The sequence below is a fragment of the Canis aureus genome, chromosome 22 (genome assembly GCF_053574225.1).
Source record: "Canis aureus isolate CA01 chromosome 22, VMU_Caureus_v.1.0, whole genome shotgun sequence".
Classification (NCBI taxonomy): domain Eukaryota; kingdom Metazoa; phylum Chordata; class Mammalia; order Carnivora; family Canidae; genus Canis; species Canis aureus.
Window position 1 is genome coordinate 48,729,597 of NC_135632.1, and position 143,107 is coordinate 48,872,703.

Below are 143,107 nucleotides of genomic sequence, written 5' to 3' on the forward strand. Positions count from 1 at the left end.
CGGCCCGCGGGGACCCGCGGCCCCGCGCTGCAGCGCGGCTGAGCCGGAGGGGCCGGAGCGCGCGCAGGAGGCGCCGAGGCCGGGCGCGGCGGGGCACGAGGGCCGGGCCGCGTGGGGCGCGCGTGCGTGTTGGGTGTCGGCGGCCGCGTCCGCCGGGCGGGCGCGCGGGAGCCTCGAGGCGCGGGGGGCGCGTGCGTACACCCGCGTGCGGCCGCGGCCGGGCCCCCGCTCGCTTCAGCCGCGCCGGGGCCCACCGCCCTGCTGGGGAGGCCGCGCCCGGCCGCGCGCCGGCCCCGAGCGCCGCGCGCCGGGCCGCCCGGGAGCCCCTGGCCGCCGCGTCATGCGGAGGGGCAGCCGGCGTCGCGCGGGGGGACACGGGCTTGGCGTCGCGCCGCTCCCGCCTTTGCTAGTCTGGGGCGCTCTCCTCTCCCAAGAAGAGCCGAACTAAGCCTGCTGGAGGAAAAGCAACGCAGCGGACACTCGGGGGCCAAATTCCGCTTCGGCCGCCGGGACTGCGACTGCACCGCGGACTCCACTTTGGGGGACTAACCTCTGCAGGGAGGGCCGCGCTCCAGCCGCTCCGGCGAGCCCGCTGACCCCCCTGCCCCCGCTCGCGCCTCGCGTGTCGGGACTTGTTCCGGCGCTTCGGCTTCCTAAGGCGCGCAGCCTCCGCGTCCCGGGAGGAGTCCGCGTCGCCCCTGCAGAGTGGCATTTGATGCCCGCCGCGCCCGGGAGCGGCCGAGCGGCTCTGGAGCCGGCTCCCGGATCGCCGGCCCGGCCGATGCGTGCGTGTGAGTGAGTCGGCGGCTCCCCCACCCGCCCGGCCGCCGGCCTCCGTCCTCCTCCTCTTCCTCTCTGGTCTCCTCCCTCCTCGCAGTCGGCGTGCAAATGGCTTCGTTCCCCGAGGCCGACTTCCAGGTCTGCCTGCTGTGCAAGGAGATGTGCGGCTCGCCGGCGCCGCTCTCCTCCAGCTCGTCCGCGTCGTCGTCGTCCTCGCAGACGTCCACGTCGTCGGGCGGCGGCGGCGGGGGCCCGGGGGCCGCGGCGCGCCGCCTGCACGTCCTGCCCTGCCTGCACGCCTTCTGCCGCCCGTGCCTCGAGGCGCACCGGCTGCCGGCGGCCGGCGGCGGCGCGCCCGGAGAGCCCCTCAAGCTGCGCTGCCCGGTGTGCGACCAGAAGGTCGTGCTGGCCGAGGCGGCGGGCATGGACGCGCTGCCCTCGTCCGCCTTCCTGCTCAGCAACCTGCTGGACGCCGTGGTGGCCACGGCCGACGAGCCGCCGCCCAAGAACGGGCGCGCCGGAGCCGCGGCGGGCGCGGGCGGCCACAGCAACCACCGGCACCACGCGCACCACGCGCACCCGCGCGCGCCCGCCTCGGCCCCGCCGCCGCTCCCGCCCGCGCCGCCGCCGCCCGCGCCCTCCCGCTCGGCGCCCGGCGGCCCCGCGGCCTCCCCGTCCGCGCTGCTGCTGCGCCGGCCTCACGGCTGCAGCTCCTGCGACGAGGGCAACGCCGCCTCGTCGCGCTGCCTGGACTGCCAGGAGCACCTGTGCGACAACTGCGTCCGCGCGCACCAGCGCGTGCGCCTCACCAAGGACCACTACATCGAGCGCGGCCCGCCGGGGCCCGCGGCCGCCGCCGCGCCGCAGCTCGGGCTGGGGCCGCCCTTCCCGGGCGCGCCCTTCTCCATCCTGTCGGTGTTCCCCGAGCGCCTCGGCTTCTGCCAGCAACACGACGACGAGGTGAGCGCGCGGGCGGCCTCCCCGGGGGCGGAGCGGGGTGTGCGGCCGCCGCGGGCGCGCGTCCTGCCGGCCGGGGGCCGCGGCACCGGTGCCAAAGCAAGCGGGGTGTGCGTGGGGGTCGCTCCCCGGGTTGCCTGTTCTACCTTTGGGGGGCGGCGGGCGGCGCCCGGCGGGTCGTTCCCTGGGAAGTGTGTGCGCAGGAGGCTGGCTTTGGGGTGCTTGCTGCGAGAGACCGCGTGCGACCTCCAAGACGGGGAGTCCCTTCTCCTCCGTAGGGCACCCTGTGGCAGCCCTGGTCTCCCGTAAGAGGAGCCGGGACGAGCCAGGGCGAGCCAGGGCGCACACACAGGGTGTGTGTAGAGCTGGTCTCCGGGCGCGAGGGCTTCCCCCTCCCCTACCTCGATGGTTCTCGGGTTGAGAACACCTCCTCTGTGGATTTTGATTTTGACTTTTTTTTTTTTAACATTTCTGTTTGACGAAACGTGCAATCCGTTGAGACGCGGGATGGAAGAGTGTGTCTGGACGTGGTCGCCGTGTACGGGCGCGCCACAGGCCTCCCGGAGTAGCGTAGTGAGGGCTCTCCCGTAGCATGTGTTCTCAGTTTTGTTTGGCAAGTTTGCAGATTGTGGTCGTTTAGGGAGGGCGTGAGCTCGGGTAGAGATGGCTGTGCGGGGGGGGGGGGGGGGGGGGCTGCGTGTGTCTGGAGACCTGGTTTCCACGTGCGCGCTTGTGGGAGACCTTGCCCATTGACCTCGCCGAGCTGGGAGTCCCTGGGGCCGCTCCCGCCTGCCCCGACTCCTAGCCCCGCGGAAACTGGTTTCCCTGGTTGGGGAGGTATCTCCACCCCGCTTTGCCCGGGGCTCGGCTGCCGGTGGAGAAGAACCAGACCCATCTGCAGCGGCTCGAACCCGGGGGTTTGCGTTCGCCCTTTTGGCTGTCGAATAAACACTTCCTTGCCTATTCTTTACATCATGTGAGGACTTCCACTTAACCTGAGCGCATTCCTGGAAGGGACCAGAAATGTTGAGGCGCTAGGTCTGCCGGGAGGGTCGGTAGTTTAAGCCATCTACCTGTAGACCCGTGAGATGTGTGTAATCGCCGCGGTCTTGCCTTGGAGGGAGAGCAGATGGCAAAGGTTTCAAAAATCCTAGTGGAAGTTGCTGCCCGCGCGTTGGAGCCGGCGTGCTGGTGCCCAACACGGCAGAGGCTTGCACAGCGCAGCCTTTTTCACTCCTAACCTGCTATTTGGGCAGGAGGGCGGAGCTATTGCCTGATGGCCTTAAGCCGGCGTCTCCTATTGGAAAAAAGTTGAAATTCTAATCTGCTTGTTGTGGGTGCCGCATTTTAAGTTTCCTTTATAGGTATTAGGCTAGGGGGCATTCTTTTCCTTCGTTTTTAAGCTTTGAGTAGATTCATCTTAGAAGTTTCCACATTCGTGGGTGAATGTTTGTCGTAAGTTCTTTCATCACTTTTAGAAAAATGAATGAGCTAAAATGCCTATCCTGAAGCCCAGGAATGAAAAGATGGAGTCAAATCACTTGAAGATTTAGGGTCAAATAAATGTGTGTGGGTGGGTGGGGGAGGGGGGGTCGGGTAATGAAGGGAGAGGGAAAGAGCGTCTTGAATCCGCCAGTTTCCCTCCTGGGAGGGGCCGTTGATTGAATTCCCCCTCCCAGCAGTTGAGTTTAAATGTCAGGTTTTATTTAAATTACTCCCCGTTAGAGATCCACATTCATTTTATTTGGGTGAAAATAAAAGATGCTCAGCGTTGCCAGACTTGTAAAAGATTTATACACTTTTAAAATTATAAAACTATTCAAACGGTGTAGGCGAGTGTAAAGTGAGAAGTGAGGCTTGCCTCTCCCTGGAGGTTCCTGGATGCCCTGAAGATTCACTTTGTAAGTTGTGCAATACTAGATTGAATTTTGGCAAAGATGTTAAGATGTTACATTGTTGTTAAACTAAATAATTCTTTAGAAAATGAAATTTTTTGTTTGAGCAGAATTTTGCTTCCCCTCTTTTATTTAAAGAAGAAAACGTGGAAATTGATTTTTGGCCCTTTCATCATCTCTGCATTTAGAATGCTAGAAATTTTTAGTTTAAAGTTGAGAAACCAATGCTGTGAATAAAGGACCAAAATATCAGGAGAGAAAGCACCAGGTTCATATAAGGGGTCCCACCCACAAATTCTCCCTTCCTTTTTAAGAAAGTGATCAGCAACTGCTTTGGAATACTCTTCTTATAAAAAAAACCATGCCTCTGACTGGAAGGTGACTGTCTTCTGTTTGATTGTGATGGATGGAATCTCTAAACCCAGTTTTCTGTGTGCAGAGTCTACCTCGTTTTTCAAAAGGTGTTTCTTTACTGAGTTGCCTTCTGTGTCGACAGGCGCCATTAAATAATTCAGGGTCCTCCCTGCCTTACAGTGATGCCTCCTGACCTTGGAAGGAGGCTGGAACCCTGGCTTTCTCTCCCCATTTAATTTTGGGGAGGGTGCCTCCAATAGTTGGGACACCCAGGGATGCTGAGGCAGGCAGCAGGATCTCTTTCCCCACCGCTTTTCTTAAGCACCCCCCTGGATTGGCAAGGAGGTGTTTTGAGAACTTGATTTAAAATGTACCTGCAAAACCTCAAGGGAATTGTGTTTTCCTACAAAATGATAAAAGATTCGTGGCTCATTTAAAAAGACGTAGGTTGGGTTTTCCGTTCGTTTTGTGCCCACAAGGGTCAGTTGGAAGGCCTGCAAGGCCGCAGGCCCCAGGCGCAGCCAGGCCGGGAAGGACGGTTCCGCGGGCGGTGGGGGGAGGTGGGGGGACGACGGCGCGGCGGTCGGGACCGGCGGGGGCCCGGGGGGTGGTTCCCCCCCCCCCCTCCCCGGCCGTCTCGGTGGTGGGCACGCGCGGGACGGTGGCCGCTCCTCTCCGCGCGGGCACCTGAGAAAGGGCACTCGAGGAAAGGCTGTGCACGCAGTTTGGGCAGAGTTGAGTTCAGTGCGACTTGAGCAGGCTGCTCCAGCTGCCTGAGGGTTGCTCTTCATTGTATTCTCGACGTGTTGGATGCCAGCCCTTTGCAGCTCTGGAGGGACGCTGGAAGCTCAGACCTCGGGGTGGGGGCGGCCAGGGTGTGTGTTGTGTGCCAGAGGGCTGGGCATCGGCATGCCGTAAGTGGTGGGAGGCAGAGTGAGGTGTGAGGTGTTCTGTCCCCAGGAAAGGTCCTGTCAAAGCAATGTGGGGCGGTGGGGGTGACACAGTTGCCCTCTTGAGCCAAGGGCAACATTGTAGCTCAGCCCACTGACTATGGCAATACTGTACCCAGTTAGGCAGGGCCAGCAGGAGCCTACTTTCCTGGGTCTCCAGGAAGGAAAATGAAGTGCAGGTGCTGAGATAATTTATATTTAGTCCTTGCGTTGGGCTTTAAAAAAAAAAAAAAGACTTCCTACAAATATAATGTCCTAGAATTCTAACCCAGTATGATCCCTGGAGATTGACCATCCTTGGCTTGGACTACTGTCTTTCCTCAGGAAACCACTCAGACCACTTTGAGAAAGACCATTTGCGGCCTTAAAATTGGTTGTGGAAGGAATTCTTGTCTTGTGTCTTATTTTGAGTAAGTAATGGTGAATGTGGGGATATTACCAGTACTAGTACCAATGTATTTTACAGTCCTAGAGTCTTAATTTTTTTCAGGCAAGCACCTCCAGTGTGTGTGTGTGTGTGTGTGTGTGTGTGTGTGTGTGTGTTTAAACCATGTATGTGCTATGTAGATTAATTATAAACTGTATATCAAAAGACATAAGAACAAGAGGGGGAAAATGAATAGAAATTGTGTTCTAGTATTTCTTTGATCTGCTCTACAAGATTTGCCGTGTATGTCTTAACACCTACATCTCCTCTATTTGCCAGATAATCAAACTTTCCACACATACCTTGGAAATATTTGGAGCTTGATGCTTTGAATCCAGTTTAGCAAGTTGAAGTCTCTTGAATTAATTTAAAAAAAATGCTTGATGAAGATTTATGGAAGAGAAGTGTTCTTTTTTTTTTATATATACCTTAATTCCTTAGCCTTGAACGTAATCTGTGCACTCTTAAAATTTGCACTAGAGTGTGCCTAGCTTGCCATTAAAGTGCATAGGGATGGACTTTACCAATGTGGATCCCAGGGAAGTGAGCCATGGCTAGTTTGGCGAGGCTGTTGTGGTATCAGGAGTCTGAGGAAGCTTTGATTTCTTCTTCCTAGAACCTAAACTGCACTGGTTTTAGGGTTGCATAGACTTGTGTTTGGTCTGCAGAATTTTTATTTCCAATGATCAGAAACACATATTTTGGAAACAGTGAAGATGTTTTATGAAGAAAACAAGTTCTTCCATTGGTACTACTATACATTCTTTATGATTCAAATATTTTCAAGTTAAATACTAAGACATGGAATAAAGAAATCTGAAGGGATCCCTTGTCTCTGCCTCTCTCGCTCGCTCTCTGTGTCTCTCATGAATAAATAAATAAAATCTTAAAATCTGGAAAGATTTGAAGATAGGAGTAAATTTTCCTTTTTTACACTCCCAATTTTTCCTCCCACGTTAGCTACTTATAGATACTATTTTAGAGTCCTTTCAGATTGCGGGACACTAAAACCAACATTAAAATGTATGGTTTCCTAAAGTGCTACTTAAAATAGAAACAATTTCTTGTATGTAAAATTTTGAGCATAGCTGTTTAGCTTTTTATGTTGTCGTTTTACAAACATTGTACATATATAGAAAGGAAGTTTAGCTTTTGGGGGAAGCTATAAATGAGGAGGTGAAATCGTTAAAATGCTTTTGTTGGTGGTTAGTTGGCCAGGAGACAAGGGTTTGTAATTTTTCCTGATTAAAGAGAAGTTTTAACTTATCAATTCTATGCCTTTAAAATGTAACCCTCCCTTCCCCAATTTTATTTTCTCTGGTGCTAACTTAAAAGTCACATGGTTTGCTTAGTCTTGCCATTTCTCCACCTCAGTTCCTCACACAGGGCAGGGTTTATTTTAGATGCATTCATTCTTAGTGAATAAAGGACCATTTTGGTGTCATTCTTCGTGACACTTAAGCAAAAGGTTGAGAAGTATCCTACCATGCAGGCGATTTCAAAGTAGTGTTCCCTTCCCCCCCCCCCCCCCCAACACTAACAAAGAGTTAGAGGCTTGGCCCAGTAAGGCTGTTTTTTTTTTTTTGTTTTTTTTTTTGTTTTTTTTTTTTTTGCCATCTCTTATTTTGGAAGAGAGCAAGAGAAAGACATTGGTAAAGAATTACAGTTGCCTAAAGGGAGCAAGATGGCCACCCATTGCAGCCCACTCTTTTCCCCCTTCTCTTGACCTTTCAAGCATTGTGACTTGGAAGAGGAAGCCTGATCCATCTTTCCTCTTCAGTTGATGTGACCTCGTGCTTGTTCAGTACTAAATTATTCCTCTCCCTTTGAGGTTTTGTCTATACCCACAAACCACATTGACTGAAACCAGATTGAGTATATTGACTGACAAGAACTGCAGAAAAATTGGAGAGGGATGGGGGCTTGAATGCTGGCTACTTATATCAGACACTATTGGACTTAAGCCTTGTTCCAGTGTAATTCTTTCCTTCTGATGCCATCTGCCATCTCCAGCATCCCTCCTGCTTTAGGTAGTTGGCTTACCATTGGCTTTGAAGGTAGGGTGCAGTGAAATGCCGGAAGACCGCAGTTTCTGAGTTTCACTTCCTACTGTAACCCACCTGACATTTGGGGAGATCCATATTTAATCTGAAGACTTTGGGCCAATATTTTGTTTTGTCCTCCTTAATGTGGAGTTTCTCCCAATCTTAGTTCCTTACCTGAACATCAGATCCCACCAAGTGAGTTCTTTTTAAAATGAATCTGTGTGATAATCCCAGTTTAATGGCCATAAGGCACAAAAATTCGTAGCCAGTTGTAATTTGTTCAAAAATAAGCTTTTTCCACACAGATGCCCTAAGGAACTGGTAACCTTTAGCGATAAAGTTACTGCTCTCAGTAACGCATTAGCAGATGAAGTGTTATAAATATTGGGCTTGGTCATGAAAAGGGGGATAATTCTTGATTGTGATTTATCCAGACAAACTTCTGCAGAATAGCACATTCTGCCAACATTAATGGAATTTGAATGAAACAGAGCAGTGTACACAAAAGAGAATGAAGTGGGTCAAGGTCAGTTGTGAAGACTGAGGGCATTCTTTTGTGGCCCTGACACCTTGGGGAATTTTGAGGGCCCTTGAATGAGCCCTGGACCCTGAGCTGGTGAGGAGCGGGTGGGAATAACAGGAGCTCCTGTGCCTTCCTAAACCTGTGTCAGCAACTGTATCGATTAGTTGTTACTTCTGGAAAGCTTGGCCAGCCATTTCCTTCTAGCCTTAACCACTTGCAGTTTCAAAAGTTTTTTCTTGAAATGTCAGTGGGTTTGGGGAACTACTTTCATACTCTTTTTGACTAATTGGGATAATTATGAAAATGCTATTAAGAAATCTATATACAAACTCATGACCCCGAGATCAAGAAGTGGCATGCTTCTCTGAGCCAACCAGGCACCCCTAAAATAAAACCTTTTAAAAAAATAGACACAGATTTTGCTGCTGAATATGGTTCTGAGCACTACTTCAGCACAGATGTTTTTGAAATGAGAATTGTGACTAAGCTGGCAGTCCTTATTAGGGTGTGTTTAGACCACATCCACAAATTTGGGTCAGGGCCCTCTGCCTCTCTGGGATCAAGGTCAGAGGGAGATCTTTCTTAGGATCATCTATAGACTTGTACTGAAAATGTAGCCACAGGAATATATGGACAAGTGTGGAGCAGAAATATGGATGTGGTAAAGAAAGTTTTAGCAATAGTTTCCTATGGAAGGATTTCTCTGGTTTGGGATGGTGAGGTTGGTTCCTCCAGTGTTAGAAAACTGCAGACTGAATGAGGTGCTGCCACTGGAGTGCTCCAATGTTGCTGGGTACAGAAGCCTGAATGCTGTTACCCAGAAGCTTACAAGATTGAGCACATCTTTATTCCCTCTGTTTTCCTATTGTCAGAGTCTAACCAGGGACTCATCAGGCCAAGCAGAGATGTGGTTTCCTCAGTCCCTATCACTCCCCCCCACCCAAAGTCATGAAGGGACCCAAGGAGTTTGGGTTTGAGGCTGAGACAACAATGGCTCTGCAAGCATATAGTTGGAAAGATGGCGTCCCATTTGGGCCATTGCTTCTAGCAGGCACCACCTGACCTGATTCCATATGAAACTTCTCATGGAATGTGGGGAGGACCTCAGACTAATAACCAGAATGTGTTCTGGCCAAAGTTAGCTGTGCCGTCCCTATCAGTGCAGTGAATGTCCCCTGCACCTAGCTCACAGCTGACTCCTGCCAGCGGGTTGCACTACCGACAAGCCTCCCCACCCTGCATCCAGCTCTCACCAGTTCTGTGCTAACCAGGAGAGACTGCTCTGTCTGTTCCCGAATCTTTTCAAGTCCCTTATACTTTTTTTTTTTTTAAGATTTTATTTATTCATGGGGGGGAGGGGGGCAGAGACCTAGGCAGAGGGAGAAGCAGGCTCCACGCAGAGAGCCGGATGTGGGACTTGATCCTGGGACTCTAGGATCTTGCCCTGAGCTGAAGGCAGACACTTAACTGCTGAGCCACCCAGGTGTCCCCATGTCCCTTGTACTTGATGTAATCACACAGTTTAAGGAAAAATGAGATGAATGCAGAAAAATTCTATGAGACGTGACTTGGTTAAAAAAAAATGTGTGTGTGTGTGTGTAGGTCCTGGAGAAACAGCAGAATAGCCTCCAGTCCTTTCCCTCATGGAGTTTACAGAGCCGTTTAGGGGTTGGGATTCCCTGCCTTCCCCAATGGCCTTGATTTGGTTCTGACTCCTAAGTGGAGCTGCTGCTGGTACACAGAGGGGACTTCTGTGGATGGCTGCCTCCTGGCTCTCTGGTGTGAACTAGACTGTCTGGTCCATTATGGCCCTAATCTTGAGTGAGGAGGAGGGAGGCTCAGTAGAAGCTGCAGGAAGGAACCCTCCCCCCCCTTCCCTGCTTTTCCTCCATCTCCTTAGCCTTGAAGATGTCCAGAACCACCACCCCAACCCCATGCTTTGTCTGCAGTTCATGCTGCAGAACCTTTGATTGAAAGAAGGCCTGACTCTGGTGCTTTCTTACTTTGGTGGTTTTTTTTTTTTTTTTTTGGTATTTGTTTATTGAGTATAATTTACATACTGTAAGATTCACATTCTTCAGGTGTATGGTTTTGCCCATCTTGGTGAGATTATACAGGGTGTGAAAACTACCGTAGTCAAAATGCTTCCATCACTTCCAAAATGTCCCATGCCTCCACCTCAGGCAACATGGATCTGTTCCCCAGGCCTGTGGGTTTGTCTATTCTAGAATGTCAGAGAACAGAATGACACAGAGATGAAGACTTTCAAGTCAGGTTTTTTCACTTGGCATACTGCAGCCAAGCCATCCACACTGCTGCCTGTGTCCACAGTTCCTCCCTTTTTATTGCTGTAGAGTTTTCCACTTGCTGCATAGTTTTCCACCGTATGAGGTACCACACTGTATATAGTTGCCAGCTGAAGGGCTCTTGTATTTCCTGTGATCGTGAATCTTTCCTGCCTGGATTATGTGCAGTGCTGCCTTGAATGTGGTGGTCCATTTGGTCCAGTCTTGTCTTGGAGCGTCTAGCACCCCTTCTCATCCAGCAGGTGTGTTGTGGGTGACCTTGTGTGCCTTTGAGCCTCAGTGTCCCCATAACTATAGGGATGGTGACTTTTTTTGGGGGGAGGGGGGATGGTGACATTTATGCTAGACTGCCTGGGCTGACTTTTGAGAATCAAATGAAGTATTTTCTGATAATAAATTGGAGTGTGCCTGTACATAAATATAAGTGAAGAAATTTGGAAGTGTAAAGTGAAGGAATTTATTTGGGGCCAGTGAAATCACTGCCTAACTACCTGCCAGTGCTGCTCTTTTTAAATAATCCTTCAGAATTCCCCCATCGCTTGAATTGAAGTACAGTTGACACGCAGTATTGCATTAGTTTCAGGTGTACTGCAGAGTGATCGGACAACTATATGTTGTGCTACCTGAAAATGTAGATCCCACTTGTTATACAGCACGATTACAGTACCATTGACTATATTCCCTGTGTTGTGCCTTTCACATGACTTCTTCATTCTGTAACTGGAAGCCCGGACCTTCCACTCCCCTTCACCATTTCCCCTTGGTTTTTCTTTCTTTCCTTTCTTTTTTTTTTTTTTTTTGTTAGCTTTATCAGAGTTTTTAGGGATTTAGAGACATATTCTAAAAGGAAGATTTGTTTTACCAATGTAATTGGACTTAAAAGCCACATAGGAATAATAATAATAAAAGTAATAATCCTAGCTCAAGTCAGCTATGGGCTAACTCTAGTCTGTGGAGGTTTGAGGGAATCTTGGATAGAATCCCCACATAGTATGGATGAAGTAAGGTTTAAGAATCTACCCTTTTAGATTCAAACTTCAGTTGTAGGTTGAATGTTAATAGGGGAGAACGTTTTTGTGTTAGGATTTATTATTTTTTTATTCATGAGAGAATGAGAGGCAGAGGGAAGGGGATCACGACCTGAGCTGTGAAGGCAGATGCTGCTCAACCACTGAGCCACCCAGGAGTCCCTGTTAGGATTTATTCTTCTTAATAACTTGGAAAGCAATTCTGAAGGGGCAGCAAAATCTCTGCTACAAAATGTCTACTAGCAAGAGATAGTGGTTAATTCTAGACATTTGGGGCTTTCCACAATTGCTATTAATTTTGTAATTGTATTCACTTTAAATGTAGGATGCAATACATAGATGTGCCTTTTATAAGACACTAAGATATCTTCATCTGCAGCATCTTTGCTTTACTCTTTATTTGCTTACTAAATTGTGTGTTTTAATACTGTTAATTATTTATACAAATATTACTAACAAATATATGCAAAGAAAGGCACTACAAATATTTGTGCATGTCAGACTGAAAGTTACACTTCAGATTTGAAGTTTGAAAATAAAATTCCCTCTCAAGGAAGATTGGTGTTTATATTTGTTTTTTTCTTTTTTTAGCATTCATATTTTTATTTTTTGTCCCTTTGATCGTATAAGGTCTACTGCAGAACCAAGCACAATAATTTAGCAACAGCCTGCCCAGTTCATCAGTGCCTATTTTGTTCTAGCCCCATATAATTTACTTTCAGGTATTTGTGTGTATATGTTTGTCAGGATACAAAACCAGTTCTCCTCCACTCAAAAAGGCATGAAAAGCAACAAATAAGTGGGAATAAAATTAAGAAACTGTGTGCAAGATCAAATTACGAAGATGAGGAGAGGGGAGACTAGACACCCAAGGTTTAGGGAAAGAAATGGGGTGTTTGGTTCTCAGGTCCCCATTGTTGGCTCCTAACAGTTATCTTGTGTATCTTGATGGAGAGGGGTATTGCATGGGGTAACCCCAGAATGTTCAAGGTAAAACATTTTAGTTCAGCAGATAAGAGAACAAAAGTCCAAAGCTAACTTGGAGGTCCCTGTCAAGTCTGCCAATCCCTTCTCATTTTAGTTTCCTTGACTTGCGGGCAGCTCTTGTAAGGGCTGTCCCTGTATGAGGGCCCTCATCAGCTCTTGGTGCTGGAGACAGACAGGTTTGTGCGCAGTGAACAAAAAAGAGGAACCCAAATGAATGAATATGTAATAAAAATTATGGAACATTGGCAAACACTTGATATGGGTGGGGGGGGTGGATGGGGAGGTAATCCTCTTTCTAAAAATTTGTATTTTTGGAGGGCTCCTAGGTTAAGCAACCCACTCAGTTTTTGACTTGGGTCATGATCCCCAGGGTCATGTGATCCACCCAAGTCACTCTGTGCTCAGTGGGGAATCTTGCTTGAGGATTCCTTCCTAGCTCATGCCTGTGCAATGAGCACCTTCTCTCCTGTTCTCTCAGATAAGTAAATAAATCTTAAATTGTATTTTTTAAAAAAGATTTTATTTATTTATTCAAGAGACATAGAGGCAGAGACACAGAAGGAGAAGCAGGCTCCTCGCAGGAAACCCAATGCAGGACTCCATCCAGGGACCCGAGATGGACCCGAGATCACGCCCTGCTCAACCCCTGAGCCACCCAGGCTTCCCTTAAATTGTATTTTTTTTTTTTTTTAAGATTTTATCTATTCATGAGAGACACAGAGAGAGAGGCAGAGGCACAGGCGGAGGGAGAAGCAGGCTCCATGCAGGGAGCCCGGTGCACTGAAGGCAGGCACTAAGCTGCTGAGCCACCCAGTGATCCCCCCTTAAATTGTATTCTTTTAACAACATTGAAATTATTAAAAAATTTCACAGCACTTGTCATTTGGGGTTGTAATTTTTCTGAATATGTATATGCCTGTGACTGTATTTGACCTTTCATTCTTTCCAACTTACCATACTCAGCTTGTAGTTGCTGGATGCATGGAGAATTGAGCTTTTCCTCAGGGCTACCTTGTATTCTATTGTCAGGAGGTGATTTGTATCAGTTATTCTAATCAAGTAATACAGGAATATATCTAAGTTGTGATTATCTGCAAATAAATTTTTTAGAGATTTTATTAGAGAGAAAGAAGTGAGCACAAGAGCTGAGTGTCGGGAGGGGGCAGAAGAAGAGGGGAGAGCAGGCTTCCACTGATCAAGGAACCCAATGAGGGGCTCCATGCCAGGATCCTGAAATCATGACCTGAGCCGAAGGCAGACGTTTAACCCACTGAGCCACCTAGGTGCCCTATCTGTAAAATTTTTAAAAAGCGTATGCCCAGTGCTACTTCTTTTTTAAGTGTCATCTCAGTTTCTGTGCGTTTTCTTCTAAATCCTTTTAACATCCATTGACACACACATTAGCCTATAGAAATGTGGTCGTAAACATGTAGACGTTTTCTTGTACTGACTTGCTGGTCATTAGTGCTCTGAACTTGGTGTTAATAATGTGGGATTTATTTAGCTGTCCTCTAATTTGGATTTTCTCTACATTTGTCCATTGCCTTCACCATGCTTGTCCTGTGTCCCTGGTACTTTTGGAAAGAAGATCCTGTCCACCCCCAGCCCTGGAATTGCTAGGACCTGAGGGGTGCATTTGAAATGTTAATTTGCTCCTGAGAGCCTGCCTCCTACCAGTCACATTTCCTTCCCGCCCCACCAGTCCTCATTGCCATCAATCTAATGGGAGAGAAATGGCTCATGGCTCGTCCTGTTGTTTTACTTTGCATTTCCGGGATACTGTGAGGCGAGTCTTTTCATATGTTTATTGGCCATTTGTGTTTCCTCCCCCAATTGCCTCGGTTCCTGGGCCTCTCTCTCCTGGGTTTTAAAAAAATCAATTTGTTGGCATTTTGGATAAATAACAGTACTAGCTATCTGCAGAGGATTTCTTCCAGTCCATGTTTCCTTGATTTAGTTTAGCCTGGTAGATATTCTACATTTTTATGTGGTTGGCAATAGTAAGTCTACATTTCATGTCTCTAATCCTGTTTTAGAATATATTCTTGGTGTATCATATGAGATGGGATTTACATATATGAGCCTAAAAGCCAGTTAGCAAATAATCTTATTTCCCATTTTTTTTTTTTCTGAACCTCACATTTGTGGGAAACCTTTCTGAATGTAGCTGTTGGCTGGGGGTGAAGAGTAGGCATATTAAGGCTATTACCCTGTGAATGCCAACTGGCTTGCAGTATATATTGGCTGAGTGTTCATGATTTTGGGGCAATTTGCCAGTGATGTCTTAAAATTTTTTTTTCGATATGCTCTGTTGCCCCTCTTAAGTGGCTAAAAAAATAAAACTCGTTAATTCCACTCCCCACATGTAACTACTGATAGTTTGGATTGAATCATTGGTCACATTTCTTAGGCCTATATAACATTATCTTTATGATAAAACTGTTTCGAAGTGTCATTTATCTGTATCCTGTAGTTGCAGTTCCGCATTCTGCTTTTTTTTTTTTTTTTTTTGCATCTGATCATACATCTGGCATATCCATGTATGACAAAAAAATACACAGGTCATTTACTCATCTTTACTGAGATATAGTTTTAGGCACATTCAAATGCACGCATTTTAAGCACACATCTTCATGAGTTCTCACAAATTTATATACCACCACCACAATCAAGACAGAACATTTCTGCCATCCCAGAAAGTTCCGGTGCTGCAGTAGCTTTTAGTGCTAATCTCTGGAGAATTTGGTCTGCTGCTTTGGTCATGGGTCTTGATGATTTATGGAAACTGGAGTAAGCCATAGGACTTTAAATGTGAGTGAATCTCTAATGATGGAAAGTTGCAATATCTGATGCCTTGGTTTATTGCTGATGCAAAATAGCAGTAAAATGCCCTAAAATCTTTACCTCTGAGGCATTTTAGCCTCCGAAAGCCCCTAGTGTCTCTTTTTCTCTTTTAAATCTTTGCTGTTCCAGGGCCACAATGCAAATGGCCAGGGCACATTGTTTTCCAATGAGCAGATGCCTGCTGGGAGGCAGATTCCTCCAGGATTGCTTGGAAAACGTGGAAGTGAATTCCATCCAATCAATACACTTCGCTTTGAGCATCTGCCTGGTGCCTGGCTCTCTCCGGGTGTTTAAGGACACAAAGGACCAGAACAGAGGTTGCCTTCTGGGGACCCTTACATCAGTATAATGGGAAATAGAATTACCAGGGATTTTTTTGGCACCATGGTGAACAATGTATGTATAAAAAGTACTAAATTATATTTGGTTAGGTATTAAACTTTAAACGTTTTTTATGCCCCCCCCTTTAAATTCAGGGGCTCACAAAGGGTTTGCAGTGAAGGCTTAATGGCAGAGTGGCAGCTTCCTGTGTTTTTCCAGAGGGAGTGGTTATAGGGGAGCTAAGCGTTGTACTTGGAATCTAGGTCCTTGGTAGTGAACACTTAAGAGAAAGTTCATGGCTTTTCCAGGCCTGCCAGGTCAGTTGGAGGTGACAGGTTGGTGACTTCCATTCCCAAAGACTCTTCTTTGAGAAGACAAAAAAAAAAATTGGTTTTGAGCTTCCTGGAGAATTTATAAGGGAAATTTCACTTATGGGGTGAGGGCAGTTCATGGACCAATTGTTATATATATCATTTAGTACTGCCTTTAACTGGATGACACGGACCCCAAAACCTGAGAACTTTGCAGTAGGTTTTAGACAATTTCCTTTGTGCAGAATGATTGAATTTTCAGATTAGAAATTTTCTAAACTGGATAGATTTGAGTGTTGTTTGTGGGGAAGGGGTCTCTAACAGCAGGACACTATTGAGATTCATAGTTTCTCTACTTTTCCTCCTATCTAGCTCATACACTTTGTGTGGTCTCTAGCCTCCAGGGAGAACCGGGTCTGTTGAAGTGTAGGTAGTCGTGATCTGGAGCTGAAACTGAATAAGGGTTGGATACTGTTGGGCCTGGTTGCAAGGCGTGAAAACACACTACCCCACCCCCATCCCTGACCTGTTGAGGGTCTTTTGGGGGGGTTTCCGGTGGGTGGTGCCCAGGTAGAGGGGTGGGAGGACCACCTGTGTTTCAGGAAGAAAGAGCTGGGAACCTTTTGAGGAGCTAACTCTGGGCATTTGAAAAACATGGAAGCACTTTGCTGAGGAATCCATTGGTGATTAGAACTTTATCTGCAAAGCAAACGTTCAGCCAATGTTTACGGAGTTCATTCAGACAGGCTCCAGGGAGCTGTAGGGCCCCATTTAAAATTGATTGGGGATGGTGAAAGGGGACTTTCATGGGAATACAGTCACCCTTACTCTTGGAACCACCTCTGTCCTCAGAGCAAAAAATCTGTAAGTCTGTCCCAAAACTCCTTTGAAAGTCCAAGTGTCCCCTGCCTTTGAAGCTATCTGGCTATCTGAAGATCCTGTCCATTGTGCTGTCTACACAAGTGGGTGCCCCAGCTTTTGGAGGGAGGAAAGGTCGCTTTCCTCAGTTCTATTCCCCACCTACTTTCTACTTCCAAAGGTCCTGCCTGACTGGAATCTGCTTGGAATCCTCATTTCTGGGGATGCATGCAGGAGCTGTAGTTTAAAAAACAAGCCAACAAAACCCACTTTCCATGTTTTGAAGGACAGTAAAATGTTTGCATTGGTTACTGTAAAAGCCAGTTCATAGCATGAATACAAAGAAGACCCTGAAGATAAAGTTAATAATTACATTCAGAGGTTTTGGCCTGTTTCCTTTAGAGATTTTTCTCTCTTGACCTTTACTCTAACATCGTGCTTAGAGACTCAGCCCCCAAATCACATTCTATGTTTATAGGGTCCACTTTTAATACATGCACTAGACTCTTTCTTCCCTTGGACCTTCTCATTTCTCTGACAGACACAGAAGGAATGAGCTTTCTAGAGCCCTTTGCTGGGGGGCGCTTTTTTTTTCTGCCCAGGTTTGTTTGGCTACCACCCCACCCCCCATGCTTGGGCAGCAGGAATTCCTCCCCGGGTTCTTTGTTCCTCCTGAAGGGCGGGAATAGCTGCCTCCTGGAATGTTGATCGCCTAGGCTTGAGTGGCGAGCACCATTGAAGCCTTGTGTCTCTGCTCCTGGGGAGTTCTCAGGGCTCACATGGGGGTGAAGTTGAGGGTGCATCTCCTGGCTTGGTCACTACTGATGGATTAAATGAGCCTGTTTTGGTCCTAACCACAAACTAAAGACCCCTCCTCCATTAAAAAAACAAAACACAGAAGACCCCATGCTAAGCCAATGAAGAGTTCTCTTAAAATTCCAGGTTTACCTCACTTAACTGGGTCCCTGAGGACTCACTAAGCCCCTTACCAGGATTGCTGTCCTTAGCTCTGCCTCAGTGCTTCAGGATGCCCAGTTCATAAATAGTAAATAATTCTTTTAGTCTTTTTTCCATGCAGTATTTGGGACATACTTATACTAGGTATTGTCTGTCTGAAATTAATTTAAGTGGATAGTGCTGTATTTTATATGGCAGTTCTACTTCTGACCCTCCTTTTAAAGCTACCAGGGAGGGCTGAAATTTCCAGCCTGAAAGACTGCTCCCCACAGGGATCCCTTCCTTTCTGCATTTGGGTCCTAAAAATCTTTGTTGCAAGGTTCCCCATAGGTGACAGCAGTTTGTCACAGGGGACACACAATACCTTCCTTGAACAGATTTTTCCCACCCCTGTTTGTGTAGGCCCTGGCCAAGGATGGGCAGGGAAGATGGATGCAAAGTCTCACCTTGGAAACCAAATGTCAGCCCTGGAGGGAGGGTCTTCCTTTCTGCTGCCAAACACTGAGGTCTTAGTACTGCGCCCCCCCCCACTCCCCAACGTGGTTTTGAGCGTTCACAGTGAGATCCCCTTCCCACTACTGTCTTGTCTTCAGGGTTTGGGCAGAACTATAGGGAGAATAGTTCCTGGGTTTTTTATTTAATTATTTATTTAAAAAATTTTTTTTGTTTATTCATGAGAGACAGAGGGAGAGGCAGAGACATTGGCAGAATGAGAAGCTGGCTGACATGGGACTCGATCCCGGGTCTTCAGGATCACACCTTGGGCTGAAGGCGGCACTAAGCCGCTGATCCACCTGGGCTGCCCTCCTGGGTATTTTAGAAGATAATTTTTAGGGTACAGATTTTTGGGAATTTGCTCCATGCACTGTGGAGGCATCCCACTTAGTTCTGGGCACCTGTATCTGGGCATCTGCTTTGCTCCAGCACGAGAACGTTCATCCCTGTAACGTGCCAGCAGGGATTTCCACAGTTCAGGAAGAAGGGAAGGTCCGAGCAGGTTATACTGTGGGCTCAAAGCTCTCTATTTAGGGTTGCCTAGAAGGGGAAAACTTGTAGGTTCCACTACTGTTTCTTTGGGATTTGCTGCCAGGAAAACTATTGGTCCTTTCTCAAACTGATGGTTTGACAATGACATAATTGTATAGTGTTGCTCATTTTGCTTTGACTGCCAGGAAGCTCTGAGCCAAACTCATGGTCTCAATCCAGGAAGTCTCAGTGACATGCTTCTCCTTTCTTGACTCAACCTTGTTTCTGCATGTTACTGGTTTTGTAAGCTGCTTTTCTTAGATTTGGTGAAAGTTGCTGAAATACATTTCAATAAAAATTGAATGAAAGATGAGAGGATTGTAAAGCCCCTAGGATAGGAACAGTTTTCCCATAAATCTGGCTGATGAATATGTAAAAGAATTAAGCCATTGTACCAGTATAGTACTTGTCAAACAAGTGCATAATCCTCATGTATGCTCTGTCCCTCCCTGGACAGAGTTCAGACCCAAGCTGAAGAGTGGTGGAGAGGCTTGCTAGAATGTGCCTCAGAGAGCTGCTAGGGCAGCAGGGTGACAAAGCCCTCATCTGTAGGAAAGCAATTTGAGAAACCCCAGGGTTAGTCATGTCTGAGCAGAGCAGAGGCTCTGGTTGGATGTAGGATCTTCTGACCCAGGTCTCCCCACCCCCTCCCAGGAACCCTCTGCAATTTGGTAGAGCTTGAAACCCCTTCTTGAGGGGCAGGAGGAAGTGGTTAATCCCCACTTCCTTCCCTGGGAGTTTTATGGGCCTCTGGGAGCCTGCCTTACTCTGGCCTTAATGGTCATAAATGACCCTCTCCCAGGGCAGGGGCCAGGCCCCTATGAATCTTTACCCAGACCCTAGGCATTTAGGTGGTTAATAAATGCTTTTTGATGGTGATGCCCTTGGTCTTCTGTAATTGGAAGGTGGGGTGGGAGGTTTTGTAGGATTACCGTGGTGGTGGCTTGAGCTGGAGGCATTGTGAGTGAGCAAGTGTTCCCTAGGTGTTGGAGCTAGGTTGTACTGAACTTATATGGCAGGAGGGTCCTGGAGGGGCAGGGCATCCCTCTCTTGGCGACACTCTCTTGCTGCTGCTTGCAGTCCCCCACATCTGGCCTGCCGCAGGGTCGGGGCATAGGGAGAGATGTGCTGATAATCCCACCCTGTTTTCTGTGTTTCGTTCACCAGTTTTAGGATAGCAGTAAGATTAATTTTTATTTTTTATTTTTAAATTGTTAGTAAACTTAATTTTTGAGGAATAACAGCAAACATATGTGGGGTTGCCCATCTCTTCGGACAGGCTTATAGAGTGGCTGGGATATCTGTCAAAATGGAATGGATCCTGGGGTGCACAGCACATTTAATCTTGATTAGCTGCAAAAAAGGTCTGGGAAGGAAACCTCTGGGCAGGCATCAACTCTCCTGCTAGCAGGTCCCCCCCCCCCCCCCCCCGTCCCCCCCACTAATCCCCTGCCTCCCGTTCTGCAGGGTTTTAATTAACTGTGTTTAATCTTCCCCGGGAAGCTTCCCGCCTGCCTGCTTATCCCGTTACCTGCTGAGTTTTCTGTTCCAGTCCAGCCAAGGACAAGGATCCTTCTGAGAAGGGCTCTTTGCTCAAGGGCCATTGGAACATCCCTGAATCTTCTCCCATTTTGCTACATTCTAGGAAGGTGTAGAGCCAGCCCAGAAATCCACTAGGAAGCGTCTAGGGCATAGGCAAGGGTTAACCTGGGCCCTCCAGCCCCGGAAACTCAGCTCAGCCTTCCTCTGTGGAGGGTCTTCTTGAATCCTCCTAGATGTTATGTTATGCAAATAATTCCAGATAATGGACTTTTTCTTCTAAGGACTTGAGGTGCCTGGAAGTGAAATAAAGAAAAACAAAAGTATCCTAAACTATTAGAGTAGAAGTATTTTCTTGAAGTATTTTATGCAAAAAGCATTTTTAGTCGACTGCCCACCATGAGTGCACGCGAGTGTTTTGCTTTTTTGTCATCCAGGCTCAATTTTTAGTTTAAATCCGCCTTTCCCTATTTAACAGTTGCTTAACCCTGGGGCTCCCTCCCTTGTAGAGATTCCTAGAGATGCTTTAAAACTGGGGTGGGGCTTAGATTTGCATTTTTAAACCGAAGCCTCAGGGTTCTAATGTAGATGACCCCTTGAAGAAATAGATTTAAATGATACCCCCGACGAGTGGATTTGAGGTCACTGCAGTCCTTGAGTGCAGTTTCGATTTTTTTGTATTGGCATATTAATTCGCCAGTTGTCAATCATAAATTGTCTATATTTCCTTTATCCTGTCTCAGTGATTGCACCTGAGTTGTAACAGGTGTTTATCATCAGATGGCCTGATTTAAAGTGATCCTTGATTATGCTTTAACTTATCATTATTTGGTGTTTATTCATCTTCAAGCCATAACATCACCCCCTCAGCCTCTTGAAAAAGAGGGGCCAGGGAGAACATTATGTTTCTAAGAAATCCCTATTTCTCCAGAGTTCTCCAGTCTTAATGGCATTAGAAAGAAAATCCGGTTTAACTGGGTTAAGGAAGACAATAACTTACTTTGCGTGTGGAACTGTTGCCGAACACAAAAGCATCTGGAACTAGGTTAGCTGCTTGGCAACTGGATCCTGGCACCAAATTCCGGGTGTCCACACAGCGGACAGTGTGAAGCTGTGTCTCTTGTCAGGTCTTCAGCTCCTGGTCCTGCTGCCATTTGGCATCTCCTTCATGCAAATAGAGCCTTTTGGGAGCTACCTGGAGGCTTTCCAGGTACCTGTCTGTAGGACCCAGAGCCCAGGGCGCTGCTAGAAGGTTGCAGAAGGATCTTAGGGGAGCTTAGGAACGGTAGCCCCCTCTCCTGAGTCGGTAATGATCCTAGCACTCCCCAAAGGAGCCCAGGCCTTCATCTCTGTGTCGCAGTTCTAACTTTCATTTTGGCTTAAGAAATAAGATTTTCTTAGAGCTACACTGTTTTATTCTCTCAGAAAATTTATGTTACTATTGTGCTATAGCCCAGTATTTTTATTTCTTATCTCCGTGTTTCCTTGAAAGACTGAGTCAGTAGATAAGCTCCCTTGGTCTACTTGTTTTGTACAAATGCTTTACAGTGGCAAAGGCCATCTTGAACTAATCTCTCTCCCCTCCCCTGCAGCAGCCTCTGACAAGTGTAGGGAGGTATGTTCAAATGGGACACATCTTTCCCTGGTGTCCCTGTTTTCATTTGAAGACTATATAAAAACCACTGCTGCTGTGCTGTGTGTGTGGGGGTGGGGAATACAGTAATTTTAAGATTAAGCTGAGATGTTGGGCTTGTGGCTTTGTCTCTGAGACTCATCCAGGGCTGCTCTCCAGTGCCCATGGTGGTGGAAACACTGGAGACTGGGAACTAGACCCACAAAACAAAAGGCTTGCAAAGATGTAGGAATCCCTGGGGGCAAAGAGGATGGAAGCTGAAAGCAGCTGTTCATTCTCAGCTGGTTCTCAGGTCTCCCCACATCTTTCATTTGGCTGGGAGTCTCCTGCTGCCACACCAGAGTGGCAGCTTTCCCTCCTGCCTCTTTTTATGTCTCCCCCATAAAGCACTTAGCTCTTTCATAAATCAGCACTGATGTCTTTGGCACACTCTAGCAGGTTGGTAAGGGTTTGCTTAGAGTTACTCACAGGTACAGATCTTTCCTTACAGCAGTGGGTACCAGGTAACAGAGCATTATTATATGAGGTTTTAAGCCAATTGTATGAATTGTGGATTAATCATGTGAACTCGCCCAGCCCTTTGAGGGAATAAAGCACCTTGGGGTCTTTAAGAGGTTTCTGGGACATGTTGCCTACCAGCTATATGACCTGGGCAAAACTTCACATTCCACCATCTGTGAAGTGGAGACAGGACTATGGCTCATTAGGTTGTGCTTTTGAAATGTGATGATACAGGGAAGCGTTCAGCCGGGTGCCTGACCTATTGTATCCATCCATTTGGCAAGTGTACATGGAGAATCAGCATTGCAGTCAGTGAAATGCGGCCCCTTCCTCATGTGACAAATGAATGTGCTGACAACCAAACAGATTTGCTTAGGGTCTGCCCCCTCCCACACTGGGCTTCCGAGAGCCTTAGCTCAGGTTGCTCTCTGTACGGGGCTCTGTCCTTTTCTTTGTAGTTGTGATAGGACATACTGTGGAAGTAATGTGTTTGGGTGTAATTTTTTTAAGAGTGGCAAAGAGCAAAGTGCCACTTACTCTCATGAGTGACCTCATGCAAGGTAGTGGATTTCTGCATTGGTTTCCCTATGTGTTAAATAGGGATAGGTTCATTCCTGTATGCACAGATCTGAAATGCTTGTGTTTTGACAGTTGTACACCTTGGGGTAGGGTGTGGTCCTCTGCCCTCTTGATTCTACAGGATGGAGGAATCTTGCCAAGGGAGTTTCACAAGGTCAGGCCCATAAACTTTATCATTTCTCCAGAAGTCAGCTGGTCTGTTGCTCACTTCTGTCCCTGATACCACTCATCTTCTCTGGAGGGATAGGCACTTGAGTCCTGGGAGGGTGTCTCTCCAAAGAAACAGGAGATGGTTTTTGCTGATTCTTTGCATCCCCGTTCACCATTTCATATTTCTAAATAATTTGCTTATTTCATCGCTTCTTTTGGGAAATGAGGCTCCAGAATACACTTCACTTAATCCGTGCGTAGGAGCCTGAGGTCCCTTTTCCCTTGCCAGGCAGTCCTTAAATACTGATGTCCTTTTCCTTTGTGCCCCTTAGCCACTGGTCATGGTAGGTTGCATGAAACCTGGGCCTGGGGCCAAACCAAGGTGCCTGGTGGAGGAGCCCCTGGGACTCAAAGTTGCAAGAAAACCCAGAGCCAGGTTGGCGCTCCTGCCCCTTCTAGTTACACCAAGCCCCACTAGAAATGCCAGAGCCCACTTAACATGGGGTGCACATCCCTGCCTCCATCAGAGAGTTCCCTGCAACTACAGTGTCTGGGTTTGAGAAAGAGTTAAGATGCTTTTTAAAAATTTCAAGGATTCTCCTTGTTTTAGGAATTGATCTCTTAGTGATCCTGGCCCTGGGCAGTCAAGAGGGGCCTTAAACAAAGAGCTGGGGCAGAGAGGGTGGTAAGCATGATATGTGCAAACTTAAATTTGTTTGTTTATTTCATGAGAGACACCTACAGAGAGGCAGAGACCTAGGCAGAGGGAGAAGCAGGCTCCATGCAGGGAGCCCGAAGCGCACAACAGGATCACACCCTGAGCCAAAGGCAGACCCTTAACTGCTGAGCCACCCAGGCATCAGGTGTCTCTGTACAACCTTCCTCATTCATTCATTCATTCATTCATTCATTCATTCATTCAAAAGATTTTATTTATTCATGAGAGACACGAGAGAGACAGAGACACAGGCAGTGGGAGAAGCAGGCTCCATGCAGGGAGCACGATGCGGGACTCGATCCGGGGACTCCAGGATCACGCCCTGGGCCCAGGGCAGGTGCTCAACCGCTGAGCCACCCAGGGATCCCGTACAACTTAAATTTAAAAGCTGTAAAAAAAAATAAAATAAAAAAAATAAAAAAAAATAAAAGCTGTATATTAGAAAGTAGACCTCTGTTTGGATGGATATGGTCAGAAGGAACCAGATCTTGTGGAGCTACCATGAAATCTTGGTGATTAAACATGCTTTTATAGGGAAGGCAGAGCTGAGTCCTTTTACCTTCCTTAGATTATAAACTTGGTATTGTGATCCCCTCCCACCACTAATTTGTTAACAGCATGGTTAGAGGCAGGAGCCTGAAAAGAACTGGGGGCCCGAGTTCTTTTTTTTCTCTCCTCTCCTCTCCTCTCCTCTCCTCTCCTCTCCTCTCCTCTCCTCTCCTCTCCTCTCCTCTCCTCTCCTCCCCTCTCCTCCCCTCCCCTCCCCTCCCCTCCCCTCCCCTCCCCTCTTGTTTTCTTTTCTTTTTTTTTTATTCCCCCCGAATTCTAATCCTTATTCCTACATTAACTTGTGCCTGTTTCACTTGGATAAACAGGCCTCCTTCCCTTCTACTTTGTTGTCTAGTGGAATTGGCAGAGTTGAGTGCATGGGTTGCAGATTCTGTACCTTTTTAAAATCTCTAACATGTATACTTCCTTCCCAGAAAAATGTGTACACTGACAGTTTTCCACTCAAATTGAGGGTTGCTCCCATCTAGTTAAGATTTTGTGACTCAGGGCAGCCAGGGTAGCTCAGCAGTGTAGTGCCACCTGCAGCCCGGGGTGTGATCCTGGAGACTCACGTCGGGCTCCCTGCATGGAGCCTGCTTCTCCCTCTGCCTGTGTCTCTGCCTCTCTCTGTGTGTCTCTCATGAATAAATAAATAAAATATTTAAAAAAAAAAAGATTTTATGACTCAAAGCACTTTTGGTGGGGGAATGTCTCCGGTGCCTTTCAAAAGCAGGATAGTCCTTCTGTTATCATGAATTTTAAAAAGCAGAACAAAACCACACCCAGCCTGGATGGTTTCAGATTGAGCCAGTGGTGGTGAAGCCTTCCAGTCTTCTGTATTCGTGCTGCTTTGGAGGAAGAGGTACACTGGGGCAGAATGGTGTTGAGGGAGTTCTGAGCTTGTTTATTTATTTTTTATTTTTTTAATTTTTTTTAATTTTTATTTATTTATGATAGTCACACACACACAGAGAGAGAGAGAGAGAGAGAGAGAGAGGCGCAGAGACATACAGAGGGAGAAGCAGGCTCCATGCACTGGGAGCCCGAAGTGGGATTCGATCCCGGGTCTCCAGGATCGCGCCCTGGGCCAAAGGCAGACGCTAAACAGCTGCGCCACCCAGGGATCCCTGAGCTTGTTTAAAATGCCAGCTGTGTGGCAAATCTGGGGTTTGTATATGAGAAAGTAGGGATTAAAGAGGGAAATTTGCATCATTAATTAAGAATGCAAATTTTTGCATGCACTTCTGAAAGCAAGCAGGCTTTGGGAGGGAGAAAAGCTAAGAGGAAAGCTGTCTCCCAAAGGATTTTTGTAAGGCATTTCCCTTCCCCCTCCTCTTGTGTTTGACCTATTTATGTACTTTCAGAGTGTTGATGTCATAGCATTTCAAAGGGATATTGTATGTCTTGACTGGTAACTTCTTTTAAGTAGGCCTAAAATATCCCCTTCTCCATTAATGATCAGCATGGTTCCCTGTAGTAATGGAAATTGTCATAGAATGTAGTACTCCTCCAGATGCCTGGGGTCATCCGCCCCCCCCCCCAATTCTGGGCCTTCCTTGGCAATAAGGAAGTGTAGCCAGCAAGTAAATATAACTTATAAGGAAAACTAGCTTGTGTAGATTAATATTCTTTGGGCTTCATAAAGATGTGTTTTAGGATGAAATAACTGCAAACAAGTTCAGAGAAAACTTTGCTAACCAGAGTATCTTTTAACCTGTTTATTAGTCAGGATTTTGTAGGGAAACCATTCCCTGCCCCATCCATCCGCCTGTTTCTCTTGTGGGATTAATCATTTCCTTTTGACCTTGTGCTCTGCCCCTAACATGTTGCATTGATCAAATCCCGAAATCTCAAGTTCTTTCTCCACCCCCACCAACAACCCTGTTCACCTCAGAAAAACCTGAGGTGTGAGGGGGAAGGGGCGTAAATAAAAAACACTATTTATCTCTTTCAAATTATTTTTATTTTTTAATTAAAAATATTTTTATTATTTTATTTTTAAAAAGATTTTATTTATTTATTCACAAGAGACACACAGAGAGAAACAGAGACATAGGCAGAGGGAGAAGCAGGCTCCATGCACGGAGCCTGATGTGGGACTCCAGGATCACGCCCTGAGCTGAAGGCAGACCCTCAACCACTGAACCACCCAGGCATCCCTCAAATTATTTTATTTATTTATTTATTTATTTATTTATTTACTTACTTACTTACTTATTTACTTACTTATTTACTTACTTATTTATTTTAGGATTATTTATTTGTTTATTCATAGAGACAGAGACAGAAGCAGAGACACAGGCAGAGGGAGAAGCAGACTCCATGCAGAGAGCCCTACGTGGGACTCGATCCCCAGTCTCCAGGATCATGCCCTGGGCTGCAGGCGGCGCTGCTCCACCGGGGCTGCCCCCCTCAAATTATTTTTAAAAGCTATTGTCCCCACCTTACTTTTTTTTTTTAAGTGGAACTTTTGTGAAACAGACCTTTAAAAAAAAGTTCCCTTTCTCAAAATGTGATTGGAAATGTCACTATTTCAGGTCAGTATATTTTAAAACCTTGTTTGACAGTGTTTCTTGGGGGCAAAGAGAGAAGTTCTTTTTGAGATGGGTGTCGTTTCCCTCCCCACCCCCACTCCTAGTTGGAATGGAATACAATTGATAATAGAGATGAATACAGTTAGTAATAGAGCTGATGTAATTAGCAAAAGAGCTGAGTCAATGACAAGCATATGCAGAATTGACCGAATGCCTTCCTCCTCAACTTAATACACTCAGCTAAAAATGTAAAGTGTTTGAAGTCTAGTGTTATCCACACCTTCTGACTAGTAATGATAATAGAGCTGACAGCTTTGGAAGGGATGGGTTTAAAGTAAGACTCCTTATGTGCCAGCTATAAAAAAAAATTTACTTTTTGGAATTTAAGGATTTCAGGGTAGCAAAATGTGTGTGTGTGGGTGTGTGTGTGTGTGAAAGAGAAGAGTATATCAAAGTTGCAAAATAAAAAGAAAAGCTCCTTTTACCATGCAGGCATAATAGAACAGCTAATTTCTTTTGGGGGAGTGAGTGAGGAATGTTCTGTCCACTTCTCACTTTCAAGAGACTGTTGAGCAGGAGAGAGAGTGCCTGGAACCTTCCTGCTGGAATATGCCCGAGGGAACCTATAACAACAAAGGCTCTGTATTGGACCAGCTGCCACCTTGGTCCAGCTGTTTTACAATTGGCCCTGACTCTAGGACTAAATTGATCACAGGTCCCCTGGGGGTAGTGGTAGCCTTTGGATTGTGGGGCCATGAGTGAAATTAGGGACAGGGACAGTGTTGTGGCCTAAACTGGAGCCCCCGGGGGTCACATCCTGGGGAAGGACATGGAGATCATGTTCTTCCCTCTGACCAGAGTGGGGTGGGGGTAGGATAAATAGGCTTTTCCAGCTTCACCAAGTGTCCACTTCTGAGTTATGCCTGATGGAGTTGTATAGAAATTTGAGGTATTAGGGGCAAGATGAGTGGTTGGAATAAATGCACTGAAGAAGAGGGCTCTGGCTCTCTAAGAGTTCAGAGGAGGGTGGGGTCCCTAAGCATATGTTTGGCTAGAGGTTTCATCAACTAGGTTCATTTTAAGATGCCTTGGCAGTTACTGTTGTGAAGTCTGGCATGTTGGGGCACCTGGGTGGCTCAGACGGTTAAGTGTCCAACTCTTGATTTCAGCTCAGGTAAGGATCTCCGGGGCTTATGAGATGTAGCACCACAGCATGGAGCCTGTTTAAGATTCTCCCTCTCCCTCTGCTCCTCCTCCCCCCTAAACTAAAATCTGGCATGTTAAACTCTTGAGGAATTTATTCCTGACTCCTAGGCAATAGGGGAGCCATCAAGGTACATTAAGTTTGGGAATCAGTTATCTGGTACACAGATAAAAATGCCACAGGCTTTATGAGATCCTAGCATGGTAGATGGAAGTTTACAGAGGTGAGATTTTCAAAGCAGTAGGGTAGAGAGTGTTGTTACTGTTAAAGCCTGGTGGTTTCTGTGTTAACTCTGGAGTCAGGCTCTATCTACCACTCTCTGCTTGTATTCTCGAGCAAGTAACTATCTATGCTTCCATCTCTTCATCTGTAAAAAGATAATAATAGCTACCCCATAATGTTGTGATCAGGATAAGTGACCTTAAAGCATACCTAGAAAAACATTTGTTATTATTCAACTTTTTCTGGGTCTGACGAAGCTTGAGTAAAAGAACCTCAGGGGAGAGAGCCCTATGCTTCATTTAAGCTTCCTGTTTGCCCTGTGGGGAAACCTAGAAATAGAATTGTTGATCATCTTTTTTTTTTTTTTAAGATTTATTTATTCAGAGAGAGCGCGAGAGGCAGAGACACGGGCAGAGGGAAAAGCTGGCTCCCCACAAGGAGCCCGATGTGGGACTCGATCTCGGATCCTGGGATCAACACCCTGAGCCGAAGGCAGACGCTCAACCAGTGAGCCACTCAGGGAGGAATCCCAAGAATTGCTGATCATCTTAACCCAGAGATAAATATTACCATTTTGATATATGTCATTCTTGCTAATATGGCTTAAAAGAAGGTATGGACATTTCTGGATTGCCTGAGTGGCTCAGTCAGTTAAGTGTCCAACACTTTATCTCATGGTTGTGAGATGGATTGTGAGACAGAGCCCCGTGTTGGGCCCTGTGCTCAGCTTGGGATCTGCTTGAGCTTCTCCCTCTCCCTCTACCCACCCCCACAACCACTCACAAATGCGTGTTCTCTCTCAAGAAAAAGAAAAAGGGGGCAGCCCCAGTGGCGCAGCGGTTTAGACTCTGGCCCGGGGTGTGATCCTGGAGATCCGGGATCGAGTCCCACGTTGGGCTTCCTGCATGGAGCCTGCTTCTCCCTCTGCCCGTGTCTCTGCCTCTCTCGCTCTCTCTGAATAAATAAATCTTAAAAGAAAAAAACAAACAAACAAACAAACAAACAAAAAAAACAAACAAACAAACAAAAAAAAAAACAAGAAAAAAGAAGTAGAAAAAGGTATTCTTTCATTTCCCAACAACTAAGTTCATATTGTAAATAACTTGTATTTTGTTCTTTTTTATTGGGTGTTGTTACTTAATATGAATTGTAATTAAATGTGTAATTTATCTTAAGATATTTTAAGGATGTGAAGGAAATTTGCAATCTCATTAAGTCCTAAGTAACTACATAAACACACCCCAGTTTGGCATAGGAAAAAAAACACAGTAGTATTCTCTGACATCCAGGCACATTCAGGTACACTTCTATAAGGTTTAATTAGCAAGGAATACTTGTACCTATTTTTCTTCCTTTACACAGATAGACTAGAATACTATGTATATAACTCCTTGCTTACTTTTTTGCATAGTGATGTATTTTGGAGATAATTCCATGGGTGCAGAGCATCTCGTTCTTTTTCATGGTTGCCCAGTAATCTTTGTTTTTTAACATTTTAAAAAAGATTCTTCTTTCTTTATTTATTTCATGAGAGACGGAGAGGCAGACACAGGCAGAAGGAGAGGCAGGCTCCATGCAGGGAGCCCTGTGTGGTACTCAATTCCGGGATCATGCCCTAGGCGAAGGCAGACGCCCAACCCCTGAGCCACCCAGTGGTCCCTTACATTATCACTCTTCTTAATTATTTATCCAGTCATATTAATGGACATTTGGTTTACTTCTCATCACAAATATGGTGTCATAAATCATCTGTATTTTCAAGGAAATGCCTCGTTCTTACCTGGATGGCTTGAACATAGATCTGTCCTAAAGCTTGCGAAGGTTCTTGTTTACTGGAGAAAGGATGCCCTCTTTTTTTCCTGAGAAGAAATGGAGGTTATAGCTTTTCCTGAGATCACATTGGGTCAGTGGTGAGAAGTAAGATTATAGAGTTCTGGGCCACAGCAGGTCAAATCTAGAGTACTGTGTTGTTGTTTTTAATAAGATTTTATTTCTGAGAGACACAGAGAGGCAGAGACATAGGCATAGGGAGAAGTAGGCTCCATGCAGGGAGCCCGATGTGGACTTGATCCGAGATCCTGGGATCACACCGAGCCAAAGGCAGATGCTGCACCGCTGAGCCACCCAGGCGTCCCAGATCTAGAGTTCTGTTTTTTTTTTTTAAGCTTTTAAAATTTGTATTTATTTGAGAGAGAGTGAGTGAGCGAGAGAACACAGGGAGGGGCAGAGGGAGAGGGAGAAGCTGACTCTGTTGAGCAGGGAGCCTAATGCAGAGCTCCATCATCCTAGGATTCGGAGATCGTGTGACCTGAGCTGAAGGCATATGTTTAACAGACTGAGCCACCCAGGTGCCCCTGGAGTTCTTTTTTGTCAAAAGTGTGTGGCGAGATGGTGGCTTAGGGAAACCCATGGAAAGATTCCTTAGGGTTAACCCCTTTGGAAGCTTACTGGGGATTTGCATTTTCCCCCTTCCTTTTTTTTTTTTTTTTTTTTAATTTTTATTTACTTAGGATAGTCACACACACACAGAGAGAGAGAGGCAGAGACACAGGCAGAGAGAGAAGCAGGCTCCATGCACCGGGAGCCCGACGTGGGATTCGATCCTGGGTCTCCAGGATCGCGCCCTGGGCCAAAGGCAGGCGCCAAACCGCTGCGCCACCCAGGGATCCCTTCCCCCTTCCTTTTTAATGAGTTTATTTGAGTTTGTTTTCTACCACATTCTCCTGGATAGTTACTTCTGGATAGTTACTTCTGGAGGACCACCTGGTTTATAGACCTAGGAAAGACATGGAAAGATGCTTCTGGACACTTAATACTCACTGTGTTGAGGCCCTGAGAGGTAATAACTAGCTTTTGGGGTTTGGGGAACCGTAATTTCCCTCTGGCTTTCCCTTTGTGGCTGCTGCCTGACCATGGCTTTGGAATGCAACCCTGGATTCAATTTTGACAGTTTGAGGAAGGAAACTAGAATATCCTATTCCATCTTGGTAGGGTTTACTCAAGGAGGAAGGAAGGCATTAACTGAAGAAAATCTGTAGCTCTCAGCTCTTAACTCCTTAAAATGCTGTTTTATCTTCAATAGATAAACTAAATTCTTTTATCAATTGTTTGTCATGAATCTGTAGGTGGAGCAAGTCTTTCATCCTACTTGTTATTGGAGGCAGGATCTCCAAGGTGGCTCCCTCATCTGGCCTGGGTTCTAACCCCTTTATGTGGCCTGGGCTCCTCACAGTGTGGCCACTGGTTCTGAGACTGTTCTGGGCACTCGAAAGCATTGGCTGTCCCTCTGCTGTTTCATAGTCTGACTTTCACATCTCACTGGGCAAGGCAGGTTCAGACTGGACACAAGCATAGTGGAAACAGACTCCATATGTTGGCGTGAAGAGCAGCAGCAAAGGTACAGATATGGGGTCGCCGCAGAGGTGGGGTGAGGCCAGAGCTCTCAGGCAGAGAGAACAGCAAGTATAATACACCTGTGTTAAAGGAACGCCAAGGATCCTGGATGGCCCTGCCAAACCTCATACGCAGAGTGGCCTCCGGGAGTGCAGTGGCCTCTGGGAGTGCCATGCAGCTTTGATGAGCATCCCCGGGGGTCTGTCTGACTTGATGGAAAGCGCTCTCGCTCTCTCTTGCTCTCTGGAGCAGGGAAGGGCCCAGTCCCAAGCCTCCCGGGAGTCTGAAAAGTGGTGGCCTGTGCAGGAATGTCTGGGGACAGGGATTCTGCACAGGGCCTTGTGCCAGGATAAAGGTTGCTGCTCAGGGAAAGTGGTTTGGGGGACACCGCGGACAGGCCCTGCCTGAGAGGGGCAGTGGCCTCAGAGGGACCTCAGATCTACCAGGGGAGGGAAGTGGGGGATGCTGAGCAGCCTAGGCTGGCCTAGCAGGGGCTCAGTGCTGAGCAGGTGTCTTGGTATTAACCTGTGGTATTGGCAGCACACAGTGCTAAGGATGCACGGCCAGAGGTTGGGGACACTGGCCATTTTTTAATTTTTTATTTTTTTAAAGATTTTATTTATTTATTCATGAGAGAGAGAGAAAGAGGCAGAGACACAGGCAGAGGGAGAAGCAGGCTCCATGCAGGGAGCCTGACATGGGATTTGATCCAGGGACTCCAGGATCATGCCCTGGGCCGAAGGCAGGCGCCAAACCGCTGAGCCACCCAGGGATCCCCACACTGGCCCTTTCTAACAGCCTCATCCTGAGCAGTGCCTGCGGTTCCATCTCCACTTTGAAAGGTAGAGTGAGAAGGTATCTTGCTTTTCCCTTAACAGCATTCTTTGTCTGGAACTTCCTCCCACCCATTTCTGTTACACTTTTAGGCTGAAGTCTCAGACTTCCCTTCTTTCGGGAAGTCCGCTGGGATTCTATGCTGGGCCCAGTGTTTCCTGGTTTTCTCCCCTCAGTAATGTAATAGCACGTGTTCCTCCTAGTGGACTGAAACCCCTTTGAGGACAAGGGTGCAGTGCTGAGCACCGTGTGCGTCCTGGGAATTCATGGTAAATGTGGAATGCAGGTGGGGGTAGAAAGAGGCTAGTGTGATTGGTCACATGTGGAGGGCAGAGTCTGGCCCCAGAGGCAAGCCCCACGGCCCCACACAAAATTGGAGACCTCCACAGGTCTGTTGTTGCCCAATACGCTTATTGCAATCTCCAATTCCAAGAGACTGGAATCTTTCACATTCTTTTCAGTGGGCCAACAAAAACAACAGCCCTGACCCAAAGGCCATTTGCGTGGCTGTACAGCATTCCCAGTCCTGCCTTACAGATGTACTCCTAGAGTTCCAAGTAAGCTGCCCTGTTATGTACTGCCTGGCCCCCACAGGGGCAGGCTGCAGGCTGCCGTCCCTGTCCTGTGTAGGACTGCTGGTCTGTGTTTGCTTCCTGCACCTTTTCTCATGACTTGGAAACTACCAACTATGAGATAAGATGTACAATGCCCATTTTATGGGTAGGAATAGAGAGCTCAGTGAGCCAGCCTAACCTACAGAACTGCAGGAGGCAGGGCCACGTGGACATTTGAACCTAGGTTTTTGACTCCTCCATATGAAATGGCCCTCGTGTATGTGCCCAGCTCTCCTTCCACGTACCCAAGGATATCTCTGCCTCTCTCTCTCTGTCTCATGAATTTAAAAAACAAAACTTAAACAGCACACTTGATATAAGGGTATTGTGGCCTCAGAGACTGATTCAGGAGACTCCAGCCTGAGTGCAGGCCAAGTAGAAGAGCCCTCTCTGAATAAAACAGAGGAAGCCCAACACCCAGGGAAGGAAGTGTTGGGAGACCAGGAGGCCCAGGCCCCTCACAGCTGACCATTAGGCAACAGGCTAGCCTGAGCCTCCCAGGTCAGTTTCTTATGGAGAAGGTAGTTTTAGTTCAGTGGGATTCATGTGGCTGAAGGAAAAACCCACATGGGCCAGAACTTCAAAACATGAATTTGAGGATCAGTTGCAGCCAGTTACAGTTGACCCTTGAACAACACAGATCTGAACTGCATGGGTCCATTTGATACGTTTTTTCCTCCCAATAAATATTGTACAGTACTATATTTTCCCTTATGATTTCCTTAATAACATTTTCTCTCCATCTTTGTTTTTTTTCCATCTTTGTTGTAAAAACATAGTATAAATTTTTTTTTTCAATTTTTATTTATTTATGATAGTCACAGCAAGAGAGAGAGAGAGAGAGAGAGAGGCAGAGACCTAGTAGGCAGAGGGAGAAGCAGGCTCCATGCACCGGGAGCCCGACGTGGGATTTGATCCCGGGTCTCCAGGATCGCGCCCTGGGCCAAAGGCAGGCGCTAAACTGCTGCGCCACCCAGGGATCCCAAAAACATAGTATAATATGATACATATAAATATAAAATAGGCGTTCATCAACTGTATGATCTGTAAGGCTGCTGGTGAACAGTAGGCTCTGTTGGTAGTTAAGCTTTTGAGGAGCCATAAGTGGTAGGTGGAATTTCAACTGCGGGAGGTCGGCACCCTTAAACTCCATGTTTTTCAAGGGTGACCTGTATTTAGAGTTCTCCTGCCTCATAGCTCACGTTTTCCTGGTACATAGGTGCTAGCCAGAATAGGAGGGACTTGCAAAAAAAAAACCCCAAAACCCAACAGCATAAGGTTTGATGAAGTTAGGAATTTCAGGACCAAGTAGAGACCAACTGAAGGGCTATTCTTTTCCCTTATGTTCCTCCTGAAGCTTTAGATGACATAACTGATACCCCTGATTGTTTTTTAAGATTTTACTTATTCATGAGAGACAGAGAGGCAGAGACATAGGCAGAGGGAGAAGCAGGTTCCCCACAGGAAGCCCGATGCGGGACTCCCAGAAGTCAGATGTTCAACCTCTGAGCCACCCAGGCATCCCTGTTTTATTTACTTTTTTAAGATTTTATTTATTTGAGAGAGAGCAGAACAGGGAGGGGCAGAGGGAGAAGAGAAGCAGATTCCCCGCTAAGCAAGGGCTCCATCCCTGGGCCCGGGGTTCAGGACTTGAGCCAAGGGCAGATACTTCACCCCTTGAGCCACCCAGGCACCCCCAGAGCACAGCTGTTTCAAATCCCGTGCACACTTGTGGGAAAGAGGGGTGAGTTCTGAGGGACGAGGGCTTCCGTTTCTGGCCCTGGTTTGGCAGCTGGCTCACTCCCTTGCACTTGTAGGCTTATCCCTATTTGTCCCCTGTGGTTCCAGCACACTCTGGGCAGTCTACACTGTGCCTCCTCACTTAAAACAGGAATCCAACTTTCTTCTTCCCTTTGGACCAGTTCCTGCTGGTTTGCCTAGGCTCTTTGTCTCACCCTTTCAAGAGCTTCTTTTCTGTTCTCCACACCCTTCTTTTAAAGGCCTTGAAATGTTAATGTCTCAGTCTGAAATGTCTGCTTGTCTTGTTTAACTAGCTTTCCTGTCCCTGCCCTACCTGTGCCCTGCCAGACTCCAGAGGTCACTGATAGGAGATCTCCAAGGGGAGACCTGCCCCCGGAACTGCAAGGATGGCAGAAACTGCCCCCGGCTGCTGTTCTGGTGGCTACCAGCCTGGGTGGCTGGAGGGGAGGCTCTTTACAGTTGGTCTCCTGGCTTGGCCTGGCTCTGGCTAGCCAGTGCCCCTGTGGCATTTGTCTATGGGACCTGTTTTCCTATTGTTGGAAAGGAAGGAATGGGCGACTTAAATTAATTGCCTCACAAGCTGCTAACATGTAAAAGTTTTTTTTAAAGACTTTATTTTATCAATTCATTCATTTGAGACAGAGGCAGAGACACAGGCAGAGGGAGAAGCAGGCTTCCTTCCTGCTAGGAGCCCAAGGCAGAACTCCTCCCAGGACCCCAGGATCATGACCTGAGCCAAAGGCAGATGCTCAACCACTGAGCCACCCAGGTGTCCCATGTGAAGCGTTTAAAAAGTAAATCCAGGGCAGCCCAGGTGGCTCATCTGTTTAGCGCCATCGTCAGCCCAGGGCCTGATCCTGGAGATCCGGGATCGAGTCCCACGTCAGACTCCCTGCATGGAGCCTGCTTCTCTCTCTCTCTCTCTCATAAATAAATAAATAAAAATTAAAAAAAAAATAAAAAGGAAATCCATTCCTGACACAACTCAGGTCTTCTCGTGTGCCCTCCCCCTCTGCTGTGGCACTAGAGAACTGTCTTAAGCCCCCTTTTGCTCTCCTGCTTTTACTCAGAGGAAGCTGTTGAGAAAGGTTCCTGTGGTGTGCTGGTGGGGGAAGGAGGAGGTGCCATGAATACTGTCTGGCTGTTTTTCATATTGAATGCCTGTCTTTTTTTTTTTCTTTCTTTCTTTTTTAAGATTTATTTATTGGTCCATGAAAGAGACAGAGAGGGAGGCAGAGACACAGGCAGAGGGAGAAGCAGGGTCCATGCAGGAAGCCCCACGTGGGACTCGATCCTGGATCCCAGGATCACGCCTTAAGTGGAAGACAGACGCTCAACTGTTGAGCCACCGAGGCGTCCCTGAATGCCTGTCTTGTTGGGGACCTTGTGAAGAAGGGTGCTGCCAGGCATGTGCACCATAGCCTCCTGTTGGGGAGTGGGCACTTACTGGAAGGCAGAGAACTTACAGGCTGTCCACTGCTTTCTTGATTGGTCTCTTTCTCAGTTTGTTTTTTTTATTTTTTAAGATTTTATTTACCCATTTTTTAGGGGGGGAGGGGAAGAGGGAGGGGGAGAACCTTAAGCAGATGCCCTATGGAAGGCAGAGCCTGGAACACAGGGCTTGATCCTACATTTTGGAGAGCATGACTTGAGCCAAAACCAAGAGACTGGGCTACCCAATACCTGGCTGCAAACAAGTCCAGATTAAAACAATTTCTACAGCAATTAAATACTTGGTTGAGGGACTCCTGGATGGCTCAGGGGTTGAGCGTCTGCCTTCGGCTCAGGGCATGATCCTGGAGTCCCAGGATCGAGTCCCACATCGGGCTTCCTGCGTGGAGCCTGCTTCTCCCTCTGCCTGTGTCTCTGAGAGATACGCAGAAAGAGAGAGGCAGAGACCTAGGCAGAGGGAGAAGCAGGCTCCACGCAGGAAGCCCGATGTGGGACTCGATCCTGGGACTCCAGGATCATGCCCTGAGCCGAAGGCAGACGCTCAACCCCTGAGCCATCCAGGAGTCCCCAAAAATAAAATCTTTAAAAAATATAAATACTTGGTTGACGTCTGGATTTGGAGGCATTGCTTATTAGGGAACTGCTCTTAAAATTGTCAGTGGATGTGACCTCGAACCTTGGGCCATTAGGAAAGCTACAGTTGGACCTTTTTTACCCAGGTCGGAGTAATAAATGTAGGAGTCCAGCTACTCAGGAATATAAAACTTGCTGGAATGGGAAAAGAAAGTGTTCATTTTGTTTTGTTGGGAGGAGAAAATATGGCTAGTAATATTTAAAAACCCTTTTTGTTATTACCCGAGTCTTTGTTTCGACTGTCCCTCACTGGGACACTTTTCTCCAGGTGATGAGTGCGCTTTCTTGCTTAAAATTCACCTGTCCATGTGATCTGAGCCACAGAGGCAATTGAAACCCCTTTTGCTAGTTTAGGGAGTGAAAAGGTTTCAGGTGCACAATGTTGCCCGCTGTTTAAGAGGTGAGGACTGAGTTACATGGCCACCTACGGAGTCTGGCCATTTTATTAAGTCAGCCCGCAGCACCACCTACTCTGGTCCAGAACACAACAGATTAAAACTCTGCCTTTTGTGACCTTGGAGGCAACAGGAAAGCTGTGCATCTATGTCAAAATCTATCTTTTCATGTCTGGTTTAAAAATCTGTAATTTACGTGGGCAATGATCTCAGTGTTGGAACAAATCTCTTTTATTTGCTGCTGGAAGCTGCCTGGGCCACTCATTAGTACATCAGAGGTCAGATGCATGCCGGGGCGGCAGCTGGGACACTGATGATTTCATACGGCTTTGTATGAGTGCCGATGGCCTGTGGCGCTGTAAATCGGGCTCAGAGTTCTAATTTTTTCAAAACCTCACGGGAGTTAGTCCAACACTTGCTTCTTGTGAGATAGAACTTAAGATAATATTTATAGTGGAGGGCAAAGGAAAAATAATAACTAATGGGAACATTGTGGAAAGAATGATAGTAACCTATTAAAGTAAATTATGTGGGGCTGTCAGAGCAACTCATTCATGAGCTCCACGAGTATCTGTCAGGTCCGTAGCCAGGATGAGTGCCTCACCACTGAGTCAGGGCTCCAAATCCCCCCACATCATGGCCACACTAGGTCATTGGTGGGAGGGTTTCTCCCCTCACTTTTTTTTGAGGCATAATTTACATAAAATAAACATAATTGTACATTTTGAATTTTGACAATTATATACTTCTGTAACACCCCTTTTGTCAGCTTCTCTTGATATTTTCACCTTAGTTTTGCCTTCGTTGTAAGTGAAATCATGCAGTATATTTTAATTTTTTAAACAATAGTTTTTATTAAAGTCTTAGAAATATTCGCATTTTATAACTTAATAAAAACAAATTCTCTGTATCATACTTTAATACCTAGTTTGTCCCTTTAAAAAAAAGATTTTTTTTATATTTTAAGTTGTTATTTTAATTCCACTTAACATAAAGTGTTTATTTTCAAGTGTACAATGCAGTGATTCAACACTTCCATACATGACTTGGTGCTCATCACAGCAAGTGCACTCCTTAAATAGTATATTTTTTTATTTTGGCTTTTTCCAGCAATTATAATCCTTTCAAATAAATGAGTCTGAAAAGTTGTGCAGATATTACCATAGTCTGTTTCTCTGATATGGAAGTTTTGTTTCGGCTTTTGAAGTGGAACAATTTTTAAGTAACTCCAGTTTTATTTAAGTCAACAAGTTTATTAAAAACTGTTTGGTAGGCAGTAGTCCAAAGCACAAGTCTCGGGGCACCTGGGTGGCTCAGCGCCCAACTCTTGATTTCAGCTCAGGTCATGATCTTAGGGTTTGTTAGGTCTGTGCTGGGCATGGAGCTTGCTTAAGATACTCTCCTTCTCCCTCTACCCTTCCCCTTGTCTAAAAAAAATAAAAATACAATTCTGGCATGTTCTTGGCATGTTCTCCCCACCCCCACCCCCCTTCATACTTGGATAGAGAGCACTTGTGGGGCCTGGAGGGGCAGAGGGAGAGGAAGGAGAAGCTGATTCTTTAATGAGCGGGGAGCCTGACAACTGGCTCAATTCCAAGACTTTAGGATCATGATCGAACCAAAGGCAGATGCTTCACTGGCTGAGCCACCCAGGCACCCCACAGTTCTGGCATGTTCTAAAATGTCCCTTGGTGTCATGTAATATAACTTGATCTATTGAAGGAGCCCCCAAGCACAAGTGGGTCACTTGCAAGTGACAAGAATATACTCCTTGACTGTGGGCCTTTGTTAAAGCCTTCAGGGAGTATGAGAGGAACTCCAGGCCATGGGCGTAAACTCTGCTGGTCTTGGTATGGCTGTGGTCAGCAGGGAATGTGCCTTAGGCTGCATAGGCTGGGCAAAGATAACAAGGCTCCAGCCTGAAAACCAGAGTCTGACCAGGAGACTAATGAATAAATAGTCCAGTAATCAAGGGAGCTCTCACAGGTTGGGTTCCCTAGGGGCAGACGCTGGAGAATGAGTTTATCAGCAGCTGTGAGAGGCAGGAGGAAGCAAGATGGAAGCAGGCCTACCAAGGGCGGGACTGTCATGCCCTCACTGCCACCTGTGCCACCTGCTGCAAAGCCTGACTGGAATAGGAGGGATAGAGAGCTGTTAGTATAGGGAGGATGTTTCAGGTAACAGAAACCGTTTGAAAGAGGCTTAGCTGCTCACCCCCAGAGTTGCTATGTATATTGTCTCACACCTAGTGTTTTGTGACATCATGATTAATACCTTAAAAAAATTAGAGGTGTGGAGACACGTGGGTGGCTCAGTAGTAGAGCGTCTGCCTTAGGCCCAGGGTGTGATCCTGGGGTCCTGGGATGGAGTCCCATGTTGGGCTCCCCACAGGGAGCCTGCTTCTCCCTCTGCCTGTGTCTCTGCTTTCTCGGTCTCTCATGAATAAATAAATAAAATCTTTTAAAAAAATAAATAAAATTAGGGACACCTGGCTGGCTCAGTCAATGGAGCATGCGACTCTTGATCTCGAGATTGTGTTTGAGCCCCACATTGGTGGTAGAGATTATTTAAATCTTTTCTAAAAAGAGAGGGGAAAAAACTAAATGTGTCTTTTTGTGACTTCAAAGGCTCTGAGAACTGCGGACTGTAGCTCAGTGTGGGAGGTACGGACCTTATGCAGGCTGGTTTTCCTCCAAATCCCTGTGCCTCCTTCCCACCTCAGCTCTGCCCTGAGAGCTCACCTGGAGGGTTTGCCCAGCCCTGTCAAAACCACAGCTCTCTGAGTAGGGTCCAAAATGTGGCCTGTATCATCATTTTTTGCCTCTGACAGCCCCCCCCCCCCTTTTAAAGATTTTATTTATTTATTCATGAGAGTCAGAGGGAGAGAGAGAGAGGGAGGGAGAGAGGCAGAGAAGCAGGCTCCACGCAGGGAGCCCGACACACAGGGAGCCCGACGTGGGACTCGATCCCGGGTCTCCAGGATCACACCCCAGGCTGCAGGCGGCGCCAAACCGCTGAGCCACCCGGGCTGCCCCTGACAGGCCCTTTCTTGTCACGTTTACTGCTGTACCCTCAGCTTTAAATAAGAGGTGGCCGTCATAAGAATTTGTGAACGTATTTTGTCTGTGACTGACAAAACTGGAAGGCGTTGTGTGCTGTGCTGCCCAGGGTGTCATTGTTCTCTGGGGTTTCCATCGTTGAGAACCCTTGATAGAGGAGGGGTTTTCTTCCAGGATGAACTCAAAAAGTCCCTTTCATACTTTTTAATCTAACATTTCTGGGGACCATAAATTGAGGTTTTGTTTGTTTGTTTTAATCTGCAGGTGGGACGCCTGGGTGGCTTAGCGGTTAAGCATCTGCCTTCGACTCAGGGCATGATCCTGGAGTCCCGGGATCGAGTTCCGCGTCGGGTTCCTTGTATGGAGACTGTTTCTCCCTCTTTCTAGGTCTCTGCCTCTCTCATGAATAAATAAAATATTTTTTTAAAAACTCCCATCTGCACGTAAGCCCAGCCAAATTCAAGCACTCAATTTGAAAGCAGAATTACTCATCTAATTTTCTTTTTATTCGGTTTTTACCTTTATTTTCATTTTAAAGATTTTATTTATTTATTGATGAGAAACACACAGAGGCAGAGACCTAGGCAGAGGGAGAAGCAGGCTCCCTGCGAGGGACTCTATCCCAATCCTGGATCCTGGGACCTCGCCCCGAGCCAAAGGCAGACGCTCAACCACTGAGCCTCCTAAGTGTCCCTGGTTTTTAGCTTTAAAAGGGTAATGGTTCTGTTTTTGTATATATCAGTATCAAAAGCTGTGTGCTCAGGGAGTGTCCTTCTAGGGAGAAGGAATGGTATATGTGAGGGCCCTGAGACCAGGGAATAATGTGGCAGCGTTGTTAGGATAGAAAATGGGGACCTGTATACCTGGCTCTGGGGCTTTGGAACCTGGTTCTCACCAGCAGGAAAGCAGGTGATGGGAGGGGGTTGGGAAGGATCTATTAAAGGGTTGGGTAACCTTGTGAGCTGGGCCCTGTTTGGTGGTAGTTTGCTGGTGTTGGAAAGAGAGGGTTCAGTGTCCATTGGAAGTGTGAAGTTTTCTCAAAAAAAAAATAGGGAAGGGAGGGGCCCCTGGCTGGGCTCAGAGGAGCATGCAACTTTTGACCTCAGGATTGTGAGTTCTAGCCCCACCTTGAAGATAAGTTTGGCTTTAAAAGGCGGGTTGGGGACAGAACATCAATATATGGCTTTTGGAGGGTAGCACAGAAACCTCAAGTGAAAAGCACATGGCTTTTCAGGGTCTTCAAAGTAATGTGTCTCTGTTGGCACCAAACCCCAGCCTGAAGCTGTTAGAGTTTAATGACATTCCTCTCTGTTTTCAACCCTTCTTTATAAAATTTGTCCTATCCATGCCAAGCCTAAAATTTTGGTCTGGAGCTGAGTAGGTTCCTGTGACCTCAGTTTGGGCTGTTCTTGGACACTCCACTCCACCACCAGGTAGTTCTGACTCTTTCTTAGTTTAGCTTAGGAATGAATCTTGCTCAACTACTGGCCAGATAGGCAGTCCAAATCCAGATAGACAATACCCTAAGTCCTTGCATTCAGATGTTCCTCGACATGTAAGATTTCTGATTTTAGACAGTTAATATTGTGTACATATATTAAGTAACAATGCCACAAAATAATGAATATTAGTGTTTCTCATGTGAAGTGCATGAACTCTCACACTAAATGCTATAGGTAAAAGTCATAAATCATTTTCATGCCTGTTTGGGTTTTGCTGCCAAATAGCTTATATAAACACTGGGTTTCCAGAGCCTGTTGATTTGGGAATTGCAGAAAGGGCATTGTGGGTTTGCATATGGATCCCCAATGTTTGCTTCACATGGTGTTCGAACAATATTCTCTGGGACTGATAAGTGTTGTTTTTATTCTTTTTTTTAAAGATTTTATTTATTTATTCATGAGAATACACAGAGAGGAGAGAGAGAGAGGCAGAGACACAAGCAGAGGGAGAAGCAGGCTCCATGCAGGGAGCCTGACGTGGAACTCTATCCTGGAACTCTATCCCGGGTCTCCAGGATCACGCCCTGGGCTGAAGGCGGTGCCAAACCGCTGAGCCATCCTGGCTGCCCTGTTGTTTTTATTCTTAACACCTCTTTCCATGTACATTGCCTCAGACCCTTTCTGCTATCCACCTCCAAAGACACCCCCAACTAGCAGCCCCACTGTCCCCATGCCTTTGTGTTTGGGAACCATCTCCTTACCAACCACTGAGGATACAAAACACAAGGCTTGCTTTATTGCTGCTCCTCTGAGCTGGTTCTTTTTAGTCTCAGTGTCCACTGAAGCCTTCTAGCCAAGCAGAAATGGACTTTAACTCCCAATCCCAACATTGACCATCTCATCTGGTGTCCCCCTGCTGGCTTTTTGTGTATGTTTGATCCTGTCAGGAACAGAAACTGGGCCTTGACAACCTTTTTTCACCTGTGTGGAGGTTGATGAGATTTAAAGTTAGTAAGTTCGAAAATCTTTGTTATTCACCCTCGCAAGTATATTTTTCTTCTCATACTTCAAGTGATGTAGCAATCTTATATATATTGCCAAATTGGAATAGAGGTGTATAAAGAACAAGGGTAATGCAACATAGCATTGCTTGTGATTTTTTTTTTTTTTTTTTAAACCAGGAAATGGCTTTAAAAGTCTTAGCAGGTACGAATTAAATAAGTTGTGGTACATCCACAGGCAACATACCATGCAGCCATTTATAAAACAGGCAGCTTGACCCAGAACATTCTCCAAGTAAATATAGTTAAGTGAAAAAGGCTGACAAAATATATTCCTATTTGTGTCTTTTTAAAAATTTACATATGGGAAGCCTGGGTGGCTCAGTGGTTTATCACCTGCGTTCAGCCCAGGGTATGATCTGGAGTCCCGGGATCGAGTCCCACGTCGGGCTCCCTGCATGGAGCCTGCTTCTCTCTGCCTGTGTCTCTGCCTCTCTCTCTGTGTGTGTCTCTCATGAATAAATAAAAATTTTTTAAAAATTTACATATGCATAGAATGTAACATATTTTTAGATGGTTACATAAAAAAGAAACAAGTGAGAAATTGGGAGATTTTAAAAACTATTTGTAAAAAAAAAACTTTGTACTTACATCGTTTTGCACTAAAAATGCATATGTGTTCCCTAGTATTTTTTTTTTAAGATTTTATTTTTATGTCATTTCTACACCAATGTGGGGCTAGAACTCCTAATCCCGAGATCAAGAGTTGCATGCCCTACCAATTGAGCCAGCCAGGCACCCTCCTAAAACATTTTTTTTATTTTTTATTTATTTATGATAGTCATCACACACACACACACACACACACACAGAGGCGCAGAGACACAGGCAGAGGGAGAAGCAGGCTCCATGCACCAGGAGCCCGACGTGGGATTCGATCCCGGGTCTCCAGGATCGCGCCCTGGGCCAAAGGCAGGCGCCAATCTGCTGCGCCACCCAGGGATCCCCTAAAACATTTTTTTAAATGCTTCAGCACACGCCCCGCCCCGGCCACATTAACTCATCCTCAGCTATGATTCTGCCGATTTGAGGTGGTGGTAGTGATTGTGCGTGCAGCTGGTACAGATTCTTTCGTTCCCCTCTTCTCCATGGCCCCCAGGTCACAGCTCTGTATCAGCACGTGGCCAGAGATGCAGGGGGGACTCCAGATTTGAACTTGGTTTTGGAGCATTGGCATTCTGTATATTTTCCCTAAATCATGTAAAAGCTGGTTTTGAGGTTATTGAATAGGCTTAGTTTCAGACTGGCTCAACTCTACTCCTTGAAGTTGGTTTAATTTTTTTTTTTTAATAGCATGCAGGGTGGCTTATGCAGGTAAGGCTTTTGGTTGTCACCCGCCATCCTCCAATTCATTTCTGTAGTGGGAGGCTTAGAACCCCCTTTGCGTGGGTGGTGACCTCCTTTTGTTGAGGCCTGAGTTTGTGGGAGGCCATATGTCCCCAGTTGTTTTAAGGGATGTGAAAGAAATCTCCAATGTAAGTGTACAGCAGTTGATACATTTCGGTTTGTTGGGGCATTTCGATGAGGAGTAGCCCCTCCATCCTTTCAGTTTACATTCTTTAGTGATGTGGTTAGTTGTATTTTAAACTGGAAGCTCATTCTTTCAGATGCACGGTGCTCTAATAGGAGTCCCCTGGGTGTGTGTGTGTTTTCTTTGTTTCATCTCAGGTAGTATAAAAAGTAGATTCCAGAAACACATACACAGTCTTGTTCATTAATAAAGCACTTTATTTAGATCCTGGCTAAGGTAAACCTGCCTGGTTGGTATTTTTATTTATTTATTTTTTCTTTAACCTCCCTCCTTCCTCTCCTGCTGGGCCCACATTCCTAGGTCTTTGTCTCTGCCTGGTATTTTAGAAATTATGGGAGAGGAAGGCAGTGGGTGGGGCTTTCTGAAAGCTGGGGGCAGGGAAGAGGGTGGTCACTTGGAAGGTCAGAGGTCAGCCTGCTCCTTTCAGCTGGGGCAGCCAGATTGTCGCCAAGCAAAGGAGGAGGGGGGGATGGAGGGGGGCGTGTTGTGCATCTGCCTGGGAAGCCCCAAACAGGCAGCTCCAGGCCCTGGAATTCCTGCCGCCAGAGGACCACTCCTTCCCCCGCTTTCCGGAGCTGCAGTTCATGGCCTCTGCCACATTTCTAGCCCTTTGGAGGATGTGGGTTCCAGTTTTTTCATTTAAAATAATCTTCCAGGGGGATCCCTGGGTGGCGCAGCGGTTTGGCGCCTGCCTTTGGCCCAGGGCGCGATCCTGGAGACCCGGGATCGAATCCCACGTCGGGCTCCCAGTGCATGGAGCCTGCTTCTCCCTCTGCCTGTGTCTCTGCCTCTCTCTCTCTCTGTGACTATCATAAATAAATAAAAATTAAAAAAAATAATAATAATCTTCCAGGGATCCCTGGGTGGCGCAGCAGTTTAGCGCCTGCCTTTGGCCCAGGGTGCAATCCTGGAGACCCGGGATAGAATCCCACGGTGCATGGAGCCTGCTTCTCCCTCTGCCTCTGTCTCTGCCTCTCTCTCTCTCTCTCTCTCTCTCTCTCTGTGTGTGTGTGTGTGTGACTATCATAAATAAATCAAAATTAAAAAAAAAAAATCTTCCAGGATGCCTGGGTGGCTCAGCGTATGAGCCATCTGCCTTTGGCTCAGGATGTGATCCCGGACTTCTGGGATCCCGGAGTTCTGGGATCGAGTTCCCGCACGGGAAGCCTGTGTGTGTCTCATGAATAAATCTTTAATAAATAAACAAATAATCTTCCAGCTATTTCAGAGAGAATTGTACCCACGTGCACCCTTACCTATTATCTGTGTTGTCACAGGCTCTAAAATTGTGGGTTTTTGACCTTAGAAATTGCACGTAGATGATGTGGAGTTTCTAAGTAGAACTTGAAATCTTCCCAAAGGTTTATGCTAGCTTTAGCTAGACGGTGTATAAAAATTGGCCATATTTTCAGTTTTAGGGCCTTTTTATTTAAAAAGTTCATCGTTTATTCATTATAAGCACTACTGGGACTATGCTGTTTTACTCACCCATAGCTTTTTATTATCAACTATGTGGGTGTCCCCTAGCACCTCTGTGATGACCCTGTTGTCCTCCTGGAACTGCAGAGTACTGGCACCTCCAAAATTACAGTGTGATAATGTTGTAAGTGTTCTAGGCACTTAGAGCTGCATCAATCCTCTGTGAAGTGATGCCAGGCAGGATTGCATCCAGAGGACCCCACTGCCCACTTTGGAGGTATCTGGGCTCTCAGGGATAGGTATTGAGAGTGGCCCAGTGCCAGGGGCTGTGGGTACCCTGTTGCTACCTGTTATGACCAGGATTTCTTTTCTGGCTACTTCCTCTGCAGAATGCTTTAAAACTTAACTATTTGCAAGGTATCTCCTATGTACAACATCATCCAGGCTCTGGATTATAAAAACCTAAAACCTGGAAAAATTACCGTTGTCCCTTGTAGTTACACAATTGGTGCCTGGCTTCCTTGCTTAGCCTAGGATTATTTTAAAGCCTTTTGGTTTCTGGTGTTGGGTTCCTGAGAATAGGGTTCCTGGGATTTTATGGATGAAAGTGGTCTCCTGAGGCACCTAGCCAGAACCCTTGTGTTTCATACATGAGACAAACTCAGTCAGGTGATTGGATAGATGGCTTCGTGGCCAGATGGTGCCAAGCTGGGGCTAACAGCCTCAGGTTCTTCCCACTCACTGTATAAGTGAGAGTGGTTATGCTTGCACAGATGGAAGCATGAGGTTGAGTTGTTGAAACGGGAGCAGGGGTTGCTTTAGCACCACATTATGAAAAGAGACTAAGAATTTCTCCTAAGCTTTTCCAGTTTAGCATTGAAAGTTAGCTTGAGAATTTTAGCTTTATCAGATTAGAAAGATTAGATCATCTCTAAAAGGTGAACCTATTTTAAAATGCTATTGGTCATGGGGCCCCTGGGTGGCTCAGTTGGTTAAGCATACGACTCTTGATTTCAGCTCAGGTCATGATCTCAGGGTCATGGGATCTAGCCCAGCAGCAGGCCGGATCTGGGCTGAGTGTGGAGCTTGCCTAAGATCCTCTCCCTCCCCCAAACACTATTGGTCTTGAAGGCAAATTACCATCCCCAAATTTCAGTCTCCCAAGGTTCCTGAGGAAGCACTGCATTGGACAAAGGGTCCGAGTCCAGTCACAAACCTGGTCCCATTTCCCTCCTATAAAACAGGGTCCATAAAACTTTTCCATATCAGAACCATTTCTTAGAAATAGGAACATCATATCCTAAATCTTCCCCCTATTTGTGAATCCAAAAGTTCCGGAGAATTAGACTAACCCATGCAGGATCACTTTGAATGCCCTGAACCCTGAGTGGAGTAGGCCTGCTTCCCTGACTGAGCTCTGAGTTTCTTATTTTTTCTTTCTTTTTTTTTTTTTAAGATTTTATTTATTTATTAATGAGAGACCCAGAGAGAGAGAGAGAGAGGCAGAGACACAGGCAGAGGGAGAAGCAGGCTCCCTGCAAGGACCCCCATGTGGGACTCGATCCCGTGACTCCAGGATCAGGCCCTGGGCCGAAGGCAGGCACCCAACCCCTGAGCCACCCAGGTGTCCCTGAGTTTATTTTCTAGTGGACACGCTCTCTTCCAATGTGTTGGTTAGTTAATAAGATAATGTAAATGGGGAGCACCTGGGTCACTCAGCTGGTTGGACGTCTGTCTCTTGGTTTGGGCTCACGTTGTGATCTCACTTCGTTGCGGCTCTGCTCGATGGGGAATCTGCTTGAGATTCTCTCCCCACTCATTTATTTGAGCTAGCATATGCTTTCAAATAAATAAATCTTTAAAATAACCTGAAGAGAAGAGATGCAACATTCTCACTTCTACCCAGGGCCCTTTCTGTGTGGGTCTTCCTGTTGGAAACATTGGAGCCCTCCTTCCCCATCTCTGTGTCCTGTAACACTGTCTGCTCCTGGGCCAGGGTGAGCTCCTCTACTGTGCGACATGGAATCACCTTGCCTCAAGTCTCCCATACAGGACTTATTCCACCTTACTGAGTTAAGGTGCTTAGTGCTCTGGTGAAGAGCTGGTGTCAGGCATATCATGGAACCAGCTCTCCACAAGGCTTATGTTGGCCCCCCACTTCTGCCCTTGCTTGCTGTGTGGCCCTAAGACGACATGACCTCTTGTCTTCCTCTTGGGATTAAGCATATTCTGTATAGGAAAACTGCCCCTTGGACACCGCTTCTCTGCCTGTTGCATGTTGGTTGGCTTTTGCTCACACCCAGGTATACCAGCAGCAAATTTAAGCCCTGCTCTTGAAAGCAGTCCAGCAAACATTTACAGAGAGTGGTGCTAAGTGCTCTGCTCTGGAGGGATGCAACCAGACTGGCACAGTTTCTGTGCCAAGGAGCTTTCACTCTTAAGAGCTTCTCATTTATCAGCAGGTGGAGGTTGTGCCAACCCTTCTGCCTCCCAGCATGCTGGGCCCCAGGAAATACAGAACATCACATAAAGCGGTCTGTCAGCATGGGCTGCCTCTCAGGGTCAACTCCTTGGAACGACTTGGCAGGAAGAAGAAAGACAAGAAGCTGGCTGACCTTACCACTAGCTTTTTGCCTTCTTTCCAGAAGCTTAAGCCTGTAGCTTGAGTGCCTGGGAGAACCATGGTTTGCACTTTGCACTAATCTCCTTGATTGGAGGGTGGCTGCAAGCTGTGGTGTGAGGGTGATTAATACTGGCTCCTAACCTCCTTTCACAGAATCAGACACGGGTGGCAAGACAGATTTTTCTGGTGTATTCTTTCATTTGGGCCACCAATCTCAGACCAGGGAAATATAACCTTAAAACTTTTCTAGGTAATTAATGGGAGATATAGGGAAAATCTCTTATGCCAGGAGAATTGTTTTGTTTCCTCTTTGCCTTTGGAGTGTCTCAGTTATAGGTCTGAACGAAACTGGAGTGGATAGAGGAATTGGTTATTTTTTTCTTTGATTTTGGGGCAGAGGGGGTGGGAAGGAGGGCATGCTGTGCTCACATTGAAGTGCTCCCTATTTCTGTAGGGGTGTGTTTGTTAAATTGGAAGCAGTTGGCTGAGGCTCTGGAATCCACAGAGCACCCCCATGGCTCCCCCCCCCCCCCACTAGTCCCAAATCTCTGATTAATAATGCCTGTCTCCTCTCTGGTCCGCAGGTGCTGCACCTGTACTGTGACACTTGTTCAGTGCCCATCTGTCGTGAGTGCACAATGGGCCGGCATGGGGGCCACAGCTTCATCTACCTCCAGGAGGCGCTGCAGGACTCGCGGGCACTTACCATCCAGCTGCTGGCTGACGCACAGCAGGGCCGCCAGGCAATCCAGGTCAGTGCTTCTCTGCCTTTCATCTGCTTTCCTTGTTCTTTCTTGCACATAAAACCTTTCCCACTCTCCCTTTCAGATGGCATGTGTAGATTACTGGGCAGGTTCCAGTGTGTGGGGGCCATGGAACAATGAACCAATGAGCTCATGTGACATCCACCCAGCAGTAATCCCTTGGGGGCAGGTGGAGGGTTTGCGAAGATGAGAGGGGTGTGGCTGAAGGTGACTAGCCAGTCAGTGCTTGTTGTGGACACTGAGGCTGGGCCCCCACCACGCCATCAGCCTGCTTCTCCTCCAGACCTCTCCCCAAGAGAGGTGGGCATCAGCATACCTCAGCCGGGACTGCAGGAAGACTGGCTACTTAATGCTTTCAAGAGAGATATCTCTGCTGCTCAGATTTATTTATTTATAGGTGAGCAATCAGTGAGCAAAAGAAGTTTATCTCAAATTCTTTCTAAGTAATAAAGCCACCACCTGGTAACTGAGACCTTGTGTTTCTGTTGAGTCCCCATCCGTTTTGGGTTAGGTGTAACTTTGGGACATAGCAGAGTTCTTTTACAGTTAAGTGATGGCATGACTAAATTCATTTACAATCTTCTTGTCTGGTCCAGGTGACAGGGTTTTAGGAAAAGAAAAAAAATCATGGGATGTGTTTTTGTCTCCTAGGATAAAGCTTGAAAGCCAGGAAACATTGCTAATCGTTAGAGGAAAAATTGAATGGGAAACTGCTAATGACATTCTGAAGAGTATTTGAATATGTGAATTGTTTTTAAAAAAAAATAAGATTTTTTTTTTTTTGAAATGGTGAAAAATGGATCCTGTGTTCTATTGAAGGGGCAGATGAATGGTTTTGGGTGTTAGCAAGTTTCTCAGCAACTATCACATTCCTATGCATGATAGTGAAGTAGTCTTTCTGAAGAGTCAGACCATCAGATATTTAAGTCATATAATTAGAGGTTTGAGAATCTGTTTCTTTTTTTTTTTTTTTTTTTTAAAGAAAGCCTCATTTTATTTTTTTTAATTTTTATTTATTTATGATAGAGAGAGAGAGAGAGGCGCAGAGACACAGGCAGAGGGAGAAGCAGGCTCCATGCACCGGGAGCCCGACGTGGGATTCGATCCTGGGTCTCCAGGATCAGCCCTGGGCCAAAGGCAGGCGCCAAACCGCTGCGCCACCCAGGGATCCCGAGAATCTGTTTCTGCAGTGACTAATTCTGGCATATTCTTATGCCAGAGTTGTCTGCTTTCTTTTGTATGCCTTTAGAGTGGCTCTTGGTTGCTCTTAAATCATTGCTTGCCAGCATCCCTGCTAGTGCATGGTTCTATTTTATTTCTGTTCTATTTCGGTGAACTTGTCCCCGTGGATGAAATGGTCTGTGGCTTCCCACTACCATTAGGACTCGGTCGATTAATTGCCTTACCCTGCTGGTGTCTCCTGGACTCTGGCTGCTGTCAGTATCACCTGGGTGAGCTTAAAGACCTGCTGTGTCTGAGTTCTGCCACCCAGGTTGTGGTATAATGTTATTAACCCCTTTCTGTCCTTGGAGGTTGAGAACACTCAGGGGTCTCTAAAACGTGTTTGAGAGAATTGCTAGAGGCTTAAGGAGAGATCTGTGGTTAAAATGATGAAATCTCAAGGAAGTAGAAATTTCAATTTTCTGTGGAGAGGAAAGAAAGTAGACGTGCAGAAAATTTGTCTGCAGGGCTTATCTTTCTACAGCAAACACAGTCAGTGTTAGCTGAGGGTCTGCCGTATGAGTAGTGAAAAGAACCTTGGGATGAAACTCAAATGTCAGTTGGTACTACTGTACTGTGCCTGATGGGTAGAGGAGCCAAGTGGCAGGTGGGATACCTGGGCTGAGGTGGAAGGCTCAGTTTGTATGGCCACATCCAGCTACATCTGCTGAACATCAATTGCATCAGTTATGAATTAACTTCTAGAAGTCCTTGTGTAATTAAGAGTGTGTGGGAGGCAGGAAGGGTACTCTTTTGTGGCTCTTGGTTATAATTCTTCAGAACCTATATTCGCCCAATGATCTGAAGATTAAGGCATGATTGGCTACCCATTTCTGTCTGGGTGTTCTTGTCAGTTTCTCAACACACTTACCATTCCTAAGATTATCTGGGGGCCCTCTAATGAGGCCTTCGTACCTGTTAAGAAGGAACTCCTCTTGATGTTGATAGAAAAAACACAGCCTTCTTTCCCTCTGCTTTCACTCTCTGATGCCAACACATGCCTTTGTGGGGAAAGAGAAATTGAAGTAAAGATTGAGAACAAGTTAGTTTTGCTCAAAAATCCTTGCCTGAAGAACCAGTTTGTTCCCATGTGAGCCTTAGAAACAAGCTCTGTCTCCAAAGTCAGAGTGGGTATGACCCACTTTTCATTGTGAGCTAGTGTTTTGCAAATGGATTCCTTCTAGGGGTCTGGACACTCAGTTGTGTGTCATTGAAACTCATTGAGAATGGAGAGGAGTTTGCATGTGTTAAGTGAATATTTAACTGAGCCTTTGCTTTATTAAGGGATAATACAGTTCTGAAAGGTTGTGTAGAGTTCTGTCTCAGGGACTCCTCTAAAAGCCATCTAGAAGACACTGGAAAAGACAGCCACCATCTAGTACAGGGCACGCTTTTGTTTATTGATATAAAGGATAATAAGACTTGTATGTGAATCCACAGGTGTTTTCTCCTTTGGTCACTCAAGATGACAAATTCTGAGATTTTGAGAGGTTCCCCACAGGGTAAAGAAGTGACCTTGAAATGCCAGGAACAGACACAGCTTTGGGTGCATGGTGCTTCAGGTCCTTGATTTTTTTTTTTTTTTCCCCTTGCAGTTGATTAAAATGTTAATGAGGTAAAGGACCCAAACATATAATTTTTATGCTGCCATTTATAGCTTTTATATTAAAGAATATATCAGAAGACTGGTTTCTGCAAACTGGGGAAGGAAGGAGGAACACAGGCAATTACAATAAAATTTTGGGGGAGTGATAAGTTATTTTAAAAAATACATATAATTGGTGCCACACAGCCCTCCTCCACCCTTTAAATCACTAAATCCATTTAACCAAAATACAGAATAATTCTGATCACAGGGTAAAAAGAGATTCTGATTTCCTTTTCAAGGAACATTTAAATCACAAGTTTGAGTCGGAAGTCACTGGTCTAAGAAACTGTCCTCAACCTGTTCATTTACTCTTAATAGTAATACTGAATAATAATAAAAAAATAGTAATACTGGGACGCCTGGGTGGCTCAGTGGTTGAGCGTCTGCCTTTGACTCAGAGAGTGATCCCGGGGCCCCGGGATCGAGTCCCACGTCGGACTCCCTGCATGGAGCCCGCTTCTCCCTCTGCCTGTATCTCTGCCTCTCTCTCTCTCTGTCTCTCATGAATAAATAAAAAAATCTTTAAAAAAAATAGTAATACTGAATAAACATATCATTCGGGAGCTTTTAGGTGCTGCTTGTTTGTATTGGCAAATTGGCAGATCCAAGAAACAGTATATATCCTGGAAATAGGCTTTACTTCTGCTAATAACTTAAGGCATCACACTAAATAAGAGGTGATAAAGGCATATATATATATATAAAATAGATTTAAATTGTAGCAAATACCAGAATAAAAACCAAACTAGGTTAAAGGAATATTGCATGGAAAGGAGGGGGCCAGTATTTAAACAAAAGAGAAACCCAAACTGAAAGTGGATATATATGTTAAAATACCCAGAGACGCAAAAGCATTCTAAGATTATATGGGATACAAGAAACCTGTGCATTTTCCCCCCAAATTTTTAAGTAACCTTAAGTAACCTTTATACCCAACACGGGGTTGAATTCATGACCCCGTGATCAAGATTCTCATGATGATGTTGTTTTTGCTGTTCTTATTCTTCTTTTTAAAGATTTTATTTATTTATTCATGAGAGATAGGCTGAGAGAGGAGGCTCCCTGGCGAGAGCTTGATGGGGGACCCCATCCTGGGACTCCAGGATGACATGCTGGGCTGAAGACAGAGACTCAGCCACTGAGCCACCCCGTGTCCCAAGAATCTCATGTTCTTCTGACTGAGCCAACCAGGAGCCCCAAGAACTTGTGCATATTATTACCATTTTTTAAAAAGATTTTATTTATTTGAGAGAGTAAGTACAAGTGGGAGGAGGAGAGGGTGAGGGAGAAACAGACTCGCCACGTGGGGCTCCATCCTGGGACTCCAGGATCATGACCTGAGCCAAAGGCAGTTGGTTAAGCGCCTCTTTTTTGGGTAAGATTTTTATGTATGTATGTATGTATGTATGTATGACACAGAGGTAGGCAGAGACATAGGCAGAGGGAGAAGCAGGCTCCTTGCAGGGACCCCTGAATCCCGACCTGAGCCACAGCGCCTGACTCCTTGTCAATCTTCCTGAGTGTCCTGGATTGGAGCCCAGCATGGGACCAGCTTTAAGGGGGAAAAAAAAAAGTAAAAAGTAGAAATGGGGTAGAGAAATAGTTGTTCTGAGAAGATCATAATAGGTAAGCACTATTTTTAGGAAGGAAAGCACAAGCAGATAAAGGAATGAAAGAGATGCAAACACCTTCCAAAGGACAGTCCAACCACTTAATGCAAACTGAGCAGTTAAACCAATTAAAAAGACACTAGAGAGTTCTATTTTTGGTAAGTAAGTATGTACACCACGCTTAATCTTTGTGGGTGGGCTAACCTGTTTTGAAAAATATCTGGAACTTCACATATGGAAGGGCCTCTTGTAGGAATCTGCAAGGCCAAGGCATGGATGGTCAAGAACAGGAATTGGGGGTTTTTTAGCCCCTTAAATTTATAAAATGTTTGTGATCACATTACAAAACAGTGTTAACCAAAATTAGCAAACCCTGAAGTTAGCTCAGGAAAAATCACAAAAAAACAGTTAAACAATGCATATAAAGATTATGAGAGGAAATAGAAATGTATTTAACATTCATCCCTATGGCCACAAATGGCCACAAATGGCTGATGGAACACAAGATAGCACATCTATATTCTGGACCATTGAAAGGAAACAGGCATTCTCCCACCTTTTATTGAGTATTCCCAGATGGCTTGCACAACACTTAAATCCATTGGCCCAAATCCAGTCTTCCACATCAGTTGCAAGGGGGAGTTTTGTTTTTTTCCTTCCAAGTTTTTAAGTTCCAGTTTGTTAACATACAGTATAGTACTATTTTCAGGTTTAGGATTCAGTGATTCATCACTTAACGTACAACACCCAGTCCACACCACAAGTGCTGTCCTTAATCACCCATCTAGCCCATCCTCTTAGCCACCTCCCCTTCAGCAACCCTCAAGTTTGTTCTCTGTGAGTCTGTTTCTTCAGTGCCTGGATGGCTAAGTTGGTTAGGTATCTGCCTTTGGCTCAGGTCATGATCTCAGGGTTCTGGGGTGCAGCCCTGCATCAGTCTCCCTGATCAGTGGGGTGTCTGATTCTCCTCCCTGTGCTGTTCCCCTGCTTATGCTCTGTCTCCTGTGTCAAACAAATAGTAAGTAAATAAATCTTAAAAATGTTGAAAAAAGTCTATTTTTTGGTTTGCCTTTTTCCCCTTTATGTTCATCTGTTTTGTTAAATTCCACATTTAAGTGGAAGTCATACAATATTTGTCTTTCTTTGACTTATTTCACTTAACATGACATACTCTAGCTCCATCTGTATTGTTGAATGTGGCCAGATTTCATTCTTTTTTGGTAGCTGAGTGATACTCCATTACACACACACACACACACACACCTTTTATCCATTCATTAGTTGGTGGACATTTGGGCTCTTTCCATATTTGGCTATTGTTGATAATGCAGCTATATACCTCAGGGTTCATGTGTACCCTCTGTATTTTTCTTTTTTTTTTAAATTTTTTTTATTTATGATAGTCACAGAGAGAGAGAGAGAGAGAGGCAGAGACACAGGCAGAGGGAGAAGCAGGCTCCATGCACTGGGAGCCCGACGTGGGATTTGATCCCGGGTCTCCAGGATCGCGCCCTGGGCCAAAGGCAGGCGCTCAACCGCTGCGCCACCCAGGGTTCCCTGTATTTTTCTTTTAGGTAAATTCCTAGAATTGGATTGTTGGATCATAGGTCAGTTCTATTTTTAACTTTTTAAAAAGTTTTTTTAAAGATTTTATTTATTTATTCATGAGAGACCCAGAAAGAGAGGCAGAGACCTAGGCAGAGGGAGAAGCAGGCTCCATGCAAGGAGCCCGATGTGGGACTTGATCCTGATCCCAGGATCACACCCAGAGCCAAAGGCAGACCACTGAGCCACCCAGGTGCCCCTATTTTTAACTTTTTGAGGAACCTTCATACAGTTTTCCAGAGTGACTACACCAGCTTGTATCCCCACCAACAGTTTAAGAGGGTTCCCCTTCCTTTCTCCACATCTTAACCAGCGTTGTTTTCCTGTGGTATTTATTTTAGCCATTTTCAGGGGAGTTTTTATCCGTGTTCATTATAGCCTTAAATAAGATAGACCTTAAATAAATAAATAAATAAATAAATAAATAAATAAATAAATAAATAAATAAATAAATAAATAAATAAATAAAATAAAAAAAAATAAGATCTTTCTGTTACTTTTCATCTGATATTAGTATAAAGTAAATAATAATGATAAGGGTGACGAGTCCCTTATTGAACGTAAGTTGTTTACCTGGTTAAAAAAACTCTTCATGTTAAACAAGAGTGATACTGTACCATTTAGCAAAAAGTTAGGAGTGCTGGGCAGCCCTGGTGGCTCAGCTGTTTAGCGCTGCCTTCAGCCCAGGGCGGGATCCTGGAGACCCAGGATTGAGTCTCGCATCTGGCTCCCTGCATGGAGCCTGCTTCTCCCTCTGCCTGTGTCTCTGCCTCTCTCTCTCTCTTTCTCTCTCTTTGTCTCTCATGAAAAAATAAATATATATATTTTTTAAAAATTAGGAGTGCTGAGTTGATGACTAAGCATAATTTTCTTAAGTTTTGTAAATGAAAATGTAAATTACTTTTAGACTTTCTGCACTACTTTGGTTCCCTGACTTTTTTTGTTTGATCACTTGTTGACCACGTAACCTGCAGGAACTCCTTGCCATGAGGAATGCGGAGAATGTCTATTTTATATGAATTAATGTAAACCAGCCCAGGAAGTAGATCAAGAAGACATTGTTTTTATTAGAAATTACTTTTACAGATAGGAAAATGGAAGCACAAAATTTAGTTGCTGTGCCTAAGATCCCAGATCTCATTAACTTAACCATAGGCCTTCTCTTTTCATCAGCAAGAATTAAGAGTCCCTGTCTACTGAGCACATTGCAACAGGCATTTTCTGTAAATAATGCCTGGGGTTTGGGTGTCATTCTTTCCATTTTGCAAAACTTTGCTTAAAAGAGATTAGGTAACCCTCCAGAAGTCACACTAACAATGAGTAGAGGAATTGCGGTTTGAATCCAAAACTGATGGTTACCTCTCATTTGGGGTCGCAGTTCACACTACCCTCCCTTCTTGTACATTCACACATAAATGTATGCAAAGGTGAAGAAAAATGGTTGAAGAACTTTAATATGCCATGACCTAATTAACGTTTCCCCCATGCTCTCTTAATTAGGATGCTTGGTGGTGGTTGAATGAAAGGAGATGAACAGTCTCAGGTGACTGGGTAGGAGAATATAGATGGATCAGGCTTCAGGTGTCCAGGGACTCAGACCCTGATGCCAGTACTCTGTCACTTAACTCTGCCTCTCTCCATGGTGACCTCATTCTTGCTATTGAACATGATTGGCATACATGGATATCTCTTCAGTCTTGCATTGTTCAAGCAAGCCTTCCTCAGGGAAGGATTTTCCTTTTTCCTCTCCTTTCCTCTTTTGGGGTGGAGGGAGAGGTTGGCACCTCCATTTGTAAAATTTCAGGGAAGGGCTCTTGATTGGCCTGGCATCCTTCATTTCTCCTTGGGCACCGTGCTTGGGTAGCACAGATTGGAGCTTCCTTTGGACCAGATGAAAATGCGTGGACATATCCCAAAATTAAAGGACACTCGCCAGACCAAATCTGCAGGCAGATATAAGTTCTTAGAAACTTTACCCCACCTTCCTTGAGTATCAGTGACCTTTTACAATATATCTGAACTCAGTACAACTTGGGATTTGTATGTTTTCATTTCCTTTAACTAGCTTTTGTTTAGAAAATACTTTCGGGACCTCCAGTCCCTGTCTTCAACCAGGGACATTTATTCATTATTAAATTATAACTTTCCAATGTACAGTTGACTATGAACTACAGTTTCTAAGTTATGACTACAAGACTCACTATTGTGTATATTTAGCTTGAAAGACTCAGTTCTAGAAAAAAGCACCCAAATGTAAATTCTCCCAATTACTTCTATTTACTCCTGTAAAAAGAATTGATCCTGGTGAGGGTCCAGAGCTACCTACAACAAAGGAAGCATGAAAGATGTAGTGTACCTCATAAATGTTTTCAGCGTGACTACTCATTTTTATTGCTTTTGAAAACATCTTGTTACTTTCACTTTGAGTCTTCTTGGAAGTACAACATTTTGGCCACTTAACGTAATTAGAGGATTTCCTAAGGTGCACTGATCTGGGGTGGGGGAGATACCCATAATTAGGACCAACAATATAGTTGCTGCCCATGCGAAGAGTGCCTTGATTTTTCATTTACTATATTTCTTTTTTAGATTTTATTTATTCATGAGAGACCCACAGAGCGAGGCAGAGACATAAGCAGAGGGAGAAGCAGGTGCCTTGCAGGGAGTCCAATGCGGGACTTGATCCCACAACTCCGGGATCACGTCCTGAGCCAAAAGCAGATGCTCAACCGCTGAGCCACCCAGGCGTCCCCATTACTGTATTTCTTTATCACACATAAGACACCATTGATTGTAATATGTACATTTATTTTATATACACTTAGCAGAGGGAAAAGCCCATTGACACTTAAGATAAATCATAGTTTCAGGGTATTAAAGTGTGATAAAATTATATTTTAGAGTGAACTACAGTAGTTCGCATACGTGGTTTTGTGGTCTGAGTTTTTGAGTGACATTTGCATTCTGTTATGTTCTATCAGGACATTTTCTTTTCTTTTTCTAAAGATTTTATTTATTTAAGAGAGCGTGAGCAGGAGTAGGGGCAGAGGGAGAGGGACAAGCAGACTGCCCATTGAGTGGGTAGCTGAATGCATGGCTCCATGCCGGGACCCAAAGAAAATGACCTGAGCTGAAGTCAGATGCTTAACAGACTAAGCCAACCTGTGTGTCCCTATCCGTACTGGTATTCAACACCAGTCATCTGGCCACCGCAGTTTTCACAAGCAGACATCATTCATCACTTTCCGTACTCTTCCCTGTGAAACCCAGGCGGCCTCTGCTTCCTCTGTACTCAGTGGCCAGCACTCAGTGCTCAGCTGGCACACAGCATTAACATCTAAAAGATGACTTCTATTTTTCTTCTCAAGCCCCGTGCTTATTGGGTGGGTAGTTTTTAAATTTTCTCTCTGTATTTCAAATTGTGTTTCTGTTTTTGAGATTTACCCGGCATTTTTTACCTGCTGTTGTTTTCACACCCCACCTACCTCTGGGTTCCCTCAAATGCCCTGTTTAGATAATGGGAACTAGTTAAGCAGGTCCTGGTCTATACATCTTGGAATGCAGTGCTGACTGCGTATGATTTGGAAAAGAAAGCTTTGTTTTTTTGTCTCCACACATAGGGCTCTTATGACTCTTAACTCGAGGAATGATCCTAACCCTGCACACTTGGGGATCCCTCAAATCACAGTAAGGGCTTTGTACCCCTTCTACCTGATTAAAAAATGCAAGAAACCGTTCTTGTCGCAGACCGGGAATTCCAGACCCAACGACCTGCTAGGGACCTGGCAGGAAACACGAGGGAGCAGGCCTGGCTAGGAGACTGGAGGGGGAGGTAAATAGACAGACATTTGCTGTGTAGACCCTCTTGCTACACAAGGGGGTGGTCACTGTACCCTCCTGCCTGTTCTTGCCCTGCAGGAATGTAGGCCTGTTGCTTTGATTTCTTCTGGTATTTACAGAGAATCAGTTCATTCAATATATAATATAGCATCAATATAAATAGAAAGCATTTGCCGCCTGTGTTTTCCATTGAGTAATCTAAGAAATACGTGTACGAAGTTTTGGTTGCCTTGGTCATGTATTGACTTGGACATCAGCTAGTGCTAATTACTACCAGCACATCTGAAGACAGCATGTGTGGGTCACTTCTTCTATGCTCTCCATTATAACCGACCCTTTCACACGTGGTGCTGGGCTGCAGCACTTCAAACCACATATCCGGAAGTTGGGAAAGGGGACTTCCTTCTTCGTTTGGCTTCCTGTTCTTAGCAGCAGCATTTTTTTTCACCCCAGCAGCAGAGATTAGTTCCAGTTTGCAGCTTCAGCCGCTTCCAGAATGAGCTGGGCATGGACCCCTAGTCTCTACTTGTAACCCCTCCTCTCTTCTCTGTGTCCTCCTGGCCCAAGGGTGGTTGCTGTTCATGGCAGGCACTGTCCGTCTTTCATCTTGCGAGTGCCCTTTGCCCTGGCAGTTTTCCACTTCCTGTTCAACCACAATTTTCTACGTTAAATCCTCTCTGTGTATATGTCTAATGAGATTTTTCCCGTTTTCTAAATCAATCCTGACTGCCTGAGACATTTGAAATCTGCCAAGTCTATTAGGATAGGTGCTTAGATTCATCCACTGATTGATCAATTTTTTGTTTTATCTTTGGGTAATTTGGTATTTCCATCTGCTTCAGTTTGTTGGCTACTGTTTCCTAGGGCTGATATAACAAATTACTATAATCTGGTGACTTAAAATAATAGGAATTTATTCTCATATAATTTAGTGTATTAAAAGTCCAAAAGCAAGGTGTCAGCAGGGCTGTGCTCTCTGAAGGCTGTAGGGAAGAATCTTTCTGTGCTTTTTCCAGCAATCCTTGGTTTTCCTTGGCTTGTTAGCTACATCAGTCCTAATTTCTGCCTCCATCTTCCCTTCACATGCCTGTCTCCATGTGACCTTACGTGATTTTTAGTCATTGGATTTAGGACTTGCACTATCTGGTATGACCTGCTCTTGACTAGTCAGCCTGAATTTGGGGGAGACTGTGTTTAAAACAATATAGTTAACAACTGCTTTGATAAATGTTTATGGCTGTAGAAGTGAGCAAGTGTAAAATATATAGAGATTATTTCTGCTACAACAGTGGCTAAGTATCATGAACTATATATACCTAACCCCGTAGCGCACCCCCCCCCCCCAATAGTTGGATGTGTAATGACACTTGGGGTGGGGTAGTAAAGGTGAACAGAAACATGGGAAGGTGTCCTTCATTGCCAGTTTCAGGAAGGAAGTGGCATCTAAGCTGGGATTAGAATTTCGGGTGAATTTGGAAGAGAAGGCATTCCAGCCCATGGATAGTCTATGAGCCTTCCAGATCAGTCCATGCAACACGTGTATTCACAGGGATGGGGCAGAGAATACCATAAGCACCTAGCTATGGCAACCATGGGTGATGAGGGGGCACCTGCGATGTGGATGTGACTTTTGTACCATTGGCGTGTCCTCTAGACTGAGAGAATTAAGGGGGTGAGGAGCCTCCTAGTTGTAAGTGGCTAAACGAATCATAGCCATATTCATATACAAATAAGGCTGCCAGTGTATTGTCTGATTCCATTTCTGTGAAATATCCAGAATAGAAACCATTATGATTGCAATGGAGGAGAGGGAGGGGAGATGGAGAAGGCCTACCTAATGGGTATGGAAGCTTCCTTTCAGTGATGGAAGTTTTTGGGAGCTGGGTGGAATGTGCTAAATGTCAGTAACTGTACATTTTAGTTCTATGTATTTTATCACAATTTAAAAGCAAAATGGGTCAGGAAGTGTGAGTAGGCCTAGTTACATGACTGTACCTGTATGACACGAGCTAGGTTGGGTCTTCCATCTATTATTCTATCTTCTCCCATTGGCCAAGATTGCAGAAGTCCGGGCACTTGCCTGGGGTCTTGCAGATAAAAGGATGTGGAGGTAGGGTTTGAAGCCTGATTCCTAGGAGGACTGGACAGCCTCAGTTGTAGATGTGCTGCACATGCTGGAAACCCTTAGTCCAGGGCACACCTGGTGGTTGGTCACCCGTGAGCAATTCTTGATCTCAAACCAGGTTACAAACCCTTTGTGCTTCTCTAGGCACCTCCTGATTTGGAGCATACACCCTAAGAACTGTTGCACCACCAGCAGTTTGGAATCCCTGATTTAATACCTCAGTATATCAAAGAAATCCTGTGGCTTTTCAAGACACATCATCTAATATTAATAATGACAATACTGGGCCTTCTGTCTTGATTAATTTTTTATGAACAAGAATACTTCTGATTAAACTGGATGATTTACCCAGGGCTGGTGGTAAAGGGTAGGGTGTGTGGTGGTGCGTAGAGAGTCTGGCAAGCTGACCACAGGGCACGTGTGGTTTCTTTGGTGGCTCAGACAGTATCCCCAGTGTTGCTTGGTGCAGGTGCGGGCTGGAAAGAGCTGAGTTGGTAATGACTCGACAGGAACATGGTGGCTAACTGCTGGCCTGCAGCTGTTCTGCACCTTGACATAAGCGCTGTGCCAGCCTGCGGGGGTTTCCCAGGCCACAAGTAAGGCCAGAAAAGTCTGTGGGAAGTGGTTCGTGTGCTGGGAGTGGTACATTTCACATTGATCCCAACTATACTGGTTTCACTGTGTCAGAGCAGCTCTTAATAGTCCTGACATTCACTGTGTAGGTGCCATTTCCCATACAAAGAAACACAGCACTTGCCAGCAACTCCTTCAGTTACATGTCCAACAGATGCCATTCTCTCCCTATGTGCCCGCTTTCTTTCCAAGGAAGTGGATCAAGTGGTCTAGGGGCCCAGGGTGTTAGTTTTTTGGATTTGAAACAAGTAGACTTAAATGTTTTGCATGAGGAGTGGAAGTCCTTCTAATGGCATGAGCTTGTTCTTGATTTTCAGCTGAGCATCGAGCAGGCCCAGACTGTGGCGGAGCAGGTGGAGATGAAGGCAAAGGTGGTACAGTCGGAGGTCAAAGCTGTGACTGCAAGGCACAAGAAAGCCCTGGAGGAGCGGGAGTGCGAGCTGCTATGGAAGGTAACAGGAGCTTGCCCACCCCCACCTGGGCCTCTTGGTCTAGCCAGCACTTTTTCAGTGAACTGCAGCTAATTCTAATTAGCTGGATTCTAATGTCTAACTTTAGAACACTTGGAGATTTTACATATAAAGCTGGTTGGCAGCAGGTGCAGGGATCCCTATAACATTGTGGATGCCATCTGAGCACTACAGCCACAAGAAGCCTTCTCAGAAGTAGTCAGGTACCCAGGACTGGAAGAAACCTCAGATTTTATGTTGCACACACTCAAGGAAACACGAGAGCATGATTGAGACTGTTGGTATGAAAGCAGGCTGCTAGGAAGTATCCTTATTTTGGGTGTCCTGCCTTATTTTGCACTTTCTGACCCCTTGAAAAACAGCTTCCCACTTGAGAGGGCAATGAGCGAGCACCCTTTCTTCTGGTGCGGCAGGAAAGAGTGCCTAGCGTGCTGGTGTGCTGTGCACGTAAAAATCAGCTGGTAGGTGGGCTTTCCCCACCCAAGTCCTTATCCCAACATTTTCTTCTCTGATCTTACCATCCCCCCCTCCTCAAAAAGAGGGGAGGGGAGCATGTACCTATGAAGGGACCAGTATCTCAAGTGAATTCAGCTATATAATTACATTCTCTTAATGCATAAGACTTTATACATAGCTGACTTAAAGGGTGCACTTAAGTGTGTGAATGCTCGTTTTAATCCTCTAAACTATGTGAAGGTAGAGGTGGGATCTCTGTTTCGGGAAGGCTATGTTGGGTTTTTCATTGCATTTTTCCATTTAGTTAGCTCATAAATAATTGCTTTCTGCCTCTGCTGCCCTCAAGAAATATGCTCAGTTGCCTTTTGACAAGAAGAGAAGAATCCTTGCGTAGAAAGTCTTAGGATTTAATTCAGCACTTATTTTAGGCAGGCACCTTTGTGGACATGGCATGGCATGGCTTCCAGACATTCACATGCCCCCGTGGTCTGCCAGGCTCATGCCACCCACGAATGTTACTTATAACTGAAAGAGGCCCACTTCATGCAACCTGAGAGCTCTCTGGTGCACTCTGCCACAAACTTGCTCTTCTGGATTTGCTGATGAAAAGGCCTTTGTGCATAGGAGTTCCTGCAGATCTCACCTTAGGTACCCTCCCTCCTGTGAGGCCGACTCCTGTCCTCTCCCCAAAGGCACTTCTCTTTCAGAAGGCTTGGAAAGCAAGTTTTTAGTCTTGGAGAAGCAAATTTAGAAGAGTTGGTCTCTTTGTGTAATATACTTTTGTTTTTACTTCATTTCCAAAAACTCATTCTCAGATAACCTCTAAAATAAGCTTACTCCTTCTGAACACCTGAGTCCCATTTGTCTTTAATTTTTATTATGGTACCTTAGCTCAAAACCTGTGGGAGTCCCACTCTGTTTTACTGACTTTTCTGCGCCCTGCAGCAAAGCTTTCCTGCCTGTCTCTGCCCTGCCACCTCCTTGTTACACATCTTATTTTCTTGCATTCCCCTTACTTAAAGACACTTGAGTGCCAGGTGACCCATTTTGTGTATCTAGATGGACTTCTTCATGCTTGTGGCTTACAGGTTTCTAGTGGAGTTGGCTACCTAGTGGGACTCGCTGCAACCACCTGGCTGAGGAATCCAAACCAAAGCCCAGAGGTTTGGCCCAATGCAAAACCAAAGGACAAAGCTTCTCTTTGATCTGTCCCCACATGGGCCCTCTGCGCACATGGGTCCTGCTTCCAGAGTGGACAGAAAAGCATGGATGGGTCAAAACTCACATCATCACCCCCCTTCCCAGGGGAAAAATCTAACTGAAACCCAGGCCTCCCCAACAGTGGGGCCTTATTCTGAAATAGACTTTCTGTAGCATTCTGACTAGTAGAACTCTCAGAAGTCCTGGTTCTCTCTACAAAATGGCACAAATCAGCTGGGTGACTCATTTATCCTCTTCACAGGAGAACTCACTTAGAATTGAAGGACTTGTACAGATTTAATACTTAAGAATGGAGAAGTGGCTCTGTTTCATTGGTCAGACAAAATCCCACATTTCTAAGAGCAATGTGGTTTGAGAACCTCAGAAACGGGAATTATCTGAGCAGGTCACAATTTAGATTTATGTATTACAGCAATTTAGATATTGAGAGCCCCTCTGGAAATTATACAAGCCAATGGTTTCCAAAGACTTACTATATCCATATTTGGGGACTGAGGTTTAGGCTCCCTGTGAAGACAGAAGGACAGAGAAGATGAAGATGGGATGTGTGGCAGGGTGGAGAGGTGCAGGTTGTAACCTTGAATTAGGATCTCAACAAATCCCTTCGCTCTCTCCACACACTGTCTTTTCTCTCTCCCCCCTCCCCACATCTCTCTCTCTGTCTCTCTCTGTCTCTGTCTTGGTGGGGGCTTGGGGCAAGGTAGGGGGGTGGAGCAAAGGAGAATAGGAAGAGATGGCAGGCTCTGTAGTCGTGCTGAGAATTCAGCCCTTAGGGGGACGGAAGACTGGCCTGTGCAAGTCTTGTCCATGGGCAAGTCCTGCTGGTGAGGGCAAGGACCATATTCTGTACTGGTCATTATGCACCTTCAGTGCCTGGCACAAGAGCAGGTGCTCAGTAAACAGCTGGTGCTGAGGAGGTGCTCAGTTCTTAGCTTTTCTATTTTGTTTCTAAGTGAAAGGAATGGTAAAAGGGGTGCATATATCCTTCACTCAGATTTACTGATTATTTGCATTTTGCCCCCTTTTCATTCTTCTCTCTGTGTCTACTCTTGTATGTAATGTGATTCAGGGGAGAGTAAGGTGACGTGTTGGAGACTGGATGCCTCTTTAGCCCTCAACATTTCTGTGTTTATTTGCTCTCAGCAAGGGTATTCTCTTCCATCATCACAGTTCCTCAAAAGCAGGAAATCCAATCTTGATTCCATGCTGGTGTCTAATCCCTCTGTGCCTGGTCACTGTGCACCAGCACTGTCCGTCAGTGTCCCCCCAGTCCATGGTCCTGCTCTGCAAATACTGGTTCTTTTAGCAGTCACCTCTTGTATTAGGTACAGTTCCTCAGGCTCCCATTGCCCTTGGATCTTTGCCATTTTGAAGAGCAGAATAGTTGTTTCTGGAGCCCTAGCCTCCACCTTTTCAGCATGGGTCTAAGGGCAACTTCCTGTGATCCATGTCAGATGGTGTAGTGGCGTTTTTTTTTTTTTTTTTTTTTTTGTGTGTGTGTTTTGTTTTGTTTTGCTGGCTTCAAAGCCTCTGTCTCCTCTCCCTACAGGTAGAGAAGATCCGCCAGGTGAAAGCCAAGTCCCTCTATCTGCAAGTGGAAAAGCTACGGCAAAGCCTAAACAAGCTTGAGAGCACCATCAGCGCTGTCCAGCAGGTCCTGGAGGAAGGGCGGGCGCTGGATGTCCTGCTGGCCCGGGACCGCATGCTGGCCCAGGTGCAGGAGCTGAAGACCGTCCGTAGCTTCCTACAGCCCCAAGAGGATGACCGCGTCATGTTCACGCCCCCCGACCAGGCACTGTACCTTGCCATCAAGTCCTTTGGCTTCGTCAGCAGCGGGGCCTTTGCACCGCTCACCAAGGCCACGGGTGATGGCCTCAAGCGAGCCCTCCAGGGGAAGGTGGCCTCCTTCACTGTTATTGGCTATGACCACGATGGGGAGCCTCGCCTCTCAGGAGGTGACCTGATGTCAGCGGTGGTCCTGGGCCCTGATGGCAACCTGTTTGGTGCCGAGGTGAGCGATCAGCAGAATGGGACTTACGTGGTCAGCTACCGGCCGCAGCTGGAGGGTGAGCACCTGGTGTCAGTCACCATGTGCAACCAGCACATTGAGAACAGCCCCTTCAAGGTGGTGGTCAAGTCGGGTCGCAGTTATGTGGGCATTGGGCTCCCGGGCCTGAGTTTTGGCAGCGAGGGCGACAGTGACGGCAAGCTCTGCCGGCCCTGGGGCGTGAGTGTGGACAAGGAAGGCTACATTGTAGTGGCCGACCGCAGCAACAACCGCATCCAAGTGTTCAAGCCATGTGGCACCTTCCACCACAAATTCGGCACCCTGGGTTCCCGGCCTGGGCAATTCGACCGGCCAGCCGGCGTGGCCTGCGACACCTCCCGCAGGATTGTGGTGGCAGACAAGGACAATCATCGCATCCAAGTCTTCACGTTCGAGGGCCAGTTCTTGCTCAAGTTTGGTGAGAAAGGAACCAAAAACGGGCAGTTCAACTACCCTTGGGATGTGGCGGTGAACTCTGAGGGCAAGATCCTGGTCTCTGACACCCGTAACCACCGGATCCAGCTTTTTGGGCCTGACGGTGTCTTCCTGAATAAGTATGGCTTCGAGGGAGCACTCTGGAAGCACTTTGACTCCCCCCGGGGCGTGGCCTTCAACCATGAGGGCCACTTGGTGGTCACCGACTTCAACAACCACCGTCTCCTGGTCATCCACCCTGATTGCCAGTCTGCGCGCTTCCTGGGCTCTGAGGGCACTGGCAATGGGCAGTTCCTGCGCCCACAGGGTGTGGCCGTGGACCAGGAGGGGCGCATCATTGTGGCCGATTCCAGGAACCACCGGGTGCAGATGTTCGAGTCAAATGGCAGCTTCCTGTGCAAGTTTGGCACCCAGGGCAGTGGCTTTGGGCAGATGGACCGGCCCTCTGGCATCGCTGTCACCCCCGATGGCATGATCGTGGTGGTGGACTTTGGCAACAATCGGATCCTCATTTTCTAATCACGTTCTCTAGGCTTCTGTGTTTGGGGCGTGCGTGTGTGCATGCATCTCTCTCTCTCTCCCCCACCCTCTCTCCCTTCCTCCCTCCCATCCTCTCCTCCCCCCCTTTTGAATTTCAAAGAAGAAACAGTCTCAGGGAAATTTCTTTTTTTCTTTTGTTTAAAGAGAACAAGAAGAGTACAACATTGCTTGAGTCCTACCTCATCTTTATTTTTTTACAGATGAATGTACTTATCTTTTCTGCAGGGACTGAGCCTGTGACGTGATAATTTCTATCTACCTCATAAATCTTTACATTTCCTTCTCCAGCAGGCCCTCTGCCCTCCTCCCCACCCGCACTCTGGAGTTCACGGTCCCCTCAGACCCTTTGTGGGGCGTGATATGCACAAGCCTGGCGTCTCTGCCTGGGGGGGGCACTGGATGTGTGGCATGGGTTTTGTTCTGTAGATTGAGCCAAGGAAACATGAAAGAACTACTAAGTAAAAAAAAGAAAAAAAAGAAAAACTATAAAATGTGGAAAAATAAGATTTAAAATGCTGAATGATAGAGTATTTGTGTTCTGGAGAATACTGTTTATTGGATTAGATTGTGTTGTTATCTTGATCTTTTTAGGAAATCTCCCCCCCCCCTTTTTTTTAATGCTGCCACAGAGAACTTTTTTGTGTTCTCCTTTAATACCTCAGTGTGTTTATCATCCTGTTCAGCATCTTTTCTTATTCTTAGAAGATGTGGATGTGGCTGTGGCTTGCTAGCCAAGAAAAGCAGACTATTGATGTTTTAGTGTATGTAATCTTTCCTTCTTTTAAGGATGGTGTGTGTGTGTGTGTGTGTGTGTGTGTGTGTACTGAGCCATCTTACACCAAAATAGTAAAGCTGAAGATTATACACCACCACCCAAAGGGACTTTTCTTTCACACTTTGGTTTCTAAAAAATAGATGTAGCTTAGGATTTTTGATTAAAAGTATTCTCAAAAGTTAAGTATTCTTAGTTTGTCATTGGTTATAAAGTTCAGTGGAAGGAAGAAGAAAACCAACCTCATTCTCAAAAAGAGGGTGTCAGACTTGCCTGGCCTGTGGACTTGAGTGAGGGCGGGCACGCATGTGCCAAGGTAATCTGCAGAGAGCATGAGAAAGACACTGGCTACCCTCAAAATCTGCAGGAGGGCAGAGGTCAGTCCCCGACCCCAGCTTGAGTGTTATTCTGTTAATGCTAGGTATTTCTTTTTCTCAGAAGAGTAGGCAAAGAAATGAACTTTTACTTTAAAAGCACAATTTTTTCCTGCTTTGGAAGTTCAGGGAAAATAGAATTTTTGAAAGTGAAAATAAGAACAGCCCATCCCTGCACACTCTCCGCTCGGGTCACTTTTACAGAGTAGTCTGCTACTCTCTGCTCCGAGCCAAGCAGTAGGACCTCATGGTTAACGTGAACTTTTTTCCCCCAAATGCCTTTGAATGTAAAAGATTTGTAAACCAAATTGCCCCAACCCAAAATGTAGGATGTATACCTCTGTCTCGGTACCAAAGAATGAAAACTAAAGCCAGGCTCTCGCTGCAGAACTGGGCTGGCATCTGTCACTTTACAGGGTTGGTTTGTAGTGAGCTGGACTTGGGTACAAAGCCTTGTGCTTCTGGGCATTATCTGTCTTACAGGCAGAAAGTAGGTATAGCAGATACCTTGATTGTGAGAAGCTATATAGGTCCCTGCACTCCCCCAGATAACTGAATAAGAACCAGATTCCAGAGTAGCACTCCTCAGGAGAGAGGTGCTCAATGATCATGGCTTATAGGGAAACCTCTTGTTGAAACAAAGACAGGACACATCAGTTTCTGTTTCTGTATTTAAGAGAAATACCCCTTGCAATAGAGATGTTTAGTCTTAAGTGAACAGAATAAAGTAACACATGGAGGAATTTGTTTTTGTCATCCCAGAAGAAAAGGAGATGATGGGGGCCGTGTAGCAAATCAATCAAATTTGTTCTCCCGTCCGGCCCTTGAAGGACGGGAGGTACCCTGTGTCTTCCCCTTTGCTTTATTTCTGAATGACCAAAATGGGAAAAACTCCTTTCATAATGGAGAACCGCATGCAATAAACGATCAAAAAATTGGAAAGTAGTGAAGTTGCTGCCTCCACCTGCTGTGTTCCAGAACGAGAAGGAGGCAGGAGAATTTGTTTTGTAGAACCACTCTTTCTTCTATTGAAGCATTTAAGATTGAATCCTTCCCCCACTCCTATTCAGTTGCCTTGTATTTGCCTCTAGGTTCTAAGTTCTTTGGTGAACAGTTTGTGTAATTAACCACTTTTTATTTTGGAAATGACTTGGTGCTGACCCTCCTCTTCGCCCCACCCCCCCACTCTCCACCCCATCCCCCAGCAAACCACCCTGGAAACACCAAAGACAACTGGTTTTAAATACTTAGAAAATTTTATTGAAGTGAAACTTGGAAATTCTCAAAAATGTTCTCAGCAACCTGAGATGACTTACTTCAGATAGTCACTACCTTTGATTCTCCCGCCTTCCCAGTGTCCCCCTATGTGGGGGCATCGTGGGACCTGAGTGAGAAATTTTCCTGGTGAATAGCGGTAATGTAAAATTGTGTAGGTAACATTTGTGGATTTGGTTGTAAAGCCAGAGATTCCACATGTGACTGAAATGATCAGGTCTTAATAGACAAGTTTGCGGGCTCTAAGCTGGAAGGTCCTCCCCCGATAGGAGTGTGTAGGTGCAGGAAGCTGCCTCTTTCCCCTCAGTGCTGGTACGTCTCCTCCCCTTTCTGCACCCAAACTGCCATTTGACAAACATGGTCACACTCTTGAGAAGCTTTTGTTTTTAAAACATTAGGTACCTCTGGCTGCCCATGGTTGACTCCTGACCCACATGGATTGGTGCGAAGCACTTTGGAGTGTGTTTATTGTACCATGTGGAATGCTCCAAATCAAAGAAAGATGGGGAAAGCCAACATTTGGAAGTCTGGTGTGAGTGAGGCTGTTCAAAATTGGGGTTTTCAACTGGTATCTCCTGCCTGTTAGGAGGTGATGCTAGGGTAGGTAGGAATTGGGTCGAGGAGGGGAGTCTTGAACACGGTGAAAAGACCAGGTTGTGGGTGCTGCAAGGGGGGAGTATAAGCTTTTTGTCAAGTAAATGAGGTATTCAGACAAAGTCCCCATGCATGTCTGATCTGGTCAGGTGGCAGGGTGGCGTTGGGGGTATGAGGTCAGTTTATGTTTGGAGATGCCAATTGGATTTGGATTTGTAAGTTTGGGTATGAGATGACTAAAGGAGATCTAAATAACATGCAGATAAAAGCCACTTTTGGTTGACTGAGTTAACGTTTCAAAAGTGCTGGGTTTTTTGTTTGTTTGGTAAATCACTACTCTGTAAATTTGGTCCCAAGAAGTAATGCTGTCTCAGAAACCTGTGCTTTATGTTGGCTGCCAGGTGGCACGTGAGTTGAGTTGGCTGGAGCCCAGTGGCCCAGGCAGTACTCAAGTGCACTAACTCTTTGATTGATTGATAGATGCCCTTTTAAGTCTAACTTATTTGGGGAAAATACCTACAGGGGTACCATAAATAGAATCTAAATTGTGTGTTGGGCCAAAAAAGTTGCCAGATTTAAGGCACTTTGTGATGGAGCTATAAGAGAATGTCTTGAGATTGGCTCAGTGTGTTTTATTCTAGTTAAGCCAAAGCTTAATAATTTGAGGAGGGAAGTCTTTTTAGGCTTGAAGGAGCAGAATACTGTTTGTATATGTTTTGGCTTCCTCTTTGGAAGATTCTACAATTGCTGTGTTCTGGTAGATAGCGGAAGATATGCCAAAGTTATAGGCTTGTTATTCTGTTTAAAAACAAAAATCCAGTGGTGCCAAAAAGTATTTAGGGTATTTATTTAAAAACATCACTCATTGATTATCCCAACAGTCTGGGGCTGTATAAAAGTCAAACTCCTGTACTTCGTCGCATGTGATGATACCCTAGAGCCAGGACTTCCTGGGGCTTTAGCTCTCTGGCTTCCTGCAGGCCAGGGGCACAGGACACACATAGCATTCCACACCACACCATTTGCTTTTGTTTAGTTTCTACCTCACTTTTGGCGAAAGTCATCTACCTCATGTTAGCATCTAATGGGTCTCTGAAAAGCATAGTATTAATCCACGGGGTGTGGCATGGGTGGGGGAGTGGGAAGCTACCTCTAGAAGAAAATGCTTTTATAAATGCAGGACTGTTTTCTCTCAGGAGAAACATTTGATTGACCTTGAAAAAGATACTTTGAAACCAAATATTCCTGTACTCAGGCAAATGTAGTCCTAAATCCCAAGGATTCCTTAACCAACCTGACCTTTCCACCCCACTAGGAATTATGCACACCATTACCTTGTTGTTCAGTATTATAAAACTACTGGTTCATCTGACCTATTTGAGGACTTTACCTGCAAAGAAAGACCTTTAGGTCTCTTTTTCCTCTTCAAGAGAAAAATATTTTATCTGTATTTTGAATGCCTGCAAATTTACCCTTTTCAGAGCAATTCTGAGGGTCTAGTTTTTGGAAACATCAAATATTTGAAGGGAATAAGAATCCTTTAGACTTTGATTGTATCTGTACCTTTTCCCGGACCCAGCAGGATGTTCATCACCATGACATTGCAACAGTCACTACCTTACTGAGCAGTGACTGGTGAAGTGTGTGTTGCTCTTTTGTTTTGTGTGTTGTTTTTTTTTCTACCAAAGGTAACATGTTGACGGGTTGTTCTTTACTGTTTTTTGTTTTTCTTAATTAAATACTTGATGAAGTTGAAGCACATTACCATGATATACTGTATTGCCTCTCTTATTCCCCTGGTTCTTTTTTGTTTTGGTTGGACGAGAGGGGTCCTAAGACCACTGTAATGATTGCAGATTGGGTTTAAAATGTCATGGTGAAGCAGTACCTCAGTGATGTCTATTTTTAAAACTGATCTTACGGGTTAACAAGCCAGCCTGGTGGGATGTTTTCCATCCATCATTTAACCAGTAATGGTTCTAAAAGTTTTGTGTATCCACATGGTCTTAGACCTCCTTTTAATGATTGTATTAACTTACAAGCTCAGGTAGTATTTTTCTTAAGGCTCTGTCTTGGAGCACACTGACTGAATGTTAACGTGTGTAGCAAAGTGTTTACTTTCTTTAACCAGCTCTGGAATAGTTCTTTGTTTCTAGCAGTCTGTGTAGTTTTTCTTCAGAGGAAGATTTTTCACATTTCTGGGGTGTTCTTGTTTTTAGGGTGGTATGGTTTCTTTCCTTTTTTACCCCCATTCTTTTCCCCTAAAATCAATGCAGGTGAGAGGGTGGGTTGTGGGTAAGGGATGTTATTTTTAAGTAGCATGTTAGTTATAATTGGGTGGGTGGGAGGGTAGTTTTTTTTTTTTTTTTAAATGAATCTTGCTTAATACTGTCCATTAGCTGTCATGCCCAGTCAGCAAAATAATTTTTAAGTGTAGAACACGACTTGTTTTTGTTTTGTGGGAAAGGTAAATGCAGAATTGGAGAGATTAACATGGGCATGTTGCCAGATGTTAAAATGACTAAGTTAAGCCTTTAAAAAAAAATTTTTTTTAATTGGTCCAAGGCAGACCTGATGTAAGGAGTAAGGAATATGCACCACCAGAGTAACTGTCCGGGCCACAGAAGCTCCTGCAAGCTCATCTGGGGGTGCTGACTGCCTTTTGACACTTTTTAAAAATGGGCATTGCAGTGGTGGTGCAGACCCCATCAGTTAGTGAAGAATGGGGGAGCAAAGACTTCCCCCCACATCTTTAAAGTGGGTTTTTGTTTGGAGTGGGTTTTTCCACCCTCTGAATTTTTACTTTTAAATCTTATATGTTATCCTGCAGGCTGTGCAGGCATGACAGGCAATGAGCAGGTGAAGAACCAATGGGAAAGTGTTTGAAAACTCGTGTGTTAGCTAACAAGGCTTCTGAATGTATCACTGTGGTCCACAGAGAAGGCTGGAGAAGGTAGCAAGGAGATGCTGTATCAGCTACTGCAGCCTTAAAACAAAGTTGGTGTCTCTTTGGACTTTAAAATTGTTCCTATGCAGCTTATTTTATTTTTGTTTAATCAAATAAACAAGAGGGTTTTTCCATGGAAATCTGTGTCTGTGTGATCCTTTTTAATCCAGAATAAAAGAGGTTTGTGTTTATTGTGCTCCGGGGAAAGGCAATCTGTGAGGAGGATGGTCCAGAGGTTGTATTCCAGTGGATGTGCCTGTTGGGTCCATGCAGGGTTTCTAAAAAAGTGGTTGCTACTAACATTTCTTAAAATAGAGGAAATATTAAGTAGACTGAATGTGGTCACACTTGGACTTGTGGATCCTGGGGGAATTGGGGATCTGGGAGCCCCAGGTCCACTTTCTCCTGAGTAGCAGATGACCCTGTAGAGGGACAGGTGTTTTTCTCCCATTCATTGCAGTCCTCTGCCACCTACGCCCCCTTCTCCACAGATGCCTCTGCCTTCATGGAGACTTGGCCCCGGGAAGAGTGAGCACCTCGCTCCAGCAGCTGCTCTTTGGCAGGGTACCTACCATAGACGCCAGGTGGATCAAGACCTCTTCTGAGCCCAGTGTGTTCACAGTTTACTGGAAGACATCATTTGTCATTTTTCATTGGAGCCAAGGGTCCCCCAACCTTCCTCACCCTGTTGTCTGTGTCTCAAACAGCATCAGTTTCATCTTTGGACAGAGGTGATCAGTGCACCGGCTTCCATAACTTTCCTCCCGTCCCATGTCCCTTTCCTGCTGTGATGAGCTTTCACAGGGGTTCTAACGGGGGTAAGTAGTACCCTCCAGTACAGAAACCACCTTGTTTAAGTGCCAACCAGCAGCAGCGCCCAGCATAGGGAACCTAATGTGCTTTCCTTCACTAGATCCTGTGTTGGCAGTGAGCATTTAAAGTGTTTTTTGTTTTGTTTGCCACATTGATACCTTAGTTTTGAAATCGTGACACATTGTGAGCAACAGTTTCCTGAAGACTCAAGCTGGGAGTGAGCCCAGTACCTGTTGTTTTCCATTTCCAGGTCCCTCATATCCTTCCCCCTTACCTTTAACTGAACACCGTGGGAGACACTCTAAAATGTAAAAAGCTGGATGGTTGCACTTTTTTTTTTTTTTTTAAAAAGGAAAAGAATCTTAATCCTCTGAAAGACCCAGGAAAAAAAAGATGAGGCTAAAAAAATGAGGAAGGACCTATTTCTGAGGGAAGTGGCAGAGCAGGAAAGCTCTGGAACAAATCAAGACCTCATCTTTAGGCGTGCACCCTAGTGCCTTCAGTCTCTTCCAGTGAATGAGGCGAGCTTGGAAAGACCCAAACCTCTTGAGGGTAACTGCCTTCCTGTGCAGCTGGCCATTAGGCCAACCCTTCCGGAAAGTGAACGGCCAGCTATCACATCGGAACCCACATACGTTACCGATGAGATTATAAGGTGGTAAAAAATACTTTGGGACCCATCTGGCAGATTCTCAAAGTGTTGAGCAGGACTCGGCAATGCCACTCCTAGGTGTATATCTGAGAGAATCAAAGACTTGTCCACACAGAAACCAGTATGTGAATGTTTATGGTAACATTCATAAGAGCCAAAAAGTGGAAGCAAGCCACATGGGAACTGATGACTGCATAAACAAAATGTATATCCTCCCGGTGGAATATTACTCAGCCATACAAAGAGATGAAGTACTGATATTGCGTGGATGAACCAGGAAGATGTGAGAAGCCAACCAGGCATGACTTCATCTACGCGACCTAACCAAAGTAGGCCAATAGACCAAGCACATCACTAGTTGCTGGGCGCTGGGAGTTTTTGGTTGAATGGCAGTGACTGTTATGGGTTTGTTTTTTTAAGACCCTATTTTTTTCTTTAAAGATTTTTATTTATTCATGAGAGAGGGAGGGGCAAAGGGAGAAGCAGGCTCTCCTTGGAGCAGGGAGCCTGATGGAACCAGACTTGGGGCTGGCCCCTAGGACCTGAGATCACCACCTGAGCCAAAGGCAAATACTTAACCAACTGAACCACCCCAGGCTCTCAAGACACGGTTTTTGTTTTTGTTTTTGTTTTTTTGTTTTTTGTTTTTTTTTTAAGATATCATGTAGGTAATCTTTCCTGCCAATGTGGGCCTCCAACTTAGAACCCTAAGATCAAGAGTTGTGTGCTCCACCCTCTGAGCCAGCCAGGTACCCTTGTAAAACATTCTTTTTTGAAAGATTTTATTTGAGGGAGGGAGAAAGATTACAAGTGGGGGCTGAGGAGGGGCAGAGGGAAGGAACAGGCAGTCTTCCCACTGAACTCAGGGCTGATCCAGGACCCAAAAATCGCGACCCAAGCCGATGTGGATGTGAGAAGCTCAAGCGACTGCCCTAGATGCCCCTGTAAAACATTTTTTATTTGAGAGGAAGGTATAGAGATTGCCTCCCCCTGCTCACATAGATAGCCTTCCCACATTACCAGCATCCTCCTGGGGTTTTCTTGGGGGATGATGGAAATATTCTGGAATTAGATAATGGTGATGGTTTTATAACTAGGTAAGTTTTATGATATGTGAATATGAGGAGGTACAGGCAACAGGTAAAAAAAAACAATTAGTACATCTGACTACATTGAAAACATGTTAAATGAAAGGTGCTGATTGCCTTTTCTGGCCTCCTTGTGACAATAGTTCTTCCCAGTGGGGTGTGAGCCGCAGTGATATGGTGCCACTTCCTAGCCAAGCTGTTTCATTGCAGAGCTCTGGCCCCTCCCACAGCCACAGGCAATATTCTAATGGAAGGTGGCCAGAATCTGGGAGTGAGGCTGTCATAGGCAGCACACCCAGCCAACCAGGATGTATATATGGTCAAAATGCATACAGTTGTGGGGTTTTTTTTTTTTTTTTTTTTTTTTTTTTTTTTTAGATTTTATTTATTCATGAAAGTCCCAGAGAGAGAGAGAGAGAGGCAGGCTCTTGCTCAGCCAGGAGCCCTATGCAGGACTCAATCCCAGGACCCAGGATCACATCTGAGCCAAAGACAGATGCTCAACCACTGAGCCACCCAGGTGCCCTATTTTTCTTTTTTTAAAAATGTCTAAAAAATGTGTCCAATGAACAATACTAAAATAACAAAACTATAGGGGTAAGTTACAACTAACAAAGAATTGATATCCAAAATAAAGACCTGGAAAAACCAACAAAAAGCAAAGTAAGACCTACAAATTGTTAAGGAAACAACCTGATTTTTATTTTTTACCTTTTTAATGTATTTATGTATGTGTTTATATTATTGAAGGGTTGCATCCTCTTCTGACTGAGCCAACCAGGTGCCCCAACATAATCTAATTTTTTAAAGCAGGTAAAGGATGTGCTTTCATAATTTACAGGGCTTACCTACACTAGAAGTCTGAGAAATACAAACTAAAGCAACAATAAGATAATTTCATGCCCATTAACTTGATAAAAATATAAAGGTCTAATTATAGTAAGTGTTGGTGGGAAATAGGAAGCATCCACAGCTAGTGGGAGTGTAAAGAGTGTAGCTGATGAAGCCGATGGGGAGTGGTCGGGGGCAGGGGGGGTACACTTAGATCCAGTCATTTCAGGCAGCCCCAGTGGCGCAGTGGTTTAGTGCTGCCTTCGGCCCGGGGTATGATCCTGGAGACCCGGGATCAAGTCCCACGTCCGGGCTCCATGCATGGAGCCTGCTTCTCCCTCTGCCTGTGTCTCTGCCTCTCTCTCTGTCTCTATGAATGAATAAATAAGTAAATAAAATATTAAAAAAAAAGATCCATTCATTTCACCTTCAAGAATTAACAGCAGGACATACACAGTGACCTTGTTGCCCAGTGTTGGCCACACCAAGGATCTTGTTAGTGGAGGAAGAGAAGAACCTATTTCATCTATTCAATGGAAGTCAGAATGAATGTGTGGGAGCTGTGTGGGTATATCTGAAAATCTTAATGTTGAGTGAAAAGAGCAAATTCCTGAATGACTTTATACCGTACCTTTTACATAACGTTTGGGGAAAAAAACTCAATGCTAGATATTTGTTATCAATTTAGTTTTTGTTCAGGGAGGGTGAAGTGGCTTGGTGGGTTGCAGGTGGATTCCTTGTTAGAGGGAGTTGTAAAGTTGAAAGCAACCAATCTGGGGACACCTGGGTGGCTCAGTGGTTGAGTGTCTGTCTTTAGTTCAGGGCATGATCCCAGGGTCCTGGGATTGAGTCCTTCATCGAGCACCTGCAGGGAGCCTATTTCTCCCTCTGCCTATGTCTCTGCCTCTTTCTGTGTCTCGAATGAATGAATGAATGAATGAATGAATCTGAAGAGAAAAAGCAACCAATACCCTTATGGTTACAAAAAATGGAGGATGACCAAGAAGATGAAAATCCTACAACTAATGTTTTTCCTTTTCTTCCAGTAAAAATTCTAACTTGTTCATAAAATAGGACACTTGAAAGACTGAAAGATAGGAACAAGGATAGAACTTTGCATTTCTAGAAAGAACAGAGTAGTATAAAATTCAAGAAATCTCCTTTCCACAAAAGATCTAAGTGGTGCCCCCACCTCGCCCCTCTACCACCCCCTCTCCCTCAGATATGTTGAACATTGGTTTTTGCTTACCTGTGACCACTCTTTCTCCCTATGTGTCTCATGCTAGATTTAGACTTGTTTAAAAAGGGGTTTTATGTTTCCTAGGCTACAAGTGATGCCATTCACCTAATATTTGATGGTAAACACTGGAGTAGATCAATGTAAAGATATTTATAACCTGGTGGATTATTGAGATGGAATTCAATTTTAAGGGACTAGCACCTTTCATTTTGGGAATATAGATATGCTTTACATAAAATGGAGTTAACTGTTTTTGATACACATTACTGTGAGGTGGTTTTTTTTTTTTTTTTTTTTTTACTGTGAGTTTTGATAAATGTACAGACATGTAACCAGCACCATGATCAAGACCTAGAAAAAGCTCCATCCTGCCCCAAATCCTTGGGCACTTTGTCAATCCCTCCAACAACCTCAACCCAGACAGTCACTGCTCTGAGGTGTTCCCTTGTTGTTTTCTCTCTTCTCTTTCTTTTGTTTGTTTTTCCTCTTTTTCTTCCTCCAGAATTTCACCTGAATAGAATCATTGGATTCAGGACTAGCCATTTTCAACAAACAGTGGGTCCACCAGAGAAATAATAGTTCAGGCAATGGTGACCTTTAGTTTTTAGATTCTTTCAGGATGAGCCTGACAAAGTATGAATTTCAAGAAGTGAAATAACTCCCACAATAGAGAGTGTGCCCATGTCCCAGATTTGCTCAGCTCACTAATAAAGGAATGGAAGAATGGTAAAGCCGGTTCAAAAGAGGATTGGGCAAGGTGGGAGATGTCGGTCATCTCCTCTGTTTCTACATCTGTCTGTAATATACTAAACACCATGAGTTCATAGTGATGGTGAGGATTCTAGTCCAACCCCAAAGGCTTCATGCTAGCTTTTTCCCATTTATAATTTGCAACTCCATTTCTTCACAGGAAGAGAAATCCAGGACCTGTTATCCACAACATATTTACTCATTTGCCCAATCCTAGAATACAATTCCAGTAGTTTCAGAAATGCTAACCCATTTTCATCTGAAAACAAATTTATTAACAAATATACCATATTTGTGTACTGTTATTTTTATCAATAAGTCTCACAAAATACAGTCTTCCAAGACTTCTTAGGTTCTTTTCTAACCCAAACTCACCAAGGTATTCAGACTATAATACAGTTAGATTCATTTGTTATTTTTTCTCTTCTGAGTTTTTCTCTTCTGAGTTTTCTCCCACATTTGGGTTAAGGGCAATTATTTACTTTTGGTTATGTAAAACATTACCAGGTTCTAAAAGTCAAAGCTATACACAAAGATACATTAAGATGTGGAATTGGGTGGCTCAGTCAGTCATCTGCCTGAGGATTCTGGGATCCCAGGATCGAGTCCTACAGTGGGGACTCCTACAGTCCCCCTCTCCCTCTTTCTCAATTAATAAAATCTTTTAAAATTGCTTTAAAAAGGATACCTGGGTGGCTCAGTGGTTGAGCATCCACCTATAGCTCAGGTCGTGATCCTGGGGTCCTGGGATAGAATCCTGCATCAGGCTCCCTGCATGGAGCCTGCTTCTCCCTCTGTCTCTCTCTGTGTCTGTCATGAATAAATACCTTTTAAAAAATTGCTAAAAACAAAAGGTAAAGGTACATGGAGAGAAGCCTTACTTTCCCGTCGTGCCCACAATTCCATTCCTACCCTCCCATTCCTTCCACCCTGCCCCACCCACCCCCCTTGTAGGCAATTGCTCTCTTTAGTCTGTGGTTTATCCTTCCTGAAGTTTTTTGGCATGAATGAGAAATACATAATACATACATAATAATACATAATACATAAATATTCTTAGATTCCCATCTTTTCTGCACGAAGGGAGCATATTGTACTCTTTTGCACTTTGCTTTTTTCATTGAACAAATGACCAGAAGGGTAGGGCACCTCATAGAGATTATCCTTATTCTTTTTTACAGCTGTATAATACTCTGCAATGTGGTTCCCATAGTCCCCGCAACCACTCCTAGTGTATAGCATTTGGGTGGTTTGCAATATTTTGCAGAGAATAACCTGGTGACAGTAGTTGTGCCTTTCTATTGCTTATTGGTAGAGATGTATCTTCAGTGCTAATTCTCAGAAGTGGGGTGGCTGGTAGGTTTCAGTCTTGCACACTATGTGCTTTGTTACTATTCTAGCTCCTTTCCCGTTCCTTCCTTTCATACTTTCTTTGGTTTAAGGATTTTAAAAATTACTCTTTATTGCCCTATTACCTTTGAAACTATACATTCCTTTTCTTATTCTTGTAGTGACTACTAGTGACAGATCTGTAACTTGTGGAGACTGAAGCCTGTACAACTTTCAAGACTCTTTTTATAAAAATATAAACATAAAATTATGAATACAAAATAGGTATAAAAGTGAATTTTTGAATGAGAAAAGAAATCACAACTAATTATAACTTTTTTAAAAAAGATTTTTTTTTTTTAAAGATTTGATTCATTTATTCATGAGAAACACAGAGAAGAGGGAGAGACACAAGCAGAGGGAGAAGCAGGCTCCAGGCAGGGAACCTGATGCGGCACTCGATCCCAGAACCCCAGGATCATGCCACGAGTCAAAGGCAGATGCTCAACCGCTGAGCCACCCAGGGATCCCCCCCACCTTTTTTTAAAGATTTGTAAAACGATTATTTATTCATGAGAGACACAGAGAGGCAGAGACACAGGCAGAGGGAGAAGCAGGCTCCCTATAGAGAGCCAGATGTGGGACTCGATCCCAGGACCCTGGGATCAGGCCCTGAGCTGAAAGCAGGTGCTCAACTACTGAGCCACCCAGTTGTCCCTAATAACTTCTAAAATGCTGATGTGGGGGGCAGCCCCGGTGGCTCAGCGGTTTAGTGCCACCTTTAGCTCAGGGTGTGATCCTGGAGACCCAGGATCGAGTCCCACGTCGGGCTCCCCGCATGGAGCCTGCTTCTCCCTCTGCCTGTGTCTCTGCCTCTCTCTCTCTGTGTGTGTGTGTGTGTCTCTAATAATTAAATAAATTCTTTAAAATGCTGATGGGTACCATAATTATCACAAAATTAAAGGGAAACATTTATTAGTAACTGTCAACACATCTCTATAACATTTTCCAGCCATATATTTTTGGCCCCAGACTCTTTTAATTGCCTCTTCATAAGGCAACTATATATTAAAATCTCATGTTAGGGATCCCTGGGTGGCGCAGCGGTTTGGCGCCTGCCTTTGGCCCAAGGCGCGATCCTGGAGACCCGGGATTGAATCCCACGTCGGGCTCCCGGTGCATGGAGCCTGCTTCTCCCTCTGCCTGTGTCTCTGCCTCTCTCTCTCTCTCTGTGACTATCATAAATAAATAAAAATTAAAATATATATATATTTCCTTATAAAAAAAAAGATGAAATCTCATGTTATTCAGAGGGAAAAGAAAAATCCTCTGGAATGGTTGATTTAACTTTATTTTTTATTATTGATAATTTAGGAACATTTCAGCTTCATAGCTCATTTTTGTCTGTCTCATCTAACTTGTTCAGTGTGATTGGGGTGGGGAGGGAGTAAGGGATTGCCAAGCCTTGAGGGAACACTAGCCCTGATCCTGCTGCACATGGCACACAGTGGCCCAGTGGGTAGTCCATGTCCCCCTGCTTCTGGGATTCCTCTCCTGGCTGCATCCCCACCCATCTTGGATGAGGCGCAGTAACTATGAAGGTAGTCTCTGAGTGGGAAGCAAGGAAGCACTTAGCATAAATCCTTCTTGGGATTAAATACATGGTGTGCTTGTTCAGTGAGACCCACTGTGGGTTGTTTGTTGCTGACCAGACATAGTGATCATACTGGCCAACCGCCTCCCCTGCCTGCAGCTTCAGGACCACCACCAGGGCGAGGCTGACTCTTCCTGAAGGAGACAGAAGCTATCTAGACCTCATTGGCTTTGCGGTGAAATTGCCTCTGGTCATTGTCCAACAATTTTGGAAAAATTTCACTCAGTATCTTTTTAATTTTTTTAATTGAGCTCTATGCCCAGTGTGGGGCTTGAATTCACATCCCCGAGATCAAAAGTCGAATGCTCTACTGACTGAGCCAGCTAGGTGCCCCAGTCATTATTTTACTTTATTTATTTATTTTATTTTATTTTATTTTATTTTATTTTATTTTTATTTATTAATTATTATTTATTTATTGCTTCTGCCTCATTATTTCCTCTGTCTCTAAGGAGTCTTATTAAATGTATGCTAGATCTTCTCATGTATCATCTGTATCTCTTACCTTTGCTTCTACATTTCCATCTTTTGTCTTTCTGAACTTCATTTTTAGATTTTTTTTAAAACCTGTCTTCTAGTTGACGAAATCTCTCTTAAATTCATCTATTGAGTTCTTGATTTTTAGTTTTTATATTTTTCAGTTGTTGAATTTTAATCTGCTATATCGTATTTTTTGTGGTAAAAAAAACCCTATAATATTAAACTTACCATCTTGACCATTTTTTAAAAGATTTATTTATTTATTTATTTGAGAGAGAGAGTATGCAAGAGAGTGTAAGCATAGGGAGGGGCAAAGGGAGAGGGAGAGAAATCCTCAAGCTGACTCTGTGCTAAGTGTGGGACCTGACACTGAGCTCAATCCTGAGACCCTGAGATCATGAGCTGAGCTGAAATCAAGAGTTGGATGCTTAACAGACAGAGCCCCCCGCACCACACCCCCCATCATAATGATTTTTAAGTGCACAGTTCAGTAATGTTAAGTATGTTCATATTATTGTACAGTTGATCTCTAGAACTTTTTCATCTTATAAAACTATATCCATTAGATACTAATTCCTCCTCTCCCCTCCCCCAGCCCTTGGCAACCACCTTTCCACTTTCTGTTTCTATGATTTGGACTACCTAAGACATTTCATATGAGTGAGATCATACAATATTTTTTTGTGTATGACTGGTTTATTTCATTTAGCATAATATCCTGGAGGCCCACTGTAGCTTATGACAGAATTTCCTTTTTATGGCTGCATAGTATTTCACTCTATGTGTATACCACATTTTCTTTCTTCATTCATCCACTGATGAACTTTTGGATTGCTACCTCTTGGCAATGAGGAATAATGCTGAAAGGAGCATGGATGTGCAAGTATATCTTCGTGATCCTGCTTTGAGTTCTTTGGGTATTTACCCAGGAGTGGTATTGCTGGATCATATAGTAATTCCATTTTTAATTTTTTGAGGGCCTGCTATACTGTTTTCCATAGCAGTTGTACCATTTTACAATCCTGCCAATTGTGTTTTCCTGCTTCCCTTTGCTTTTCTCCTCCTTTTCTTGTTCCTTCTATTTTTTTTAATAAATTTATTTTTTATTGGTGTTCAATTTGCCAACATATAGAATTCCTTCTTCTATTTTTTAAACTTATTTTGAAGTAATTGTAGATTTACAGAAAACTTGCAAAGATTACATGGAAGGTTCCTGTATACCCTTCACCAAAAGTCTGCTAATGTTATAACATATATATCAAGCTAATACATTAACATTGGTACCATACCATTTTTTTTTAATTTTTTTAAATTTTTATTTATTTATGGTAGTCACAGAGAGAGAGAAAGAGAGAGAGGCAGAGACATAGGCAGAGGGAGAAGCAGGCTCCGTGCACCGGGAGCCCGATGTGGGATTCGATCCCGGGTCTCCAGGATCACGCCCTGGGCCAAAGGCAGGCGCCAAACCGCTGCGCCACCCAGGGATCCCGGTACCATACCATTAATTATTTTTTTATACATTACAGTTTTTTATTTTTATTTTATTTTTATTTTTTTATAATAAATTTATTTTTTATTGGTGTTCAATTTGCCAACATACAGAATAACACCCAGTGCTCATCCCATCAAGTCCATACCATTAATTAAACCAGAGACTCTTTTTGATTCATCAGTTTAGCCACTAATGTACTTTTTCTGTCCTGCGACTAATTCTGTTATTAGTCATCATGCTCCCAAATAAGCTCCAATCTGTGGTGTTTATCAATTTTTCTTCATTTTTCATGACTTTGATACTTTTGAGGGTTATCTTTAGATATTTCCTCACTTTGAATATGTCTGGTTTTCTCACGATTAAACTGGTGTTTTGAAGTCTTGGGGATGAGTATCTCAGAGGTCATATGCTGTTCTCATTGTCCTTGCTGTTGTTGCTTTCTCATTGCTTAACAGGAGGCTCATGTTATCAACATGATTTATCAACTGACCTTGATCATTGATGTCTATAAAGATGGTGTCTATAAAGTTACTATTTTTTCTTTCCATAATTTCTTTGTTAGATGATTATTATTATTATTATTATTATTAAAGATTTTATTTATTTATTCAGGACAGAAACAGAAACGGAGAGGCAGAGACACAGGCAGAGGGAGAAGCAGGCTCCATGCAGAAGCTTGATGTGGGTCTCAATCCCAGGACTCCAGGATCATACCCTGGGCTAAAGGTAGGCGCTAAACCGCTGAGTCACCGAGGGATCGCCTAGATTATTATTTTTAAGTATAGTATTTTCCTAAATAAAACTCTTATTTGGTCTTGGCTTTACCCATAGGAATTGTGAACCTATGAGGTTCTCTTTGATAGTGAACAGTTCTGTTTTCCCTGTTAACTTTCTTACTGGCTTTCATTAATTCCTGAAATTCTCCATAAAAGGCCCAAAAACTTACCAATACTTTAATGTAGTAGGACTTGAACTTTTCTTTTTTTTTTTTTTTTTAAGATTTTATTTATTTATTCATGAGAGACAAAGAGAGAGGCAGAGACACAGGCAGGGGGAGAAGCAGACTCTATGCAGGGAGCCCGACGTGGGACTCGATCCCGAGTCTCCAGGATCAGGCCCTGGGCTGAAGGTGGCGCTAAACCGCTGAGCCACCTGGGCTGCCCGAGCTTTTCATTTTGGGGGAAAAATTGCTTCTAAATTTTAACTTGGAAGGTGGTTAGAATACTTCTTTAGAGAAGAGTTGTATTAGCATGACATTAGAAGTTCATGCTTATGTTAAGAATCATATTGAAATTATTCATGGTGTTTACACACTGATCAGCAGACAAATATCAGCAAAATCTTGAGTACAAAATAAGGAAAGGAAAATGTCTTAAGTTTTTCCCTTTATATCACACTTACCAAAGTAAATACAAAAACAACTCAGGGTGAGATGCCAAGGCCCCCCCCACCCCCCTCAGTGGTTGAAGTAGATGTTACAGTGTCCAGGTATGGGATGGACTTGGGTTTGGCCTGCTGCAGGTCAGAAGAGTAGTCTTTCCTTATTGCCTCACTCCTCAACAACAACCATTTGCTCCCCCTAAAATGTATAAAATGCTATGTCATTGATTGTAAAAAAGTCGAACTTATTTTTTAAAAAAATAAAAAATATATTTTATTTTTAAGTAATCTCTACACCAGATGTGAGGCTTGAACTCACAACCCCGAAATCAAGAGTCACATGCTTTAGTGACTGAGCCAGCCAGGAGCCCCTCAAACTCCTTTATATTTTTTTATTATTTTTTTAAGATTTTGTTTATTTATTCATGAGAGACACACACACACACACACACAGAGAGAGAGAGAGAGAGAGAGAGAGAGAGGCAGAGACACAGGCAAAGGGAGAAGCAGGCTCCTTGCAGGGAGCCCGATGTGTGACTCTATCCCCAACCCTGGGATCACACCCTGAGCCAAAGGCAGATGCTCAACCCCTGAGCCACCCAGGTGTCCCTATAGGCTTTATTTTCTCCTTATGGACTTTCTATATCTTTTTTCTTTCTTTAATTCCAGCATAGTTAACACACAGTGTTAAACTGGTTTCAGGTGTTTAATTCTATACATTAGTCAGTGCTCACCATGGTAAGTGAACTCTTAATCCCCTTCACCTATTTCACCCATCCCCTCCCACCTTTCTCTCTGGTAACTATCTTTTCTCTAGAAAGAAGAGTCTGTTTTTGGTTTGTCTCTTTTTTTCCCTTTATTTGTTTTGTTTCTTAAATTCTACCTATGAGTGAAATCATATGGTATTTGTCTTTCTCTGACTTATTTCCCTCAGCTTTATATTCTCTAGATCCATCTGAGTTGTTGCAAATTGCAAGATTTCATTCATTTTTTATGGCTGAGTAATATTCCCCTGTATATATACCACATCTTATCCACTCATCTATCAATAGACACTTGGGCTTATTCCATGATTTGGCTATTGTAAATAATGCTGTAATAAACATAGAGGTGGGAATGCCTGGCTGGCTTAGCTGGTGGAGTGTGTGACTTGATCTCTGGGTTGTGGGTTCAAGCCCCATGTTGGGTATGGAGCTTACTTAAAAATAAAAATCTTCATCAGGCTCCCTGCGTGGAGCCTGTTTCTCCCTCTGCCTGTGTCTCTGCCTCTCTCTCTCTCTGTGTCTCTCATGAATAAATAAATAAAATCTTGAAAAAAAAAAGGGGGGGGATGCCTGGGTGGCTCAGCGGTTTAGCACCTTCCTTCCGCCCGGGGCATGATCCTGGAGTCCTGGGATCGAGTCCCACATCGGACTCCCTGCATGGAGCCTGCTTCTCCCACTGCCTGTGTATCTGCCTCTCTCTTTCTCTGTGTCTCTTGTGGATAAATAAATAAAATCTTTAAAAAAAAAAAAGACCTAGTAAAAAAATAAAAATAAAAAATCTTTAAAAAAATAAATAAACATAAATAGACATAAAGGTGCATGTATCCTCTCAAATTAATGTTTTTGTAGTCATTGGGTAAATACCTAGTCATATGATTACTGATCATATGGTAGTTCTATTTTTATTTTAAAGATTTTATATATTTGAGAGAGAACTAAAAGAAAGAGAAAGAAAGAAAGAAAGAAAGAAGAGAGAGAGAGAGAGAGAGAGAGAAAGAAAGAAAGAAAGAAAGAAAGAAAGAAAGAAAGAAAGAAAGAAAGAAAGAAAGAAAGAAAGAAAGAAGCAGACTCCCCCTGAGCAGAAAGTCTGATTCAGGGCTTGATCCCAGGATCTGGAGATCATGACCTGAGCCAAAGGCAGTTAGTTGCTCAACTGACTAAGCCAACCAGGCACCCTGAGAGAGAATCTTAAGCAGTCTCCACACTCAGCACAGAGTCTGACATGGCGCTTGATCTCCCAACCCTGAGATCATGACCTGAACTGAAATCAAGGATCTGACACTTAACTGACTGAACCACCCAGGTGCCCCTGTCCTTGTTCCATTGACTTTCTTTTTTGGATGTTGTTAGAAAGTGATCCAGTTTCATTCTTTCATATGTAGCTGTCCAGTTTTCCCAACACCATTTGTTGAAGAGACTGTCTTTTCCCATTGCATATTCTTGCCTCTTTTGTCAAATATTAATTGAACATATAATTGTTTATTTCTGGGCTTTCTATTCTATTGATCTATGTGTCTATTTTTGTGCCAGTACTATACTGTTTTGATTACTATAGCTTTGTAGTATAACTTGAAATCTGGAATTGTAATACCTCCAGTTTCGTTTTTCTCTTTCTTTTTTTTTAATAAATTTATTTTTTATTGGTGTTCAATTGGTCAACATACAGAATAACACCCAGTGCTCATCCCGTCAAGTGCCCTTTCAGTGCCTGCCACCCAGTCACCCCCACCTCCACCCCCGTTTTTCTCTTGCAAGATTGCTTGCACTATTTGGAACCTTTTGTAGCTCCATACAAATTTTGAAATTTTGTTCTAGTTCTATGAAAAATGCTGTTGGCATCTGGATAGGGATGGACTTGCTATATTCTTTCATATTGCCCTCTCCTCAACATAAATACTGTACGCATTCAGAGTTAGGAATGAATAGTAGATGGTGTGGAAGTGAGCTATATTCAGGGATGTAAGCCAAGTCCATCTGTGGTTTAATTTCATGCCTGACTTGCAGCATTTTTCATTCAAGTGGGGGCCATGTTCCCACCTGCAAAGGTTTTGGGTGTGTTGGCTTATTCTTTCTAATTCTTCATATTCAGGAAGTGGTAGTTTCATTTAGGCATCGTCTAGGGCAGTTTATTCTATTCTATTCTATTCTATTCTATTCTATTCTATTCTATTTATTTATTTAAGATTTATTTATTTATTCATGAGAGATATAGAGAGAGAAGGAGAGAGGCAAAGACATAGACAGAGAGAGAAGCAGGCTCCATGCAGGGAGCCCAATGTGGAACTTCATCCTGAGACTCCAGGATCACACCCTGGGCCAAAGGTAGACGCTCAACTACTGAGCCACTCAGGTGTCCCTCTAGGGCAGTTTAAAACCAATTATAGTCTTCCCAATTAACTCACCATTTCCAGTGTTGATCTTCTTTTCCCCCACAAGGCTATGATTTATTTTTTTAAGGCAGGGTTATGATTTACATTTACTCTTGACCCTCTGTGCCTAGCCTAATGCTAGAATGAGGGTACTTCTGGAAGAAATGAGGATGAGAGGGTAACCCTTTAAGAGGAAGATGTATGGAGTTTGGAGCTGGGTTTGGGAACAAAATCTTCCAGCAACACTGAGAAATGGGAACATGTCCTTTTTACTCCAAAGTCATACAGACACATGGTTTTGACTGGGTATTCACACATTTATGCCTGGTGGGTTCTGTGATGTGAATGTACTTTCTGCTCAACTAAGCCCTTTCGGGGCCTGCTAGGACAGGTGGCCTGACAACAACTTTGTTTTCTTGGGTGGGGTAGTTTCTTGGTGTTTCACTCAAAAGATGTCAACTTGATTTCAGTGATTGAGGCTTATCTTGGCAACTTTTACAGTCAAGCATTCCCAACAGGTTTTAAAATGGCTATCGCGGATGCCTCGGTGGCTCAGTGGTAGAGCATCTGCCTTTGGCTCAGGGCATAATCTTGCAGTCCTGGGATGGAGTCCCACATCCAGCTTCCTGCATGGAGCCTGCTTCTCCCTCTGCCTATGTCTCTCTCTGTGTGTCTCTCATGAATAAATAAGTAAAATCCTTAAAAAAAATAAAATAAAATGGCTATCATAGGGCACCTGGGTGGCTCGGTGGTTGAGCTTCTGCCTTTGGCTCAGGTTGTGATCCTTCCACACTGGGCTCCCCATGGGGGAGCCTGCTTCTCCTGCTGCCTATGTCTCTGCCGCTTTCTCTGTGTCTCTCATGAATAAATAAATACAATCTATAGAATAGAATAGAATAGAATAGAATAGAATAGAATAGAATAGAATAGAATAGAATAGAATAGAATAAATAGAATAGAATAGAATAGAATAGAATAGAATAGAATAGAATAGAATAGAATAAAAATGGCTGTCATATATAGCATCCAGAGTTCTGTTTATAGTAATATGTGCTATCCTTGCTACAGAAGGCTAAAGACAGACTATTTTCTCTGGACTGTGCTGTCACTGAATCTGTAATTTATAATTTCTTACACTGTATTCTAGGCAGTATAATTTCTTATGCTGCATGGGATTTCAACAGCAGCATGGACCACTGGTCTGCCAGATGAGTCACTGGTTATCTGTGAGAAGCTGACACGGGGATGAGCGCTCAGTAAGAAGGGGGTAGGAGAGGTGTCCAACCTGGACTGCGACTTCCCATCAGGTCCTCAGGGTACTCAGTTTATGAATGTGCCCACAGTGTTCATGTTTGTCATGGGAATGAGGAGAGAGAGGGTGAGGGATCCACCCAGAACACACTGTCCTGTGCCCCTCATGCAAGTAGGGCTGGGCAGGTGCCAGCATGTCAAGGTTCTCAGCCAACTCCAGCAGAATCCCTGAGAAACAGGCTGTGTCAGGATTCCAGCACCGCTTGTCATTGCTACACCTTCCACAAAACAACAACGGCAACTCCCCTGAAAAGATCTCCCTCCAGGACATTTTTCCTAAAGCAAGGCAGAGACCAAGAAGAAGGTAGAAGCCAGCCTCAGAGGAGGAAGTAGTGTTGGAGATGGAGGAATGGCCCAGTGTGTGCCTTATGTAGGTGGGGCAGTTTGCTCTGTTGGGACACAGGCCACATAGCACCTTCTGTTTTTTGTTTTTTTTTTTTAAGATTTTTATTTATTTATTCATGAGAGACACAGAGAGAGAAAGAGAGAGGCAGAGACACAGGCAGAGGGAGAAGCAGGCTCCATGCACCGGGAGCCCGACGTGGGACTCGATCCCGGGACTCCAGGATCACGCCCTGGGCCAAAGGCAGACGCTAAACTGCTGAGCCACCCAGGGATCCCCGCCTTCTGGTTTTGAAAGGCCACTCCCTACTCATTTGGGTTCTCTTTTCTTTTGCTTTAAGTATTTTCATTCCTGATCATGCTGGATACATACGTGTCTGTATATATGACTATGAATCTAAAAGTTCAGTTTCCTATTTATCAAGTCTCCAGGACTCTCTGCCACTACCAAACTTAACATGCTATATAATTGATCACATATTCTCTTTTTCCTGCCACCTGGCCTCCCTTAGCAGCCTCCTCAGGCCTGCCATGGACCCTTCCACTGATACACTAGAGGCTTTGGCAATGCCATTTTATTTATTCATTAGTTTATTCAATAGTCAAATATCCAGATATTTGTCGAATTTTTCTATTTTCTTATTTTTTTAAAAAGATTTATTTATTTATTTATTTATTCATGATAGACACAGAGAGAGACAGAGAGAGAGAGAGAGAGAGAGAGAGGCAGAGACACAGGCAGAGGGAGAAGCAGGCTCCATGCCGGGAGCCCAACGTGGGACTCGATCCGGGGACTCCAGGATTGCGCCCTGGGCCAAAGGCAGGCGCCAAACCGCCGAGCCACCCAGAGATCCCGTTTTCTTATTTTTAAAAAAAAATTTTTTTAAAGATTTTACTTATTCATGAGAGACACACACACAGAGAGAGAGAGAGAGAGGGGCAGAGACACAGGTGGTGGGAGAAGCAGGCTCCCCATAAGGCGCCCAATGCAGGACTTGATCCCAGATCCTGGGATCATGCCCTGAGCTGAAGGCAGAAGCTCAACCACTGAGCCACCCAGGTATCCCTCTTTTTCATTTTTTATTAGTATTTATCACTTAGGTTATCTTGCTTATTGATTAATTTGGCTTGTATTTTTTTAAAAATCACCTCCTTCTTTGGGCTTATTCACTGCCCTATTTCTAGTGCCTAAAGTGTCCAGCATGAAGCAAACAATATGTAGCTGAAAAATGAACAAATAAATCTATGTAAGGTATTTAGAATTTTGTTTTGCAAGATAAATTTCAACTAATCATGGTTTTGCTTTCATGTGCCATCACTTCACTCTATGGTCTGCTCTAGAACAAATTTTTCTTGAAAGCCTCTATGAGCCAGGCACTGTTCATGGTGCTAGGGATACTACAATGAACAACATGGACACAGCAACATGCTCCCTTATCACCCACACACAAAAGCCAAGCCACTAGGCTGAGCTCCAAGACCCCTCCCCCTCCCTCAGGGCCCATTTGCCCTGCCCACAGGGAACTCCTGGTGGGTGGGTAATAAGGGAGCAGGGATGGCCAAAGTTTGGGAGCCTCATTCTTCAGCAGATACAGGAGGCTGAGGTGAGGGTGGGAATCAAGAGGCACCTGGGTGGCTGAGGCACCTGGGTGGCTCAGTGGGTTAAGTGTCTACCCTTTGACTCAGGTCATGATCCCAGGGTCCTAGGATTGAGCCCTGAATTGAGGCTGAGAGGGAGCCTCCTTCTCCTTTTCCCTCTGCTGCTCCCCTCGCATGTGCTCTCTCTCTGTCAAATAAATAAAATCTAAAAAAAAAAAAAAAAAAAAAAAGAGGCCCAGAGGGAGACAGCGGTAGGTGAGAATATCTCCAACCAAGAAATCTAAAGGTCTAAAGGGGAAAACATGGCAGTGGGGAGCTGGAAGGCCTATTGGTAGAACTGGAGGTGGAGAGGAATCAGGAGGTCACTCAGAGGATCAGTAACTTGCCTGAGGTCAGAGAGGAGCCCAAAACCCAGGGAGCTCTGATTCAACCTGTGCTCAAGACCTTTGAATTTTGGAGCTGGTGAATCCAGGGAGAATTTTTCTCCCTTCTCTCTCAGATCTTGTCATCCAGCCTTCAGGAAAGACCTCTGTGGGCTGAGGCCCAGAAATGCCAGCTCTCTGAGGCCCTAATTCAGACCTGCCACCTCCTCACCAAGTGAAGCTGTCTCTTCTCTGGGCTCCCATTTCTCATCTACTCCATGCTAGGAAGGTGGGCCTCCCCGATATTCCTTGAAAACCATCTCCTCTCCTGGGTTTGCCATTGAGCAAACCAAGGGCCTGAGCCCTGCCCTGCCTTACCTCACAGGACTGCCCTGGGGCTCAAGTGATGCAGGGCATGGTGGATGCTGGCAAGTGGCCACACGCTGGGTGTCAAGTGTCACTGCTAGTTCTGCAGCACAGAGAAGTGCATTGGTATGAAGGGAAAGGAGAGGCCCTGTCTAGCACTGGTCACAAAGTCCTGGCATCACTACATATTAGCTTATTAGTGACCCTGGCTGGGTTATTACACCTCTCTCAAATCTCAGAGTCCTCACTGTGAAGTGGAAATTCTAGTAGCTGCTGTGCAGGATCAGGGTGAGAAATAAGTAAAATAATGAACAAACAGAACGGGCTTTACTGAGCGTTTGAAGCTTTGGTGGATGGGAGCCACCCTTAGGACACTGGTTTCCTATTTGAGGAACAGGCTGCCCCACTCTAGGTGTTGGCAGTGGGACAACCGTTTGACCCGTAGAAGGTTTGTAATTTAGTCACATTCAGGAGGCATCTCGTAAGGATGGTGTTGGTCTGATAGGGACCCGTGTCATCCCTGACCCCTAGCGGCTGCAGCACAGTTCACAAGGGCTTAGTTGCTGGTCAGTCACTTGAGATGTGACAATAATCAGGGGTGCCTGTGTGGCTCAGCGTTTGAGCGTCTGCCTTCATTCAGCTCAGGCTGTGTGATTCCGGAAGCTCAGGATCGAGTCCCGCATCGGGCTCCCTGCATGGAGCCTGCTTCTCCCTCTGCCTGGGTCTCTGCCTCTGTATTCTACAGAGAGAATACAGAGGTAGTTCAATCTTACCTCTAGCATGTGATCAAAACTTTTTCATTACTGATAGATTAGAAAAGTGTCTTTCAGCACCACAGCTCATTAAGCCTTATAATGTGTCTTGCAAATTCTTGAGATTTGTCAAATTATTGTCAAATATGAGAAAACCTGTATCACGCTTCTCTCCTTTGAGGGGTAAGACTTGGGGATCCAGTAAATCCAGTAATCAATCTTAAATATTATTTAGGTTGGTGATACTTGGTGGCAAATTGATGTTGCCATGAAACAGCCTCAATTTTGGGTCTGGCTCGGCACATTTGCTTCATGTCAGATAAGTAAGACTATTGCCATTTCTGTACCATGACAGTTAGCAATGACTTAATTATATTCAGAGGTGATGAGGGACCATAGAAATATATCCTGTTCAATCTAAGTATATTCTCAGCTCGATATTCCCTTAGTTGGGTCCCCCAAAATGTCAATGGCCAGCCCTGAGCCTCTGCCACGGGATGTGCAAACTCCAGGTGGGAAGAGAGCAGCCTTAACCAAGTACAGTCGAGATATCTTACTTTTGTCTGTTTTATTAAATAGAAGCTGTAATCATGTTACACTGCTGCACTGTAGAGAAAAATCTGTGCTTCATAGAAAACTTACCTACAACATGTCTTCTGTATTAGCTGCGAAGTATGGAGCTGATTGTATGGAGCCATTTAACAACTCTAAATTGTAGACAACTGAGAGCAACATAAGATAATTCTTAGATGTTAAAGTGCAAATGAATTCTGCCCAGTGGAGGGAGCTTTGTCTCCATTTGTACACTTATTTCAATATTCCTGATTTGTAAATGTGTCTGTTCTTTGTTTTTTCCTTTGAACTAGATATAACATCTGCCTGGTTCCCTCACTATGCTTAAAATCTTTAACATGTTTATTTTATATTTGTATGAAAGTCATACTAATACCTTTAAAAAATCCTTTAATAATAGGGTCCTGGGGATCCCTGGATGGCTCAGTGGTTTAGTGCCGCCTTCAACCCAGGGTGTGATCCTGGAGTCCTGGGATCGAGTCCCACATCGGGCTCCCAGCATGGAGCCTGCTTTTCCCTCTGCCTGCGTCTCTGCCTCTTTCTCTGTGTCTCTCATGAATAAATAAATACAATCTTTAAAAAAAATACTAGGTTCCTTCCCAGGGCCTTCAAAGGAGCCCATGCAAATTGTGAGTGAGAGGCCATAAGGGATAAACTTTATAGGCCTCATGGTAAATCTTCCACTGGAATTAAAAATTCAGGTACTGTGACAGGATGCTTGGGTGGCTCAGTGGTTGAGCATCTGCCTTTGGCTCAGGTCATGATCCTGGGTCTGGGGATCGAGTCCCACCATCGGGCTCCCTCCAAGGAGCCTGCTTCTCCCTCTGCCTGTGTCTCTGCCTCTCTCTGTGTTTCATGAATAAATAAATCAAATCTAAAAGGGACGCCTGGGTGGCTCAGGAGTTGAGTGTCTGCCTTTGGTTCAGGGCATGATCCTGGAATCCCAGGATCGAGTCCCGCATCAGGCTTCCTGCGTGGAGCCTGCTTCTCACTCCGCCAATGTTTCTGCCTCTCTCTGTGTCTCTCATGAATAAACAAATATTAAAAAAAAATCAGGTAATGTGTGCAACATGAGAAGAAAAAAGAGCATGGATGGACCCACTTAAATGGGATGGACTGAAGAAGCAAGCACTGGGCTGCAAGAAAAGCCAGGAGTGGTCACTGCTACAGAAAGCAAATGAGTACAGATTTTGGAAAATTAAATGATGGAATGCAGTGTAAAATGCCTTGGGTTCAAGTAAGAACCTAGAGGTGGAAATCTGATTTGAAAATTAGGAGACCGGGGGATCCCTGGGTGGCTCAGCGGTTTAGCTAAAGCCTGCCTTTGGACCAGGGCACGATCCTGGAGTCCCAGGATCGAGTCCTACATCAGGCTCCCTGCATGGAGCCTGCTTCTCCCTCTGCCTGTGTCTCTGCTTCTCTCTCTCTCTCTCTCTGTCTCTATGTCTATTATGAATAAATAAATAAAATCTTAAAAAAAAGAAAGAAAATTAGGAGACCAAGACTCTCCTTGATAGCAATATTAGGACAAGAATGAGGAAATAACCCTGCCAAGGGGAGTGAATGGAGGTGGACAAAGTGAGTACTGTGAGCATGGCTTCCTATTTCAAATAACTTGGCAATGAAAGGAAGGACTGAGATACCCCAACAGATAAGAGTAGACATGAGCTTGGAGGGAATTTCCCCCAGTGACATATCATCACTGACATTTTCAGGTATCTAAGAACATCTAAAAAGAAATTTTAAAGAAGGAAAAACAAGGAAATTTTATTTATTTATTTATTTATTTATTTATCTATTTATTTTACTTCTTTTGGTCTTTATTAACAAGGAAATTTTAAAGAAGGATTTACAAGGATATTATCATCATTTCGTTTCTACATATAATCGGTAAATGTGTATATATATAAAATAATAATGAGCCAATGTTTTGTATATACAGAAACATGATGCAAAATTAGAATGATACTATATATATATTATAGGAATATACTCATTATTTTGTCATACCTTTGTCATACCTTCTTAAATGAAGACTCATTTAAGAGTCTTCCAAATCAGTAGCATAAAGACTATAATATTCTATATTGTGAGTGTTCCATAATCAATTGATTCATACTACTTGGCCTGGCCTTTAGATTATTAACAATTATCACTCTTTTAATACTGCTGCTATGACTTTCCTTTACATTACTCTTTTTTTTTTAAAGAAAGAATTTATTTAGTGGTGCCTGGGTGGCTTAGTTATTTAAGTGTCTGCCTTCAGCTCGGGTCCCACGTCAGGCTCTCTGCTTGGTGGGAAGCCTTCTTTTCCCTCTCCTTCTCCCACTTCCTCTGCTTGTGCTCTCTCTGTCAGATAAATAAGTAAAATCTTAAAAAAAAAAAAAACGGATTTTATTTTAGAGAGGGAGAGTGGGGGGCGGGTTGCAGAGGGGAGGGAGAGAATCTCAAGTGACTCCTTGCTGAGCACAGAGCAGAAAGGGAGCTTGATTCCATGACCCGGAGATCAGGACCTGAGCTGAAACCAAAAGTCTGATGCTCAACCGACTGAGCCATCCAGGCACCTCTTCTTCTTCTTTTTTTTTTTTTTTAAACATTTTTATTTATTTTATTCATGAGAGAGAGAGAGAGAGAGAGAGAGAGAGGGAGAGGGAGGCAGAGACACAGGCAGAGGGAGAAGCAGGCTCCATGCACCGGGAGCCCGACGTGGGACTCGATCCCGGGTCTCCAGGATCATCCCCTAGGCTGAAGGCGATGCTAAACTGCTGAAGCCACCGGAGCTGCCCAGGCACCAATTATTTACATTAATTTTAATGATTAGTTCTAATTCATTCCAAAAGAAAAAGTACTTTTTTTTTTTTTTTTTTTTTTTTTAGAAAAATTACTTTGAAGTAGAATTCTTGGGTCAAGCAGTACATGTGTCTGGCCTTTAATATATATTCTCAAATTTCCCTATAAGTAGGCTGACCCAGCCTTCTCGGTGTATGAGCGACTGCTTATATCTTCCTTACCAATGAGAATTTGCATATTTTAAGAATATTTGCCAATTTGTTAGGCAGATGTTGCACTATTATAGTGTGTTTGATGGAACATTTACCATAAGTTTTCTTTCACTCTTCTCATAAGCTAAGATTTCATTGTGCTTTCCAATTCTGCTAACCAAAATTTGTAATTTTACTTATTTGGAAATTGGTTTTGTATTGGAGAAAAATGGTGGTTGTTGGTGATTTACACAAGAACACAATCCATAGAGTTGTAGAGATAAAACCAGACTGAACTGGATAGAGAGAGTGGCATTTTCAGGGATCACAAGCACAGACGGTTCTTCTGGAGAATTTTGCTATAAAGGAAAATAAAGGAAAGCAGAGAAACTAGCTGTAGTTGTGGAACATGGGGAAGTGGACCATGGAGTCAAAGAAAAGGTTTTTTATATATGGGAGTGACTAGCAGAGAAGGGAGACTGAGCAGTTGTTGACCTTAGTACGAGCAGAGGAGGGCCATGCATTTTACCAGGACATGATGTGGATGAAGTGCAAGCAGGTTGGAAGATTTGGAAAGTGAGGCGGCTCTTCTATTTTCAGTAAATCAAGAAATGGTCAAAGCTGAAATGAGAGGAATGCTGGAATTCGGATATAAAAGAAGGTACGATATGATATTTCAGAGAATGGAGGAGTAAACTGATGGGAGAAATCTAGTAAGACTGCTAGATAATGCCAAGGGCCAAATAAGATTCACGATTAGAAACTAGATGTGAGATCAGTCTACACACATCTAGTTTGTTTGTTTTTTTCCTTCCACCACATTAAGCTGCTCAGATTCAAGTGACGAATAAGTAGAGTTAAATCGACTAGGGTTGGGGTACAGAAAGGATAGGGAGTTGATGATTACTGAAGTGAATTATTATAGTGATGGGGTCACAGTATTGTAACTAGGTGGAAGGGAGGCGAAGAAACAAAGTGGGTTATGGGCAGCAAGAGTGGTGAGCCACTCTTCTCCAGCCATCCAAGGTTCCAAAAGGAAAGAAGGCTAAAGGGAAGAAGGTGGGCCCTGTCCCTATTGCTGTGAAGAAGCTAGAGGTTGAGAAGGTGGTCAATCCCCTGTTTGAGAAAAGGACCAATAATTTTAGCATTGGATAGGACATCCAGCCCAAAAGGGACTTCACCCATCTTGTCAAAAGGCCCTGCTGCATCCGGCTGCAACAGTGAGAAGCTTTGGCTAAGCTGGTGGAAGTTATCAGGACCAATTCCAATGACAGATATGATGAGATCTGCTGTCACTAGGGAGGCAATGTCCTAGGTACAAAGTAGGTGGCTCACCTTGCCGAGCTGGAAAGGGTGAAGGCTAAAGAACTGGCCACCAAACTGGGCTAAGCTGTTGAATTTTTTGTACATAAAAGTAATAAAAAATTCTATTAAAAAAAAAGTGAACCAATCATGGAGGCCTCAAAGGGGCCGAGGGATCACTGGAGAAGAACTATTAAGATGTGTGGTAAGAAAAAAGATGGATGTCTGGTTGGCTCAGCAGTTGAGCACTTGCCCCTGGCTCAGGGCATGATCCACGGTCTCAGGATCAAGTCCCACATCAGGCTCCCTGCCTGGAGCCTGCTTTTCCCTCTGCCTTTCTCTCTCTGTGTCTTTCATGAATAAATAAATAAAATCTTTAAAAGAAAATAGAAAGTGGTTTTTGGAGAGTAGGATGCTTGAAGTGGACATGTGGGAAGTGGCAAAGTTGACAATGACCAGGTAAGATGCAGAAAGGGTTATTGAAAATGAGGTTGAGGAACTGGGTCCAAGGTACTAGAGTGATAATCAGTGACCACAGCTGAAATGCATGATGGAGAGTAATGTCATGAAGGATTAAGACTCTAAGCCAGGTGAAGAGTCTTCAGTGAATGAAGGAATTGGCTAATTGTGGGTAGATCCTACTGCAGTACAGAGGTAGGAGTCTGACGGCTTGCATTTCAGAGGGGATGGGCATTGAAGGAAGAAAACGGGGACATGATGGGAATGGGAAATGAGCAGCAAGGAGATCATCTTTTTTTCTCCTCCAAATTCTTTAGAAGCAGGAGTGTTTGAGAAAGAACCACCACTCCAGAGATGATTAGAGTGTGGGGAGCATGAATAAGGGCTGATACAGAACCCGGCTTGCTCAATGCTGGGGTGTTCTCTTTTTAGACATTTTCCCCGGCTACTCTAAATTCCTTTTTTTTTTTTTTTTTAAGATTTTATTTATTTATTTATTTGAGATAGAGATGGAGATAGAGTGAGCACCAGTGTTCTTAGGGGATAGTGAGATTTTAGTATTTATTACTTCTACGTTGAAAGTGAAGGAAACATTGAGACAAATGGTAGAGGACATAGGAGTGGGTGGGAGAAGGTGTTCCTGACAAACACCTTCATCATGAGGTCATGAGGTCAAGGTTTGGGAATGCTGGGCTTTTTCCCCCAGGGCTGACCCTGAGCTGTGCCGCACCCCCCACCTCAGTGGGTCTCTTGCTGTACCTGGGGCGGGCAGGCTGGGGACCTGGGTCTCAGCTGGCGTCGATGTTTATGGAGGGGATTAAATCATCCATCAGCCATCGATCACTTTGCAGTGCTCGGGTTTGCTCTTTGATGGATATGTTGGCTTCCTCTTGACTTCGTGTGGTGCATTTGTTCATAGCTAGAAAGTAATGCACGTTTGGTTCTTCAGAGTTTGGGAAAAGTGTTAGTCTGTAGAAGGTCCCTTGGGTGCAGAGAGAAAATTGGTGTCTCCTATCCTGACTCAATGAGAAGGATGAAGCTCCCAGAAAGAGCTGTAGCAGCATCGTTGGAAGAGAGGAAGACTGGCTTTGGAGGTGGAAGAAAACCTTCGGGGGAGCTCAGGAGATACGAGGAGAGGGGGGCTGACCGCCTCAGAGAGGATTCCTAAGGGCTACCACCTGGCCACCATTCACCTGTTCTCAGACTCTGCAATTTTGCCATTTCCAGCCTGTTATAAAAATGGCATCCTACAGTTTGTAACCTTTCAGCATAATTACTTTCCAGTCCAGCCAGATTTTTACTGCCTCAGTACTTGTTCTCAGGAGAAGCTGGGGTTCTTTGTGGACCCATGGTACCATGCTTACGTGATATGGGCTGACAATTCAGCCTGAGCTGATGTGAAGACAAGATAGCTCAGGTGTTGGGTGTTAATCTTAAGTCCATCACTTAGCAGTGTTGTGATGTTGGCATGACTGCTAATATGTTTGTGTCTCAGCCTCCCTGTCAACATAGGGAAGATGGTGAAACAAACGGGGCTGAAACGGACGGTAGATGGGTGCTCAGGAGAGGGTCTCTCACAGTGAACATTCAGTAGTTCACCTACTAGGATCCTGTCTGTATTATCATCTCAATCTGAGAGACCAGGACTGATTAGATTATGGCTTTTCGTATTTGAAAAGGATACTGATGACCAGCAATAACTTCAGCCTCTCGATTACCATTATTATGCTCTGCCACAGTAAACTTTTTATGATCTTTGACCCAACATCTGTCCTGTCTCCACTCCTTGCTTCTGGCCCCATGGTTTTCTTTACCTTGGGGTATAGTCAGTCAGTCTGTCTTTCTAATGATTTTATTTATTTTTTTGAGAGAGAGAGCACTAGCAGGGAGGGGGCAGCAGGAGAGGGAGAAGCAGACTCCCTGCTGAGCCTGGAGCCTGATACAGGACTTGATCTTGGGACTCGAGGATCGTGACCTGAGCTGAAGGTAGATGTCTAACCGACTGAGCCATTCAGGTGCCCGGGATATAGTCTTTAGCTCATGGATTCTTCGTCTGGCAAATATAGCTAGCAAGTACCAGCTTTCTCAGAAGCCTTGTTCATTCCAACAAATAGCGACTTTTCTTTTTTTTTTTTTTTTGCGACTTTTCTACTGTAGGACAAAATTCTATCCAACTCTGTTTCAAGTACTGTATTATCATATTTTTATTTCCTCCACAAATCTATGAACTTTTACCCTGAACTAATTTTTTTTTTAATTTTTATTTATTTATGATAGCCACAGAGAGAGAGAGAGAGGCGCAGAGACACAGGCAGAGGGAGAAGCAGGCTCCATGCACCGGGAGCCCGATGTGGGATTCGATCCCGGGTCTGCAGGATCGCGCCCTGGGCCAAAGGCAGGCGCCAAACCGCTGCGCCACCCAGGGATCCCATACCCTGAACTAATTAATATTCATCTTTAAATCCCCATGGTCCAACACACTGCCAATCCTATAGGAGATGCTAACTATAAGTTATTAAATCAGTGAATGAAAATGAATTCCTATGTAGAAGAACTGATTAGACCTTGAATTTCTAGGAAAATATATATATTTTTAAGATTTTATTTATTTATTCATGAGAGATACACACAGAAAGAGAGAGAGAGAGGCAGAGACACAGGCAGAGGGAGAAGCAGGCTCCACGCAGGGAGCCCAACGTGGGACTCGATCCCGGGTCTCCAGGATCATGCTCTGGGCTGAAGGCAGGCGCTAAACCACTGAGCCACCCAGGGATCCCCTGAAGAAGATTTTTAAAAAAATTTTAAGTAATCTTATACACCCAATATGGGGCTTGAACTTAGAGTCCTGAGATCAAAAGTTACATGTTCTACCAACTGAACCAGCCAGGTGCCTTAGAAACATAATTTTAATAACTAAATATAGTTGTTGTTCCTCAGTTTTAAGTGTTTCACTATTTTGGAGATTTCATTTGCTTTCATTGTTTTGGCATTCCACATAATACGGCAATGATCATTTTTAAAAATATTATTTATTTATTCATGAGAGACACAGAGAGAGAGAGAGAGGCAGAGGGAGAAGCAGTCTCCCTGCAGGGAGCCCGACGTGGTACCTGATTCAGGACGCTGGGATCATGACACACGTGGAAGGCAGACACTCAGCCACTGAGCCACCAGGCGCCCCCAAACTGCAGTGATCATCTATTCGCATAAAGTCATTTCTGTCTTTGCATTGTTTTCTTTTTTTATTTTTTTAAAGATTTATTTTAAAGAAGGGGAGAGAGTGTGAATAGGGTCAGGGGAGGGCCAGAGGGAGAGGAGAGAGAACCCTCAAGCAGGATCCTCGCTCACTGCAGAGCCTGTCGTCCCTCACCATTCTCTCACTCTCTTCTGCCCCAACCCTATGTAACCATTAATCTTTCTACCTTTATAGATTTGCCTATTCTGGACATATATAAATGGAGTAATAATGGGTCTTTGGGGGGCCAGCTTTTTTCACTTACCATAATGTTTTAAAGTACATGATGTACTTTATTTCTTTTTATAGTTGAATAATATTCCATTGTATGGATATACTACATTTTAATCTATTCATAATTTGATGGACATTTTGATTGTTTACACCTTTTTGGCTATTATGAATAATGATTTTGTTAACATATGTAAGTTTTTGTATGGATATATATTTTTATTTCTCTTGAGTGTATACCTAGGAGTGGAATTGCTGGATCATACGGTAACTCTTTTTAATTGTTTCGGGAATTGCCCAACTGTTTTCCAAAGTGGCTGCACCATTTTACATTCCCACTAGTAATATACGATGGTTCCAATTTCTTTAGTCCTTGCCAACACTTCTTACTATTTGTTTTTTTGTTTGTTTGTTTGTAAGCATCCTAGAGGATGTGAAGTTGTAAATCAAATGTTTTGCATTTCCCTAATGGCTAATGATGTTGAACATCTTTTCATGTGTTTCTTATTAGCTATTTTTTATCTCTTCTTTGGAGAAATGTGTATTAGCTTCTTTCTCCATATTAAATTTGGTTGTCTTCTTAGTGAGTCATAAGCATTTTTATGTATTCTAGATTTAAGTCTTATAACAGATACATGAATTACAAATATATTTTCCCATTCTGTGGGTTGTTTTTTTAAATTTTGTGGTGGTATCCTTTAAAAAATTATTTATTTTACATAATCTTTATACCGAGTGTGAGGCTCCAATTCATGACACAAAGAATAAGAGTTGCGTGCTCCACCAACCGAGCCAGCCAGGTGCCCCTCACTGTATACTTTTTGGAGAAAAGTTAAAATTATTTAACTTAGTAGTATTATAAAAATACTGAACCCCTTGAAAGAATGTTGGAGCCCCTTAGGGATCCTAGGACCACACTTTGGAAACCGCTGTACTACACACACACACACACACACACACACATACATTTTTTGACCCAACTCAATATCAGTATTTTAGCTTTCATAATGACTTTCAATTTATTTTAGTTAGTTAGTTAGTTAGTTAGTTAGTTAGTTAGTTTCAGAGAGAGAATTTGGTGATTCATCAGTTGCATATATCACTTACATCAAGTGCCTTCCTTTATTTTTAGAGAGAAAGAGACAGAGAACGTATACACGTGCACACATACACACAAGTGGGGATTGGGGGATGGTGGTGGTTGGGAGAGGGAGAGGGAAGAGAGAATCTTAAGCAGGCTCTACTCTCAGTGCCTAGCCTGACATGGGGCTCAATCTTACAACCCTGAGATTGTGACCTGAGCTGAAATCAAGAGTCTGACACTTAGCTGACTGAGACCCCCAGCATCCCAAATTTCAGTTTATTTTAAATGAGTACGTTATATCTGTTTTTAACTCAGAACTCAGTGATGATAAGGCTATACATGTATATAATCAATCAGACTGTGGCCCTTAAAATAACTGCCAAAATGGGAGCATTATATTTTAGCTTGGGGGCAAGCACAGTAATAAAGATCTGCCATATGATATAACAGCTGGAATAATATCTTTATCATAAAACTAATTATATGAATTTTTCTAGGTTTTAGGTTACAGTAGGATTTTTCTCCCCAAATAGTCCAAGCTCTGTCACAATAAACTATGACTGATAAGCCATAAAGTATGTGGGAATGATATTGTTGATGATCCTCTTGGTATTGTTGGTGATCATTTGTAGGAATTCTAGAACTTAGCTCTCAGTTTCATTGAGAAGGAATATATTTTCATATATAAATTTTCCACACATCTTAAGAATGGTAGTATTCTTTGGGTCCTCCAAGTTCATTTTGAACTTCTGAATCTAAATGTTAGATATAAAATAAGATTGAACTAAAAACTGCTTGCACACCACCCAAATGAGGTCCTAGTATGCAGATGAGGATGTGACAGTGAGTTTGGAGTGACAGTCAACTTTGTAGGCAATAGAAGCACCAAACAGAAATTCTTAGAGAAGCTGAAAGAAGCTAAAGCATTTTAGAACATATTAAATGGGTGAGTTTTAATAGTATAACTCTAATATGGTTATTCCCTTATTCGCAAAACCTAGTTGATTAGCAGATTTTGTCCATAAATAGATGATGTTACACTTAAAGTGGAAAATGCATTTCTTTGTTTCATGATTCTATCACTATCATTTTGTGTTGTTACATAAAGTTGAAATATTTTCAGAAAAGAGCAAAAGATGATATTTTCTGTATAGCTTTTTTTAAGATTTTATTTTTTTTAAAGTAATCTCTACACTCAACATGGGGCTTGAATTTATAATCCCAAGATCAAGAGTCATATGCTATACCAAGTAAGTTAGCCAGGCAACCCTCTACATACATTTTTTTTTAAGATTTTATTTATTTATTTATTTATTTATTTATTTATTTATTTATTTATTTATTTATTTATGAGAGACACAGAGAGAGAGGCAGAGACACAGGCGGAAGGAGAAGCAGGCTCCATGCAGGGAGCCCGATGTGGGACTCGATCCCGGGACTCCAAGATCACGCCCTGGACCAGAGGCAGGCGCTAACCCGCTGAGCCACCCAGGGATCCCCCTCTGCATAAATTTTTAAAGTACCTTTGATAATGTATGACAAATGTTTTTGATTAAAAATCCATTTTGTTTTATATTAGATATCATTTTTTATCTTGGACTGTTCTCAAATATTCCAAATGTTCCCCACGAGAGAACCTCGGTGGCCATGTGTATGTGATAAGGTAAATGAGTAGCTGTTCCTTGTCCATCTCCCTCTCCACATGGACTTCTGGCACTCAGGGAAGCTGAGTACATCCCAACCCTGAGCCCTGTGGGGCTAACATGTCAGCAGGTTCTGGGACCCAGCATTGAGGTGGGAGTGTCAGGGAAGTGGCAGGGCTGGAGGAGGCTGGGGGAGAGGGAGAGAGGGCGGTCTGTTCCTGAGGGTCGGGGGAGATGGAGGTGGACACCTGCAAACAGGGAGGGGGGACATGGCCCAGGGTTTCTCCCACTGCTTCCCGACAGTCTCAGTTTTCCTTAATGTAAGCCTGGGTTTGGCATCATGAGACCCCATTATGTGGGTCATCATGGCTCCCTTATTTCCTTTTTTTGGTTTGTTTTTCTTTTCCCCCTAGACCAAAAAAAGACAGCAGCAACAGAACACGGTGCCCCTCGGCGGCAGGTTCTCCAGCCTCCAGAGCCACCTCCTGCCTCCCCAGGTTCCACCTAAGGATTCTCAGGGCTGCAGAAATGATTTCTTTCCCCACTTGCTTCCTCCTGGTGACTCATCCTGTCAGCGTCTCCAAGGCCATGGTAACTGTGTCTCTGTTACTCGTGTTCACTTACCATCCCCCTCATATATAAAATGAGACATTAACAGTGTTTATACTTTAAAAATATACAAGCTTCTGTTTATATATTTTGTTGTCTCCAGTTGTGTATAACACAGAATGGCTAGAGCATTGAGCCATTGAGAAGAGCAGAAAGGTAGCTGGAAGGAATGGTTGTTCCAGAGACAGGATTTGGTAGTTTGTATGTGTGTTGGGTGGGTGCAATGGGAGATGGTGTCAAGAATATGCCCTGAAGGGGGATCCCTGGATGGCTCAGTGGTTAAGTGCCACCTTCGGCCTGGGGTGTGATCCTGGAGACCCGGGATCTAGTCCCGCATCGGGCTCCCCGCAAGGAGCCTGCTTCTCCCTCTGCCTGTGTCTCTGCCTCCCTCTCTCTCTGTGTCTCCCATGAATAAATAAAATAAAATATTAAAAAAAAAAGAATATGCCTTGAAGTATTATGGTTTTTTATTTTTTATTTTTTAAAATATTTTTTGAGAGAGGTGGAGGGGCAGAGGGAGAGAGAGAATCTGAAGCAGGCTCCATACCCAAGGCAGAGCCCTATGTGGGGCTGCATCTCACCACCCTGAGATAAAGACTGGACCCCAAACCAAGAGTCCAACACTCACCTGACTGAGCCACCTGGGCACCCCTGCCCTGAAGAATTGTAGTCTTGGGTGATGAAGTATCTCTTGGGGCATTTGGAAAGACAACTGTCCTCTGGATTTTAACCCATTAGCAGCCTCTCTAATTATATTATTATGTCAGAGTTTCATGGAAGAGGTCAGCTGATTTCACACATGGGGTTTCACACATAGGATTTCTGGGGAGTAGGATATTGCTGGAGATTTTTAAAATAACAAAAATATATTCAGTCTGTCTCTGGAACAGTCACTAAAGTTCATTTCTGGATACTTTCTTCTGTTTCTATTTTTCTATCCCTGTACCAGTGCCACCAATACCCAATTAGGTTATTTTACTGTTGTTGAGTTGTAGGAGTTCTCTGTATGTTTTGGATATTAACTCCTAATCAGATATATAATTTGCAAATAGCTTCTCCCATTCTGTAGATTGCCTTTTCACTCTGTTGACTGTGTCCTTTGATGCACAGAGGTTTTAAATTTTGGTTAGTCCTTCAGTCTATTTTTACTTTTGCTACCTATGTCTTTGGGGTCATCTTCAAGAAACCACTGTCAAATCCATTATCATGAAGGCTTTCTGCTATGTTTTCTTCTATGAATTTTATAATTTTAGCTTTTTTTTTATAAAAAAAGATTTTATTTATTTATTCATGAGAGACACAGAGAGAGAAAGGCAAAGATATAGGCAGAGAGAGAAGCAGGCTCCATGCAGGGAGCCTGATGGGGGACTCGATCCCAGGACTCCAGGATCATGCCCTGAGCCAAATGCAGATGCTCAACTGCTGAGCCACCCAGGCGTCCCTATATTTAGGTCCTTAATCTATTTTGAGTTAATTTTTGAATATGGTGAAGGTAAAGATCCAGTTTTAATCTTCTGCAGGAGGATATCCAGTTTTCTCTAACACCATGTATTGAAAAGACTTGTCCTTTCTTTATTGAATGACCTTGGCACCCTTTTTGAAAATAATTTGACCATGTATGTAAGGATTTATTTTTCGGTTGTCTGTTCTAGTTCATTGCTTTATATGTTTGTCTTTATGCCAGTCATACTGTTTTGATTACTGTAACTTTCTAGTAAGTTTTAAAATCAGGAAGCGTGAAACCTCCACCTTTGTTCTTTTTCAAGATTGTTTGGCTGTGGGGTGCTTGGGTAGCTCAGTCGGTTAAGGGTTTGGTGTTGGATCAGGTCATGGTCCCATGGAGCCCTGCACCAGGCTCCTGGCTCAGTGGGGCGTCTGCTTCTCCCTCTGCTACTCCCTCTGCTTGTGTTCTCTCACTCTCTCTTTGTGAAATAAATAAATAAAATCTTAAAAAAAAAAGACTATTTGGCCATTTCAGGGACCCTTACATTCCATATGAATTTTAGGATGGATTTTTAAAAATAATATTAATTATCTATCTATCTATCTATCTATCTATCATCTATCTAATTAGGGGGGCAGAGGGAGAGTCAGAATCTTAAGCAGGCTTCACACCCAGACAGGGCCTGATGCAGGGCTCAATCTTACAACCCTGAGATCATGACCTGAGCTGAAATCAAGAGTCGGACACTTAACTAATTGAGCCACCCAGGTGCCCCAGGTTGGATTTTTTTTTTTCTATTTCTGTAAAATACACTTTTGGAGTTTTGATAGGGATAGCATTAACTTTGTAGACTGACTTGGGTGTTCAACATCTTATTATTAAGTCTTTCAAGCCACAAACATGGGATGGCTTTCCATTTATTTATGTCTTCTTTAATTACTTTCAGCAACATTTTATAGCTTTTAGAATATAAGTCTGGCCTGCTAGATTGTTTATTCCCAGTATTTTATTCTTCTTGATGTTAATGTTAATGTTGTAAATGGAATTGTTTTCTTAATTTTTTTAGACTGTTCATTGTTAGTATATAGAAATGCAGCTGATTTTTGTGTATTGATTTTGTACCCTGCAACTTTGTTGAATTCATTATATCTTTTATTTAAAAATCTTGTCTTTTTCTATGAACTCTGATAGAACTGATGCTGGCGGTCATTCTAGTCACAGTCCTGATTTTAAAAGGAATGGCTTTTGCTATTTACAATTAAATGGGTCTTTTTGGGAGATTTTCTTTGCAGTTACCTTTATTGACTTAGATGTTCCCTTCTGTTCTTAATGTCGTATGGTGTGTTTTTTTTCCAAATCGTGAATATCATTCTACTTATTCAATGCTCTTTCTGTGTCAGTGGATTTTCTCATTTATTTTGTTAATATGGTGATTTGCATTATAATAGGTTCCTTTTTTTTAAATTTTTATTTATTTATGATAGTCACAGAGAGAGAGAGAGAGAGGCAGAGACACAGGCAGAGGGAGAAGCAGGCTCCATGCACCGCGAGCCTGATGTGGGATTCGATCCCGGGTCTCCAGGATCACGCCCCAGGCCAAAGGCAGGCGCCAAACCACTGCGCCACCCAGGGATCCCTATAATAGGTTCTATAATATCAAACCAACTTTGCATTTCTGAAATGGACTTAATTTGGTCATTATGTACTTTTTCAATTTTAGTGTTTGGTTTACTAGTATTTTATATAGGATAGTTGCATCAACATACTTATGAGTGAACTTGAATAATTTAATTTTTTTCATACAGTTTGGTTATACTAACTTCATAAAATGAGTTCAGGAGTATTCCTTTTTTTGTAAGTCTGGGGAAAAATGCATGAGATTAGAATTATATGTACATTGCATGTTTCGTAGAATTTTCCTGTAAATTTATCTATCCTGACTATTTTTTTTACTTTGTTTTTATGCAAGGCATTTAAAGTAATGATTCAATTTTTAAAAAGATTATAATTTAAAAAATAAAAAGATTAGAAGTCAGATTTTGTATTCATTCATTCATTCATTCAGGAGAGACCCAGAGAGAGAGAGAGAGAGAGGCAGAGACACGGGCAGAGGGAGAAGCAAGTTCCATGCAAGGAGCCCGATGTGGGGCTCAATCCCAGTCCCTGGGACCACGCCCTGAGATGCTCACCACTGAGCCACCCAGGATTCCCTTTCTATCTCTTTAAAAATCAATTTGTGATTGAATTGTCTGTAATTTCCTATTTCTTTACCAAAGTTCTGTGTATTCAGTCCTCCCCTGTAAAATGGCTTACGTACAGTCTTGATCTAGCTTGAGGCCCTGGCTAGAGGCCAATCAGTTACCCTTTTTGACCAGTCACTTCCTTATCAGCATCTCTGCTCTGGGGAACTGTCCACCAGCCCGAATCACCCTGGGACCAGATACCAGACAGCTAGGGCCAATTCCTTTGCACAATCTCAAATTATCCAAATTAGCCTATTAACAGAGAACCCATGAAAAGAAACTAACCTCACCCTGCTTGTCAAACATAAGCTGCCCCCTTGAGTCCCACCTTGCTGTCACTCTGTCCCTGGGTACAGTACCCTGTGTGGCCCTGCTTGGTAGCCTTCTCTCATTTTATTTTATTTATTTTTTAAAAGATTATATTTATTTATTCATCACACACACACACACACACACACACACACACACACACACAGAGGCAGAGACATAGGCAGAGGGAGCAGGCACATGCAGGGAGCCTGATGTGGGACTTAATCCCTCAACCCCAGGATCACACCCTGAGCCAAAGGCTCAACCGCTGAGCCACCCAGGCATCCCGCCTTCTCTCATTTTAAATGTAACAGGTCTGACGCCAAATCTTTGATGCTTTTTTTACTTAAAGATTTTATTTGAGAGAGCATGAGCAGGGTGGGGGGCAGAGGGAGAGGGCGAAGCCGACTTCCCACTGAGCAGGGAGCTCACGGTGGGGGAGGGGGGCTCCATCCCAGGACCCTGAGACCGTGACCAGAGCTGAAGGCAGATGCTTAACCGACTGAACCACCCAGGCGCCTCCTAATCTTTGCTGCTTTACTACCACTGCTCTGCAGCTGAGCTCCCATGGAGCTCCTCCCGAGGCCTTGGGAGTGGCTTCCAGTGTCAAATAGGCTGGTTCCTGGGGATTGGTATGTTCCGCGTGGCCTGGGGTATATACTTAATGTTTTTGGTGTTGAGATAAGGTTTGGTGCACTAGAGGGCGCTGTAGTCTTACATTAGTGCTTCCTTCCCCTGGGATGCTGATGCCACCCAGCACCTTGCCTTGGGGGAGGACTTGTTGGTCTGCTCCTCTCTGGTCAGGTTTGACGTTCTTAGCCCAGTGAAAGATGTTCTATGAACATGTCAAGAGTGTATGCATTAGCCCCAACTGTGTCTGGCCATGATGCCTTGAGTACACCCTGTCCCCTCTCTGGGTTCCTATTTCCCTGCTTATGACATAGACATTACCAACAATGTGATCCTTTTGGGGGGAGATAAGAGTACTATTTAATTTTGAAGCCCCTATTGGAGGGAAAATCTACTTAGCGTTTTTCCAGGACAGTAACATTATGACTTGGTAAACCTGAAACTCACTTTTTCCAGGGTGATCACCTTTGCTTCGGAAACATGAAACCTGCTCTTCGCCTTAGCCCTAACTCGGAGATGAAGCGTGGCCCACTGAGTCAGAATCCAAATACCTCCCGGATTCCTCATTGTAGCTACAGGCCACATGCCAGGCTCAGCTCTTTCATGAGAGAAAGCTATTACTGTGCATTTTATCTATGCCCCTAATTTCCATGGCTGGTGCTACAGTGGAGCGCCTATGTCGGGCACCATGCCAACTGCTTGAGCTCGCCAGTCCTCTCAACAGTCCTCATGCAGTATCACCCCTTTTACAGATGAGAAGACTGAGGTTCACATAGCCATGAGGTGGTGGCACTGGGATCCAAAGCCAGACGGAGCAGGCCTCCAAGCCAGTGCTCTCAACCAACACAGACACTGGGACTCATGATCTCCCTCCCTTGGACCTGGGATGCTTCCCATGAGGCCAGGTTCAGTCAGGGGAGCATTTACTGCCTTTCAAAGAGGTGTCTCCAGACCCACAATGACCAATGACAACACACAATCATCTGGACCTCTGGCTAGCACATGCTCTAGAACTAACACCCAAACACTCCTCCCCCAAGGCCAGGTCCGTGGAGGCTTAGGCGATGTGTTCAGATGGGCTTGCCCAGGGCTCTCATGGCTTTCCCACTGTGCCTCCAGCTCTCTACCTTGTCCTTCAAGGCCTGGGATTTCATGATAGAAGCTTACTCTGGCTCTACATTTCTAAAACTAGGGGGATATTTTTTTAATTGCTCCAGTCAATGAAAGGGAAACTTTACTGAAACCCCAGGGCCTTAGGGCTTAGGCAGGAGGCCACCCTGCTGGCGAAGGACCTTCTTGGGGCACAGGCTGTTGGTGTGGCTGCACTGCTTGTGGCAGGTGGCAGGGTGGGGGTGCAGGCGAGCATTGTGGTGGATCATCCTGTCACCCTTGTATTTCCGGGCCAGCTTACTGAGGGGAGGCTTGATGGTGTTGCCCCGCAGGGGAAGTACCAAGTGCAGGGCGGACTCTTTCTGGATGTTTTAGAGAGTGGCCATTTGCTTGCAAAAATCCAACACTGCTGGTCAGGCGGGATGCCGTCCTTGTCTTGGATTTTGGCTTTGACATTCTTGATGGTGCTGCTGGGCTCAACCTCAAGGACAATGGTCTTGTACATCAGGGTCTTCAGGAAGATCTGCTTCTCTGTGTCTGCTGCAAGGCTGCCTCCGCCAAAGCACTTGGCCATCGTGTTTTTTTTAAGATTTTTTTATTCATGAGAGACACAGAGAGAGAGAGGCAGAGACACAGGCAGAGGGAGAAGCAGGCTCCATGCAGGGAGCCTGACATAGGACTCGATCCCAGGTCTCCAGGATCACGCCCCGGGCTGAAGGCGGCTCTAAACCCCTGAGCCACCCGGGCTGCCTGTGACTTTTTTATTCTACATCTACTTCCAGAGTTCACAATGATAATTGGCATTGGAAAGTCCCCAAGAAGTGCTGCAGTGTAGAGCCGTGTTTAGCCTGAACCCAAGCCCAGAGATCCCTGTACTAATTTGACCACAGAGCTTCATCTCTTTGTTTCAGGGTATCTGTGAATTTGGTCCCACAGTCATCCGCTGGGGATTGTTGCCCTAGCTCAGGTCTCTCAGCCTCAGCTCTGTTGACATCCTGGGCAGGAGAACTCTGTTGTGGAGGGCTATCTTCTGCCTTGTAGGATTTTAGCAGCATTCCTGGCCTTTTCCCATTAGAAGTCAGAAGCAGCTCTTCCCAACCCCAGACGAAGTGTCTCCAGATAGGCCCACGTGCAGGGGGGCCTAAGAACCCCTGGAACCCAACGCTCTACCTCATGCACGCTTGGTAAAGGCAGTATTGCCCTCAAAGAGGTGAACAAAAAACCCCCACTCTTTTTATGTATAACGCACTCATATACACGTATTACATCATAAACCATAGATACATGGTTTGTTTGTGGTGTTAACATTTCATGGGGAGGTGATTAAGAAAAAGTAACTGAGGAGACTCCTTGGGGAGAGGTAATAATGAACAAAGAAACGGTGATAAACATGGATCTGGCTCAATTTTTAAGTTCTTATTCATGCAACTTCCTTAGGAAAAATGACATTCCGTGGCTCTTTTAAGCCAAACCGAAGAGCTAAGCCACTGCAGACACGTAAAGGGAAAACATCTGGAACCTGCAGAAGCTGAGGCTGTGATAGACAAAGACTTAGGGCTGCTGTCAGCCCATTGGCTGTGACTGCCATGCCACCCTGGAGGGACTTGGCCAAGATCACCGGCAGTGGAAGCGCACTGGTTTGTAGGTAGAGGGGCGTGGGGACAGGTCTTCCTGTTGCAAGGGGGCTTGAAGCTATATTGCCGGATGCCATGTTACACGAGCTTGACGACACGCCTGAATGTGGGGGGCTCAAGCTCTCCAGTTCCTGGACACACACATGCGCAAACATGTTTCTCTCTTCTGGTGACTCTTGCATGTGTCTGGCCTCTCTGCTGACTTCCTTGGGTGCCCCCTGTTGGAGGATACCGCACATCATGGGTGCCTGGGGACAGGCAAATCACAAACAGCCCACTGATCCAGAGGGTACAGATTGTTTCTCCTGCATATAGCCAGCCAAAGGCAATTTTTTAAATTAAAAATCCACCAAATAGGGGCACCTGGGTGGCTCAGCGGTTGAGCGTCTGCCTTTGGCTCAGGGCGTGATCCAGGGGTCCTGAGATCCAGTGCTTGCTTCTCCCTCTGCCTATGACTCTGCCTCTCTCTGTGTCTCTCATGAATAAATAAATAAGATCTTAAAAAATAAAAATAAAAATCACAAATAAACATTTAAAAATTAAGAAATTTCTCTTTCAAAAGAAAACTTACTTCATTTCCCTCTTTAATCTCGCAGAGAGCAAACCTTCCTAGCTTTCAGTTTTGGGAAATGAGTGGCTCTTAGTCACTCATTTTCTGCTTCTTACTTCTATCAAAAAAACCCTCTTGAACTCAGCATAGATGGGTGAGGGACAGAGCTGGTGCTCACAGGAAGCCACGCGCCCTACAAAGGCACCTGCCGTTCTTAGCGCTGTGCTTCTCGAGCAAGCCTGGCACTGGCTCACGGATCCTCCTCAGAACCACTGTCAGGAGAGCGAGGTAAGTGGGGATGGGGCCACTCGCAGGGCCTCGGGCCATACACTGCTTTCTCGGTGGCTGTGTGGACTTCGGAAGAAGCTGAAAATTGCCCAGGGGCTCAACTAGTGCCAACACTCAGGCATCTCGGACACCCTGGGGCTCCCAGCTGGCTCTGACCTTGGCACCCACACGCCGTCTACTTGCACTCGCACCTTGGGGCCCTCATGGGACAGGTGTTCGCAGCCGCAGGGCTCTCTCCCTGCACACGTTGGACCCAAGTCCACATGCTCGGAATACACAGATACTTTTTATCAAACATACACACTTTTTTCTGCTTCTTGCTTCTGTGGAGATTCCCAGGTCAAGAAACACCAGGCAGATAAGGCTGATGGAATGATTCCTGAGATTTACCAGTTGTGTTTACCATTTTTGTTTTCCTGATAATTTCCTAACTCCTCAGCCTCTTCTATTCCATAAGCTTTCGCTGGTCAAACAGTGTAGGGAGACTGGGATTGTTACCTATTTAACTAGAACTAATATTCATTTGATGACATTTTTTGAGAGACCCAGCGATGCCCCGGGTCTTCAGCATCTGCAGGGGTAAACCAAAATCTCTCTCTTGAGAAACCAGACTGAGTTTGAGTGTTTGGGGGTATGGTGATGAGGGTGGGAGGTAGGGGGTAGATGGGAATTACCGATCACTGTGGAAAGAGCTGTAATAATGAGTACGGGGTGCCATTGAAAAGGAAGCAAGAGGAGGTAGCCCTGAGTCAGAAAGTACCTCCGGCCCCGCATCGCTCTGATTCACATGTGAACATGTGTGTGACTTTAAGAAGGTTTTAATGTCTTCACCTGCCAATTTAGGTAGGAAATGAGGGTGCTTGGGAGAAGGGTTACATTTCTGGCCATGATGTGCCTTTTCAAGATCCGTTGGGCTAATTCCCACTGTGATGGGATTCAGTGCATGGGACTATTTTTGCATGCAGTTTTTTTTTTTTTTTTTGCATGCAGTTTTGATAAAAAGACCCAAAAGTTCCCTCAAATTACCATCTGAGTACTGTGAAATTATCTAAGACCTGCCACCTTCAGAAAGGCCTGGAAAACACACTTGCTGCATTTGTATCAGACTAGCCCAGAAGCAGCTAGCCACCAGGCCTGGAAGGCCAGGCATGTTCCTGCCTAAGATGGTGTTCTAGAATGAACACGGGACTTAGTGTGTGCCAGAGACAACTTGCACCAACCCAAGACTGCTGAGATGAGGGAATTTTGTGAGGCAGTTAGTAGCTGGAATTTTGCCACGGTGGAAGTATTTGTACCACAGAAACCAGCAAACACCATAAATCAGAGTGCCTCACCTCACCTCCCCACACTGATTTCCCAGTGCATCATTGGGACTTGGGGCCCAAAGAAGAAGTTCTGCATATAGCCTTGTGGCCTCATTTAACTTCTCTGAACTTTTTATGACTCATCTACACTCTGGTCCAATATGCTTGCTTGACTTAGAGCCCTTGAATTTTTATTGGGAGGCTGGTAGGGGCCAGGAGCATGGGAGAGGATTAAATGCACAATACCAGGGAACATGCTTTGAAGTACATGTGTCAAACTTGCAGGAGGGATTAGAATTTTTTTTTTAAAGATTTTATTTAATCATGAGAGACAGAGAGAGGCAGAGACACAGGCAGAGGGAGAAGCGGGTTCCTTGCGGGGAGCCCGAAGTGGGACTCATCCCAGGACCCTGGGATCATGCCCTGGGCCGAAGGCAGATGCTCAACCGCTGAGCCACCCAGCTGTCCTTGAATTTTTATATAAAGGCCGGTGACCAACCATTTAGCCTAGTGGTTATTGAAGCAACTACTGAATTTTTGGAGTTATAATCTGAAGGGGAACCATGAGTAGAGTTTTAATCTTTTTGTTTTGTTTTACTTTGCCTTAATGTCACAAAGGCAGCTCTGAGTACAGGACTGTTGGGAATCTCAAGTGGCCTGCAAATGATTCTGTTACCCAGACTATTGCTTAGAAACGCATCCTTGAAAACACCTCTTTGAGAAGGAGTTTGTACTGTCCCCACTTACAGAAGAGAGATCTGAAGCTCCCCTAGGAGGGGTAGGAAAGGGGCAGAGCTGGTACTTGGAATCTGCTAACTCCAAAGGGCAGAGTTCTACTGTTTGGTTGCACTGCCCTGCGGGGAATGGAGCCCTTGAACTTGGGAAGGTGGGGAAGGGCGGGTGATGGTCCAGGTAAGAAGCAGCTGTGCTCTGTATTCAGCACCATTTCGATTAGTTTTGTTCTTATGGAAATCTTGTTTGCTCTTCCCCTCACAAGCTTCTGCTTGGGCTCAGACCTGCGTGGAGGAGCCTGTAGATTTGAAAATGAATCCCACAGATATAGCAGACACCACCCTGGATGAAAGCATCTATAATAATTACTATCTCTACGAAAACATCCCTAAGCCTTGCACCAAAGAAGGCATCAAGGCATTTGGGGAGCTCTTCCTGCCCCCTCTCTACTCCTTGGTCTTCCTGTTTGGTCTCCTTGGAAACTCTGTGGTGGTTGTGGTCCTGTTCAAGTACAAGAGGCTCAAATCCATGACTGACGTGTACCTGCTCAACCTTGCCATCTCGGACCTGCTCTTCGTGCTCTCTCTCCCCTTCTGGGGCTACTATGCTGCAGACCAGTGGGTTTTTGGACTAGGTCTCTGCAAGATTATTTCCTGGATGTACCTGGTGGGCTTTTACAGTGGCATCTTCTTCATCATGCTCATGAGCATCGACAGATACCTGGCAATTGTGCATGCAGTGTTCTCCCTGAGGGCGAGGACCTTGACGTATGGGGTCATCACTAGCTTGGCCACGTGGTCTGTGGCTGTCCTGGCCTCTCTTCCAGGCCTTTTATTCAGCACCTGTTATACCGAGCGCAACCATACCTACTGCAAAACCAAGTACTCCCGCAACTCTACAAGGTGGAAGGTGCTGAGCTCCCTGGAGATCAACATTCTGGGATTGGTGATTCCCTTGGGCACCATGCTGTTCTGCTACTCCATGATCATCAGGACACTGCAGCACTGCAAAAATGAGAAGAAGAGCAAAGCAGTGAGGATGGTCTTTGCCGTGGTGGCCCTCTTTCTCGGGTTCTGGGCGCCTTACAATGTGGTGCTCTTCCTGGAGACTCTGGTGGAACTGGAGGTCCTTCAGGACTGCACCTTTGAAAGGCACCTGGACTACGCTATTCAGGCCACAGAGACCCTGGCTTTCGTTCACTGCTGCCTTAATCCCGTCATCTACTTTTTCCTCGGGGAGAAATTCCGCAAGTATCTCGTGCAGCTCTTCAAAACCTGCAGGGGCCCTTTCATGCTCTGCCAATACTGTAGGCTCCTCCAAATGTACTCCCCCGACACTCCCAGCTCGTCCTACACGCAGTCCACCGGGGATCACGATCTTCACGATGCTCTGTAAAGAATGAAGAGACAAACGATAGAGCTCAGTTTCCCAAATTAAGAGCTTAAAATTGTATTATAGTAAGAATTCCCGAGCAAGTGGCAGGAAGAAGCCTTACATCTACTGTAGACCACGGGCTTCTCCCCCGGCGTCAGCTTTTCCTCTTGCCACCTGTGAGTTCAGCGCAGCAGGAGCTCAGCTGGACTGTGGCATCCCTCTTCTTCCCGGACTTGCCTGCAGGGATGAGTAAACAAAGAATTCTGAGCAGCATTTCAATGAGGTTATACCTAATACTGTAAGGGAAGGATCATTTGTTCCCTCCTGAGCTGATGGAGTTCTCCAGGAGGAACTGTCGAAGATTGACTGGTGGAATCAATTGCTATTTCTTGCTGTGAGAAATGGGCCCTTTAATCAACTTCTAGCTTTTGTGGAACAATATAAAAGATTTCGACATGCCGTCCTAGGGTTTTTCTAATAATATACCTGAAACCTGATATATTGTCTAAAGCCAGATGTACGCAGAAACAAGTAGTGAAGTAATGAACCTGATCTTGATTCTTTTATTTTAAGGTTTTATTTGTTAACGGAAACCAAAATTTGATGCTGATTACAAGTATAAGGAGGTGAAGGCATTAGCGTGGTCTGATTTCCAAACATGAAACAAACATAAGGCATTAAAAAAATTCCAACACATTGGTGGAAATTCAAACACACTTTCATATGCTTGTGAGCATATTTTGTTTTAATGATAACAGATGAATATTCAAATTTCACAAATAGTATAGGTGCAGATACATTTACTTAAGGTCTTTTACCTGTGTACAAACAGAACCTTCAAAACTAAAAATAACAAGGCCTAATAAAGGATGACAATGCTTCCTTAATAAGTTTGAAATGGCTGCCATCAAGTGAGGCGAGAATCAACAATTAAAGGTTTACTGATGTGGCGTGAACAGGACCGTCACAAAATTATGAAGTTGTGAACAAGGTTATCGCCTCTTTTAAAATATTGTTCTCCTTTTTAACTTTTAGATGACTCAAAATTTCAGTCAGTCATATCTTACAAGTCATTTTAATCATGTAATTGTTTGACACCTTTAAAATAAATCTCTGTTCTTACAGCCTTAATTAATCAGAATTAAGTAAAGACTTTAATCAAGTTGGGAGAGACCTATAATCCCTCCCAAGACAAAAACCTATCTTGCAAACTATTAACTGAGTTATCTGTTTCAAATGCTTCTGTAAGTGTACATATTATTACATGTTCTCCATCTATAAAGGGTGCATTTCCAGAAAGTTGGTTTTCAGAGAAGTGATTTTAAAATGGTAGATTAATGTTGCCTTTATAGACAAAAGTAAAATAAACTTGTATATAGTGCCTTGGAGCCTTTTTCCTGATCCTGTTTGTGTTGCTTTTCTTGCTGGGTCCAGGGATCCGAGCTGATGGGGATGCGGTGCGCTGGGAAGAAATAGAGGGCTCTGGGTAGAGCCACCATGGCCATGGCCACATAGGAGAGGAGGGCAGAGCCACCTGCAGTAGCGCCTGCAAATCTTCGCTCTGCACTCCCATGTGAGCTGGAACACATCACTTTCGGCCTCAGTTTACTCTCATCTGGAAAGCCGAATATATTGCAGAGTGATTGAAAGAAAGGTGATTATTCCCTGGTAAAGCTTGTAATGGTGTTCATTTTATCACAGCCACAGGGAAATTTTAGGGCACCGACAGACCTGCCGCTAGGGTTTCCCTGTCATTTGGTTCCTCCACGCACACAATGGTAAACAAGGTGGGGTACGGTCTGGGCGCTGCTCTCCCTCCTCCTGAGGGTGGGATCATCTGTGGCCTCAGGTCACTCAGGCCTCCCCTTGCTCCAAAGCTGGGGAGGATTCCTTTAGGATGGGGGTTTGGAAGCTTCAGTGACACTCAAACATGACGCTCTCAGAACTCTGAAAATATCTTCCTGTTCAGCAACAGACACATGAAACACAAGCCAGCGTGATTTCTACACAGAGGTAGTAATACAAAGGTGAGTTTAACTCTACGTTCTCAGACACTCTGCACCCTTCTGGGTAGCACAGACTGGGTGCAATTTGTTTAAGGACAACAGACATGGTGGTTGCACAACACTGTGAATGTACTGTCACTGGATTGCACATTTTTATTTTTATTTAAAGATTTTATTTATTCATTTATGAGAGACAGAAAGAGAGAGAGGCAGAGACACAGGCAGAGGGAGAAGCAGGCTCCATGCAGGGAGCCCGATGCAGGACTTGATCCCGGGACTCCAGGATCATGTCCTGGGCTGAAGGTGGCGCTAAACCGCTGAGCCACTGGGGCTGCCCTTTATTTTTAAAAGATTTTATTTATTTATTCACGAGAGACACAGAAAGAGAGGCAGAGACATAGGCAGAGGGAGAAGTAGGCTCGCTGTGGGGATCCCAATACAGGACTCAATCCCAGGACCCTGTGATCATGACCTGAGCCAAAGGCGGACACTCAACCACTGAGCCATCCAGGTGCCCCTAAATTGCACATTTTTAAAAGATTACTTTTCTATTATGTGAATTTTACCTCAACAAGAGCGATAAGCAATAACCCTCTCAGGATCTGTCCCCTAGTAGGCACTCGAATAAATACATACCATTTTCTTCCTGTGAGAAGAAAAAATACACGGTGTTGGCAAAAGGTCTTCAGACCTTTGGGGAGCCTTTCCTTGAGAAACTCCTAACAGTTTGGAACATCTGTTCCAATTGCATCTGGATGTAATTAGTTTCAACTTGTTGAACATCTATTTTGTGCTAAGCACAGTGCTAGTTTATGGAGAGACTAACAGGATAAAGGAGAAAACTGCACTTGTGGAATTTATAATCTGATAAAGGGAAAACACCAGCACAAGATCAGGTCTCATGCCAGCAGGACAGATTTGACAACAGAGTAACAAACACAATGCTTTGAGACTTTAGAGGAAGGAGCAATGGATTTAATTTCCAATTTCATCATACAATTAGCTTTTGAAGTACACCCATAAAAGGACCATGGTTTTGATGAATAGAAGGGAGGAAGGACATTCTAGCCCGATGGAAAGGCAGGTGGTGTTAAGAGCATACTGTGTGATCAGGGAGTGGTGAGTGGTCCGGGTAGTTAGAATATGGGGGGTAGGGGTGGAGGGGTAGCAGCAAAGCAGGGAAAGATGAGACCAAAGGGAAATTAAAGACCTAAGGAGCAGCAGTTTTGAGGCTGCCTCCTGGGGGAGGAGCAAGATGGCGGAAGAGTAGGGTCTCCAAATCACCTGTCTCCACCAAATTACCTAGAGGCTGCCTCCTGCGCTAGGCTTGAGAAGTATAGTGGATTCTAGGGTGTGTTGTCCACACCCCCTGTTCAGGACTCAAGTGCTCACAGCTACCAGGAGCATTGACGGTCAACAGCTCTCAGCCAGTCTCCTTTGAGGACTGTCCTCACTGGGGCAGTTCATATCGAGTGTCTGGATAATGAAGAAGTATAAACACTGGCCCTCTTGCCTTCATTCGGGACCACTCTGACAGGCCGGTCCAATTCTGGAGCTCTCTGGAGCTCTCCATAAGATTAGCTGGGGCCTCTGTTGCAGCTACATTGCAATGCAATTTTTCCTGTTGACTAGTCTTGCTTCCTTCATGTTCTCAGAGGTTCTCTTGTTCCCAAGAGGACTCCCCATTAAATCCCCTGTCTGTTAGTCACAGAGTCACAGAGTCTGTTTTTAGGAACCCCAGTCTAAAACGATGATCATATAGGGGCATGTGAGCCCTTAATATAAGTGGAAATTGACCTCCCAGGTGTGGGGAAATGAGAAGGCATGATCTCTGCATCGGGATGTCCTTCCATCATTGCCCTTTGGCCATCAACCCCATCTGATCCTTGGTTCCTATGTTTCCATTTGTCACTTGCACCCTCGCTCCCGTAATTTGCCTGCCTCACTCCTAGAGGCATCTCCCTCTTCACTAGATGGTCATGGACCGTCTCTACCCTTGGTTGTACTACAGCCACCTGACCCGTCAGTGACTTCTGGTTCAAATGAACCAGATACAAGCTCCACCCAGTTTTGTGGTCACAATACTTTCCTCCTTAAAAGCTTATAATGGCTCCAAATTCCCCTTTCAGAAAAGCAGAAATCCACCAAAGGATTCATATATTGAAACTCAATTCAGCTTCATTGTAAAGTAGATAAGGTTGGGTTTACCCTAAGAAACTGAGGTTCTGGGGAAACAGTATTGTAATCATGCAGTAGACTAACTCCACCAACAGTAACCACCACCTAACTGCCTAGCAAAATGCCTAGCACAGGGTAATTGTTCAATTATTTTCTAGTGAATGAGTGAATTCCCTTATCTCTTCGTTAAGCCCAGTATAGATACTGGCAATTCAAGTTTCTATTTCACTACGCAAAGTTCAGCAGCCCTCTCTCCAAAATCCCCACTATGTTTCTAATAAAACTTTGGGTGACAGAGTTCAAGATTGATTGAATTGCCTCCTACTTCCAGAAATCAGTGGGTGTTCTTTGGGTCAAAGATTACTTCATTGAGACTTTTGCTATGAGCATAGTAGCAGAAGTCTGCATTTTCACCTTTTCTAGGACCTATACAATAACAGCAAGAAGAAGGAATTAAAAAAACCCCAAACTCCATTTTTAAAAATTCTTTTTAAGTAGGTTCCACACCCAGTGTGGGGCTCGAACTTGCCACCCTGAGATCAAGAATCACATGTCCTACCGACTGTGCCAGCAAGGTGCCCCACAAACTCTATGTTCAATCAAACTTGGAGAGAGAGAGACTTTTCAGACTTCAAAATATATGTAACGGCTACTAAAAGCGGCCACTACGAGGCAAGAATTATGTGGAGAAGGTGAAGAGAAGAACAGTCAGAGGGGCTGTGCCACAGACTTTAGAGAGCCTGCGAACACACATGTCCTGAGGGAGGGGCACATCATGAGGAGCAGGAGCTGAATACAAACATGCTTCCCAGTTCAGAGCTAGTCACTAAGAAAAGTAATACTGACTATAATCAGGATGGTATAGAAAGGTAGGAATATAATAATTTATTACCATCATTAAATATATCTGTCTCAGCTCAAAATGCTTCCTAGGGTACTCCAAGGTATTCCAGCTAAAAACGGAAGAGAAGAAAGGTGCTATCACTTCTACAAAACGTCACACTGAATATACTTGCTCCATGCTTAAGAGAAAGAAATCAGTGGTGTAAAGATTGGAAAAGACAAAATACCTAATGCCCTTCAAAACTGAATGTCATCAAAAACAAGGAAAGTCTAAGAAACTGTTACAGCTAAGGGGAGCCTAAAGAGAGAAGACAACTAAATGAATTAGTTCTGGAACAGAAATGGACATTAGCTAAAAACTAAGGAAATCTGAATAAGGTATGCGCATTAGTTAATAATAATGTACCCATATTGGGTCATTAAGCATAAAGTATCCTGCGGGGAAATTGCATGTGGGGTATATGGGAGGTCTCTGTACTTTCTTCACAATTTTTTGTAAACTTAAAACTGTTCTAAGATATAAAGTTTATTTTTTAAATTGGAAAAGAAAAGACAAAGTATCTCTAGTTGTAATGATAGTATTAAATAACTGGAAAGCTCAAGAGAATCATCAGAAAAATATGAGTAACAAGATAATTAGGTGAGTTAATAGGGGAAAGCGCTAATACATAAAACTTAATTGTATTTATATTTGCAAATAACCATTAGTTAGAAGATGTGATGGAAAAACAGACCTGCATTTTGAAAGAGATTAGAAAAAAAATCCTAATTAAGATACATATTATGTATCTGAAATATATAGGAAATAAATATATGAAAAAAAACCCTGCTTACAACACTGAACACCAAAATGATCTAGATGAAAAGGCTTAAATGCTCTTCTGCAAGAAGACTCAAAACATCAGATCTTCCTAAGTTAAGTGGTTAAGTTCAATGTTATTCTTCAAGACATATCAATGATTCTGTTTAAACTACATACCTTGATTTAAAATTTCCTGTGAAAAAATAAAATAAAATAAAATTTCCTGTGAAAATAAACAAAAAAAGAATATTCCGAACAGAAGAGCAATAAGGATATTGATACTATAAATTACTGTGTATATTAAATTAGTTAGTTAATTAAAATAGTATGGCAATGGTCCAGAAAGTGGAGTGGGACAGAATAGGAAATCTGGTATTAAAAAAAAAAAAAGGAAATCTGGTATTAGATCAAAACATATATGGGAACTTAGCACATTAAAGATGGTATTTTAAATTAAATGGGGATACAATAAATTTCTTATTTAAGGAGACAGGCAAATGGACTGTCATTTGAGAAAAAAAATTAAGCATGATTCTTTCATCACACACATGGTTAAACCTCAAAAAGATATTTAAATGTAAAAATTGGAACAAAAAAAGTTCTAATAAGAAAAACAGGAGAATTTCTTCATAATTTTCGCACAGGCAAGGCCTTTCTCAAAATTCAGAAGGCTTAAAGAAAAGATTAATAAATTCAACTATGTGAATATAAAAATATGCATAACACAAACATCACCAAAAAAGAAATCAGAAGACAAACAACAAACTGGGGAAAGTGTTTTCCCTAATAAGTAAGTGGCACATGCATGTTTATGGTACTTTTCTCAGTACTTTTGTATATGGTTGAAGTATTTAATGATAAAAAAATTAATTAATTAACTTGTGTCCATGCTATGGAATATGATGCTATTAAAAAGAATGCTTTCCAGCTAGATACTTACTATCATGCAGAAATGTTCATGATGTATTAACAGCACTTTATTTTATTTTTTAGACTGAATTGCTTTTATTAATAGACACAATGAATTACTGAAACAGTGATTTTATGTGGTTTTCCTCTTTTTTTTTGGTTTTCCTCTTAAAGACAGTACTTACAGGTACAAAGATGCAGAGATGTCTATAACCTTCAGATGTCTACTTGAAAAGTTCAATATTGACTCTCCTCATCTGATGATTCACAAATTCTCCATAATCAGACTGATGTCTTTGATTTAGATGACTAATGAAATTTTAAACAAAAATTTTTAAAAATATTTATTTATTTATTTGAGAGAGAGAGTGGGAGCAGGGGTGGAAGGGTGGAGAGGGACAAGCAGATTCCTCGCTGACACAGAGGCAGCGACCCTGAGATCATGACCTGAGCTGAAATCAAGAGCTGGAAGCTTAACCAACTGAGACACCCAGGTGCCCCAACTCAGGAAATTTGTAGTAATCTGGCTAGAATCTCCCCCAGGAAGAGACACACAAAGAGGACACATCACAGGAACTATCTGAAACAGATGATAATAGTTACAATGATCCAAGTAAACGCTGTCTGGAAAGGTGTGATTCTTGACACAAGGGACACTTAAAGGTGGGATGCCCAGAAGAACTTGTATTCTTGGGGCGCCTGGGTGGCTCAGTCAGTTAAGTGTCCCACCCTCGATCTTGGCTCAGGTCTTGATCTCAGGGTCATGAGTTCAAGCCCTGAACTGGGCTTCACATGATGCCTGCTTAAAAAACAAAACAAAACAAACTCATTAGGGGTGGCTGCTTGGCTGACTCAGTCATTTGAGCATGCAACTCGATGTCAGGAGTCAGGAGTTCAAGGCCCAATGTTGAGCATGGAGCTTTTTTAAAACATTTTTTTGGGGGGCATGGAGCTTAATAAAAAAAGAAGAGCTTGTATTCTCTTGATAAGTTTTTGTGTTATCAGATGTAGATCTCTCACTTTTATTACTGTTCCCTACTGAATCTTGAGAGATCTGAAATTTTGGAATGCTAGAGGAAACATCAAATTCATCTTATAAGATTTGTAATGATGTATCATGTGATAGAATTTAATCTGTTTTGCAAAGCATCTGCAGCCACCAGAAAACTTCCTCTTGATAATTTCAAGGTCTAAGGCCAGTTCAGGACTCTCTCTCTTCTAGTCACATTTCTATGACAGAGGGGATGATGTATTCTGTTTTCTCTTATTGCAGTCAGGAAACATTTTCTACAGAAAACATGCCGACAAGCCAGGTCCAGTAGAAATCAGTAGAATCATCTTTGGTGTGGGATGTGGCCATGGAGAGCTCCTCAGCCATAGTGGTGGGGGTGTTGGAGGGAATCAAGGCAATGGTAGCACTAGATGCTCTACTCGAACTATTAGCTGCATTTAGAAAACCTGGGCAGATAAACCTCAAACTTAATTCCTAAAATGTTAGTCATTACAGAGTTCTTTTTTCCAGATTTATCGAGCTATTATTGATGTTAGCTATTTCATAGAATGAAGAATTATGTTTTATACATTCCAGGCTTCTTTATTTCTTTAAACAAACATGGATTCCTTTCATAATCTGCCAAAAACAATAGAAATATTTCCATCTTAGAAAAAAGAAGATTGGGATCCCTGGGTGGCGCAGCGGTTTGGCACCTGCCTTTGGCCCAGGGCGCGATCCTGGAGACCCGGGATCGAATCCCACGTCGGGCTCCCAGTGCATGGAGCCTGCTTCTCCCTCTGCCTGTGTCTCTGCCTCTCTCTCTCTCTCTCTCTCTGTGACTATCATAAATAAATAAAAAATTAAAAAAAAAAGAAAAAAGAAGATCTTTGTGATTATGGAAAGCTGACTAATGAACCAAAGAGAGATACCCTAAAAAGGGGATCTCACAGGTGAGGTGTGCAGGTGGATGCTCATCCTGATATGACGCCCACCTACAGAGATGTCAGTGAGTTGAAGAAGATGCTGACGTCAGTCCCAGGGACGTAGCAGAGTTCATGGTGTGAGATATGTACAAGATAGCATTAGGAGCCTGCAGAATGTTAGCTTCTTTTGATCACACAGGAAGTAAATGAAACTATAATTGGAGCCCAACTAGGCAGGAAAAACATCTGTCATTACGCACTGTACAGCCTCCTATCCATAGTTATCTCGGTTAGAGGGATTCCTCCTAATTTTGATGACATCACCATGAAAACATCATATGCAAACAAAGTGAGCAGTGGTTCAGGTGATGCATTTTGTGGTCCAGCTGCGCTCCTCTTGGGAGAATAACTGAGGAGGAATTAGAGAAGGTTTGTGCAGTAGACAAAGAGTGAGTTTATGAGGGAACAGGTTCAAACTGCCCTGAAAACTTCTTGAGGGTCACAGAATTGCTGAGTCATTCACTGGGAAGACTTCTAATTAAGGTGCAGCAAAGTTCATTGTTTGCGGGTCTTCCTGTTTTCCAAAACTTACTGAGATGACAGATAACATGTAATAAGAGAAATTTGTTTTAAAGATTTTATTTATTTATTCATGAGAGATACAGAGAGAGAGAGGCAGAGACACAGGCAGAGGGAGGAGCAGGCTCCATGCAGGGAGCCCGATGTGGGACTTGATCCTGGGACTCCAGGATTATGCCCTGGGCTGAAGGCAGGCGCCCAGCTGCTGAACCACCCATGGATTCCCAATAAGAGAAATTTAAAAGATTGTTTTGTACAAAAGCCATTTTGGAAAGTAGATTGACAATTCTTTATAAAATTGAACGTATACCTACTCTGTGATCCAAGGATTCTACACTCAGGTATCAACTCAAGTAAAATGAAAACACCAGTCTATTAAGAGACTTTTTTTTTTTTTTTTTTTTTTCTATTAAGAGACTTATTCAAGAATGTTTATAACATCATGGTTAGTGGTGAAAGACTAAATGCCTTCTCCTTTGTAAGATCAAGAACAAGAACATCTGTTCTTGCCCCTTCCATTCATATTGTACAAGAGGTTCTTGGTAGAAAAAAAAAGGCAAGAAAAAGAAATAGAATGAATTTGGATTGGAAAGGAAGAAGTAAATCTATGTCTATAAGATGACATAATCTAAGGAATCCATAAAAAAGTATTAGAACAAATAAGTTCAGCAGATTATAGGATACACCATCAATATACAAAAATCAATTACATTCTGATACACTGATGATGAATAATTCAAACATGAAATTAGAAAACAATTCCATGTACAAGGACATAGATAAATTTGACAAAAAGAAAGTACAAGATACATGCATTGAAAGCTAGAAAACACTGTGGAAATAAATTAGAGAAGCCCTAAATTGATGGAAAGACATTCTGTGCTCATTGATTAGAAGATTTGGAATTTTAAAGATCTTTCAAAAATGTCAATGCTTTCTAAATTGATTTCTAGATTCAGTAAAATCCCTATCACAACCCAAGCTGGCTTTAAAAAAAATTTTTTTGGTAGAAATTGACAAGCTGATTCGGCATAGCAATGAAGGGGATCCAGAAGTGCTAAACTGGCTTTGAAAGAAAATAAAGTTGGAACACTCACACTTCTCAATTTCAAAACTTACTAACAGGCTACAGCTACTGTGGTTAAGACAATGTAGTATAGCATAAGGATAGACATATAGATCAAGGGATTAGAGTTGAGAGTTGAGAAATAAACCATCATGTTTATGGTTCATTGATTGTTTGACATGGGTGTCAAGATAATTCAGTGGGGGGAAAGAATGGTTTCTTTCAACAACTGGTGTTGGCACAACCAGATATCCACTTCCAAAAGAATGAAGTTGGACCACTACCCCAGCTCCATACACAAAAAGTTAAAATAGACTCCAGATCAAAATGTAAGAGCTAAAACTGTAAAGTTTTAGAAGAAAACAAAGTTATAAATCTTCATGACCTCAGGTTAGGCAAATTTATAGAGACAAAAAGTCAATGAGTGGTTACCTAAGGCCAGGAGAAGAGGGAGATGGGGAGTGACCACTAATGGGTATGGATTTCTTTTTGGGGTGATGAAAAGCTTCAAAGTATAGATTGTAGAGATGGCTGCACAACTCTGTGAATATATTAAACATCATTGAATTGTGCATTTTGAATGATCTATTCATGCAACGGTATACCACCCAATAATGTAAATGAAAGAATAAGTCATTTACAGCATTGATATGCCTCAGAAACATTATGTTAAGCAAAAGAAGCCAAGCACAAAAAGACACATATTAAATGATTCTACATATATGAACAGGCAAAACTCATCTATGGAGAAAAAATTACAACAGTTGCCTTTGACATGTAGTAGAGTATCAGTTGTGAAAAGAGTACAGAATAAACTGGTGGTGAAGATTTCCTATATCTTATTGGGTACTGCTGACCTGGGTAAATACATTTATCAAGATTTATTGTACTATATACACTTTAAAATATGCATATTTTATGGCATGCAAATTATACATCAATTAAAAAATATTTTAAAATTATAGGATTAAGTGTCTGGAAGAACTGGGAAATGAAAGCAAAGTGGCAAGCAAAGCTGATACCTCAAGTCTGCTGGATCCTGGGACCTAAAGTTGGCAGTAGCTGCCAGAGTTCTGATCCTACAGAGTAACTCTGCTCCATACGATGGTGGGGAGGGTTTGAAGGCAGAGGCTATATTAGGGCAGGGCTACCTCACTTCTGAAAGAAGGTGGAAGAACTGCTGATTGGCAGCTGTAGGCCTTGTAACCTGGATGATAAATGCAAACGCACAACTAAGATTTGAATTTAAGCCCCAACCGATGATTCAAAGTGTGATAACCCCAGAACTGTAAGATTGGAGATTCAAACCACCAACATAAGACCTAGTTGTAGGGGGATCCCTGGGTGGCGCAGCGGTTTAGCGCCTGCCTTTGGCCCAGGGCGCGATCCTGGAGACCCGGGATCGAATCCCACGTCAGGCTCCCGGTGCATGGAGCCTGCTTCTGCCTCTGCCTGTGTCTCTGCCTCTCTCTCTCTGTGACTATCATAAATAAATTAAAAAAAAAAAAAAAAGACCTAGTTGTAGGCTGTAAATCTAACCTACTAACTGGTAGGAGTCTTTTTTTTTTTTTTTAATTTTTATTTATTTATAAAATGCAACGAGGAGAGGGACACCTGGGTGGCTCAGTGGTTGAGCATCTGCCTTCAGCACAGGGCATGATCCTGGGGTCCTGGGATTGAGTCCCACATCAAGTTCCCTGCATGGAGCCTGCTGCTCTCTCTGCCTGTGTCTCTGCCTCTCTCTCTCTGTGTCTCTCATGAATAAATAAATAAAATCATTTAAAAAAAAAAAAGACCAATAAGAGATCTATCATCTATCTATCTATCTATCTATCTATCTATCTATCTATCTATCCATCACCTATCTAGAGACTTTTCTAAGGAATTGGTTCATGTGTTTATGGAGGCTGACAAGACCCAAAGTCTGCAGGGTGAGAGCTGGAGACCTGGAAAAACTGAAGGTATAGTTCCAGGCAGAAGGCCTGCCAGGCTTGAAACTCAGGAAGAGCCAATGTTTCAGCTTGAGTCCAAAGGAAAAAAAAAAAAAAAAAATCAATGGCTTATTTTGAAGGCACTCAGGCAGAAGGAATTTTGACTCTTTTATTCATGGGATGGTCAGCATTTTTGTTCTGTTTGGGTCTCCAACTGGTTGGATGAGACTCACCCATACTAGGGAGGACAATCTGCTTTTCCCAACCTAGAGATTCAAATTTTTTTTGTTTTGTTTTGTTGTTGTTGATGTTGTATAAAATTTAATTGAGGTGAGTTTTAGAGATTCAAATGTTGATCTCATCCAGATATCTTCACCAGAATGTTGATCAAATGCCTGGACACTCCATAGCCTAGTCAAGGTGACACATAAAATTAACCATCACAAGCTCCCTGCATTGGCTTGCTCCTAGAGGGCCCCTCAGACACAAATTGTGCCACAGAATTAATCCCACTTTGAGGCAAAGGGTCTGGTCTTTTGTGTCCCCATGTTAGTGAGGCATCTTCCTAATTAAGCCAAGAGTAGCTCTCTCGGGAAGGGAGCATCTAATGCTCATAGCAGATGGGGGGGGGGTGCACACTGGCAGGCAAAGGCTTCTGGGGGGGCACCAACAACATCCTGTACAGAGGTAACCTCAAAATTCCTATATAGAGATGGAGGAGCACAGAGAGACAGGCAGAAACAAATCTTTATAACAACCTAATGGGATCCCTGGGTGGCACAGCGGTTTGGTGCCTGCCTTTGGCCCAGGGCGCGATCCTGGAGACCTGGGATCGAGTCCCACGTCGGGCTCCTGGTGCATGGAGCCTGCTTCTCCCTCTGCCTGTGTCTCTGCCTCTCTCTCTCTCTGTGACTATCATAAAAAACAAACAAACAAAAAAACAAAAAACAACCTATTTCCCGGTGAAAATGAGCATGCAAACCAAAATTCCATAGTCCAAGGAAAAAATATAATTCTAAAACAATGAACAAGATCAATAATCAAAACAAGAGTTCACTTGAGATGAACTCAGTATAATAGAATGGTATAGAAAATGCTTCTAAATAAATATGCTGATTTATATTTTTGAGGAAGTAATAACACCTACTAAAATAACAAAAATTCTAAAACGTTTACTGACACCAGGAAGGGCTGATCCTACCAGAAGTGTTAAAAGAGATACACATGGGTGTCAACAGTAAACTTCCTTTTAGAACTGAACTTCATTTCTATTTTGAGACCCCAGTTCTCCCAAAGCTGAAGACATAATCTTAGTCAATTCAGTGTCCCACCTACCCCTTCTTTCTTCAATGGCATGTGGCATCACAAGTTTGGGAAAGGTCCTCTGCTCTTCATTATCTTTTGGTGTCACTACCTGCAGCGGTGCACTTCATCCTGTCTGAGCCTCAAATATCAATCCATGAAGTGACCTGCTGAGCTGACCTGCCCTTGCATCCAGGACTTCTGCAGCCTATTTATCAGACCCTTTGACACTCCTCTTGTAACACAGGAAATATTCCACTTTCTCCTGCTTTACTCTGAGGCCTCCGGAGGCTTCGTGAGCCTGCCTAGACCTTCACTACTTCATGCTGCTCCAGCTGGCATGGGCAACTTTCTATTGCTCTCCACTCCATATCTGGCTCATGGGAACCCTTGGAGGTGATCTTGGTCCATGTGCAGATACTCATGCTGCCTCCACACCTGCACCCTGAGGGGAAGCTCAGGGATCTTGCTTCTTCCCCAAGCTGGGCTGTGGGAATGATGGCCTAAAAAGCCCCATTTGCTTAGATATCAAAGCCTTGGTGGGGATTGTATCACTCTGCCTAACCCCAACGGCTTGGGCGTCGGAGGTGGCAGTGCTAGGACTCTTCTCAGGACTCTGGGATCCTCACACAAATCTGACTGTTTTGATTTTCTTATGACTCTTTTCCTACTCTCTGTCAGCCCATCGAAGCCACTTGCCTCTGGGGCCTTTTCCAAAGAAGTTGGACCTGGGAGGGCAAAGGTGGGCATGTGTCATTTCAGGAATACAGACAGGACATGCTTATTTTAAAAATTATTAGAAATTCAGAGGTGGGAGTAAACAAAGAAGAGGAGAGAAGATAAAAGGATGGGCAAGCAATATGGATGGTGGGAGAATGTCCTATGAAGATTGAAATATCCAGGGGCACCTAGCTGGCTCCGTCGGAAGAGCATACAACTCTTGATCTCAAGGTTGTGAGTTCAAGCTTCACATTGGGTGTAGAGATTACTTAAAAAATAAGATCTTTAAAAAAACCCTGGAATATCTAATATTCAAAACTACTGAGCTTATGCTGTTGCAGTATAGACCGCCCCTTGCCCCCAATCTCTTCAAAGCTTCTATAAAGTTCTAAAGATAAAAAGGCCCGATGTGGGTGAGGTTTTTGTGAAACTCAAGGGACTCAGCTCCACATTTGAGTCAAGATACTGCAAAAGGGTGTGTGGGATGGTGAGATCGTTCACGAACTGAACTAATTCAGTAGAAGCAGAGGCAGAATGTCTAGCCAGAGGAAATTATGAGAAAATCAGCCCTCCAAGGGTTCACAGAAACTTGGGAAGGTTTTAAAGACAGATCTTATCTAAATTTTTCAAGAGAAGGACACCTGCCCTCACATCTGTGCTAGATATGCTGGAAGGAAAGCTGGAGCCATGTAGACACCCTCTTAATCTGTGGACAGAGTCATGGCCTCACTCTTTCACCCATGAAGTATTGATTGAGAACCTACAAGGGGCTAGATGTGCTGGACTGGGTACCAATGATACAAGAATGAAACCACATGGAACTTGCGTGAGGCTCTCTTAGCAGTAAACAAACATGTACACTATTATGGGCTACCTGCCATAGAGAGGGATGTAACTGGAGAAAGAATTAGCAGCCCCTGCACAAACCAGCTGCAGGAGAACCTAGCTCTGGGAGGACATGTGGGAGCTTCCTATCTACCCTGGGCATTTCCCCTTCAGGGCTCACAGAATGTTTTGCCAGCGTGGTACTAATCTGGAAGTCTGCACTTCTGACACTGTGTCCTGGATATTTATTCACAAGTCCTTTGCCTAATTAAACATGGGAAGTTTCTCGTCTTTGTTGGTTATTGTGATCATCATGAACTACTGCTTTGTGAGCACAGGGCTACCCTGCAGAAGCTCCATGATGACCACGTTCTGACACCAGGAGAGTACAGGTGAAGTATTAGGAACAGTATCGCCAAAACAGGAAATTGCCCATCATCTCAAAAACCTTTGGGGGAGATCACCGTCTTAGTGTCCAGAGTTAAGACCAAGAACAACAGGCTCTTTTTGGAGAGGGGCCTCAGTCCCAAAGAGACCGTGAGATTCTTGGCACATTTAGTGTGGAGATGCAGGGGTTTTCAGGGATTTTCTCCAAGTGGGAGTTGAAAAGAACAATTTTCCCCCACCATTTTCCATAATAACAGCAATCAAAATAAAATAAATGTTATAAGTTTCAGGAGTTAGGGAAGGAAATAAGCTCATCTATTGTAGATTCCTACAACAGAGGAATTCATGGGCTTCTGACACAGAAGGAATTTTTTTTTTAAACTTTTTTTTTTTTTAATTTTTATTTATTTATGATAGTCACACAGAGATAGAGAGAGAGAGGCAGAGACACAGGCAGAGGGAGAAGCAGGTTCCATGCACCGGGAGCCCGATGTGGGATTCGATCCCGGGTCTCCAGGATCGCGCCCTGGGCCAAAGGCAGGCGCCAAACCGCTGCGCCACCCAGGGATCCCCCACAGAAGGAATTTTTTTTAAAAAGATTTTATTTATTTATTCATGAGAGACAGAGAGAGAGAGAGAGAGAGAGAGAGAGGCCGAGACACAGGCAGAGGGAGAAACAGGTTCCATGCAGGGAGCCCGAAGTGGGACTCGATCCCAGGTCTCCAGGATCACGACCCGGGCGGAAGGCGGCGCTAAACCGCTGAGCTACCGGGCTGCCCACAAAAGGAGTTTTGTAACAAAAATTCCTGCAAAAAGTTTAGCTTTCTACTTCCCTTTCTTTTTAATGGGTGAACAAACCCAAGGCAAAATACTCTTGGAGACATCTCAGCAGAGAGAAGCAGCTCTGACCAGTGGAGGCCTTGCTTGTCCCACCAGAAGAAAAGGGAGAAGGCAGGGGAGAGGAGGGCAGGGAGGTTGGGCCTGAGCCCTGGCTTTTTCTGTGCTGTTGACTGGCTGTGTGACTTTGAGTCTGCATTTCCACTCTCTGGACTCAAAGTTTTTGGCCTTCGTGATACAGATTGAAATGTGGTTATTTGGGATGTCTGGGTGGCTCAGTTGGTTAAGCGTCTGCCTTCAGCTCATGTCACGATCCCAGGATGGGGAACCTCCTTCTCCTCCTCCCTTGGCTGTTGCCCCTGCTTGTGTTTTCTGACTCTCTCTTTCTCTGTCAAGTAAATTAATACAAAATCTTTAAAAAAAATTTCTTTTTAAATAATAAAATGTGGTTATTTATTTTTTTAAAGATTTTATTTATCTATTCATGAGAGACACAGAAAGAGAGAGGCAGAGACACAGGCAGAGGGAGAAGCAGGCTCCCCGCGGGGAGCCCAATGCAGGACTCAATCCTGGGACCCTGGGATCATGCCCTGAGCCGAAGGCAGATGCTCAACCGCTGAACCCCCCAGGTGTTCCTAAAATGTGGTTATTTTATTTTGTAGTTCCCGAAGTTCTATTTAGTTCTTTTACAAATCTGTGATGTTTCATCATAGTTTCCTGTCCTACCAACATTGTTTATTGGTCTTTAAATATCATAGTTATTTTAAAATATATCTCATAATTTCAATATCTGAATCCTGTATGGACCTGTTTCTGCTGGTTCGAGTTTATATTGCTTTGTTTTTGTGTGTGTATTTGATTATATTTGACTGCTCTTTGACCCTGAAAATTACTTGGGGGATGGCCTAAGATGTGGGATGAAGGTGCCCTTATTCCAAAGATGATTTTGAGTTTGCTTCTGCCAGACACAAAGGGGGATTATCAGTATTGCACAGGACTTCGGCTCATAGCCCAATGTTTATTGGATAACCTCAGTGATGCAAGTTTAGACCCCAGATCTGCACAAGGGCTGGCCTGTGCTCACAACCTCAGGGAGAGGTTGGATTGGTTACTCCTGTCTTGCTCCAATCAAGGCGCTTGTCCCTACATCCCCTAGGACTCAGATAAGGGAAGATGATTTCCATTTGTTCCACTCATACTCTAAAGATCAGAGCCAGCCAGTGTAATGTGGGTCTGGCTCCTATGGGACCTCCCAGGCTTGAAGACCTCTGGGCCTCACGAAGCCACCCAAGACAGTTTCCAGTTTCTCCGTCGGCTTACTTTGGATCGCCAAATGCAAAAATGTCTCTGGATGATTTATTTATCTCTTTCTTACCATCCCATCAGCTTTTCAGGGCTCTATGATAAAAGACTGTTCACTTCTCTTTCTATATTTTATTTTATGCATACATGTTTAAGATTGGCATATCTCCTTGATGAAGAGTAATTTAATCATTTTTATGGTGACTTTCTGTTCTTAAAGATGCTTTCAGAATTAAAGTCTGGTTTTTGTTGTTGTTGTTTGTGGGGGGGCTGTCACTGTACTTTGGCAACTTTGAGAGGAATGCTCTGGCTGATGGCTGCTTTGTCAGCCTGGGTCCCAGCGTGAAAACAATGGGGAACTGAGAACCCTCCCCCCAACTAATTGACAAAGGATGTGTAGCAAGAATGAGAAATGATCTTGTTTTAAACTACCAGGATTTGGGTGTCGTTTGTTATGTAATATAACTTAGCCTATATTGACTGATACAGAAATATTCAGCTAATGCCTCAAAAATGTTATCCTCATTACACAATCATATGAGACACTTCACATCAGGTTCCCTGATACCTCTGCTGCACGCCATATGTTCTCAACATCATCCATCCCTATCACTCACATGTCTGGGATTGGCCTTGTTCTCTCGTGGCTCTGGCTATCTGGAAATACGGGCAACTCCACCCAGGACACTCTCTCCACCCTTCAGGCAGCCAAATCTCATCCTTCTGATCTCAGTTTAGAGACCTGTAGCAGGGGCAGATGATGCCTGCCCAAAGCTCCATCGGGGACTGGTGTACCCACTCTCTAGCTTCTGCAAGCACTGGTTGCAACCTCACAGATGCTTTTCCCTCGTTCTTGGCTATTATTCATGAGTCCCCTAGAGCACAGCTAGTTCCTCTCCCCCATGACAGCCTGCAGCCAGTGGTTGGCTGACATGACATTGGATAATAAGTTTGGCCCCCCTGACTCAGGGTGAGACCAACTTGGTGGTACAATGAATATGTGTGTTTCTCTGGAATTAGCAGCCTAAGCTGGCTTGCTGACCAACCTCAGACATAGGAGTGAGCCCATGCAACATCAGCAGAGCCTGGCCCAGATTGGAAGTACCCAGCAGGATTGTGAATTAAGGAAATAGTTGTTTTCTGCTGAAGTTAGTCTCTTGGCTTATCTTTTATTTCCCTGCCCATGTTTTCCCCTCACTCCCTCTCTTCCTCAGAGCATCCTCTCTATAAACTGCAGGCACCGAAGCCCTTGTCTTGGGTCTTGCAGTATGACAGTGTCCCTGACTGCCTGCCTCTGCGCTGTGAACCCCTCCTGAGCGGCTCCACCCCTGTACTGTTCCGGTCGTGGTGCCTGTTTCAAGCATTCAATCCAGCATGCATTGGGTCAGTCTGTTTACTCACCTCTCCTACTAACTATATATATATATTTTAAAGATTTTATTTATTTATTCATGAGAGACACAGAGAGACAGAGAGGCAGAGACACAGGCAGAAGGAGAAGCAGGCTCCTTGCGGGGAGCCCGATGCGGGACTCGATCCCAGGTCTCCAGGATCACACCCTGGGCCAAAGGCGGTGTTAAACCACTGAGCTGCCCGGGCTGCCCTCTCCTACTAACTGTAAACCTCATGAAGGCCTTGTTTTATTATTATTGCTATTAATAGTAATCTATGTTGTTAAAAGAAGATTGAGGGGGACAGTGGCTCTCACTGGGTGGCTCAGTGGTTGAGCGTCTGCCTTCACCTCAGATCGTGATCCTGGGGCCCTGGGATCGAGTCCCACACTGGGCTCCCCAGAGGGAGTCTGCTTCTCCCTCTGCTTGTGTCTCTGCCTCTCTCTGTGTCTCTCATGAATAAATAAATAATCTTAAAAAAAAAGATTGAGAGAGCGGGCAGTAAAGCAGTTACCATTTTATCCTCAACTCCACGTATTCATTAGGTGCTCACTGATAGTTGAATGAATGAATGGAATGGCTGTTCTGGATTGAGCAAAGTGTTGCAGAGCACATTGGAGATTAGTAACATTCCTTTAGAGAGTGGACCTTGGAGACTTTTCTGGTGCAGAGACTAAGGACTTCAGTGATAGAATTTCTGAAAAGAAGAAGGAGTAAATTCAGTGTAGAAAAACATGGGAGCAGAAAATGGCAGAATTTTGTTACCAGGAGAAACAGGGGCATTTGAGACTAAGATGATGTCGAAAGGTCCTACTCAGTGAGGAGGGGCTCAAAGTCTGGTTCACTACCACTGTGTGATGTGCACATTCTGCATATGCTATCTGTTACCACACAGGCACCAAGCACACTGAGCTTTTTTTAAAAAATATACTTTATTTATAATTATTTGAGAGAGAGTGCACTTGTGTGAGCTGGTGGGGAAGGGGCAGAAGGAGAGGGAGAAGCATACTCCCCACTGAGCAGGGGGCCCGCCATGGGACTCTATCCCAGGACCCCGGGATCATGACTTGAGCCGAAGACAGATGCTTAACCTACTGAGCCACCCAGGTGCCCCTACCCTGAGCTTTTACACCAGGGTGGAGGAGGTGGTTATTCTCAAAAGCATGGCTCTGTTTGAATACCTGAGATGGGAGGGTCCTTCCTAGCTGGTAAGAGGCAAAATTCTGATGTGCAGAGTGGAAAAAATCAGATTGTCATCTCAGTTTCCTTTCTCCATCCTCCACTTCCGTCCTCCTGAACAATCAGAATTCCGTCTTCCACTGGGAGGTTTCTGTAGAGTTTGTAACAAGACTGACTTGAATCTGTAAACCTTAGGACAGGGTCTGGAAGATGGGTGTGTTCCAATAAACACCTGTCTATTAGCAGCTGATCAGAAATCACAGAATCTTTTACTGGAAAGACAAAGCCAGTCCTGAACCCAATTATCTCTCATCTGGTTTTCTCCCTCTAGATCCTTAGTGCTGCAAAAATCCCATCTAGTGAAAAGATTTGGTGTGTCTCTTCTAGGCCATCTCGATTTCAGAGTACAAAACCATGAAAGATTCGTCAAGGTTGCTGAGGGCTCTGAGAGCAGCCTGGCCACCTGTGGTCCACTACAATGATCTCCTCAGTGTGCTTGCTTGAGTGCTTTACTGTCTTTGTTCTTTGCAAATGCATGTGCTAGTGTTTACTGAGGATGGCAGAGTGTGGACAGATGAGACCTGTCACCAACAAATAAAGTTCCAAGGTGTTTATCATCTCAAGGGCTCCAGCTGACGTCAGTGAGCAGCTTCTCTGGGCAGGTCCCCTCAGCCAGTGTCAACTCCAGGGAGTGCTCCCTCCAAAGAACCAGAGAAGCGACAGTCGCCATGAGAAGTGATAGTGGCCATCTGACTCTTCAGCTCCAACCCATGGCACGTCTCTCTGCTCACCTCTTTCAGAGAAACCTGCTGCTCATGGAACCTTTTGGCTCAGTTCCTGGGGGGATTTGCTGAGTGTGTCAAAGAATTAAGACCAGGCTTTATTGAGGAGGGAGGCCTGGCATGGAGAATTCCTCGATTCCTGACCTGTGTCCACCGGGATCCCATGCGTGTGGGCCATCCTGCTTTCCACAAACACGTGCATGATGGTGGGTCATTGACCAAACCCTGAGGCCACAGCTCATACCTGGCCTCGTGGCAGCCCAGCAGCCTAGCTGAAGTAGTGTTCTGTGTTTTGAGTGTTCTCAAAGGGAATACAAAACTGTCTTCTTAAAAAAAACAAAACAAAACAAAAAAAAAAACTGTCTTCTTGCAGCCTGATCAAGCAAGGCGACCTGTCTCTGGAGAAAGAGTGGGGGGATGTGTAGGTCAGAGACTTGAATTTTAGTTTCAGTCCCCATAACTTGGGGCAAATGACAAGATTTCTTACTTCTCACTCTTCCTAAACTACAAATTGGGCTGCATATCACCTGGTTTATTTCTTCAAAAGGTTCTTTTAAAGATCCAGTGAGATACTGTATGCAAAATCAAACATTAAAATCTGTTATTCTTGTTGTTGTTTTATTACTATTATTAAAGTGCCATCAGAGTTTAGGGCAGGAGCCTAGAAAGGTCAGAGGATAACAGATATGCAGACAGTAAATTCAGGACACTGCCATCCGGGTGGCTCTAATTCGAGGGCTCTAATCCCTGCATCTCTCTCTAATCCAAACTCTAGTCGGACTGGAGAGTTGCACAGCATCGGTTTCTGGGATTCTTCATAATCTCTCCAGACTCTGGATCTCCACAGGTACTGCTTCCCTTCTGGAAGCACCTTCCCCTGTCTTCATTTCTACCCCTTCTCCTCCTCTTACTCCCCACCTGGCTCAACTCCAGGAAGCCAGCAACCCACACTCTACATCCAGTCTATGAATAGATCCAGGTATCATGGCACTCCAGTCTTGTCCTGGCCATTACCCCCGGCACAATGTCACACTGCCCACTTACACATGTCTGTGCTCCCCGAGAGGCAAGGATATGTCCTGCTCAGTAGCACGGAGTTTGGAGTAAGTACTGAATAAATCCTGATTGCGTAAACGAAAAAAAAAAAAAAAAAAAAAGCCCGCTCTAAAGGTTAAAGCTGAGGAGCACCTGAAATAATCAGACCCCAAACCCTTGGATTCCAAAGGCCACAGAAAAGAGGACAGATGTGCCGTAGCAGCCTGAGCACACTGGGAAAAAGCTTCCATTGCTTGGTAAGAATTAAAGCAAAGTAGAAGTACATTGGCCACAGGGCACTTCTTGCTCAATCTAAATCATAAGAGGTGACCAAAGATAATAAAGGGGAAAACCAGACTGACCTTTAAGGGCAGTGCCCATCATCTCGCAGCAGCATCACTATGGCTGGTGTCTGCTTTACATAGTGGGTTTCTAGTCTGTGTTCAGAGTCACAATGTCACTTTGGTTAATACCTCATGGGACCACCAGAGGCCAGGTAACCTGCCAGAGAGAGGAATTCAATTCATTAAACACAGGGTAAATGTAGTTCCTGTGGACCAAGCACACTGCTCTGCCAGTGGGGGCTTGGGTGAAGGGTGAATAGGACTCAGCTCACACTCTGGGGGTTCTTAGATGTTTAGTGGAACGGACAGAAATGCACAAAGCTGGCTGTGCTACAACCCAGCACCGTATGTACTTGTGAGAGGGGTTTTTGTTTTGTTTTAATGGCCACACATTCATTGTCCTTCCTCCTATGGAGTGGTGGGATCTCTGTGCCCTCCCCTTGAATCTGGGTGTGCAGCAGAGCGCAGTGGAGTGGTGTGACTCCCGAGTCTGGGTCTTATAGGGCCATGCAGCTTCCGCCTGGTTCTGCTGGAAAGCTTCCTCACTGGACACACCCTCTCAGAACCTGGCCGCCACCCTGAAGAAGCCAGAGCCACATGAGAAGGGCACACGTCGTTGCTTTAGTGATAGTCCCAACTGAGCTCAGACTTTGAGTCATCCCAGCCTAAATGCCAGATGTGAAGGAAGGAAACTCCAGATGATTCCAGTAGCCAGCAGAGGCCTCACCTATCACAGAGCAAAGACGGGCCAACTTACTGCCTCTGTCCAGATTCTTGATCCACAGAATCACATGCGTCACAAAATAGTCATTCTGTGCCACATAAAGAAACTTAATTGAAGTGCCTAATACACAATAACAGACCACAAGCAAAACAGTACACATGATGACAGGTGCCCTTTGGGCTAGGAATTCAATATATTTCCACTAGAAAGCTCCCCTCTCCCCTTCTTCTTCCATATAGGTTTTATTACCACAGAGCTGGAGCAGGGGTTGAGTCCTTCTTCAGTCTTGGAAGCTTTTGTATGGTGACTAGGACATTACGCAGTGCCTCTTGCTTCTTTCCTGGTGTGGATGTGAGTCTGGACCTTTTCTTGATGACCTTGAGGGCCCACTTGTCCTTGAATGGCCCCACAGTGAGTTGCTCGTAGAGGGCAAAGCTGAACCCCTGCTGAATCATGTCCTGCACGAACTTGGGGTGCTCAGCGAGGAGCTGTGGGCCGCTGTGCCTCAGCTTGCTCACATTCTTGGCCATCTTGTGGCCCTTGTTGAGACCCATGGCTGTGGGGTGGCACAGGGCTGTGGCCGCTACCTTTCAGTGGCTACTGTGGCTGAGGGGCCCTGCCTAGGTTTTGAGATTGGGAGTCTTTTCCGTGGGGGGACCGCCCTCCAGGCACTGTCCCACCCCTCCCCCCTCACTGCCATGTTAATGCTGGGGTGTCCTGACAGATGACACCCCTTTGCTTTCTGTGGGACCTCCTCTCCTGCCGCCAGTCTGTGTCCATGTTTTATGCTAGAGTGTCACCTTCCCCTTGGCATCCTTTGGCCAAGCACAGCGCCTGGTCAGGAGAACTAGGTTGAAAGGGCTCCAGGGGAAGGGTGGTGTGTCCCGGAGGGCCTCTCTTCTCACCTTGTCCTTCCGGCTTCCCGATGCTGGCTTCCCAGCTTCTGTGGAGGGCCGGCAGAGGAGAGGATCCAGCTGCCCTCCAGGAAGCCCCTACGACGTGGCAAGTGCCGTCTGAGGTGCTTCTACGATTCTTGCACTGGATTTAAAACCTCTGAGGTGGGGACTGGCACTTAGGATGTGGGGAAATTGAGGCCTCTAAGGGAACGGGTTGTCTGAGGCCACGCGGGTTGTACGTGACGCAGTGGGAACAGGAACCGGTGTCCCGTTTCAGCTGGGGACGCAGTGCTTGTCCTTGGGAATCTGGAGGACTGAGGCTCGTGGGTGGCTCCCTCACAAGCGGGGAACCCCGGGGGATGGAGGCAGAGTGCCTGTCTGAGGGGGTCTGCGCCTGTCTGAGGGGTCTGCGCCTGTCTGAGGGGGTCTGTGCCTGTCTGAGGGGTCTGCGCCTGTCTGAGGGGTCTGCGCCTGTCTGAGGGGGTCTGTGCCTGTCTGAGGGGTCTGCGCCTGTCTGAGGGGGTCTGCGCCTGTCTGTCTGAGGGGTCTGAGCCTGTCTGAGGGGTCTGCACCTGTCTGAGGGGGTCTGTGCCTGTCTGAGGGGTCTGCGCCTGTCTGTCTGAGGGGTCTGTGCCTGTCTGAGGGGTCTGCGCCTGTCTGAGGGGGTCTGTGCCTGTCTGAGGGGGTCTGCGCCTGCCTGTCTGAGGGGTCCGCGCCTGTCTGAGGGGTCCGTGCCTGTCTGAGGGGTCCGCGCCTGTCTGAGGGGTCTGCGTCTGTCTGAGGGGTCTGAGCCTGTCTGAGGGGGTCTGTGCCTGTCTGAGGGGGTCCGTGCCTGTCTGAGGGGTCCGCGCCTGTCTGAGGGGTCCGTGCCTGTCTGAGGGGTCCGCGCCTGTCTGAGGGGTCTGAGCCTGTCTGAGGGGGTCCGTGCCTGTCTGACGGGGTCCGTGCCTGTCTGAGGGGTCCGCGCCTGTCTGAGGGGTCCGTGCCTGTCTGAGGGGTCCGCGCCTGTCTGAGGGGTCTGCGTCTGTCTGAGGGGTCTGAGCCTGTCTGAGGGGGTCCGTGCCTGTCTGAGGGGGTCCGTGCCTGTCTGACGGGGTCCGTGCCTGTCTGAGGGGGTCTGTGCCTGTCTGAGGGGTCTGCGCCTGTCTGTCTGAGGGGGTCTGCGCCTGTCTGAGGGGGTCTGCGCCTGCCTGTCTGAGGGGTCTGCATCTGTCTGAGGGGGTCCGCGCCTGTCTGAGGGGGTCTGCGCCTGCCTGTCTGAGGGGTCTGCGCCTGTCTGAGGGGGTCTGCGCCTGTCTGAGGGGGTCTGCGCCTGCCTGTCTGAGGGGTCTGCGCCTGCCTGTCTGAGGGGTCCGTGCCTGTCTGAGGGGTCCGCGCCTGTCTGAGGGGTCTGCGTCTGTCTGAGGGGTCTGCGCCTGTCTGAGGGGGTCCGTGCCTGTCTGACGGGGTCCGTGCCTGTCTGAGGGGGTCTGTGCCTGTCTGAGGGGTCTGCATCTGTCTGAGGGGTCTGTGCCTGTCTGAGGGGGTCTGCGCCTGTCTGTCTGAGGGGTCCGCGCCTGTCTGTCTGAGGGGGTCCGCGCCTGTCTGAGGGGGTCCGCGCCTGTCTGAGGGGTCTGCGCCTGTCTGAGGGGTCCGAGCCTGTCTGAGGGGTCCGAGCCTGTCTGAGGGGTCTGCATCTGTCTGAGGGGTCCGCGCCTGTCTGAGGGGGTCCGCGCCTGTCTGAGGGGTCTGCGTCTGTCTGAGGGGTCTGCGCCTGTCTGAGGGGTCCGCGCCTGTCTGAGGGGGTCCGCGCCTGTCTGAGGGGTCCGCGTCTGTCTGAGGGGTCCGCGCCTGTCTGAGGGGTCCGCGCCTGTCTGAGGGGGTCCGCGCCTGTCTGAGGGGTCCGCGCCTGTCTGAGGGGTCCGCGCCTGTCTGAGGGGTCTGAGCCTGTCTGAGGGGTCTGCACCTGTCTGAGGGGGTCTGTGCCTGTCTGAGGGGGTCTGCGCCTGTCTGTCTGAGGGGTCTGCGCCTGTCTGAGGGGTCCGTGCCTGTCTGAGGGGTCTGCGCCTGTCTGAGGGGGTCTGCGCCTGTCTGAGGGGGTCTGCGCCTGCCTGTCTGAGGGGTCTGCGCCTGCCTGTCTGAGGGGTCCGTGCCTGTCTGAGGGGTCCGCGCCTGTCTGAGGGGTCTGCGTCTGTCTGAGGGGTCTGCGCCTGTCTGAGGGGGTCCGTGCCTGTCTGACGGGGTCCGTGCCTGTCTGAGGGGGTCTGTGCCTGTCTGAGGGGTCTGCATCTGTCTGAGGGGTCTGTGCCTGTCTGAGGGGGTCTGCGCCTGTCTGTCTGAGGGGTCCGCGCCTGTCTGTCTGAGGGGGTCCGCGCCTGTCTGAGGGGGTCCGCGCCTGTCTGAGGGGTCTGCGCCTGTCTGAGGGGTCCGAGCCTGTCTGAGGGGTCCGAGCCTGTCTGAGGGGTCTGCATCTGTCTGAGGGGTCCGCGCCTGTCTGAGGGGGTCCGCGCCTGTCTGAGGGGTCTGCGTCTGTCTGAGGGGTCTGCGCCTGTCTGAGGGGTCCGCGCCTGTCTGAGGGGGTCCGCGCCTGTCTGAGGGGTCCGCGTCTGTCTGAGGGGTCCGCGCCTGTCTGAGGGGTCCGCGCCTGTCTGAGGGGGTCCGCGCCTGTCTGAGGGGTCCGCGCCTGTCTGAGGGGTCCGCGCCTGTCTGAGGGGTCTGAGCCTGTCTGAGGGGTCTGCACCTGTCTGAGGGGGTCTGTGCCTGTCTGAGGGGTCTGCGCCTGTCTGAGGGGTCTGCGCCTGTCTGTCTGAGGGGTCTGCGCCTGTCTGAGGGGTCTGCGCCTGTCTGAGGGGTCTGCGCCTGTCTGAGGGGT

The 143,107-nt window shown here is 44.9% G+C and overlaps 2 protein-coding genes, 1 long non-coding RNA gene and 2 pseudogenes across 6 annotated transcripts; 2 read left to right on the forward strand and 3 right to left on the reverse strand.

Moving 5' to 3' along the window:
• The first annotated feature begins 360 nt into the window (after positions 1–360).
• Positions 361–72,360, forward strand: TRIM71 (tripartite motif containing 71). Its single transcript, XM_077865925.1, has 4 exons — positions 361–1,740; positions 49,000–49,167; positions 62,179–62,313; positions 65,558–72,360. The coding sequence occupies exons 1-4, from the start codon at positions 889–891 to the stop codon at positions 67,007–67,009; spliced, it is 2,607 nt and encodes an 868-aa protein (XP_077722051.1). The 5' UTR covers positions 361–888; the 3' UTR covers positions 67,010–72,360.
• A 38,202-nt stretch (positions 72,361–110,562) lies between these two features.
• On the reverse strand, positions 110,563–110,993 carry LOC144294265 (ubiquitin-ribosomal protein eL40 fusion protein pseudogene; annotated as a pseudogene).
• Positions 110,994–112,743: 1,750 nt separating this feature from the next.
• Positions 112,744–117,702, forward strand: CCR4 (C-C motif chemokine receptor 4). Its single transcript, XM_077865926.1, has 2 exons — positions 112,744–112,891; positions 115,193–117,702. Exon 2 carries the CDS (start codon positions 115,240–115,242, stop codon positions 116,320–116,322), a length of 1,083 nt encoding a protein of 360 aa, XP_077722052.1. The 5' UTR covers positions 112,744–112,891; positions 115,193–115,239; the 3' UTR covers positions 116,323–117,702.
• A 5,574-nt stretch (positions 117,703–123,276) lies between these two features.
• LOC144294393 (E3 ubiquitin-protein ligase RNF138-like) lies at positions 123,277–124,417 on the reverse strand (annotated as a pseudogene).
• Positions 124,418–135,773: 11,356 nt separating this feature from the next.
• LOC144294179 (uncharacterized) lies at positions 135,774–140,696 on the reverse strand. 4 transcript variants are annotated; one of them, XR_013361623.1, is made up of 4 exons: positions 139,610–140,692; positions 138,655–138,793; positions 136,478–137,655; positions 135,774–135,993 (listed from the first exon to the last, which is right to left on the reverse strand). It is a non-coding gene; the product is annotated as an uncharacterized LOC144294179 (long non-coding RNA). The 4 variants fall into 4 exon arrangements; XR_013361625.1 differs by lacking the exon at positions 135,774–135,993 and having other exon boundaries at positions 136,234–137,655; positions 139,610–139,916; positions 140,266–140,696; XR_013361626.1 differs by lacking the exon at positions 135,774–135,993 and having other exon boundaries at positions 136,234–137,655; positions 140,266–140,696.
• Positions 140,697–143,107: the final 2,411 nt, after the last annotated feature.

Excerpts from the sequence above, each read along its gene's own strand:
- TRIM71 (XM_077865925.1), top strand. The coding sequence starts at position 889 with ATGGCTTCGTTCCCCGAGGCCGACTTCCAGGTCTGCCTGCTGTGCAAG. Across the intron at positions 1,741-48,999 it reads GCCAGCAACACGACGACGAG|GTGCTGCACCTGTACTGTGA; the intron begins GTGAGCGCGCGG and ends TCTGGTCCGCAG. Across the intron at positions 62,314-65,557 it reads AGTGCGAGCTGCTATGGAAG|GTAGAGAAGATCCGCCAGGT; the intron begins GTAACAGGAGCT and ends CTCTCCCTACAG.
- CCR4 (XM_077865926.1), top strand. The coding sequence starts at position 115,240 with ATGAATCCCACAGATATAGCAGACACCACCCTGGATGAAAGCATCTAT.